The following is a 144179-nucleotide window of genomic DNA, read 5'->3' as shown; positions in this document are numbered from 1 at the left end:
ATTTTGTAAAATCCTTTGATTACGCAACTGTGCAACTTTAAATAAACATGCAAATAGATGTTTATGGCAGCTGAGACAAAAACAAGAGCACTTCCTGGAGCAACAGGGTGATGAACAACACATTAGCCAGCGATGAGGCATAATCAACCTTTAAAAACAATCTGCTGCTCTGTTTCCTCATCAGGAAAAAAAACTAAACGACTTTCTGAATTAAGCGGCAGAGTAATAGAAAGAGCTAAATAAACAAATTGAGTTTTATTCGACTCCAATTGGAACCAGTTCCCTGATCTCTCTACATTCATCCCCAGTTCAGGGCCAGTCCTGTTGCTGGTCCAACACTTCTGTTCGGACTAACCCACAACAGTAAACATCTGGAAGAACAGGTAAGAAAAAGATGTCATCAGTGGGAAGAGGTCACCTGAGAGACTTTAGCAGGCTCACGATGAGTCAGACAAACGAAAACAGGATGAGTGAAGAAACAAAGCATGATCTCAGAGCTGAAAGGAGTCGGTTCATTGGCTGATAAAATGAGAGCGCAGGTGCAGCTGAGGCACTCTGTGTGTGTGTGTGTGTGTGTGGGAGGTGGAGGACCAGACATTACAAATCCTGAGTAAACCTGCAGGATATCTACTGGTCACACCAATCATAGAGCCCCACAATGCCTCGCCAAAGTATTCACACACCTCTAATTTGTCCCATTGCAGCCACAGACTCAGGTGTGTTTATGGGGATTTTGTGTGATAGACGAAAATTGTAAAGCACCAGGAGATATAAATATATTTAACGCAGCCCTCTTTTGTCTCATAAATAAAAATAAAATAAATTTCAGACTGATCAACCACCTGTAGAAGCCATCTCAATGGTAATATTAAAATAATTTAAGGAAGCTACAGTGTCATGTTTTAGATCAGGCTAGAATGGCCCAATCAAAGTCCAGACCTGAATTCAATTAAGAATTTGTGACAAGAATCCATAATCACAGATGCCAGCCGAGTAAATTTATGTTTTTTCCTAAATAAAGAAAACCTGCCTCTAGGTGTGTAAAGATGGTCGAGACATTCTCCGAAACATCTGCAGCTGGAAATGCTCAAAGAGGAGGTTCTAAAACGTGTTGACAGAGGAGGAAAACAAATGCAACATAACATTGTTTCCTTTCTATTTTTCTCACGTAACATCTCAGTAAAATACAGCAAAGTTTCATGGTAATTTTATATGAGTAATTTTACAAAGTGCTATGTTCACACAGACTATGCCAGGTGCAAACACACAGCGCAGATCTGACGCAAACATGGCCCCGAGCCGCTCTCATCCAGACTCTGATTATATTTCAGGAACTGTTACGTTTCATTACGTTCAAACTGCTTTGAATGGGGAAATCTATTTTTAAAAGATTTTATCGCTGTTTGCAGAATCTAAAATGGAACCAGCTAAGTGAGACTAACAATGAACACACAGAGCACTTTATCCACCCACCCGAACAAAATGGGGATAAAAAGGCTGCTAAATGGTTCCATTCCCTCAAAGATCATGGAAACATTTTCTTCCTAAAATAGTGCCAAGCTCTGCCCGTGGGCAGGGGCACTGACGCTGCTGAGACTGCGGCTCAGGCGGTGCTTTACCGCAGAAAGAGGGGAGAGAGGGGCAGGAAAGGGTGGAGCGCTGCACAGCAGGAAAGGGAGAAAGGTAGAGTCATAAATATGAGGCCTAGTGTTGCAAAATGGATAATTCAAACCAGAGAGAGGCTACGCCACAATATATATTCAATATTAGTTTGGAGTGTTTTTCTGCGTTAACTCGTTGCTTCTGATCTCCACAGCTGAATGAACGCGGCTAATAAAACGAGACGCCGTCGCCTTCTGCGCTCACTCGTGCAGGTCAAGCACGCTACCTTCATTCCTCTCAGGGTGGAGGCTAACAAGACTAGCTTCAGGTGACAGCCGTGGAAAAAATCCACTGTTGACTCAGAGAGAAGCTCGCCAAGTTTCTTTTACACGGAAAAGCTACCAGGTTGCCAGTTGTCAGTGGTGGAGGTGGGTTTGTCAGGTCATTTCTCCGATGTGAGCTTTTGCAGATTGGTTAATATGTTACAAGACTGTGGGTTATGTGTTGCTTACAATGTGTGGCTGATCAGATTTTACCGTCGTTCGGCACACAGAAGGCGTCTCTTTAGAGACTTAAAGGATGACAGAACCACACCCCGACAGGCTCCCTGTTTACACAAATACTTGCAGTCAGTCGCCTCCCTTCATGCCATAAATATGCCAGCATGTTTTCAGAGGCACACAGTAGCTAAAAAAACAAACTGCTGCTATGAAACCTCTAGCTCTGGTCAGTGACCCAGGAGTGAGTTTTAATCACATCTAAAAAGGCAAAGTAGCGACAGTTTAATTACAGCATTAAGGAAGTCAGTCTGTGTTCATATCAGCAGGCTGCAGAAGGCAAAGAAGACATACTGCAATTTCCTGAAATCTGCAGGAAATTGTCCAGGTGAGTGATTATACCACAATGACCTCATCTTTGCCAGATTACAAATAATCTTAAAATAGATCTGTGGAAAAATGAACAAATCATTAAATATCAGAAGGGGTAAAGAAAGTTTACGAAGTTCTTATGTGCAGGGCTAACCACATGTATTGGATCTAATAAAGAAGTGTAAAAAGCCTTAAGATAATTTATTACAGCACCATAATCAGAAAACCAATCCAATCTTAATTGAACATTTATTCAGCGGAGAAAAAATGATGCAGTAAAAGTACTTTTAAAAATTACCCACAACATCATGCATCCTCCTCTGAACTCCACAAAGGGAATAAAGTAATTTAAACAGCTGTTCTTTGTTTTGTCAAAACTCACTGGTGAGTGTTTGTAACTGAATAGTAACAATCTTACTTTTATCTGACCAAATTATGTGTCAATAGTGTTTAATAGCTATTGTAGAGGCTCAGTTCCCCCAAGGTGGCATCAAAGTGGCCAGTGGCTGAGAGAAATGAGCCATTGTCACAACATATTCATACCAGAGGGAAACGGCAAGTAATGGATTATTAGTCAAAAGTTCCTAGAAACTCTGGTTATCAAAAAAATGCTTTTAAAAAAGCCTTTATTTAAAATGAACTGTCAAGGGTACCTATACATTTTATTTTGTTACAAAAGATCAAAGAATTGTAATTAAATGTAATTTTTCAACATTTGTACACATCAGATGATGCATCTACAATAAAAAATTATACACCTTTACAAGGGGTGCTAATAAAAGTGGCAGTAATGAGAATATATTATTTATATTCTCATTATTCTCTATAATATATTATATATATATTATTAATATAATATTTGGTGCTAATAGGCAACAATCAGGGACCAAAATAAACCATTAATGAGTTTAAAGCAGAACCAAAAGTTCATTCATATTTATTTTTAACATTTTTTTGGCACTAGTGGTCTTTATTCATTAGCAGGAGTGGGCAATCCTGGTCCTCGAGGGCCGGTGTCCTGCAACTCTTAGATGTCTCCCTGGTCCAACACACTTGAATCCAATAGCTGAATCACCTCCTAAGTGAAGTCAAGTTCTCCAGAGTCCTGCTAATGACCTCATTATTTCACTCAGGTGTGTTAAAGTAGAGATACATCTAAATGTTGCAGGAGACCGGCCCTCGAGGCCTGGAGTTGCCCACCCCTGCATTAGGGTGACCGAGAAGAGAATGACCGGTAGAAAAAGCCCAGCAATTGAACCCGACATCGGCTAAACAAGGACTGTAGCGTCTCTATACGGAGCCCCAGACCAGATATTTCTAATAAATTAACCAATATGTTGTTAGCTGCTAAAAACATGTTGCAGACAACTTACGTGCTACAAGCCGTCATGGCCTGACAGGTCTCCCCGGTGCAGAACTCTGAAATGGTGCTGTACTGCAGGTTGATAAGATTGAAGAATGTCGTCGCTGTGAAACAGATAAGACACACAGATCACACCAGGGCAACCATCCCATGTCATCTGCTGCAAAGGACTACACCAAGCTACACAAATATTGTCAAGTCAGCATCATCAACAACAGGGGACAGGTGTTGTCACTTAGAAGTGAAAGAGATAAACGGCTCTTTCACGAACCAAATCTGAGGCTGATCAGTGACAGAAACACTCTGAAATATTTGTTTCACAGGTTAGATGTGTGCAACCGTGTAGTTTTTACTAGTAGGACAACATTCCTTCTGGAATTCATCTGTTTACTTAACAACTTCAGTGGAAAATACCTACAGCAATGTCTTCCAAACAAGTTTTTCCCTCAACATAATACATGCAGCCATGTTTATGTTTAATCTTCACATTACGAGCATTGAATTTGGGGTGTATGGCTTATTTTGCACCATCTACAATTTAGTAAAAGATGCATTTAAATCTTTATCAGAGAGATGCCCCAATATTTTATTGATTAAATGCATCTAAAACTAACAAAAGCTAAACCTGCAGGTCTGACCTTGTGAAAACAAAATAATTAGTATCGGCCAGGAAAGGTTTGATCACTTCATCCCACAGAGAGTGTTTAGCAGAATCTAGATTTGGATTAGGAGCCTCTTCTCTCCTGAAGGTAAGTGCACACACATGTTGGAAAAACAACACAAGCCCCAAAGGGAAAACCGTACAAGTTGAAGCAAACACTGAGCTTTAAGGTATAGTTTGTCTTAACGACATGAAAACCCCACCTCTACTTTTGAAGCTGTGTTTAATTACTCTTAATAGCTCGGTATTTACATTAGTGGTTTTGAACTCAACACACTCATATGACGATGTCAGTCACTCACTGTTGCTCGCTAGCCATTCGTTGAGGTCTATCTCTCTAGGCAGCACCACCAGCTCCTTCAGGTCAAAGTCCACCACCCGGATCTTGGTGAACTCTGGCTCCACGTACTGCTTCTTCTCCTCTGCCGGTGGCTTCTTTCCATTTGGCTTCGTCTTCGACTTCCTGCAACACAGAGGAAACAAAGACAGTGTTGAAAAGCTGCGCATGCTTTTTGATTGAGGCAGTCGTTCTTAAAAGCAAAAGTGAGATGGTGATGCCAGCCTTAACTCAGCAGTGCAACAAAAGAAACCCAATAATATATGGAGACCTCAGCAAAATCAGAGTTAAAGGAACCTCAGTGAGGTCAGACCTGCAGATCTATGACGCCTGGGGGCGACTGAATCCATAAACATAAAGAAAATGCTCCCCAACCCAGACTTTGACAGTGACTTCACTGCACACCCCACAAACACCCACTGCCGCATATTTACTGCAGATCTCCAACCTTACATCGGCTCAGATAGCCTCACAAAGTCGCCCGTCTGCAGCTCGTTGTGCTACTTTTAGCACAGACACGTCATATCACACCCTGCCTTTACTTCCCCGAGTTTTGACCTCTCACCCCTCGGGCTCTTCCTCAGGCTGCTCCAGGAGCAGCGGTTTGCATGGGGTCAAAGGCCAGAAACCTCGACATATAATACAGACGGATGCCTGGTCGGTCCTCTGAGCCACACAGCAGGTTGAGATCCTGCCTGATAGGTGCTCCGCTCTAACATTTCCTCTCTGTTCCTGATCCTGATTGGCTTAGGCCCACTGATGTTTGGGTTTGTGTGAGGACAAGGAAGACAGTTTGCTCCACTGACCCTCACTTCCGGTCTTTCAGCAGTCACCGACTCCATCTCTTTCACTCTGTCTGCTTCCAGATTTTTCCTCCAAGCAAAACCGAAAACATGCATGTAGCCCCTCAGTCAATCAAAAGCGTTTTAGAGGGAAGAAATGTAAGGTTGAGAAAAGAAAGGAGGAGTCAAACTGACATGATTCCAGCTGATAACCATGGGAACAAATAAACACTTTCAAAACATGACAGAACCGAGAGGCACGAGGCCTTCTTGGCACGCTGAGTTTCATTCCCCTTCCCAGGAAGCGCTGCCTAGCTTTTCCACCCAGCATACAAGGGAAAGGCATGTCAGCATGTAGCTGCGCACACACAGCCTGCAGTCTTCCTACTTTGTAAACGTTTATTTTTTATGTGCTTGCAGTCATCTAACTCATCAGCCCTGACAAAGGCAAACTGCCTGATGATTTCCTGTGAAACGTTTAACGTCTGAGCAAACCAAACTGGTTCTTGTTTAAAGTTTTCCACGTGTTCAAAATCACACAGCTGTCGAGCCGGCTGTGGGACTTGAACTGCAAGGATGCTAAAAGGCGTTGTTGATTGGTTAATTACTACTTACTAGTCAATATTAATTTTTCCAATATCTACTCCTGGATTGAAGGATTTCTTCTTTTTTTTTTGACTACTGGTCAAAAACTTCAGTCCATTTTATTCATTCATTTCTTTGTATCCATCCAGTCAATCATAAAACCTCAACTTGTTCGTGGGAGTGCAGGCAGAATCAGGTGGTTTTCTGCTCTGAGCTACATGTTTCATCATGTGAAAACTGCTTTGCCCAAGGACAAAGCCTCATTTGCAGATACCGTCAGTTCTTGTAGCTAAAGGTTTTGTAAAGCATCTCAGAAAACTGTTCAACTCGTATGAAAGGATCTTTTGAAAAACGGCTTCACAGCCAACTCCTGTCCTCCTCTCTCCCTCTGCAGTTTCATAACTTTCCAAACAAACTCCTCCATTTCTAGTGTCCACACTTCAAGGTGGGGGGGATGAAATTCCCAAGTCATTATTTTAAGGTACAGAAAACTTCGTCTATACCAGCTCTTATCTGGGCTTGCATAACACACACAGGTTTTCCTGTTCTTGGCAAAAGCTTTTACCATAAAAGGCATTGAGGCGACTCGTTCTGCTCACCAGATCTGGGCAGAGCACAAGGCAGAAATTTAAGGAAAAAGTGAGGTCAGGCATGTTTTTGGACTGGAGAGAGCTGCAGTCCCATGATGACGTAGAAAACCAAACCAAACCAAAACGTCTTATTTCAAGTGAAAATGAAGATGTGAATCAGAAAGAGTGACTTTCTGATTCACAGAATCAGAAAGTGTTTATCTGGAAGAAGTGCAAGGAAATCGGTATAGAATTGTGATCAATGGACCAGATTTATCTTGATCAGCTCACAGCCCCTCCCACAAACACATGCAGGTAAGTGCTGTAAAATTGTGAAATGGAGAAGAAATCGGAAAATGTGTTTCTGCCAAAAAAGACCAGATCAGAGGAGAGCTGGAAATAGACATTTATTGTTGGCCGATAAAGAGGTCAGAGCAACGACCAACAGCTGTTCCACTTTTCTCCTCTCACTTTCTCCCAACACCCCCAACCATCAAGCCGTCTTCACTTACTACCTTTCCTCTTGTGTCCCCTCAACACACACACACACACACACACACACCTGTGTCTACCACAGAAAGGCCACACTGACTGCAGCCCCCTTTCACTTTTCATGGTCCAGCTGGTCCCAACAGCTGCGCCCCCCTCCTACACCCCGCCAGGCCCTCCGAGATAATCTAGAAGAAGCGAGTTCTGTCCGGTTTGAGAAGCGGTGTTTGTCCAGGCGCGTGCGCATCCGCCGAAGACTGTTCAAACATACATCTGCTTGGCCTCAGGCTTGTGCAAATATTTGTTGCTCTATGTTGGCTGACCAAGTGGCAAACAAGTAGCCGAGTACGGCTGGGGTAAAAATGGCCTTAGCCTGAATATGAGTACAATTTGAATCCAGCCCCACTACCAGAATCTGGCTCTAATTTATCCTGGAATCACAGGGGAGAAACATTTCAGGGCCATGAAGAAGAATCAACTCAAGTGCTTCATAAAAGTAGAACAATCTGCTCCCAAATCGCTCTTCTCTTCCCTAAAGCCTTGGTGCTTTTTAGCTTGGAAAAGTTCAGGTAGAGCCCATCACTTTTTACTGACTTGTTTTGTGTGGAAACTCTTGTAACTAAACTGACACCTGTTTAATAACCTCCATGTAATGACTTTCCCCTGAAGCTCGGGGCTCCTGCCAAGCCAGATATTGCACAACTGTTGCCAAAATTGGCCCTCCGGATGGAAGGGGCGTAGAACTGCTGGCATCTGGATGCAGTCAATGTAATCCAAAGTAACACCAACAACAAGCTCAGTTCAGCTTTCCATCATACACAACACTGCTTTAAAGACTTTAGGGATTTTTTCTAATAGTTCATAAAATAATCACGGGGCGCCCTCAAAAACAAAATGCAGTCCAACAAAAAGACAAATGTTGAGGTGTTTTAAAATGAACAGGACAGATTGATGCTAACTGAGTCAAATCTCTAGATAAAGAATAGATGATGAGTTTTTGAGCTTTTTTTCACCCCGTGACCCTGAGTAAACGTACCGTTTACAAGAGTCAGAGGTCAAAGGCCTTACAATCAGAGATCTTCTGCTTGTTATACATTCATCAATCATCAGCTGAATAGAAACAATAATTACTTTAAAAGTGCAATACAATAACTGATTAAATTACTCAGTGTATAAACAGAGCAGTCTTAGGAGTGGCAGTTCTCCCTGGGGTCACTGATCTGTTTGGAGATCGAAACAAAAAGGCTCTGAACACCCTAAAGGCCACAAACACCAGAAATACAGCCAGGCAAGAGCAGAACCGCAGCAGCCACCAGAAAGGCTAAAGAAAGAGATGGGGCTTTGGTTGAAATAGTTAGTTCTGACCGTCCCACCTTCCTCTTCTCATCCTGTCCTAAATCCCGTTCACAATGTTCACATGGACCCCCATGCAGCACCATAATGAAGCCTCATCAACATCACAACACGTATGTATATGAAGCAAGGGTAAGTCATTGCTTAAGGGCTTTTTTAAAAATGTAACTTCACAGTAAGAATATAAACCTCAATACTGTTTTGATAAAAGACAAAAAAAGAAAAGAATCAACCCAGAATTCTCTGCATGATAATCTGTAAATCTAAATAAAAACATAATCAGAACGTTAAATATGCTGCATCAAAGAGTTGTATTTTTTTTTTTCACCCCCAAAAAATGTAAATCTTTTACCTCAAATGGGTCATAAGCTTATATTTATCACTCCATTCTTACCGCTCGTCTTTATAACTTCTTCTAAACCAAAGGTAATCAACAATTTACCAGAGAAGGAAACTTTAAAAAGAAACATTAAAAGAAGAGCTACAAGTCTACAACCCTTCCTGTCATTCTCATTAACTTAACTTTCTTCCTTGTTATCTTTGGCATAGCCACTTTTGCTTTTATTTTTCCCCCTGAAGAAGTGTGTCAAATCTCCCTCTTTGTTGTATTTCCTCAGAGATAACTGATTTCTTCATAACAAGGTCGAACTTCCCAAAAAAGCAGGTTCAACAAGACTTGTCTCTACCTGTCGCTGATGTTGCAACAGACTTCACGCCACGGAGTAATACTTTCAGTTCAGCTGCCTGCATTTTGCATACACAGGTTGATGGTGATAGCCTCCTCACCATCAACGTTCACACTGCTATTGTGTCACAAAACTATTTGTCTTGAGGCATTCGGCTCTTGGACTGCTGGAAAATAAAAGCACACCTCTCCTTTGACATGAAAAGTAAGAGGAAACATTTCCAGGAGAGCCTGTCCCCTAACGCAACAGACTCACAATGATAATTAAAACTGGAATACACAAAAACAAAACAGGCAAAAATCAATCAGTAAGAGATTGAACTCTCTTAATCTGAAAGTCAAAAACCAATTGCTTTACTTTAGGTGGGATTCATAAACTCACTACCTCTATCAAAGAACCAGAACAGCTTCTGTCTATACGAGTTATAGGAATCGGTGGTAAAAGTTCAGGGGGAAAAAATTAAAAATAAAACAGGGAAAATCCGTATTAGCCAGGAAAAGCTTGATTGTTGCCTCTTTAGAGATAATGGCTAAGAGTTGGAAACATGCAATTAGTCTACTAGTTTGTCAGACTTTTTTTTTTTAAGCGTGAACCCAGCTCCCCAAATTTATAACTTAAAATGGCAGGGGATATAACCCATTGTAAATAAATAACCAAATAAAAAATCTAGTTTTATCTACATAGGTATGGATTAAATGATGGGGAAGAAAATGGTTTTAAAATATGGAAAGAAAGCAAACCTGGCGTTACTTACCTTGTCCTACAACTAAGATTTTCCCAGAGTAGATCTTAAAAGGCTTTGACAAAAACAATTTCATCCTTAGACATTCCTTTATTTTTAGCAGATAACTACAATTACCGGGAAACGGGTTTAATTTTTTAAACCCGTTTCCCTAAAATTTTCCTGAAATATCCCCTTAAAAAAATAAAGTCACTAAATATTTTTCCATTCTTCTCATCTCTGGACCCATCACCAGCACAAAACTCCAACTTAAACGTCTTTTCATTTGTCTCCAAATTTTCCCCCAAATTAAATATGTAAAACATCAGGAGAGGGTTGAGTTTCTCTGAGACTTTTTAGTCCATTTTTAGAAAAAACAAAAAAAGACAGACGACTCCCTGGCAACTCTTCCCCCTCATCATCATCACTGAGTGGTAATCTGCGGTACCAGGGGGTCTTGTGTAATTACAGCATTTAAGCGATAGAGAGTTTATGAGTCGCTATTAAGGCGCTAGTTCTCAACGCGTCTCCTCATCTGGAAGGACGCAAACCCAGCGACAAGCTGACGTTCATATGAAAAACAGTGCGGTAAAAACAAAAATGCTTAGTCAATAATAGAGTAATATAATAGAGAAAAAATTAATTTACTCACAAATTACTTCTAATAATTTGAAAACTAGAAAAAAAAGTATTACCTTAGTACTTTTCCGACTGCCTGAATGACCATTTTCGCTGTTAATGGAGGTCTTGGGTTTTTCTGAGGGCGCATAACTTTCTTATCTTAACAAGAGGAGCAATAATCTCCAACCATAGCCTAGAAACATAAACAATATATATCAAAACGTCTCTTGTTCGGCTAGTTCAGGTCCGACAGAATCAACACACCTTGTTGGTCCCACAAGAACTTTCTGACTATTTACAGGAGAAAGAAAATCTCAGAGTAGCTCTCACAGAAAGCCCTCCCCCCTCCGCTCCATTACTGACGTCCAATCAGATAAGCGGGAAGCCAGGTAGGAGGCGGAGCATAGTGACGTCAACCGTCTGCCCATGTGGACGTGGTTGGTGTAGTCAGAATGTAGCAACAGGTGGTCAGACTGTAACTGGACTAGCGAAATAAAAAGGTGCAGCAAGGTTTCATACTCCTGTTGCAATAACTGGTTTGCACACAGCCTCGCTTTTCTCAGCTGAAAGAAACTAAGGACGTCAATTTTAAACGAGAAAAATAGGTTGTAGTACATAATTTTATTAAATAAATTAGATTTAAAAAAAACAACAACACATTGCATCAGTGTGGATTAGTGAACAAAAGTTTGTAAAATAGAGAGTAAAGAAAATATACAATTTAATTTCTACAACTAAAAAAAAAAGAAGAAGCTTGCAGCAAGAATATTTGCTCAGCATTGCCTGTCTCTGAGTGAACGGTGCAGTGTTGGGTGCTGGGCCTGCAAGGTGACATTCCTCCTTTTCATTCTCAAACCATTCCCGCAACCCAATCATGACCACAGTTAGACGTGTTCAAGCATGACTGAAGAACCAGTGAGGGAATCAGGCTGTAATTTTTTTTTGCAGGACAAGGTTATTGTTGGAGGGGAATTGTTTGGAGACTTTTTTTTTCATTTTAAGGACATAATTTAAAGCACAAGTAAGTTATAAATTTTAATTACACTGTCAGAGAGCAAACAACACTTGGACAAGGAGTTATGAAAACTGACTATAAGTTGGACTCATGGGAAAATTACAACTATTGTTGCCAAACTATCATTCTCTTTGCCGTTCTTCCCTCTAATTATTGCCTGACAGCACACACGGCCCTCTTACTCTCCCGTTTCTGCTGTTGTGTTCACACACTTCCGCTGCTTTTCTTGGCTTGTTTATGTCGCCTCTTGCAATCATTGTCTCCTCTGGGGGACAAAAAAAGACCAAAAAAAAATGTATAAAAAAGGAAATGAACATGGGGGTCAGTCTTTGCACATGTGGCAAGTGTACAACCGACAAGTTACCACATCACAGAAACCAATCTGTGCAATCTGCAGAGCTGCAGTGTGCATTCCTCATATGAAACTCGGGGCAAGCAGATACATGAGGCCATTATTCCTGGTGGAAAAGCCCCTATTTGATCCAAAAAGACCTGAGAAGCAGCTGTTTTTTGGGGTGTGCACCCACTTAACTGGAATTGGTGGGTGGAGATGGCTGGTCCTGAGGCATGTTCATTGGTTCCTACTGCTGAACCAGAACTGAGAAGTACTAACAGGAGGAGGAAGACCTTTTTTTCATGGGGCTAAAAATAGCAGAAGCCTGACTAGTTTGGCCCATGAAGAATGAAAAAACCTGCACAGAGGCCATAACATGCGAGAGCCTATGCATGTGCAGAGTAGCTTAATCAGTGACTGAGGAGGAGTAGCCAGATGTGGGGGTGGGTTGTCAGTTTCTCTACAATAATCAGTGCCTATAAAATGCAACTTTAGCACTACATTACAAAAACCTGCCGCAATCCCATTTAATCAATGTAAAGGGTTCAATCAATGTAAAGGGGAGTCCTACAATTCAGTAGTCAGCCTGAGGAACAAGTTACTACCCACAATGTAAAAAAAAAAAGAGCCATGTAATGGAAAATTAGAATTTGTAGGAATGTATAAATAATCAGAATAATAGTTAAGACAGGTTCTACATACTATGAATCTTTATAAATTAGCTCATCCAAAATAAATCAGTAATATTGCTCAAAAAGTGAAACTCGCTGATACTTTACACACAGAGTAATAGACTTAATGTACTTTTGATGATTATGGCTAACTAATAAGAACCCAAAATTCAATTCCTTGGATAATCAAATACTATATTAAAAAAAAAACAAGCAATGCAGAAATCTCATCATGCTGAAAAGTATTTTCATGCATTGTACAGTACATGTATTCAATACATAATTGGACCTTCTTTGCATGAATTACTGGATCATATGAGCTGTAATGGAAGCCCAGCTTGCATAGATTTTCTATGAGGTTCTGGTCAGGGCAGTTTGTACCACTATGGTCACAGAAACAGCTTTTGGCACCTTTGGTAGTGTGGACAGGTGCCAAGTCCTGCTGGAAAATAAAATCAAGCATCCCCATACAGCATTTCAGCTGAAGACACCATGAAGTGACCTAAATTTTTCATTTTCTAAGTTGAGTAGAAACTGGTCCAGCTAGCAGATGACATGGCACCCAAAATTGTCACAGACTGTGCACATTTTGGTTTCTCGTATCTCTTCACTCTTTTCCAAAACTTTGCGAACTTGATTTCCATATGAAATGGGAAAACTGCTTTAATCTGTAAAGAGGACTTTAGACTACTAAACAGCAGTCTAGTTCATTTTCTTCCCAACCCAGGCAGGACAATTCTGACATTTCTGGTTCAAGAGTGACTTGACACGAGGAATGTGACGGTTATCTTCTGGATACAATCTTCTTAAGGCTGTGGTTATGTTTGTTGCTTGTGGACTTTTTCTAACATGTTTTCCTTCTACTCAACTTAAAAAAAAATAAAAAATACATCACTGAACAACCAGCCATTATCAATGGCTTTGTGTGTCTTGTGGAGGGTGTCACTGGCCATCTGCTAGACAACTGTTAAATCAGTCTTTTCCATCAAACTGAAAAAATAGAAATATTGGTCTGATATTTAATTTACTACATAACTAAATTCTGAGTTTTAATATGTACAGGTCATAATCATTACAACTGAAAAAAACTAAATAAAAAATTTTCAAATTAATATTAACGCAATGAGGTTAGTAATATAAAATAAAAGGTAAAATACAGGGCAATAACAGACCACCATAAGTTTTGAAACAGATTAAAGTGCTGTATTTGCCTTTAAATCCCAACAAGGAATGATGCAAAGACACAGGAAGCTCAATGCTCAGGGAACTTTCCATTAGTTTGACTCAAACTATTAAACCTTTGTGGTCACCTAAGATGGCAGATATCTCTTCAAAATCAGAGAGGCTTGGCGTCACTTCACTGAATCCAGGATGAGAATTAAAGGGCAGTAGTAATTAAACCTAATCTACCATTAACTCGTCAGCTTGTAGTAACACCTCTACAGCTGTTTGTCCTTTATGAGAATAGGTGGAGACGGAGGCGATGCCAGCAAACTGGGCCCTGCTTGTGTGTCTGACGTAGATGGAAACCAACGGCCGCATTCCTTTGGTCTGGTAGACAATGGTTTACTATTTCTGCTCTCATCACAGTCACCTTTCCTCCTCCTATACAGACACTACATGGCATCACTTGCATTCTACCTGCTCACCTAAACCAAATCTAGGATTTTTAATTTAGCCTCCCCCCTCCAAAAAAAAACAACTAGTCAGAATCTTAGATGTGTGTCAGCCAACAAACATGGAAGTGAAGTTAGGATAACAGCTTGACTTTTGTCTGCTTTAAAAAAAAAAGAAGAAAAAGAAACTAAAACGTGGATAAAATCACTGACGTCATTATCCATGTGACAAAAGATGCGCTTACTCATAATCTGATGAAGTTAGAAAAAAAGTGACATTTATGTCAATAACTGATGCAAACAGATAAATCAAGGAATGCAAAGGCAGTTGGGGAAAAACGTGTTCAAAATTCAAAGGAATACAGTACTGACGTCATATCACGCCATTTAGGCTCCGTTCCTGTGTTAAAGGTCAAGATTACAGGTCACATGCTACTACAAGTTACAAATATGTAACTGTGCATGTTCGATTAATGATATATGTCATTAAGATGAAAGGATTCATTTATAGGGAGCATTTAAAAAAAAAAAAGATAACTGATGAGAACTGCTGACTGGCTGGCTCAACAGGTTGGATCTGAAAGTCTGCTGACAAATTCCACCTGCTTTAAAACAAAGAAGAACAACTGTGATTCCAGGCGAGCAGCAGATTAGTCAGAACCGTAGCAGAAGCGCCTTGGATTCCTGCCAGCTGCCCGGTCCCAGGCCAGCTGGAGGACGCCGCAGCACAACGCACCTGAGATCAAAGCTAGGACAGAGGTCCAACTATGTTTTAGACAAAGTCAGAGCATAAAAAGCAGACACTGTCCAAGCTGGTTTTTAAGAGCTGTTGCTGCAGCATTCTGGGCTTGTGGGAATGTGTTTAGGTAAGGTCTTAGCTAGTGAAAACAGTGCAGAAGGGAGTTCCTCAGAGCCCAATGGGTTGTATCTGTATGCCCAGATAAAGGTCAGCAGTTTCAGGAGAGGCGATATACTGAACTGAATGACCTGTGTCGCAATATGAAATCCAAAACTATTTAGGAAAGTGAGGTATTTGCTTGACAATGAAAACTATAACAAAGTTGAGAAAGGCACAAAGAAATTGGACAGTGGACTGAATAGAACAATTTTCAGTTTGATTGCTCGTGACTGGCTGGTTAGAAAATCAGAAATCGGCCTAAACCCAAGAATTACCAGGTCGCAGTAACAAAACCTTTGGGTGTGGACAGTGTTAAACCCCCGCTATGCTTCCTTAATACGTGTAAATAGGTCCACCCATTTTCTACTGCAGTTCTGAGCTAGCTTCCAAATTGAGGTAATCTTGACAATGTACATTCTCACAAGAAAGGACAATGACACATACAGAATGAGCCTGCATGAGTCTGGATGCTTACATGGAACATATCTGGACATTTACTGTGAAGAGACTCAAACTCAGAGGAACCGCAGTGATTTAAGAAGCTTTTTAAAAGTGTATTTTCTACAAACTGTTGAGACATGTCTGAAGTTCATTCAGGCAGGGAGAGTGAGCAAGGCTTTCAGCATACAACAGTATGGTTGGACATACTACAACAAAGTAGCATGTTACCATTTTGTTACATTTTTAACCTCTAATGAAACGAGCAAATTTAGAAATCTCAGAGTTTAGGTCTACATTCTCTACCAAGGGAAACTGCTGGCTTAGTCATGCTGGCCTCACAAACTGATAACTATGTTAAATGAAAATAGTTTATTTAAAAGATCTCATATTGGCCACAAAACTTTGATTAATACAGTTCAGCTGAAATTATACAACAAACATACTGTGTGATGAGCAAGACATTAAAGATACGTAATTAGCCTCCTAGAAGAAGGAACTAACAGACTTTGGTGCATGTCCTCTCCCTATTCTCTCTATCTATTTCTTGTCGTCAATAAGTTCCACAAAATCTAAGCAAAAATATATTTTAAAAAAATTGTTTTGCGTTTACAAAACGCTGATAACAGAGTGTCTCAGACATAACAAATATTGAGTCACAAAATGCAGAATTTAACTTTTACTTAGAAAAGTGACGGCACCTAATTTTACAGACCAGTTTAGGCATTTACAGAGTGCTTCAAGCACCAGCGCTATTCATAAAAACTAAACTCAAGTCTGCTTCTGCCTTCTCTTTCCACTTATTCTCTCCATTCCAGCCTCACAGAATTTATCCTTCAACGTTTCTCTCCCTCTCTCTTACTTTTCTGCTTCATCTTTTCATCGCTCAACATTCCTGAAGGGGATGGGCAGCATGCAAAGACATGCCTGTGCTCTTTGCACAAATGCTGGCTAAACAAAGGAGAGGAGAGCTAAAGCAAATGAAAAGGTTAAATACTTTAAGTTTGTTGGACTTGGCTTTTTGTATTTGTGAATTTGATTTTGTGCACTTCACAAGCAAACGCGCTACGATTGCAATTTTTGCTCCATTTACCACCAGCAATGAGATTGAGATGAAAAATACTTGTCCACCTAATTGCATCTGCATTCATGCTTATGAGTAGTCAAGTTAGATCATATGTTGAAATGTTCAGCTCTTCCCTTCTTTATGGCACATAGTTATTTTCATGTTTGCAAACCAAGAGGAAAAACTTGAAGGGTTTCTCTCCCTATGGTTCATGGGACTTTTGCAGGAAGACAGGAGATGAGAAATACCAGACTCTTGTCCAGACATATAAATCACCAACTCCATGGATACGATATGAATTCCTGTCGAAGAAAAAGCGTTGGGAGGGAAGAAGAGGAAACCACGGGAGCTGGTAAAGAACAAAAAGAAAGTGAGTGAAAAGGTGAAAAAGGTAATTAATCATAGATCACAGAGGCAAAAGCCAGAGCAGAAAGACTCGGATTAAAAACAGTTTGGAAAATAAGACTGAAAGAGCTTGCATCTGGGTGGGAGCCTGTCACAACATGCCCTGAGCTCCGGCTGAACTCCTCCTCCCTACATTCCTGAGAATAGGAGAGTCTCTATCCATCGTATGATCTGCCATTTGGGGAGCCCAACACCTGTCAGTCAAATACTAAACCACGCACTCAAACAGGGGTTATGAGTCCAATGGGTCAAGGGCAATCAATCAGAGCTGTGCTGAGTAGTGTTTGTATTTAATGTTTTGTAAGAATGGACTTCATAGAAACAGAATCACAATCAATAGAAATTGGATGAAATAGAGCACCTTCAGAGAAAAATATTTATTTACAAATGAGACTAAGCCATTTTTTACGATAACGTATCTGAATAATTCATTAAAAAATATTTAACTACAAAAATACTTAAATTGATGAACAGGTATGTACACTGACACAATACATCTTGTTTACAGGCAAGGAAAGACAAAACTGCAATGAATTCATTCAAAATAGGGGTATAGATTTGTAAAAGCTAGTTTGCACCAATTTAATGTGAGTAACAATTTGTCACTAGTGGCCTCTGGCAAAAGTACAGTTTAAACAAATGTGTTTTTCCACCTTATGCTAGTAAATTTCTCCATTACCACTTACATGTCCTTTCTTTTTTGCTAAGCTGCTTGTAAATTGTTTACACCAAACTGGTTCCTCTCTCTATTTACATGCCTTTTCACACTAAAATGACAGGAAAAATGAAACTAATGCCTTGAGACTGATTTTTTAAAAAGAATTTCAAAATCAGGCGTAAAACAGTTGATTGATACCGTTTTTCGAGCTTTTTGCTGATGGGTTTTTTTTTATGTGCAGCAGTTGACTGGCAGACCAACCGGTGAAATGGTGCAGCATCATAAAAGTTCCCACCATGCCTACAATGTGACAGTCCTCAGGCACGAAAATGTAATGAGTCTTTATCCTGCAAATGGCCACAGGACTGTGGACAAGGTTCAGTGTTGGAGATTAACCACATGACAGTGTGAAGTCATCCAAAAAAACAGGTGCAGCATCAACTCAGCCAGTAAAAGGGTTCAAGAAAAAGAAAATGCAGCTTGGGAGCCAATTCCAATCTACCTTCATGATATGCATGAATTTTCTAATTCATGCATATCATGTTATGACTTTAAATTCCTGAAAGAAAGAAATAATCATGTCCCATAGCTCAAAGTCTACCAAAAATTCTAATAACCCAGCAAAAAAAAAAAAGAGAAAGCAGCAGAGACAGACAGGAATGTCTCTTTTCTTGGGAAGTGCACGATAACTTTGGCATGGAGACTTGGAAACCTCCATGTTTGCAGATATCTCCAAGGCAGATAAAATTCTGAACATTTCTGATCCAAAGCAAAACATTACCTTCAGATTACAGCTTCAAGAAACACAACAGTGCCCAGGATTGTTTGGGCATCAGCCTGTGAGAGCATTCCAAATCTGGTTCACAAAGTATTTGGTTATGGGATCAATACTGCCATCTACTGGTCTGAAAAGCAGATGCGGAAAGACTTTCATATTAGGCAGTTAAACAGAATACATTCTTTTTCAATGTAAAGACTGATGGAGATTACACTTTGCTTCTTCAAATATCTTCAGGAATGGACACCAATTTCCTCTTTCAAAAAACGTTTTAAAAATTTTACAGAAGCGTGGATACTTGCATGTAAACATGAACCTGAAACCAAATCATGATGAATGCACTGACAGCACAGAGACAAGCATACTAATAGAGACTGTAAAATGAGTTACTTTTAGCCATTTGTAAAAACTATATATATATATATAAACTAAAACAAGGAAATGTGAGAACCACAAAGCATAAGTGTGGGTTTGGGGAGCTGGAGCGGTGGGTGTTGGTGACGTAGGAAAGCGGTGCAACTGGAGAGGCTTCAGTCAGACATGCTGATGTTTGCTGAGGGGAACAAAAAGCAGACTGTGGGTATGTGTGTGAGAGTACTTGCAGCGCAGGATAAGGTGGAGGGGATGAAGAGAGGAGAAAGAGCATCATGGAAAGAGGCGGTGGCGGGAAGCGGTACTGGATTGGACCCATGTTTGCACAGGATGTACAGGGTGGAGCATCAGAGTGTAGAGTATGAAGTGTTGAGGTGAACAGAGCACTCTTTTCAGAAAATGAGAAAACATTGGTTTAGATCATCTGATAGAAAAATGCTCTGTACAACCAGGGTTCCTATGTATTATTCCTTCTTTTTTCAGACTCAAATGTCCATGAATGTGACATTTTTAACATAAAATAAAAACCTTCACTATGCAGCTATGGCAAATATTTTACATAATAATCAGGCTTTAAGAAGATGGGTGGCTGGATGGATAATAGACAAATTAAAGACTAGGTGGAACTGAAGCAGGATTAAAACAACCACCAGATTGAAAAATGGATGGATCAACTGAAGGAAGAATTGACAGACAAAAGTTGAGTGGACAGATGACTGAATGAAGACACTGATTGATTGACAGAAACTGATGGTTAAAAGTATAGAAGTAGCTGGGTGGACAAATGGACAGCTAGATGAAAAAACAAATGAACAACTGATTGAAAAACCCACTGGACTCTTAGTACTTTTTCTGCACTTGTTCAAAACTAAAATAAACTTAAATCAGCTTCCAATCTTTTCAAGAATCTGTGGTGAAACTGGTGATGGGTCTCAAAGGCAACCGGAGTTAGAGAAGAAGGTGTGAGGACTCTTCACCAGATCGGGGTGCTCTCTATGTTCAAGATCATATATCCAAATTAAGAAGAACGCAACCATGTGTACCATAAACACACAGCTGCACATGAACCAAAGGCACAGAACTTTGCTTCCGTTGCCAAATTACGTACAGCAAAGAATAAATGACAACTTTTCAAAAATCCATTAATCAGTGCCTGAGTACCTAAACGTGCATCTCCGAACTTCACAGAGCATTAGCATCATAAATGTGACAATCATGAGGCTCAGTGTCTTCCCAAGGTCAGCCATAATGAATGTCAGCACAAATGATCATGATTTAAAGAAAAACGGCTGATAAGATCAACACGCCTTCCTTAACAGCACATGCTAAATTACATCAGTCTGCTTCGTAACACATGCCCCAGTCTGTTTCGGGGTAGATTACATAACTGTTCGTCTTCTCAGTCTGCAACAAAAGCAACAATAGGCAGAACTGAGAGATGAAAGCAGTGTGCTTAGGGGTGGGGTGGGGAGGTGGAATCTATCCTCAAAGGAAATGTCTCCCATTTCCTGCACCGGCAGACGGTGCTTGACTTAATCAGACAATCTGGCATGTTTGTGTGTGAGTTGTTATTTTACCCCCGGCCGATGCCCTGCTGAACTTTAACCCCAGGAGTAAAGAACAAGCTGACCTGGGCTGAATTTGCTAAAGGACTGACAAGTGCTTAAAAGTCATCAAGGTGAAGTTTTTAGCTGTCTGTTAAACTTAGATCTACAAAACTAAACATATTTTTGAATATTTTTTTAAGTAGATGCCATTTTGGTACTCCAAAGTGATTTATTTTTCTGTAAGACCTCTTCATTAAAATAAGAATCATGACTTAATAGCGGATAGTTTCTTGCTCTCCGTGATTTGACTAATGATGCAGGGTCTCCAATAAAAACACTCTTGCTGTTCTCTGCAGTTTCTAATTTTATGTTTCACATGACACGGTGGGAACTTTGTGCGTTCACAGACGTCATTATGTTCTGTACAGTAGCTATCTATGAAGAGCCTTGCTGAAGTCTTCCCAGCAGCCCCCACCCAGCGTCTAGTAGGCTTGGTGAAAAAAACCACCAAAAACAGCCGACTCACATCTGCTGCTCTGCTTATCATAACAGCCACTCGGTCAAACAGGGAGATCAAGGACATTTTCAGAAAACAGTACAGTCAGTTCTTTTCAGTCCACACACACACACGCTCAAACCAAACCTCTGAGTGGAGCGGTTCAAAAAGTTAATTAGTGCTTCAAAATTAGCCACAAAAATAACCATCAAATATGCTCATCATCTACAACTCAATATTCAAAGTTTTAGGTCAATTTGTTTTACCAAAGGACCCGGAAATGGGAATACAATATAAAAACTACTAACAACTAAAACTTCCTCAGTTCACAAGAGTGTTTGTTTACCCAAATAAGGAAAAAAATGCATAGTTTTGGGGAAGCGGGGGAACAATCTACCCTGATGACTAGACTGGATCGTCCCACCATCTAATCGCAGAGGAAACTCTGCTCCATTGTGTGAGCTTGATTAACACAAGGAGTGATGAAAGCGTAGGAAGCAGTCACACCCAGGAGCTCGCAAAGAGGTGACGAGAAGCATGTGACCGAGTGAGGCAGAGAGCTGACTAAATCATCAAAAACAAGATGATGAACATATTTTAATCTCTAATGAGCTTAGATTAACTGGTTGTTAGCCAGGTTGAGATAATTAATGACGATTGTAAATAAAAATTAAAAAAAATCCTTGGCAAAGAGGATCAAGGTGCTACACTTTGAGAGATGAATCACAGTGTCTGTGCCAATCATGACTGCTTGCTGTTATCCAGGTTTACAAAGTTTGAAAAAGTTGTCAAATGCGCAGACATAATAGCAGAATATGACGTATGCAAGTCTCAAACAGAAGCACTTAATCATGTAGTGATGAATGAAAACCAAGCACGCTGAATACGACTGAACTAGTTAAAAATGGCATGCAAATGTTATTAATGACTCCAAGTGATGAAATTCTTCCCACAGCAGGCCTGATGTGCCCAGATGGCTGGTCAATGTCAGGGGTGAAGGAAGTGGTTGGAGGCAGATGCTGCTGTGTAGAGATGGAGAGGGGAAAGGCAGACGGGAGGTCAAATCAATACAGAGAGAGAGAGTGAGAGTGGATGACGGTGCTCCTCACTTCACTGACACACACATTTGTTCACATCCCCCCCCACCACAGATCCTATAAGCTCCTCCAGTACATAAATGGGATCAGTGGTTATTACCATCATGACTCACGTAAGCGTGCATATCAGCATCTTCATACCATAGACGTGTAATAGAGGCCATAGAAGTGTAAACAAGGCTCTGATTGGCTGAGAAGTATCTGGATCCCACCTGGGAAGATGTGCTTAGAGAGTGACATCATCTCTCAGTGGGGGGATGGGAGGGATTCTAATGCAGTGTGTGCACATCTGTCTGCAACTAAAAAGGCCTCCAGGACAGCAGAAAAAGGCTGTGGAAGACATTTTAGTGAACCCACTGAACCAAAAGGAGAGGACGTAGTTTCCAGTGGCACACAACTACAAAATTACACAGCTTTCCAGACAAATGTGCGTGAGGCAGCGTGTGTGGTGTATTTTAGTCTGAAGCAGGGCACAAATGAGGAAGTTTTACCTGCTTAACACCATTTTCTCTATTAAGTTAGGCTGCGCCTGACCAGCACCCCACCTTCCTTTCACCCCGCCACCAGACAAACGCGATAAACAGGAAGTGAGGCGCCCAGGCCCTTTCCGTTTCCCTGTAAATGGGCCTCTTGTTCTCAGAAGGTACACTGAGAAATCATGGAATGCCAGAACAAAAACTACCATGACCGATTTCCACGATCACCTTTCAGAAGCCTGAAAACGTCTCAGAAGAACGCTGTTCTTGGTAAGGATTTCTGTCCGACCCTTTTCCTGCCACCTGACCAACAGACAGACTAAAACAAGCACAATGGAGACATTATTGACTAAGTTGTAATATATTTTTTAATGTCTCAAAAGGGGCTCCTGCCAACTAGGACAATGTTTTAATTCCTATTTGACTTTTAAAGATTACCTTTGGGTTTTGTGGACACAAAAGCTGTTAAACACACAAAAGGTCTCCAAAACAAAAACACCTGTGCTGTTTTTTAATTTAAGTGTGCCGACAGGGAGGATCTAAAAGTGGAGGTGAGGTTAATGCAAGGCCAACTTTTTCTTCTCCTGAGCCAGCAGAACAAGGCTACTTCTGAAAACACACACGCACACACACACAGACCATATTATGTAATCGCTCCATTGTATGAGGTGGTCTGACCTCTGCAGTGTCTGGGAGACGTAGTGAAAGTCAAGAGGGACAGTCGTGAGTAAAGAGACAGGCAAATCTAAAAAAAAACAAAACCATTGTTTCATAAGATTCCATCAGGAAAAGGCTCATAATATTTAGTAATATTTAGACACAGAATAGGGAGTTAAAAATCTGTTTCAGGCCTTTGATAGACACCATGTATTAAAATTAAAGCAATGGGAAATTGACAGTGAGAGGAAATTCCTGAGGATTAAACAACATTCACATTAAGCCACGGACTTCAGGAAGTTCCTAAAAACCAAAAGAACAGAAAAATATTGGGTCTGAAACAAATGTAACAAATTTATAAATGTTCCTCTGTACACAACACAAATCTTTAGTGATGCCCATAGTAGAGGGTGAATGCAGCAACAACAGTTAAAATGACAAAAACGATCTTCCGTGTGGAAGTTAAGATTCAAAGTTAGACATTTTTAGTTTCAGAGAGGCGTTCTCAAACAAATCCAGAATAATCACAAAAAGCACAAAAAAGTCCTAATTATGGAAAAATGCATCTGCTGCTCATCCAGGGGTTTAAACAGGGACTGAGAGCTCAGCAGAAAAAGTAGAAGCACCGCAAAGTTTCTACTTCGTCCTTTTGAGTTTTCATCCTTAACTTCATTGCTCTTGCGAAGGCAACAGAAACAACTTCTTCAAAATCAGCATTCATGCAGTTTCTTTGAAGAAGAAACAGAAAAATGCTTTTAAATTATAGAACTGATTTTACTGTGTACTTAATCATTATTCTGATTAGGTACAAATCAGGATTCCGTGCGAAGACTACAAGAAGTTATCCAATCCTGCAAGGCTCCATTAGCAAAATGAAAACTTTGTTTTTCTCTATACATAAATCAAGACTTTTGTGTTGATTTAATTCGGGGCCATGTGAGCGTTGAGCCGTCCCACGACCCCGGAGTCCGATGGGGTAAGGGAGGGGAGACGTGGGTTACTTGGCGCTGAATGGCGCCCTGATGGAGCTGCACGTCCCAGCTGGGTGGAGCAGCCAGGCCCGTCAAAGACAGCCTAATGAGAGACACATGACAGCCAGTAGGGTCCGCTCTGCTGGCACAACTCACTGTGTGAGGATACACTCAGGGCTATTGTTCCTCAGCAACACATTATGACATTTAGCAACTGATCCACAGCTGGAAAACACAGAGATATAAACACACGCTCTTGTCATGTGCTGGGGCCTGGAGATCCCCATGTTTCAGCAACAGGTCAAAGATTATTCTTTAGGTTAAATAAATATTAAATCAATTGATCCAGAGGAAACAGAGAAGGCTGCATAATTTAGTACTAATAGATCATTAACATAAACAAAACAAAGGACTGTTTGCAATATTTGAAGTCTCATGAACTTGCACTTTGCATGCCAATCTAAACATCAGGATTCCTACAAATTTCACCACTAAAATTTTGGAGTATTTCCATCAGTTTTCCTAATATTCATCACATGAGCACCAAAGACTAAGCTAGTTGAGTTCTACTACCTCCAAACTGCACAGGTAAAGTTAGCTTTTGGATTTGGCTGATAGTAAAGGACTGTTTTACTGTTTTAGATTGACTTTATTTTAAAATCTAGAAGACAATCTGGATTTGATTATTCTACATTAAATATATATTTTCTAAATCAGTCCCTTTGAAAATATAAATCTCTAAAATACAGGTTTGTTTGGCATCTAAACCTGACACCAGTTTATAAACCACACATCCACCTAATAAACCCAGATCTAAGAGAGTACATGGGCCAAAAACAGCATAAAAATGGTTGTTTTGCTATGCCTGGGTTTATCTATAGGTTCTGTCAGGAACTCAAAAACCTATACAACTAAGGAGAAACTGTGTAGAAACCCTGAATATTTAACTACTCACTCAACACCTGAGTGATGGAAGGACATATCGGAAAGGAGAGCGGAAAACCTGTATTTATCACAAGCGAGATTGCCATTGCATAATTTTTTTTCTTGCATTTCATCCCTAAGCTGTCGTTTTGTGTCTCCTCCAATTCTACACAAAGGATAATGATCTCTTAAAGCTGTTATTTTATAATGAATTAAGTGCAGAAAGGATCACCTTATGGAGCACCAGCTGTCCTAAGAATGGGTCACATAAGGACTCAATAGAAAAGACAAAATTTTGGTTTGCACAGACCAGGGGCTGACAAGATTCATAATACTCACTAAACTACATTTTAATATTTTATTATTTTTAAAACTCAATTCTAAATAGCACAATCATTTATTTTGTACATACACATTTATTTTTGCCATATTTAGCCACTGAAATCTAAACTGTACTCTGGCTGGTAAATCTGTCACCAGTACATATGTGGAGCTCTTTTGAAGAAAACCGCATAAAAACACTGAATGGACTTAGCAGCAACCTAATGTTGCTTTATTCTCTTTTTAAACAATCTCTAGAAAAACAAATACATGAGTGGCATGAAAGTAGTTTTAATTAATTTGGTTCAGCTGAAAAGACCTTCTCCTTCTATGTTCTGCCTCTTTAAGACAACCTGCCCAATGACTTCTGTTCAATTCAGGAACACAACATTTTTAAAAGTTTGCTACCGACTTGTCAAATTACATACAATTTACAGATGATAAAAATATTATAAAACAAAATATGTCTTCACTTCTTAAAAGTAAACATTTGACAGGGCTGCATAATATTTGGAACACAATTCATAACAGATTTTTTTAAATTTACTATTGCAATGACAAATATCTATAAAATTAACCACCATTTCCCTCACTCTCCTCCATCATCACAATGTTCAAACCTATCTGTCTCAGCCGTCTGATGTAGGTCACCAAGATCTGCATCAGTTCTGGGCATGAAGGACAGGGAAGGTGCAAGTGGCCAAATCTTTTACTGGCAAGCAGGCTTGATGCACAGAACCTGAAATATAACACCCTGATGAATATTGCTTCCAAGCAGACCTTCGCCAATTGCAATATTACACACAGTGATGGAAAACATGCCTATGTCATTTATTTACTTCTCCCAAACTCTTACAAGTGTAACAAGGTTACTTTCTCCACCTGTAAGTGTTATATTTGCTCCCAACCCACCCTAAGATGTTTCAGGCATTTGATTAAGCAAACTTAAGCAGGCTAAATGTTTCAGTTTAAATATCAGCACTTGCTTCTATAGGAACTAAAGAGCTAATTTTGACGTGTTGCTCACTAATAAATGGGAGGGAGGTAGAGTGAGGAGTCATTTTATTATCACAATAAGCCAAAGAGTTAAAGATCAAATAACTCTGTTTCCCTTTAGATTGTGACAGCAATGGTGATGCCAGATTCCTAGAAATAAATGAACCAATCAACCTACCAGAAATTGAAATCGGCCACCCCCCACAATTACTAAAAATTCGTAATAAAGGAGGTCATCTAATCACAAAAATATTACTTTCCTTATTCATGTTGCACATAGAAGCTCTGAACTCACCAAATCTCAGCATGTACATTAAAACACTTTTTTGGAGATACAGAAACAAAACTAATGCTTGAACAGATTTTTGGTGACCTTTACAACCATATCATATATAGATCTTAAAGGCCAAGATTCAAGCTCAGATGGTAATGGGCTCATTTTGATCATTTAAAAAGAAAGAAGAGTGAGGAAAATATGGGTTCCATGTCTTCCTTACAGAGATTTTCTTTCATGGATGAATATGAATAATCTTACAATTTCACCTGTGAAATTCAAAGCTACTACTGCTACGTAGTAATTGGGAGGATGAAAAAAAGTTGGAATCAACCCAAATGGGAATCAGCAGGTCAACAAGATGGGAATAATCAGTTTCAGATCAGTGCATCTTTGCAAAAAAAAAAAAAAAAAAAAAAAGATTAAAACTATAAAACAACCTTCCTGAATCATCCGTGCTTCAATACTGCCTCAGTGAGTCTTACAGCGAAGCTCACATGTAGCCTCTGATTTACAAGTCACAGACCTAAACAGCGGTGCTCATGCTCAAAGCTGTATAGAAGTGTAAGCATAATTTCTGAACGGGAATAATTTAATCCAGCTGTGCAATGCGTCTCTGCATTAAAGCTACAATTTTATGCTCACCATCAAAATGCTCCCCGAGAGTTATATTTAGACTTTATACAGCCGTTAAGGCCCCGTCGGCCTCGCCAAGCCCGCAACCACAAAAGAGGAGAAACAGATCCTTTCTGCTCCAGCTACCACAAAGTTTAGCATAAAGTCTCTTCAGCGTCCCAGCTGAACCACAGAAAAAGCAGCAAGTCAAAGTTTTAAACTAAAATCTTAGCTCTGCAGCATGGAATAAGTCGACGGAATGCAAACATATTCAATTATGGACAAAGTTTTGTGTTTAATGCAAACAAGAAAACCAGGAGGAAAAGGCAAAACACATTCCCATCCCCTTATAAGGGAACACTGTGTCCCAAACAAACAGTGCAGCGCTGCCAAAAGGGGCACACAGCGGGATGGGAGGAAAAGTTGGCAGCGCTTGACCAACTGGCCGTCTTCTGGATGCGTTCCATTTCCTTCCGATTAGTCTCAACCCGCACCTCCAAACAAACATGCAACCAGCAAAAGTTCATCATCTCTCTGGCTGAGGGCCACGGCTGTCCCCGCGTCCGCAGCAACCCCCCTCCTCTCTCTCTTCCTCCTCCTCACTGAGTACAAGACAACTCAGCAGAGATTCTGACTACAGCAGAATCTCTGCTACAGCAGCACTGTCCTCGAACGGTTCCTCCAAACCGCAGCACAGTAACAGAGAAAGTGAAAGAGTCGGTGAAAAGGAAGGAAGGGTGGAAGAGAGACGCACAGGAAAACATGACAGTTGAAGTTTACGACCGCTGCAAACTCTATTGCAGAGAAACGATGGGAAAAGTACCTATAGAAGAAGCAGTCGCAGCACACCAGCACCCCCATCCAGCCAGCGATGAAGCAGAGGCGAGGAGAGGATGTGGCGTTCCAACAATCTGCACCGTTTCAGCTCCCGGTCGATGCGCCCGGTTCTGCAGACTGGGCTACAGGTGCACCAGCTCCGGCGCGGGATCATCCGGCTGTCGGCGTCAACGCACGTCACGCGGGGAGAGGACGGCCAACACGCACGCACAAAAATAAATCATTCACAAAAGCAGACGCAAGTCTCAGTGCCTTGCTCTTTCTCCCTCTCAACCAAATACTGCAACCGCCTGGCTCACTTTCACACTCCTGCTCCCTCTCTCTCTCTCGCTCTCTCCTTCACTCACTGGCTCTCACTTGAAAGGCGGGAAGATTAGCTTGGCAAACAGAGTCCCATAAACAAACCGCTGACTCTCGGGCAGCAGCGGGCACACTGCAGAGGAGACAGAAAGACAAGGCTGCTATCTCCAGCATCTGGGTACGTCCGGGACCAGGGCTGGAAGTCCCCAGCACCACTTAGACCAAACACAGTCCGCTAAGTAGAAGTCTGAGTCAAATCCGGTCCATACCTCTAGGGACGTTTAATCAGTGCAACGTCTTGATCTTTCTACACTCAGTAATACGTTACAGTTTCAAACGCATGCAGCTAAATGTCAACCAATATGAACAAGGGAGTACAGCTGCAGGAAAGCACAGGATGTAACCTTCTTGGTGCATGTATACAATAAGCATGACGCTTCATTCACACAATCCATGCAGAGGTGCAATATGGGAGGGGCCAGCCTGGAGACAAGCCCCTCCACCCCCCAAAAAGTAAGCCAATCGCTATAGAGTTCTCTACCCCTGGCTTGGGCAAATAAGGTGAAGGACACAATGAGCGATGGGCCTTGCGACATCATCCTCCACTCTCCCTGCATCATTAAGGAGAAGCAATCACTCGCTCCAGTCTTCTTGATTTGCTACAAACCCTTTAAAAAAAAAAAAAAGGACTGCAGTGTACAAAGTGCCGTAAGCTGATGTAATCTAAGACTGCAGACCCAGCCAATCCATACGGACACAAACAAGGGATTAACGGCCGAGACGACCTGTGCAGGCGAGCGCCGATGCTCGGAGTCAAAGGGACCGACTCTCCCTCTCTGCCAACGGTGACGACTCGTCACAACCTGACAAGGAGAAGACAGAAACGGGCAGCAGTCACCTTCAAAGGGCAGCTGTTACATAACCACTGCGAGGGGACCGACTCTCGGCTCCCGGTTTGTCGCAGTTAGAGAAACCCGGATCTCTGGGTTCAGTGGGTAGATGCAGGAACCTCTCTCTAAACTAGAATGTCCTGGAAAACTTAATTTATCTCACAGCTCCAATGCAAAGAGTAGAACTTATTATATAGCTTCATTAGAAACAGAACTGCACATTAAAGTTGATTTTTTTTTCCCCCTGTCAATTTGGGCTATTGTAGCTTGCGTCTAAAAAAGATCCAACATTGAGTTTCACAAAAAGATTCAATGTTACATAAAATTTTTCAACCTAGCAATAGGTTTGTGCAATAAGGGAGGGATTGGTACTTTCAATGTAGTGAGAGACCAAGTCCTGCTGGAAAATCAAACCAGAATCTCCATAAAGTAGAAGGAAGCATGAAGCGCTCTGAAATATCCAGCTAAACGGTGAAGCTGACATAAAAGACCAAGTGGAGAGATGATGTTCCCAATCCTGTCAAAACCCTGCTTCTTGTGAACCACATTGTTGTCTTCCACTCAACTTTCCATCAATAAACTTGGAAACAGGACTCTGAACTGCTAACTTCTTAAAATGACTCTTCCAATGTAGCCTCCTTTTGAAGGAGGTCAATGACTGTGTGCTGGACAGCTATCAAATCAGGAGGTCATAAACATTTTAGTCTTTATTAGATTGAACGAGAAACTGAATTTTGATTTTTTTTTTCTTTATTTTAATTTGCTGCAAGCTAAAATCATCAAAATTTACAGAAATTACCAGTTGGAAACAGTTGTGTATAACAAATCTCTACATTATGAGTTTCCCTTCTTAAATTGAATAAGATTCATCTTCCTCTATTTCTTCTTTTACTGAGACTAATGCTGCTGCAGTGGATCACTCGGTGGGATGGCAACAGGCTCTCTCTGGAACTTTCTCGTCTTTTGTTTGCTTAGGAAGACAAAGAGCTGCAGCATCTGATGACGTCGTGTCTTCCTGTACGCCACCTCCACCTCGGCTTCCCGCTGTTCTCAGGAGACCCGTCTCCAGGGGCTTCAGAAAACAAGCTGCCCTCAGCTTGCAGCACACGGCGCTGCATGGAAGCACAACATAATGGCACACAATTTGGTAAATGAAAGCAGAAGGTGGAGAAAGGCAGATCGAGCGACACCGCCACTCCGGCACTTTCCGCTGAGTGGAGGAGTGAGCGATGGAGCTTGGCAAACATCAGCTCCCCTTTGTGTTTTTGCACCTGAGAATCAGGATGTGGCCGTTGCGAGGGACAAGTGCAGCGGAAAGCAACGTGCCCAGAAACAAGGGAGTGGGGAAATGGAGGGCCGTGGGGAAAGTGTACGGAATGAAACCACCAATAAATCAAATGTCACTTTCAACAATGTGACTGGCGATCTTTCGGATCTCGGTCAGCGTGCTTTTGTCTCGACTTCCTCAAGACTCGAGTCTTATCATAGAATCCAGACAAACAATAAAAAGCAAGACATTTGGAGCGATGGCTTATGTAATTGAAGGGATCTTTCCTCCAAATGTATCACTTGAACTGAGAGCAAGAAGGGAAAAGAGCAAAAATAAAAAATACAGAGTTCATCTGGGGAGAGACCCAATTTGTGACGGGCATTAAAAGCAGAAGAATGAATGGAAATTGTTACTATTATTTCAGCAAGAAGTGGGTTAGGATGTTAACTGGAAGAGAATGCAGGAAATTTCATTTGCTCTGCTGTACATCTGGAACCACAGATGTGCTACAGTTTAAATCTCAACTTTAACAAAACGCAGAGGCTCACTCTGTTTCTAAATCATGACCCCATCTCCCCCATGCTGAATCTCCCAGCATTTCTGCACTAACAACAATGGTTCAGTTGGCAGCCTCTTGCACTGAATAGCAACAACACAATGGCAAAGTTGCTGGAGCTCAGTGAAGATCTGAGGGACAGGACAACAACTTACAAAAAAAATAAATCCTTAATTAAAAAAAACAAGAAAAATAATCTATAACTTCATGATTAGCAGAGGTGAGCCAACTTAATCTGGAGCTGATAGATAAATCTACAAGCATTCGCAGAATAATGCGTTTTAAATCAGCAGTAGCAACAAGGATGCAGTTGCTTAGCTATAGCTACGATGACCAGAGGAATGTTTGCAAGTATAAAGGAGCGCACTGAACCACCATGGCAATGGTTTTATGTCCTTATTTGAACCGAACGCATGCTGTACAAATTTTAAAAAAAAAAAATAGAACATTTGTATAATGCTGCATAAATAAGCTCATTTATACAGCTTAATTTAAAATCCTAAAGTCAAACTTGGATGCAACTTGGGTTCCCAAAAATGGCAATAATGACAAAAACAAGGTGAACCGATCAGAATGCGTCGATTTTCTCTTGATGAGCTCTGGTCAGTAATAGTCTGGTCAAATACAGAAATATCTGAATTTATTTTACTTTTCATTAAACATATCAAAACCTAAGGTGAGAGTTTCACCATGTTTGCTGATAAGCAACATCAGCATGCACTTTGATTTAACTGAATAAGAATTAAGTTAAAGCAATCTTAATAAAAATTGAAGGTAGGTGAATAAAAAAAATCAACATGTATGTAGGACAATCTTATAATTTTTTCATTTTCTGTTAGTCTGAAAACTATATCAAATATTCTGCAGAACATTTTCCTGTTTTGTGTGTCGTATCCCTTAGGGAAAAAATAAACAGGAAGAAGTGTCTGTGTAAAAACATTAAAAATCATGTCAACCTGGAAAAGCCTGACTGCATTTCAACTAAAATATCACAACTGAGGTGAATGGATAGAGGGTTACTCTGAAACCAACAACAAAACAAACAAAAAAAACACCAATCTAAGATTATTTCAGTTTAAGCATTAAAGTTTTCTAGCCTTTCATATGAAAAATTAGACATAAAAACGTTGTTTTGTTTCTCATCATCAGTTCTAGTAAATCAAGAAAAAATTGGCTGATTTCATTCACCATTACACAAATCGGTAACTTAATTTAGAAAACCTTTCCACAAGTACTCATGTCTTTGGGAAGCGTGGGTGGTTAAACTTTTGGCCGGGAGGTGTAAACAGGAAGTGGAAAAGCAGAAGAACAAGAAATCGTTGGGCTCCTTTTCCTAAATGGAAGAGGGGAAACAAAAGAGTAAGCCCAGCCCATTAAAGCGAGACAGGCAGGTTTCTCCCGATCCAGTCCGTGGCTTGAATCACAACAGAGCAGAAGAGGATCATGGGAAGATTTTAAGACTCACTTATAGTAAAGTTTCTGACGAGGAAAATCAGAACATGCCAAGAGACATAAGTATTATTCTAATAAATAAAAGTATCTACTTCCAATGGTTGCACTATGAAAAGTAAAAATAAACAAAAACCATATTTCATCCGATTGTTATTAAGGGAACAATAGGAGAGACATGCCGCTATGAATGAGTCGCACCTCATGCCTCCGTGGAGAAAGAGACAGAAACTGATTTACGAGCTTCGGACATGACAAACGCGCCCCTTCCCCTCACCTCCCTCCTCTTCACCCCGCAGGTCCACACCAACAAGTTCCCGCTGCTCCACATTACATCACACTCACCTATTTAGCGTGTACGAGCCGTTCCTCTTAAACCTCATCCTGGACGACAGGAAGCGGATAAAGAAATCCAGAATTGACGGCGTGTCCGGCTTTGGCTGCTCGCGGCTCGGAAAGAAACGAACCCACGCTTGCAGTAAACCCTCCGTGGACGGACGCGGAACAATACTCTTTGCAGACCCCCTCCTCTCTCTCTGTCTCTCTCGCTGCTCAGACATCCACTCTCTCCTCCTGTTTGCTTCGGTTTCCCCTCAGTTCAGTTTCCGCGGGGCTGGGTTATTGAGTGTTGCATTGTTGCACGTAAAGCGACGCAAAACGCGGCGTTTTTAACCCCCCAAAATATTATCTCCCCCCCCCTAAAAAAAAGTAAAAAGAAACTTTAACTCCAGCCCGTCTTCTGGCATCCAACAGACATGAAGTAACGTCTGAAAAAAAAAGGAAAATGTGAAGTCACGAGTGAGCATCTGCTTGATGGAAACCCACCATCGATGCGCCTCTGCTCCATTCAGGCTCCTGAGGAAAGCTCATGTTTCCCCATCTGAGGAGCTATTTATACGCCCAGTATCCTCCCCAGGCTGAACACAAAGAAGACGCCACCAGCCCAACACGCTTCTTATCAACGCCGGTAAGGTGAGGCAGATCTGAGGCTAAGAGATTCATTACTGCCCTTTAAATCCCATCCAGGACTGCGCGTATCTTTGGAATGCAGACATACTTTACAGGTGGAGATTTGATTAAAAATGTGATTAAAATGAAAGTGATTATAATCTAACTGCAGGTACACTGAGTGCTTCCTAGAAAATTAATGTGTTAATGTAATAGAACATTTTAGGAAGCATCAACCCAGATTATTATCATTATTATTATTATTATTTTAAAATCGGCATAAACAATAACAGACCCTCTGCAAAACAACTAAAGCAGACAGAATATCAGGTTGTAATTAAGACGTTGCCAAAAATCAACAACAAACAAACAAAAGAACTCGCATCATGAACACACATGCACGGATCAGCCTTTTCCATGCCAATTTTAACAGAATCCATCTTCCCTAAAGGACTAAAATATAAAATTGCTGCAGGCACTTTAGTAGAGAAAATGATTAATGGAGGGAAAAAGTGAAGATTTTGCACTTTCCCATGTCAATGCAGTATGTTTTAGGTTTGATCTGCCAATTCTAATATGAAAAATCTGCAGCATGTTTCCAGATTTAGAACTGCTCTCTCTATCAAACAGGAATGATAGAATAAAATACAAAACGATCCCCTTTTGTGCATTTAAACATCTGTTCCTACCTTCTGTCTGATTTTTATTCAACTCAGAAAAATGCATCAAAGTAAATACTGCTGCTTGGTTCCCCTATTGTCTGAAAATGATGGGATTTTTAATGAATATATTTTTCAGTGTTATTTGTCGGTCACCAGTCAGAGTCAAACAAGGGGAAAGTGAATGATTTGAAACCATTTGATTAATTGGTGCTTTGCTAATTCTGCACTATTTGCATCTCTTTTCTTTCTGGATGAAAACTAAAGAGAGAGAGGACATAAAAATCCCTTTAGAGCAGCAAGATGTGAGTTTTTTTGTGCACAGTTGCACTCCTACAGCTGCATGCTGAAGTGCTTTATGCAGAATCTGTTTAGAGAACGTTTGCTGCTTCGGCTGGATCCGATGTGTGCACACAAACTACGTCTAATTGAACAGTAAAACCGGTTTGAACGTATTAAAATAATCTGAAAGCATGAGAAAGATGAGGATCGCAGAGAGCCAGACCACAAAGACAGAGTTCACATGGACCGTTTACCAAGCAGCTTGCTGAGAAGGAAAATGTTCCCGGTGATGAACTCCTTTCCACATTAGTTCATTTTTTTTATTCATAAGTTTTAAGATAACATTTAAATGAATGCTGTTTTTGTGTTTCTCTTTTGAAGAACCACATCATACTCTGGGTTGTTTTGAGAGTTTTAAGTTTGTGCTTCACAGTAAAAGCAAGCTGGCACCAAAAGTGCTGATGAGTTGCACTGCTGCTGCTGGTCAGCCACTGCAGAGTTGCACAACAGCCAGGAGGAGGAACATGATGATGATGATGGATGAAGCAATGAGAACAGAAACCAGGGTTAAGCTGCCCTTTGAAGCAAATAATATACATTAGGGCAACCTTGGAGTGAGAAATAAGCTAACTCACAAGCCCAATTTTGTGCATATTTTTTTCTATTTTCACAAACTATTTACTGTGTTTTTGCTTATGGACACAATGGATTTTAAAGACAAGGTCTAAACTAGAAACTGCTTTTAATCGACAGCTGTGAATGGGAGAAGACAACAGTGAAGACACCAGAAGGTTCAATTAGCTCCGTTATTAGTCCAGTTCAATTCTGCTCGTTATGTTCATTGCTAATATTTTGCTACTTCGTCTACACCTTAATTGCCCATGATTTAATTAGGTGATTTTTGTCTTTTCAATCATTGGTCTAGTTCTTTCCCAATTCTTCATTCACGTTCCCCCATTAAACAGTAATCTGAGGTCTTTACATCAAGTATTCATAGCTCTCGAGCTTTTGTTCCACGTTTTGTTCTTACAACCACAAACTTCAATGTGATTCATTCAGATTCTATGCCACATGCCAACGCAAAGCAGTGCATAGTTGCAAAATGGAAGGGAATTGATACATTTTATTTGATTTTTTCCTACTTAATTTCATTAAGTTAAATTTTTCTTTTACATTTCTTGATTATTAATTTGACCAAATAAACTGAAAAGTATGGCATGTATTTGTATTATGACTTTACATTAAAAAAAAAAATTTGCCTGACCTTTCAATTTTCTCCTATCAGTGACCTGAATTCATCTAAATAGAAGCTGTAAAACATGCTTGTCAATCAAGAGAGTGAGACTTTTACATGCAGGGTGAAAAAAAAGAAAAAGAAAATCCAGAATTTTCAAAAGTTAAATCTTCAAAAACCAAACATTTGATTAATCGACAGAACTGATTTATCACCCAGACCTACAAATATGGTTTTTTGGTCAAAAGACACTGAAATTTAACTTGTGGGTTACTTGCAATTCACTGTGTAGTTACAAATAACTGCACATTAACCAGAATCACACACACATTAACCCCCCACCCCCAATTCCACCGTTAAAACATGGTGGTGATGACATCATGCTGAGGGAATGCTTTTATTTTCAGCAGGGACAGGACAATTTGTCAAAGTTCATGGCAAGATTTGAAGACTGATGAAGACTACCTTTGTCTAATTAGGCTGAGCCTGAACTAATTTGCAGATTCTAGATCAGGGGTCTCAAACTCCAGTCCTCGAGGGCCGCTGTCCTACAGTTTTTAGATGTGCCACAAGTACAAAACGCTGGAATGAAATGGCTTAGTTTCCTCCTCTTTGTGTAGATCAGTTCTACCAGCCTTGCTAATGATGTAATTATTCTATTCAGGTGTGGTGCAGCAGAGGCACATCTAAAAGTTGCAGGACTGTGGCCCTTGAGGACTGGAGTTTGAGACCCCTGTTCTAGATCCATAAAGCTGAAAGAGACAACAAATTCAAGAAAGGTAGGATACAAATCACAACCACTTTTCAGATTTAAACTTAAAACTCTCAACAATTAATTTGTCTATTTATCCAGACTAGAAGGATAAGATGCATTAATGCAGAGAATGAAATAAAGTGTCCACTGACTGAGCTTCCATCTTTGATTTGCTCTGAACGGCAGAGAAGCTTCCAGAACACGGTCAGAGTTGGCTGCAGTGTGGCTGAGAAACAGATCTGCTCCCTCCGCTCCACCTCAGGCTTTCCAGGAATACATTGAGAGCCAAAAGCTGGACCGCAGTGTACAAACGCAGCCTATAGTGAGGCTCCGGCAGCTAGAGTGCATGCATGATGAGAGGCCAGCTTTGGAAAGCTCAAACCGCTGCAAGTGCCAAGTTCCCCTGCGTAAAACAGCGGCGATGCCGACGCTCCCCTGCTGTGGCTGCCAAAAAAAAAGATACAGCTTATGAAACCAGCAACATGTGTAGATTATACTGTTTAATGTATATTAGCTTTTTGCTGCCAAGACCTGGGTCCACTCCTAATAACACAAACAACAAGTAAATTCACAGAGCACAGCTAAGATGGGGCCAAACCAAGAGGTGCAGCATAAAAAGACTCGTATATACGCCCAGGTGGAGAGACGCCAGGAGACAGGCAGTCTGTATGCGTCAGCCTGCTACATTAAGCACAACATATACAGTAAACAGCGGACACCACAGTAATGCAGTTCAAACAGAGCTTCCATTCTTCACAGCTTGCTTTGGCTGCACCACAAAGCTGAAATAGCCCTGCTGGTATCCTGGAGCTCCATGAATGGCTCCAAAAAGACAAAAAAGGTAAAATATTAGGCCTGCAGAATCTTGTGGGGCATTATCTTTCAAGATCTAGAAAGGTTCAGTTTTAATTGAAATGCCACCTGACAGGGGAAATGAAATGTAACCCAGCCAGATGAATTTATCACTTCTTAGGCATCCTGGGAACGTGAAGACCAAGCCAGCTTGAACCCTCTGTAGACAGATATCATCACTGACATTTATGCACCCACCAGGAAAATCACGCTGGTGCTGAAGCATGACTTCAGGTGGAAGCATGACTTCCACCTGAAGTCATGCTTCAGGTCCTGCAATCAAAATATGTTTGTTGCAATATGCATCTAAACAAACTGGAAACATTGTCAAGAAGATTGCTTCATTTCACAAATTGAAGGAATGCAAAAGGAGCCCTGACCAGGTACCGATTTCAAAAACTGTGCAGTACATAAACATACGTTCCAGTAGGCCAACAATTATGCGATAGAAACATTTTTATTGGTCTTATGTAACTTAATTTTCAAAGAAACTGAATTTTGATTTTTCCATTAGCTGTAAGGTATCAAAGGAAGGGGCTTTGAATTTAGCTTTTGGAATTAAGTAAGCAAAATAAACATTTCAATGACAGGTTTAGAACTGTATGGGTTCAAGTACTGTCTTTAGAAAATAATCTGAACAGATAAGTCATCTTCGCACACATTTTTTAAACCGTTAAGTACATCAAAGTAAAGTAGTTGCTGAAAGGTTCTAGAGGGAGTTTATATTCTACTTTTGCAGCCCAATAAAATGTTTACTGGCCATTATAACTATTTAGAACCTGCTAAAATATTAATGATGAGACAGTGACTGTAATCCTGACTGCAGTTTTACAACCCCTATGATGCAATGAGAAGCGCTTATGTTGAGGATTATGAGACTATGGCGCCACCTCCTGTTGTTTAGGAAAAATGCATTTTGATTCTGCTGTGGTTAGAGGGCAGGAAGTAATGCTAAACGCATTTTATTCTTTTTGAACTAAATGTTTAATTTCATTTGCAAAAAGACATAAAAGGCAGACATGCTGGCCATTGCTGACGTCTTCTTGACTGGCATGCAGTCTGCTACTGCCGGCATGTAAACAAAGACTCAGCACTGGTGATGAAGTCTGAAATTATAGGGTGAGGACAGATCATTGCATTATAAAGGATGAAAGAGATGAGGCTGAACGATAAACCCTCACAGACAGAGCTACTGGTATGTAAAAAAAAAACATTAACATGAGTAATGCAGAGGTTTGAGGTTGAGGAAAATTCTTAAGATGATGATAATGGGACAAACAAATATTTCACCAAGTATAAAAGAAGTTACTTTTGAGTGCCGTGTGAAGGAACGGAACCGGCACAAAGAAGAACGGACCCATTGATCCACCTGCCCCAGGCTGGTGGTAGACTGGTGTTGCTGGTTTAATACTGCAGCAGCTTGATTCGGTCATGTGATACAAGAGCCGACAGAGCCCAGTGAATGCTGGGAAGGCCTGAGAGCCATGATTATGCAACACCCAGATCTGATTTCATGCCCAGTGGTTCTCTCCCTTCCGTTCCGGTCATTTTCTTTATCTTTCCATGTCTGTATTTCTCCTGCAATCAGTGACCTATCCTTTCTTAACCCCCTTATAAATCGCTTTCCATCGTGTTGGGACTCTCCTAAACAGTAAGCAGAGTGCACAACAAGTCCAACTAGAACAGTAGAGTTGCCTCTGGTAAAAGCTGATCAGTTTTTCCCCCCCAAGAAAAGCAAACTTCACTTATCATGGAGAGTCTGGAGATGTGCTGCCCTCTAGTGGTAATAAGACACATTCATACCATTTCTGTATAATTCTATGGGTTTTTGTTGGTCATGAAATGTGGCTGCTTGTCATATAGGAGCCAAATAGACATAAAGGACACAAGAATGTTTAAAATTAAGCCTGGCGCGTCAAGGAGGATCTAGATGCACTTCACATGTTTCTACATGTTGACCAAGTGAAACATGCCGTTTCCCATGTTTCAGGAATTACCCTTCATTTCAATTAGAATCTGATGTCACATGCAAGTTTTAAATCTCACAGACCTAAATATGAAAAAAGAAGAAATAAATGTGCTGATATTTTGACACTTGAGAGTGTGAAGTTATCACAGTAAGGGTTTGCTGTAAAAATGGAACATTCTAGTTTCTGCCTTCAGTTGCTTTGTTCCATAGCCAGCAAATATTTAGCTCTGGGTTCACACTCATAGCTCCTCGCTGCCATCTCAATGCAGATAAGCCCTAATAACTGCTACAACTCAAAACACTCTGCTTCTAGATGGCTATCAGTACTGTAATCTCATGTCACGTGTGTACATATGAATAATTTCTAAAAACAGCAGTGTGCTCTTCCACTGTTTGATGATATTTATTTCTAAGTGGAAACAATCAGCATGTACCCTGTGTAAGATATTCAGTTGTGGCTTTTGAGATGGATAACATCTCCGTCCAAGAAGTTTTCCTCAAGAATCTGCTTGGTCTAATTTTACTCAATTATTTACGCAAGAATTGTTTTTGTATGCCGACGCCTCCAAACACACACCCAAAGCCTGCCTGATTGAGTCACACTTGGAGCCTGTGACAGAGGATGGAAATTTCCACAATCTGACCTTTCCAGGTAGAATTAAGATGGTGGGAAAGCCCAGCAACTGTTAGTGTAGATTATAGTTGGGGGTTTCTAAAAAGGAAAAAAAAAAAATCAATCATGCAATGAAATCTTATACTAAAACTTGTAAAGCTCATTCATTCATGAAAATTAGGGTTTTTGCAAGTTTCGCCAACTCAAATTTAAGACTTTTAAAGACCATTATGAATGACATTTAAGACTTGTATCACAACAGAAATGTAAAAAAGAAAATCGCAGTTAAGTAAATGGCATTGGGTTGGCAAAAGTGGGTGAGTGGCTAAGACATACATTATCCAACCAACTGGTGATAAATTTGCACTTACTTATGATGGTTGTAAAAACGTTAGCTAGCTTTGGTAGCCAGTTACCGGTAGTTTCAACCGCTTTGGATCACAGAACGCGCTGAAGATGTCTGCGTACGACTCAAAGTTTTGCATAACAGTAAAGTAAATAGAATTTACAAGCCTAAATATACCTGCCACGACAAAATTTAAGACCTGTGATTAATGTATTTGAACCCAACTTAAGACATTTTAAGGCATTAATTTTAAAAACTGGAATTTAAGACATTTTAAGGATGTGCAGACACCCTGAAAACTGTCCTACTTAAGTGTTGGTGTATTTGTACAACAGGCTCATCATTTCATTCTGTTCATCATTGTGTCAACAGAGCGGGAGAGTCCAATTTCAAATTTAAGGCAAAATAAAATAATAGGAAAACCTGCATTGGTCGAACTCCAACTACCGTGCTGCTGCTGTGCAGTCGCAGCAAATAAATTGCATCCCCACTTTGTAGTTGGATATTTAGTGTAATCCAGAGTTCTGGGAAGATTCCTGGTATTTTACCAAATTTATCCACAACTCCACATGCTCTAGCTGTTAAATGGAGTAGGTACTTAATATAGCATGTTAATCTTAAAATCTATGCAACTCAAAGAAGAATTAATGCTATTCATTGACTAGGACTTTCAGATTCCTCAAAAATAATCAATGCCTTCTTCTTTTCTGTTTGGATTCAGAAGTGAAGCTGCACAGCTAGAGGAGGATCATCACAGACAGCGGCAGATAGTTCACCAAGCGAGACTGAAAGAGGACACGTGCGGTTCAGGACACGCTCACGTTGCTGCCTTTAGACTTCAGAATGACAGGCGCCAAGCTGAAGTCTGCATGCGGAAAGCAGCACTTCCTCCATTTGTACATCACGCTGTTTGTTTTCCTTTCAGCACAACAAGTAACTGCTTCCTGTGAGCTCCTGCTGCAGACTCCCAGGCCAGAACAATGAGACGAGAAAACAGTAGAGTGCATCAGGGACTGTTTGGAGGACAAGGAGCATTATCACGCACAGTCGGTCAGACATGAGGTTTCATTCAAACACCAACATGGATACAGGTGTAGATTGAGACGGTCTGGTAGACAAAACCACATTCAGGAATAGGCTAGAGGAGACATAAACAAAGCAGGACAGATGCGGGAAAATGCAGAGTAATACTTTAAGTAAGATAAATATCAGCTTCCTGTTAGAAGATGATATTTCTCAAATGTCACGCTGCCCAGAGAGGCAGCGCCTTGCAAAACAGTCCATGGTAACTTTGTCACACCGCATCCATAAACTTTAATGCATGTAAGTGGGAGTTTAAGCGAAAGACGAACAAAAGATAATTATGAAGTGAAAGGAAAACAAAACATTTTCTACATAACATTTTTTTTATAACCAAAAATGTAAAATGAATTGTGCCACAAATATGTACTCATCCCTCTAACTGGTTTGAAAGCAGTACCCTGTGTGCACACTGTACTTCTGTAACCCAGAAGAGTGGACCAAACTCCTGACCTCCTGTTCCTCTCAGAGAGGAAACGGATGTGGGGAACGCATTTCTTCTCTCTCTTTCACACACACACACACACACATAAAACAAGTGTGCAAACGGACACACGACACAAAAGCTGACAAATGAAAACGCTTACAGAGCGGATATGACACACATGGCCTTCCTGGTTCTACCTGTGCATTTCAAGCTTCTGAGGTGCAGGGAGGAAGTTCTCAGTGACTCAGTGCTGAATGCATCTGAGGGAATGTGAGGGAGCTATGTTTGGGAGCTATGTCTGAGGGAGCTATGTTTATCCTAATTCAGGCTTTGAAAATAAAACGGCAACTATATTTTCCAAAATATCACCAGCAGAATTACAATAAAATGTGATGATTTTAATAAGTCACTTTACTTGCTTGCTATGATTAAGAGTTAATGATTAGATTATAGTTGCAAGTCAGAATACAGTGGATATAGTTAGTTAGTAACTGCTATTAGCAATGTTAGTTAAAACACAAAATGTCTGAATGAAAGGTCACTTTCAGAGACTCTGTTATGCTTACAATGAATGTGTCCTTACTACTTACTTCACCTATTATGTAAAGTAGGTAATACGGACATTAAATAAAATTTTATATTTGCATTAAATAAAAAGCTTTGGACATATTACTTTCATCTTGACATCACTAATTTTTCAGTTGTTAAAGAGAATCAGGTGTATAAAATGCTACTAAGCAATGATTTTTTTTTCTGTACATTTGAAAAAATGCTTTTCCAGCTTAATTTATTTCATTCTAATAAATTAAACAGTGAAAACCTTGAGCACAACATTCAACCGAAACAAAAAGTACCGTCTGGTAATTCTCGACCACAGCCACACAAACAGACGGCTTTGCTTTACAGAGATTACAGGAGACAACTCCAGTGCCGAAGATGAAGGGTAGCAGAAAAGATCCAAGAGGAAGAACATAAAGAAAAGGCTAAATGACAGGAGGTCAGGAGTCACTGTCTGGCTTCAAAAGATCTTCTCCCTCCATCGCTCTTTATGTAGGCTAATCGCTTCCATCTCGCCTCCCTGAGCTATTTGGATCATTTAGCCTCATTTAACCAGCTAACAGCCGGTAATAAATCAGCAACGCACTCCTCTATCACCTCTAATCTATGGAAGTCTGTTCTGCTCGGCACACTCCCCCTGATATACGACTCGGTCTGCTCCGGGTTGCAGCGCATGGCTGCTGCAACACATGGAGAACGAACTGCTGGGACCAAGTTGGGAGGGTCTCACAGCCTGAGGAAAATGAAAACGGGAGCTGGTAAAAGGATGGCGGAGCAGACACTAAGGCTAATTCACCAAGACTTGTTTTGAATTTGCCATCTCAACCCATATCAGGTTTAATTTAAAAGAAAGTAAAACATGAGGCAGGATGATAAGCGCCAAAACTGTTGAAAAAATGTTCAACTAAAAAAACAAAAGGGGCTACAACAGGAATAGCAAGTTTCTGGTAAAACTTCAGTTACAATATGTGAAGGTTTATATGCAATTATTTTAACCAGGTAAAACAGCTTTAATAACTAGGGTTACAAATGATGTACAACTGTCATAAACCATATAATACTTCATTACTTCTGAAGAAATCTGGTAAATCTTGAGGTCTCCTGGATTAAAGGCTGAAAAAGTGTGCTGCCAATCAACACCCTCCCACCCCACCTCCCTCAATACGCCCAAACTCCTCATAATACCCTGTGTTCACAGCCAGTCGCTGTTAGGCTGGCAAGCTTGTAAATCTTTCTTCGTTTGCTCAGAGTGTTGGATCAGTGTTAGCAGTTATCACGTGCCACCCAGCTCAGAGGCTGCTGGTGATTAAGGCTCCTAAGAAAGGTCACATTAAACGGGTTTCCAACTCTGAAACAAAGGGCAAGGGAAGAAAAGGATTTTGACACCATGTCTGGTAGAGCTGTCCATGCAAGCAGTTTGATTATAATGCAGCACAGTGCCTCACAAATTATTCAAACCCTTGAACATATTCACAACAGCACTTTACAAACACAAACTTTAACATATTTTGTTGGATTTGTTTTGTGACACGTCAACAAAAGAATTCAAGTGTTGAAGAGAAAGAAAATAAGGCATGTTTTCCCTTTATTAAACTATATATTAAAACAAATTTACACCTGAAAAGTATGAAATGTATTTGTAGTCATCCCCAATTAATCCAATACCAAGATAAAATTCAGTCCTACTGGTTAGCAGAAGAGGATAATAAATGTAGCTGTTCTTAGATATATCTTAGGATGCATTCATACCAGCCCTTTCCACTTTAATCAAACTCCAGTTTGTTTAGGGAACCAAACTTGGTCTAGAAAGTTTGGTTCTTTTGGGGAGGTGTGAATATGGAATCAAACTCTGGTCCACCTAGAAACCAACATCTCAGTTTGATTGAAGTGAATTCTGGTGCGTTTTGAAGGCACGTGTGAATGTCAAGTGGACCAGAAACCATTCCAAAAGCAAGAAGCAGACTAAAGCACAAGGTATTCTGGATAAATACAAATGCTGGAGTCTAGTGCTAGTGGGCGGGAAATGCCTTGAAGTGTTTGCCAAAGACATAAAATAAATCCTACAACTGTTAAATCTGATGCCACTGCATTTTTGTTAACATTTTGAGAAGAAGTAAGTTACGCTCAAGTCTTCAGAGGTTTTTTGTCACTTCCTTTGGTGAATCAGATAATCTGTTGACATCACAGCTATCAGTCATCCACTCCACAAAACTGGCCTCTATGGAAGCGTAAGAAGAAGAACTATAGACAGAAAAATATCCCTGGCGTTTGCAAAGCTTACTTTCCAGGAAAAGTGGTTCAATAAACCAGATGCTCAAAGGGACTGGACACAATTTAGCTCATCAGTTATGCACAGATTTGTGTGGATCTATTGCATAAAATCTAGTCTGTGGTTGAAACGCGACAAAATCGGAAAACTAAATAGAAAAAAGTTCAAGGGTTCGAAAAATTGTGCAAGACGCTGTAGTTCCATCGGTGGGTGTGCTGTGAGTTGTTACTTGATCAGACTTATCTGTGTTGAAACACACATTTCCTCAGGGCGACATCAGAGGCCTTACAGGGGTCAAACACTCCTCTGTGAATCTTGTCATGTCATGTTTTTTGTGTCCAGCCCCGAACTCCTCGACCTTGCTCCTGGGAGGCCCGCTCAGAAGCTCCCATACTGTGACCTTGACCCGGCAGCGGAAACCAGACGACCCTGCACACCAACTCCTTCTGTCTTCTCTCTGCTTTGTCTTCATTCCAAGTCAAACTCCTCCCTTCTCCTCCGCATCCTTTTCTACATGTATAGGACGCTTCCAACTATCGCGCAATCTCACGCAGTCATTTCCACACGCGTTTAATCCCTTCCAAAACTAAGTGATACCTGCCAAGACCGAAATTAATCAATGCCAAATAAATCTGGAAGTGCCACTGTAATCATTTTCTCTGCCGATAGGTGGAGCAGGTTTGGCTAATTACATGGGCGGTTTGTGGATCTGAATGTTTCGCATCAACAGCGCTGTGTGAATTCGTTTTGAGATCAGCCCACATCGGAGCAACGCCCACCCTCGCTCTCTATCTCTGCCCACATGCTGCCGAGGAGACCTACAGGCCATATGGGCAGATCAGAGCCGCGCAGTAGTAGTCGTCAACAAACACATACAAGACATATGGCTGCTGGTTCTGGCCTGTCACCATCTCTCAGATGGCCTCTTTGCTGTTTGGTTTTTCCCACCGACCACAGGAATGTTGCAATCAACACTGACATGATAATAAGAAGCAGAACCAATCAAAAAAGGGGAAATTTTCTTTTTCAGTTTATAGGTTGCTAAACTTTTCCTGGCAGGCTTACCGCTAATGAATTTGCAGGAACGAACTGAGATTCTCATAGTTTCATGTTCTGTACACAAAAACCTCTGAAAAATGATCATATTTTACGTTAAAAACAAATATCTCGATTATTATGTCTAAAAAGAATGCACTTGGTAACATTGTTATTCAGATACATGGGATAAAAACGCAGAATTTAGTAGCATCTGGAGAATAGTCCGGACAGGCCAGCATTTTATCTTGTATCGGATTCCAAAAATGCTATAACCATGACAGAAATGTTTTCCACAAAAAAAAAAAAACAGCAAGAAGGAAAGGTGTAGTAACATTCTTTGGCCAGATAACCAGTGGTGTGCAGCAACAGGTTGGGGAGGGGCAGCGGTGCATCATTCTGCCATTCTTACAATTAACAGAAATTTACACCACAGGGACGGTGGGACAAAAAAAAAAAATCAAACATTTATCAAGGTACACCCCACTGTTTGATTTTGTTAAAGGAAATCGAACAGTGGTTATGCATTTATAGCACAGCTAATACATAAGTAAATCTATAACTTATTAGCAAAATAGACTTTTTCTACAAAGAACATTTAACTGAATATTAAAAAGCAAGTAGGAGCTGTACAGGATGAACACCACCCATCACATTACCTTCAACTTCCTGCTAAAGCAGCCTAACGGGAAATGAACTCTTAAAAAGGCTCAAGAGCAGCTTTAACTTCTTTCTCCAAGTGGGGCTGCTTCACATGATGCTCATACCAATGTTTTATTCTTCCTTTTTCCTCTCCGGTACTCTCAGTGAGGAGCTCCACTGTAATCCCACTAAGGCTGGGTGTCCACAGCTCATGAATGAGTTGCATATACCTATCATGTTCAACAACATTGACTCACTCATGTAATTAAAAACAAGCTCATCTGCCTAAAGTCACACTTGTAAAATCTGCTAGGTGGAAGGGGGTGCACTGTTGTATAAAAATAGACCAAAAACAGGAAGATGAAGAGAGAAAGTGAGAGATTATTGTTAGGGAATGGAGGAGTAGAGGAGGAAGTACTGAGATGAACTTGGCTCCCTGAGGCATGTGTGCTTTTAAAGAGTATGTGAGGATTGGGCTTGCCTTTCCTCATGCAACATAGAAATCTCTAATCCAATTATAGTTCAGACCAGGCTAGCAGCCTAGCCTCAGCCACCAAGGACAAACGGAGCTGGCTTGCACAAACGCCAGTAGCCCACCGGCTCTGCACAGATTCAGACGCTACTCAGCTCGCACATCAGTGGAGGAAACAAGCAAAAAAAAAATCTACAACTTGAACTGCACTTCTTTCTGCAAAATAACTTAAGATATGCTGACTGTAGGAGGACTTTAATATCTTTTAGAAACAAGTGAATTATTATGATAAACGTATATTTTTGCTCCTTAATTCCTATATTAGACGTCTCTTCAGGTTAACTTTCTGATATGTTCACCCGCTGCTTCTGATCTAGCTGGCTGACCTACGTCGGTTCCTCCCATTTATCTCAATATCTCACCTATTGCCTCTACTCAAATGTCATTTCACTCTTTCCGACACTCCTTTATTAGCTGCCCTCTCCTCCTCTGAACCTCTTCAGTGTTGCTTTACAATACTCCCTCTTTCTGTTGTTTTTTTTTTCTACATTTCACAACGTTTCATTTTTAGAACAGGTCAATAAAGTTACGGCATGATGTCAGTTCCTTTGGTTTGCTGACTCAACAGCTCAACATGCTTTGATTCATTTTATAGATATAGAAATCTGCAAAGTTAACAAGTTTGAAGTTTACTGCAAACTTGTCAGGTGACCTCAATCTCAGGTCTGCAGGCTCTGACCCATAAACTACTCAGAAACAAACAAAATAAGAATTACATATTAAAGCATAGCAACAACAACCACCCTCTTCAGTGTGGAAGCTGCTACTGAGTGAATAAGACTTAGTTTTGTCATTCTCAAAATTGGATGAGGGTTTAAAATGCATTCAGAAGAAATACAAAGACTCTACAGACGCTTGTTCTTTCAGTGCTAATTTTAAACAGGGTTAGACCTCAGTAAATAACAGGAAGCTCAGTGTACTGTGGCACGGTTGTTACGTTTTACCCTTTCAAGATTTCAACCTCTGTCTGCAAGGGGACATATTTGATTTAGAAATGCTTGGAGCTGTTTGACGTAAGGGTTGATGTTCTCCATGTTCTCTAGGAATGCACACAAAACCTACTGTTGTAATAATATCCATATTTCTTTGCTAATACAAGTTGATACAGACTGTTTAAAATAGAAAGATTCCCCTCCTATTGCAGTGAGAAGTATATTCAAACAAAAGCATAGATACAGCACAGTGAAAAGTAGTTTCACCCTTAATGATTGTTTTGTCTTTCAAATTTGAGCCTCAAGGAAACCTAATAAATATGAAATGCAGTTCCCAGATAACCATTTAATTTACTACAATAAAAAAAGCTCTCCACACCGATCTGTGTAAAAAGTAACTGTAAACCTCGTAGTTGTTACACCAGCATTTGTGATGGATAGAAATCAACCTTATACATCAATGTGAAAGAATGTTAACCACAGCATTGCAACTGGATTTCAGTCCACTCTTTAACTAGGACACTTCAAAGCCTTCTTTTAGGATGTTTTTCAGTTTGGATAGACGTAGGCTTGCTGCTGTGCATCAATGTCCTGCCAAATAGCCTGAGTGTTTTGAGCTTAATATCCTGAACTGGTGGATCCACCTCCTCCCTCAGGATTTTCTTCTATAGTGCAGAAGTCAATGTTCCAAAAAATGTAACAGGTTGTTCAGGTACTGTAGCAGTAAAGCAGGCCTGGACTGGCACAATATCACCATTTTACATCAAATAAAAAGGGAGCAACACAGTCACCCAAAATTTTGCAAACACTACTCAATATTAATTACTCAGCGGTTTTATGTTAGAAAACTCAGATCAATGCCAATGTAGCCTTATGTAGACATTAACAAAAAACCAATACCGGTCATATACAACCTTGTTATTGGAAAGATTATAAATTGGTTGGAAAGTGTCATAAAACCATTATCTGCAGGAGACACTGTGTTTGTGGACAGAAACGGCATAGTTAAATCCTGCTGCACAGTTAAATCGGGCTTGGCTTGTTCCTGAGACAGTTCTAGCCAGCAGCGGCGACCCAGTATAACACTTGGATGAAACCGGGGTGGATGTGATCACCTGTAGCATCTGATCATGCTTCTTTAAGACTGGCCTCAAACTGCATGTTTAAGAGGGAAAACGATCCAATTCAACTAATTTAAGGAGTTAGGGCGAAAAGAGAAGTTGATTAGTTGTGACCGTCCCTCTGTGGATTTTTTCTTTTGTTTCCCCCATTTGTTGGCAGCGCCGGTTGTGTGTGCTGGGCAAGGCTGCCCGGAGCGTTACGATCGAGTAAACACAGCCGCAGCATGTTGCTGTTCTCCCGCCAAGTGCAGTGGAACCGCACACAGACGAGCACAATCGCAAGATCACCAGGAGCTAGCCAGATTAACGCCAAGCAACAGAGGATCTGAAGGGTCTCAGAACTAAAGAAAACAACAGTTTCAAATAATTCATCTACATGTTAGTCGTCTAGATTCAGAAGACGTCCAATCTGTGCCTCACATGTTGCCACAAAGGCTGCTGGCAAAACGTTAGCAATCTGATGTAATCAGAAAACATACGCTAGCTTGTTCAAGCTTCTGAACAGGTCAAGACTCATAAACCGTAGCTAGGGCAGCCCAACAAGCACAAGCAGATCCATGCACAGAGCTTTATTTCATCCTTCATTCCATGGTGTTCTCAGTTGCATCATACTCTCATAGCTTGCACTGCTGGGAAGTTATTTCATGTTTCCTCTCCACTCAACCAAACTGTCAAAGAAAAGGGGATAAAAGCAGCAACTATCTCCATATCAGTTGCTCATAAAAGCGCTTAATGCATCCATTTGGATTCCTCACTTATCCACTTATGCATATTCAGTGAAAGGCAAACTGCCGAGTCATTGTGGTATCAGATTCACTCCTGAGCTTTTCCTTGTTCCTGCCTCAGAGGAAGGAAGGTGTGGCACCGTTCGAGGAAAGCAGGAGCACACAGCAGTATTCACTGAGGGGAACCAATGTGTGTGTGTGTGTGTTAGTGTGTGTGAGAGAGTTCTTGTATCCAGGCGATTTGCCTGCTCAAAAAGCATTGAAAAGACCCTTTATTTCTCAATGGTGCATGCTGATGTCTAAAGAACACACACTATGATGCAAGATTGTTTCTTTCAGCTTCAATGATGCCTCTTAGTGACTCCAGATCTCAGTCATTCAGACTTTATTTTGACGTCAGCTGGTTCAAGACAGGACAAGAGGGTGCTTGCTCATCTTTGTAAGATGAAAAAGCATCTTACAGTGTATCTGTTGTGCACCTACAGATAACCAGTTCTTTTTTTCACTAGCATGATGTCAAAGCTTTACATCAAAATCACCAAAATTATTTAGCTAAATATAACCATTTGAAAGAGGGGGTTTAGAGATTGTTTTTGTTATTGCTCAAACTCAGAATATTACATGTACACTAAAATCAAACTGTTTACTTGTTGGTCATGAAAAAAATACTGATAACAATTGCTTGGATTGCTATAAAGATAATTTTATTACAGCAATCCTTATCACTATTTGGTGTCTGTGACTGCAATAAAACCAAGGTTGAGAGACAGTAACACCATGGACTTATTGTAGTTCATTCATGTCGTTTAATTGCATAATTGCATGTTTTTCTAATATTGTGCAGACCTATGCTGAGTGGGAAAGGTCAAATCTCATTCCCGTGTAAAACGTGTGATTAAAGCTGAAAAGGTGACACAGTTATACCAGTTCTTTCAGGAGGACCGGTCCAAAATTACAGCAAACTACTCAAAGTGTTTGACCTCAGTATACAAGTAAAAACAGCAAAAGAGACCCGTTTAGATTTCTGGCTTTGAAAATCTCATTAATCTGGAAATTATAATTTTTTTTTTTACAGTGTATCTAAACATTTGATTTGAACAACAAAAATTAAATAAAACTATCAGTACACAGAGAGTGTACTGATTGCAGTCACTCTATGTGATCCACGTTGTGGATGATATCAGTTCAACTACCCACTGGGTGTCGCATTCCTGTGAAACCTGAAGTCCTGGCCACCTTTGAACTATGACAGCCGAGCTTTTCTAGTGAAGCTTGCTTCACTCTGATGCGCCCCTAAGAAAGAGGATGAAACTAGCGGTGCTGCTTTGCTAAGCATTTAAAAACAACAAAAAGTCGAACAAGGACAACGATGCCAGAGAAGGAGCTTGAACAACATCTTGCTCCTGAAAAATGCAATGAGGGAAACAGAAAAAAATAATAATAAAAAGCTTGTACCACATTTTTTACACAAATCTCCTTCTTGTATGTGTGATGCTCCATGTTAAACATTTATCATAGAGGACTGATGTTGCCCTGGGCCGGCACAGCTGAACCGTCCAGCTCGAGCAGCAGCAACGCACGCAAACGTCTCTGCACATCAGCGTCTCCAGAGAGACGGGGGGGGGAGGAAGAGGGCGAGAATTAAATGGAGAGAAGGACAGAGGAAGACACAAACTGAGTCAGGGAGTCTAGGAGAGAGTATGTTGGTTGGCCCTGAATAAAATGTCGTTTCAGGGGAGTAAACAAACCAGAGCAGCACGGACAAAGTTCATGGTAGAATAGCCTGAGGACTAATGCTGAACCCCCGGACAGGACCAGGCTGCACAGAGTGGACCAGAGATCTGGTGAGAAACTCAAACACAATAATATAAAATACTTACAAATAAACTGGATATTTATTTATGGCAAGGAAAAGACATTTCCTTGCAGCCAAATGAGAAAAAAAAATATTATTACCTTGTTAGATTACCAATGAGGTTTTGACTGGCCAATACCAAGTTCCAATTTTCTTGGACTACCAATCTGCTCACTGATGAGGTATGAAGTAATTCCTTTTATAAATTGTGTTTGAATCAACATTTCTCACTAACTGGTTCAAGTGAAAGCAGTTCCGATTTCAAGCAGTAGCTGATCGATTGACGCATTACAACACTTTTCAAACGGAACCTAAATTCAGCTGAATTAACACTGAAGCATTTAATGGCACAGGCTGCCAGCAAAAACAAAATGGTCAACAAAATGTCACTGCTGATTAGTCTACGGAGGTCCTAAAGGTCAAGTTCCTAACTCAAACTCCCAGCGGCGGTTATGGGTGACTTGTTTGATTCAGCTGTATCAGCCAGTCATTGTCTGATTTTTTACAAAGGCAGGCTATTTTCTTACACACAGTGAAGAAATGCACATGATTGACTAGAACCACATTGAAAAAAGTCGCAAGCAGCAATAAGTTATATCAAAACCAGGCAATACTGTCGTTCTCCAGATGAAAACGTCATCAGCAGGAGCAAGACGGTTTGATAAATCTTCAGAAGCATAATGAAGCTATGCAGCTTTTATGTGACAAGCTGTAGGAACATTATAGTCGGGTAGCTTTTTCCACCTGGTTGAGTCGGTGTTGGAGCAACATGTTCAGGCTGTCCTGCTGTTAGCCATGCTGGGGCAAAATGTGTTGCCGTCAGAAAAGAACGGACACTGTAGCTCTCAGAACATCACTGGTGAGTAAGTTAAGTGAAACACCTAATATAGATGTACTAGTGATGACATATAGTGTATTAGTTTACTGCATCAAGCTACAAAAGGAAATGCAAATTCCACATATTAGATAACAGAAATTAGAATCTGAGGGAAGTACATTTTTAGGACATCCCCTAAATTAATCATTTCAGTAAATTAGAACATTATAAGACAAAATACACCGTACGATATCTGGGTTTATGGACAGACAAGTCTTCTATAGACTGAATGACAGGGAACTTAAAACAGTGCAACAATAACACCGTCACTCACAGGGTGACACTTTGCCAAACAAGTGATGCCAACCATGGTGGCATTTAGCTCAGTGTTTGGCACTGGAAAAAGCCAGTGTGTCACATAACACTGAGCTGCTAACACAAATGCCACGCTCTAAATCTGTAAAACAACACAACATCACTGTTATTGAAGATGTGATTACGCTAAGATGGTCTTAAAAGTCCTGGCCCGGCTGCCCCGGGCGGTGAGGCTGTAAAGCAACTTTAGTGTCTGGCACTAAATTATTCTTAACTGAGCAGAGAGACAAAAGCAGCTCCGTACATTGGATGTAAATGTAACTGTGTAGCAAATACAGGCTGCACTTAAAAATATCCATAAAGTCAAACTAGCTCAAACCAGGCAGCGCGTTAAGTGTTGCTTCGTTTCTATTCTGGGGCAGGTGACTGCTTTAAAAAAGATCTCTGTTCATGTGTCAGAACCTATTATCAGCATTGGATCTGAGGTGTGCGCAGCGGAAACAGCCACCTCGTCTAAGAGTGACAGCATGTAATAATGTGTGCGGGTGTGAGAGCGAGTGTGTTTTCACAAGCCTGTCTGCGTGAATGGAGAAGATGGAAATAAGGGAGTGGGGTTGCTTGGGGACAGGGAAACATTCAAAACAAGTGAGAAAATGCATGAAACTGGGACAATCCAGCAACGTTTCGACTCAGAGCGAAACTGATGGCCCCATCCCACAAAGCGTTACCACAGAGTGTCACGGGTCGGTCTAGAACCACACGTGGAGATTGCTTGAAAAGCTGAAACAGGAGTAGCAAGTGTTCTGATGATTGCAGTACGGCATCTTTTTAAGTTAAAGCAAATTTTTGAAAGAAATATTTGATATGTGCTATATTTGCATACGCGACGCTGTCTTACACCAACCCAAACACAGTGACAACAATCGCATAGGTAAATATCTGCTGAGAGACACTGAAACATCACTCTTGCTTTGTATGTTAGTCACAGTGGTGAGAGACAATTCAGACAGTCAGATGTTCCCCTGCTGCAGAGGAAGTTCAGCCTATATCAGTCTTGAGAGAATTCCCCGTCTCTGTCACCGCCTGATATGGTCTTTTTGCTCGTTTTTTCAGAGTCTATATACATGTATTCAGATAGTGCAATACACTTAAGCCCCACATACCCATAAATATTCATACATACATTTGTTCTGACAAGAGCACAACTTTCGTTTAGAGAGCTTTAAGGTAAACGGATCCATAAAACAAGCAGCTCTTGGCTCTAAAGTGTGTAGAGATACATCAAGAAGACATATGATGACGACAATCAGAAAAATTAAAATTCTGACATGCATTCGGTAGTCAGAAGCTCCCCCAAAAATCTAGTCTTTCTCCTACTCAGTGAACACAATATACCTAATAAACTACCAGGTTAGAGTTTATTAGGTATATTGTGAGAAGCTTGGCACGTTGTGTGAAGTGCTAGGAAGTACAGATTTGATACAAGATATTTAAAAGAACTGTTTTTTGTGTGTTTGAAATGTTAAGACTTGACTCCAATTTAATCAGGCTGTAAGGAAGCAAGAGAGAGCAAGACATTCAGCAGGCTGAATATATCGTAGCAAAGCTTTCAGCAGATAAAATATTTCAAATGCTATTTTTATATATTTTTTTGTTAGAGTTTGTAAAGATTCGAGTGAGACAAAATTGACAACAGGAGGTCAGAATTTGTTAATTCAGTTTAATTAGATAGCTGATCTCCATAATTTTCATCTCCCTTCAGCTTACAAGACAAACGATCTTAAAGACATATTCTACTACAGTTACAACTTCAGAAAGTCTCACGGATTGCATCAAGTCATTAATTTTGCAACAATCCCTCATCTTGAGCAAAACTTTTGAAAACCCAGAAATAAGAAATCAGTCACTGATACACTGGCGCCTCTCCAGAAGTTTGACATTAAAAGGGAATCAGAAAACAGAATCCTCTCTTATTAGGATCTTCACCTGCTTTATTCCCCTGATGCAAAACAAATGATGTTTTCTAATACTCCAGGGAGTCACAGGTGGTCTGGTGTGAGCCAAGTGTGCATTAGGTCTGAGTATTGTTCAGATCAGACAGCCTAAAGCAGCACACCACTTAGCTTGCAGTCTCTTGCTCTTCATTCAGCATTACCAGCCCATCACTAAAAAGCGAGGGGATTAAGCATCTGTCAAAGTCTGCCTACTTTACCCAGCAGGAAAAGACACATTTAGGCATCCCGCATCTCCCCAGCGATTTAACATCCTGCTCGACTCAAACCAAACAGATGAGGTCATTCGGCTTTGGAAAATTAATGCTCTCGCTGAAACAACAAAGCTAACTGACCGCATCCTGGCATCTCAACACATTTGGGCAAGCCGTCATATATACTTGATCGTATGCTTTGAGAAAATGAATGATGAGCTGTTATTTGGATCACTCAGAAAAGAAGAAGAAGAAGGAATATTCTACTAATACATTAGTAGATTTCTGCTTCTTCTCTTCAGAGCTTTGTCTTGCCGTCACTGCTCGGCCAGCCGAATCCATTTTTCTTTTTAATCAACCATTCCATCATTAAAAGCATTAATAACTCAATGTTCCATTCTTTCCTTCTCTCTTTGTCCATCCGGGAGTGGGGGAAGGAGATTTTTTTTGTTTAAATAGATTTTTCCCCTCATCCATTGCACTTTCAGTCTCCCTCATCATTGTGTTAACCTGCACATTTCTCACCAAACCACCTACTGCTCACTTCTGTCCTTCTTCCATAATTTTTTTTATGGAAGGAGGACTTTCTCTCCATTGTTGGTTGAAGTGTCCTTCACTGCAGGTCTGTATTCAGAGTGATTACACGCTTGGTTAAGTCATTCATGGCCTTCATTTGGTTGGCAATGAACGCCGGACACACTCCTGCTCATTTCCAACTTACAGCGCCTCATTTATGCATCACATACAGTGTTACGCTGAGATTGAACCTGGAGATAAAGGCAGATATTCTACACACGGGCAACCATCCGTTCTTCATGCGAGATGTTAAATCTGAGCAAACTGTAACATTTAAAAAGATTAGAAATTAATAATAAAACATTGGGGATTTTTTATATATATATATTTTGCTAATCAGCAAATATAAGTTATTTTTGTAATCCTAAATGACTTGCAAAATCTGTGGTTTAAGCAGACTTCATATAAGCCTCCTGCTTACACTGGTACACAAAAATGACATTCTCAAGGCTGTTGCATCACAGAAAAAGGATGACACTGCTCCAAAAACTGATAATAATCCTAACAAACAAGGCAGGCACTGGGCTCTACTGTTCTCATCTCACTTAAGATCAAACTGTCACATCAGTGAGAGAAATGTTTGTTTCATGAACAAACACGCCACTTGGGGAAAACGGAACAAAACTTCACAACCCAATTTCTACATTAAGAACGGAGAGACCTGACCAACTTGGTGCGAATCATCGCCCAAACTTTATTACTGAAGCAGAAAAAAAAAAACAGTGTCATGAGGACCAAAAAACACATCTACAAAAAGAGTGAGTTAACAATTTTTTACTAAACTGGAAAGCCTTTTATGAGTTTTTAAATCAGGGCACAGAAACACCACGGCGAATGAATCGTCATCCTCATGTTCCACCCAAAAGAATAATATTTGGGAGAATTTGACAGAATGATAGATGAATGCCTCGGCACATTACACACAAATGTCCACTATCTAACTTAGCTTTAAGTTGCAAATACCTGCAAGCAGGCAGACATGACTGGCAACAACAGTATTTCGTTACAGGTTAGACTGACTGTACTGTTATCTCTCAGCCGAACCGTCACAATGTGAAGAAACACCCTCAACAACCGGCCTCCACCCTTCCTCAGCCCAGATCTACTTTTAATGGGCAGCAGCTAGCTAACCTGATAGCCTATAAGCGCAGAGTACAACCATGCAGTTGCACACTTTACCATGAAAAGACTCTGAGATATTTGAGGTCGGCACGTTTCATACTTAGGTATCTAAGTATCTATCTGTGGTGGGGAAATTAAAGCTCACACAGGAAGCTTCAAATGCACCTTGAACTATACACTGACATAACCCTTCCTGTGCTTATGTGAGCAGACATTCAGTCTAGACCATTAAAGTTTGCATGGCAAATACATCATGTAAATGCAACAACAGCGTATTAGGCCTTTATGATTCTGGGCTATTGTCTATTCAGATGTTATAGGAGGTTACTCTGTCACTTGCACTAATGTCAGAGGTTAATCCTGAGTGCAGTGACCAGGGCTTTGAACTTTATACACAGGTGGAAAGCTGAAGCAGCCCTATCCAGCATGGATCATGTGCTCCGACTCAAAACTCATGACTGGGACAAACCTGATCTAAAAATAAAACTACAAATCAGCATCACCAACTTCAGCTATGTGTCACTTGCAAGATCAAGGAAAGAAATTGATTGAAAACAACAGATTCCTACAATATCCATGTCCCACTTCAGGAATTTTTATTAAAAAAGAAAACTAAATATTTCATGTGTTCCTTCCAGGGACATATTTTTAAACACATCTTGATTAATAGCTCTCCAGACTTGTTGTATGGACTTTATTTTGATCATTTTCTGGACTGACTTTCCACCTGATCATGGCAGCTTAAAAAAATAATGGAAGTGGAAAAGAGAAGAATGGAAGAAGTGACTTAAAAAAAGGAACAATCTTGAAGGGAAACAATCACACTTTGATTAAAGACAAAGCAAATACATTAAAGTCCCAATAAAGACCTGAGAGATGCAAATGTTTTCAGTTTATGAAAACTGCTGTATGATATATTGAGATTTTTTATTGACTCAATTAAACACATTGGAACAAATTGTGTCCTTATATTCAACTAATAAGGTAACCAAAGCTTCAGTTTAAAATGTTATTGAAAACTTGTCTGTCATATGTGTAAAACAACTTGCCAGGTAGCTTAGTTGCAGATTCCAAGCTACATCAAACCTGTTTCAAAACCACTAAAACTTTCCACCATGCCGTTGCCCCAAATAATTTTTTGGTTTGTTTGTTTGGGGTTTTTTAAACAAGATACCAGAGGAAGTCCTGGACTGACCAGATCATAAGAGTTATACAGGGGAGGTAGTTCACACAATGTTGCTGTGCACTGCCAGTTAGGTGGCTGCAAGCTTCAGAGAAAGAGCAGCATGTCTGTGAAGCAGTCACCTGCAGAATCCAACCAAGACTCCAGTCACACTAATTAACCAACCAAAATCAGGGAGTAAAACACTAAAAAGAGATAATACTCTGAGAAATGAATACTTGAACTCTGTTAGTAAGTTTAACTGGTGGAAATCAAAATAATACAAATGACTTCAGCTATTGTTATATAATATTACATACAGTTATATAATATGGAATAACTGTATTGCTCTGTTTGCAAATAAAGCAAATGTATTAAAGTCTGTAAATAATAAGTAACTAGGAAACGCAATTATGAGGAAGTCTTCCGCTGTCGTTTTTGCTCCAATCAGTTGATTGGTGAGGACGCTTCTGGCTGTGCTGTCCACTCATAAAACCCTTTTATTTGCTAACACAGGTTGCTATAGTAAAACCTTCCAATCACAACATAATGTCAACATACAAGAAATATACTATGTTTTTGTTAATAATATAACCACGGCTTACTTTGTAAGTTGTGGCCAATTAAAACTGCCATTGTTCTTACCAAAAGAGAAGTAGTTTTATGGGATTTTTAAAAAAATGAAATGCCAAATAATCTGGAAACTCATGTTTCCAATGATACCAAACCACTGATCTGATCTGCTATGTGAGCACATGCATTTTTTGCCGACCAAAGTCTGGATTACATCAAAAAATTCCTGTCATGGTTTTCAAAATGGTAAAAATATTTTGCAAGTCAACCTGGTATTTGTTCTAACAAAAACTAAAATCAGCAGATCCTTTGTCAATTTGTTAAAGGATTGGTAACCATACATAGAAAGCATTTTTATTTATTCAAGCTTTTATTATTATCTCTAGTGTCAGTATTTTACAGGCATTATTAAAATTTGAGGAACAAAAGGTTTCTGACATTCAGCTTTTAAAATGACATAACTGTCTTAATTTTTAACCTACACACATGACCTCAACATTGTTTAAAATGTCTTTTGCTTGAACTTTGGTCTTTTATTTATTTATTTTACATGACTCTTGAAGTGTTAAAATATTGCAGAGGGTACTGTGCGATTAATGCATTTTTACTTAAAACACTCATACAGGGAGAATCTCACACTAGCCCAGACTGGTTCATGGGTCGTGGTTAAGTTTAAAAATAATAATCATAACAATCCTTTAAAATAGTGGGGTACTGTTCTGGAAACGAGCAGCCAGTTTCCAAGCCAGAACCAGAACCTCCAGCAGAAACAATAACAGAAAGGTGGCGATTCAAGACTTTTGCACAATACTGCAGTTTGGGTAAGTTAGCATCCTTGCTAACAAGCGGCACCTTGCATTGGGAATTAACTAAAAAAGCTCATAGCTATGACAACTGACAGCGTGCTAACGCTAGCCTATTACCGTTTTAATTATTCCTTTATTCAGCACTTTGTCTGTATTATCTCCGCCAGCTCTGGGCGATGCCGACCACTTAATTTGCAGGCCACGGAGACAACAACAGCCGGCTGCCCGCTCCAGGGTGTTCAGAGCTCGGATAACCGCTTCGGGATAAGACGGTTGTACCAGCTTTGCTACCGAGCTAGCCTTACTGGGCACGGCTAAGCTGGGCGACATGCTACCCGCTCACAGACAGGTTGCAGTGAAAATGTATCGGTTCACACCACAGTGCACCTGCCCAGCCACGGGTTTTGCAGTGCCAGCTACCGAAACGAGTGTTTGCATCGGAAAGACTGCGCAGTTAGCAGCTGTCGGTACTCACCCCATTAACCAATCCATGGTGCTGCTTGGGGCTAGCTGAGCTAACGTTAGCTGGCAGGGAATAAATCCACCAGGAGCTGGAGACAACCCCCCTAGTTTATCCAACCACCACCCTGGCTAGCCTGGCCGCCTGGCTCCGGAGTCCAGTCGCTCTCTCCCCGGGGTCCGTGTCTCTTCGGGCTGCTGAGCCTCCTGGCTGATCAAAAACGAAACGTCGCTGAAACTCTGAGAGATTGTCCTTGTTTTGATCCGCAGCTAGCCCTGGATCATGAAGCGGTGGTCGGGTCAGTCTCGTTAGCTGGCAGCGGGAGAGCAGAGCAGGCAAGTGGAGGAGAGCTGAGCAGCGGTGTGTGTCCGCCTGGATGAGCCGCGTCCAGTGTGCTGTGCCGCCGACTGCGAGACGCGAAAGTCGGGATGTTGCCTGTCAACCCGGTAACCTCTGTCATGAAGCCTTGTATGGTTACCGCACAGGCTGCCAGACTGAGCCTCCACTGGAGCTGCTGCTCTCTGATAAAAGTCTAAATCTGAGCCCGGAAGTAAACACGGAGCCGACCCACCGTCTCATGTACGTAAACTGCGCTCTGCCACAGATACAATGGGAGATGTAGTTGAGAAAGGACGCATTTTTGAAATGGGCACAAACGCAGCTATTGTACAGAATCACAACGACTTTAACCTGTTAACGAGATTACTATTAGTCCGACTCTGGTGCCTAAATGTCTGCAAAGCTTGTAAAATGTTGATGTATGCAGTGATGGTTTTCAGGCATGCACGCCTGCTCTCCCAACTCAGCCTATTCTGCAACAGAACAAAAACCTATTAGGTAACCTTTCAGAAACAAAGAAATAAATATCTTGATCTGATAAAAAAAACAACAACAACAAAAAAAACATTCCCTCAGCATGATGCTGCCACTTACATTTTTCACAATGTATATTTTGCATAACGGCAGTTTTATTTTGTTTTCATCTAACCAGATTATTTGATCGGTATCTTTCATACATTTTCATATGTAGGGCAAATAAACAAATATGATCCCAGTTTATGCAGAAAGAACGCTCAATTTTCCACATACTATCCAAAAAGCCAGCTCTTGACCCATTGTTGGAAATGTGTTTGAAGAAGTGTGTTTTGAAAAAATGCTGCAATAAAATATGTTGGAAATTATACTTGACCAAATCCCCCCCACTGACAGATCTTTGTGTGTATAAAATCATTCAGTATTTGTATTGCACCTCCTGTCTAAATTTGACCTTTTCTGCGTGCGGTCAAGTTTTCAAAGATTATCTTTTAAAATCGTGAGATTACAAGGAATCCAATGGTTCTAAAAATGTCATCATGGATCACTGGGAAATGGCTAATATGTTAAGAAAAAAGTTTCCCTTTTTACCACAACTTCCATGACGTCTCATTGCCAAATAACTGGTGAATTGTCCATGTTGTATAAGCTTTAAGATGTTGCCTTTACTCTAAAATGACTGTTGCTGATATTTGCATTAGGATTTTCCCCCTCTCCTTTCTTTCTTTTTTTTTGCCTAATTTCCCTTTTTGGGGGAAACACTTGACTCTTCTTACATCCTCCTGCTCATCTAGTTCGAAAACAGCTCTATGTTGAATTAACCCGCTGCTGGTGTGAGAGAAGCCGTCTGCTCCTTTTTTAAAGTCAGGATAAGGAAATCAGAGAATATCTATCAGTACTGCCACTCCATCTTATTGTCCATTTCATTCCAAGAGGGTAAAATACTTGACTAGTAAAAAAGTTTTAAAAAAAACATACCTTTTTTTTAAGAGTCTCTCATGGCAGAGGGCTCTGCTTAAGCAACATGTTTTACTCTTTCAGTCCAAATCCATAATACATGAGTCGTTATTCTGTAAGCAAATTTCCACCTGAGTTGTGGGTCTCTGCAGCCCCTCTAGAGTCGACCTCTTGGCTGTTTCCCTGATTAGCACTATTCTTGTCTGCCTAGGCAATGTTTCAGTAAGTTACTGAGACAGGGCTGTTATCATGTGCAAGCTAACTTCACAGTGTATTTGTAAAATATGTTGGACATGTATAATTTTGCTTTCATATTATGATTTTACAGTATTTTCTTTATGGGGATATCATATAAAACACAAAATGAAGTATATGAGAAGTTGTGTGGTTGTGTGTCACATGACAAAATACTTTCATTAAACATTAATAACCAAATAGTAAATGTAGCCTTTCTTGTGTGTTTTTCCACAAATTTAAAAAGTAAAAACTTTCCTAAGTTTCAAAATGGTGATTCAAAGAATCTCTGAATCTCTACCATTCAGATCCGATCTACACAGTCTAATCAATGAGATTTCAAACTAGACACAGCCAAATGCAAATCTGACTGCTGAAAAAACCCCACATTGAAATAATCCCGTCATAAACTGAGTTAGATAAATGGTTATCCATCACCAGCCACCTGCAGTGTGCAGCAATTTCTTCCAGTGTCCCAAACCACTTCTGATGTCCGTGGCCAAAAGCCCTGTCTGCATTTACATATGCAGTGACAGCTGATCTTAAGAGAGACCTGAAAGAGTAAAAAAAAAAAGTGGGCACAATTGAACAAAAATCCAATAAACTATTCTAATCTGAGTGTAATTATGAGTCATTCAAATTAGTGGAGTTTTCTTCCTGCAATTAGCAACAGTCACCTTATCCTTCGTCAGGATGAGAGTCCAGGAAAGCAAAGCTTTAATGCAGTCCACTAGTTTCTTTAAGCACATTTTGCATAGCTTAATACATTTAAATAAAAAACGAGCTGCAGAAGTAAGTTTAGAATTGATCTTGAATACTGAAATGAACATACAGCAGTTTTTGTAGAATACTTTTTTTCATGCTCAACTAACCGTACTAATGTTTTAAACCACAAAATGTGACCTAAACTAGTCTTCTCAGAAATCAGAGTGACTTATAAGAAAGTGAAAGCATTCCTCTCATTTTTCTGTGTTTCACTTTGTCATTGGGGAAAGCACCAGATAATGTTACATGATGATGCTAAGAAGTGTTTTGATCATTTATGCATCATGTGCAATCTCACTGGGATTTTATAGCCAATAATTGTAGGTGAAACTAGTTCAGTTGTTCTCAGCTTTAGTGCCACAGTTCCTTTAATACATAAAACAAACATGTAGCTTTTACCTACCAACCATAAAACATTCAAACCTTGGTGATACATTTGATAACTTTGACTATTTCTATGTTTTTTTCTTTTCTTAAGCAAACTAAGATGAGCTAAGATATGAAAATCGGAATGCACATATATATCTTTAAATCGTGCATTTTCCTCAAAAACGGCATCACCTGCGATTCACATCTCTGTATGTTTTTAATTTTAGTACTTAAATGTTTCAGATCATCAAACAAAATTTGTCAGAAGAATGTAACCTGATATTACAAAATGCAGTTTTCAATTGGTGACTTCGTTAATCAAGGGGAATTTAGTGTCAAGACAATGCTGTCCTATGTGTTGCTCGCTTGTTAAATCATGACTTAACTGATTAGTTTTGTACCGTAGTTTTGCGACACCTTTTTGTAAAGCTGAGTTCAGTTTTAATGGGCTACAGTCAGATCGCTTTACGGACAGAAATGTGGAATCAATAAACCACTTAAAAAGAGTCTGTCTCACAGTTTGAAGTAGGCTAAAAGATGTTTGATGAGCTGGAAAGTTTAAGCGCCACAAACACACGAAATCTGTAAGTGGGCAAATACTTTGAGTTGTGCAGATGTAGAATTTTTGCAAACAAAATTAAAAAGCAACTTATTGTAGTCTGTTCTGCGTGTACTTTCATACAATTTTTTTTAAATTGGTATGTATCATTATCACTAAAAATAAAAGCAAGAGCATGTTTTTCCTCCATAATTCATCACATCCCGGCCTTAAATCTGACCTATTGTTCTTCTTTATCGCTTCTCCTATTTTCTTGTTTTAAAACAAAGCATCAATCAGAGATAACTATTGCTGGAAACAACTTGATCAATAAGCTCTTTACCTCTTTGCCTCTTAGAACTCATTAAGGCCAGACTTATAGCCATTATAAATTCCGAACCATATCCCTCGTCTCTCTCTTTATGTCCTCCTCCCCTTCCTATTCTGCCATGCTCCTCTAAGCATCTTCAGCTATAAATAACAGAAATACGCAGACGACACGGAGCAGAGGGCATTCAGAGCAAGAAGCCCCGCTGACAGGAGGCAGGGCTACGTGATTGGCTCGTTAACGTCTCGGCCTTCTGTGGGCAACCAATCAAAACAGAGGAAGGCGCACCGTTACTGCGACGACAGACAGGAAGCGCAGAAACTCCGTGTTGTTTCGCTAAAACACCACAAGAGGGCGGCATGGGATGGTTGTTGACGTCTCGATGAATTTACGCAGGTCAGTTGTAACCATAGGCATGATTACGGCTTTAACAGCTGATCCAAAACCTCTCATAATAAGCTTTATTTTAGCATCCAATTTTTTCTATCAAAATTTCATATTAAGTCATGTATAACGTATTTACAGAAATCACTTTAAATGAACAACTATTTAAAATTGTATGTTTACGTAATTAGATATTTTTATTCTATTCTGAATATATATATATATCCCTTCACATTATTTGTATTGCGTTTTTGATAATAAGAATAAAAAAGATATGTAAAAGAAATATAAGCATCTAGAAATGAAGTGTTAAAATAATTGTCATTCATAAAACATCTTCTTACCCAGCTTTTATTTTAACCTACAGAAATTCATATTTATATTAATTGACTCACTTCAATATCAAATAAAAACTTATTTTGTTGTACTATTATTTTTTTCTAATTTAGTCCTAATGCCTTTAAGAGTATTATTTTCTTAATCAATATTTGATTAAGAAAATCTCTGGCAGAATTTTAGATTTCATTGTAAACTAAATGTAATATTAGGTTTTATCTGTATTTATTTATTTGTTTACATTTTAGTTGTTGTGGTATTCCAGAATGTATTGCTTATATGTGTTTCTGGTGCCTCATCATTGCTGAGTTTCCACAGTTCTACATTTCATAGCATTTTATTTTAGTTAATAATAGAAGATTTTTAGGCGATTTAATGTTTTGGGGTTTTTTTTTGGTGTACTTATCAAAGTTCTCTTGTTTTAGCCCTAATAAAAACACTTTGTGCTATGTATAACCATAAGCATACTGTGCTATAAATAAAGTCCTATCAATTGATTGCTATTCAGGAGCCTGATTTAATCAAGAGCTGTGTATGAAAGCACCTGATTCAATCTCAGTTAAGTTGCTTACACACCCATAACAAAGTTCATCCCCATCAGTGTTTCAGTATGAATGGCTTCAGGGAACCTTGCTTCCTTCTCATAGACAGACAACCTGCAGCCTGACTTCAGAGGTGCAGCTGGTGCCAGTGATGCGCTCTGTGGGAAAATAAACTGAGCTCTGGTGCTCATGAGTCCACCAAGGTCACTTCCTGGAATCCATCCACTCATCGATACTGAGCCACTCAGGGGTCGATATGTTCCCATTCCCTTCTGTCCCAGCCGACACCGTGAATGAGAGAGGCCTGCGTCAGATTCCCCTGCAACAAAAACGAAAGGTGGCGCGTTATAAAAGCCACATAATGTAACATAACCCAGCTGCCAAAAGTCCTTCATTTGATACTATTAATGCTGGCCTTGTTGTTTTTAGTTTTAGACCCAACAGACCAATATAAGCTTAAATCTTTTTGTGACCTCTTAAATCTGCATATAACAGAAGAAAACCTTTTAAAAACAACCTACATGAACAACCAGTGAACTAGGATAAAATTAGCTCTGAAAAATAACAAAATGCCATAAAATACAATTTTCTACAAAGACAGCAGTAACCCAATTGTTACCTCTGCTGGTAATACTTTGAATAATCATCTTTTACTAACAGTACTTTATCTCCTCATGTAACACTCCACAGAGCTGAAAAAAGCAGAAAACTGCTTTGACTTTTTTCATCCAAAGGTCCGGGTTCTTTGCTTACACTGTCATCTCTTCAGCTCTTCTTAACGTCTTAAATTGATTAAAAAAAGAGCCTCAAATTCATAACAGGGTCATTAAGATAGCCTCTCCAAAAATAATGTTAATAAAATACCTAAATTGAAAATATCCTGTACTTGCTAGGAAAAGTTAAACATGATATGTAAGCTCTCCAGCTGAGCACGAGGAAAAATTAAGATAAACTGGGATGAAAAGTAATAAAGGTTGCTAAAGTTTGTTGAAAGGATAATAAATTGACTTTAGATCCTTCACATTCAAAGAGTCGGAGAGTCTCTGGGTTGTTATCAGTACGTAGTTTCTATCTCAAACCCTGAGCTGTCAAGATTAAAACTGTAAATACAAGATGCAGATGTCCACAAACACTGCTAGGCTGTTACTTCATAAAATCTTCAACAGCGAAACACAAAAGCAATGCATAGATAAAGTCTATTCTCAACTTGCTTCTTAAAAAAACGAAAGGCAAAAAGAGGCGCTGAATTTGCCTGACATCATTATGTGTATCAAAAAAAAAAAAAGAGTAAAAAACAACCAAGTGAACTGGAAATACTTTGCTCACATTTGAAATCATTCACTTTCAACGCAAAAGAGATGCTGTTACTCTCAGTTCCTCTTAAAATAAAAAGTTGTTATAAGATGTGATGCAACACATCCTTTTTCCCAACGTATGTATGCTGGCTTTAAATTTCTACTAAGTTCAGCTTTTATTGTCCCCAATGAAGAAATGTTTTTGTGGCATGACATCAAATAGAGCACCTCCGAAATACATTGGTATCCTTTTTGACTTGAACAGTTAAAAGGATAAGTGTTACAACCAGTTTGTGTTACAACCAACAAACTGGAATCCAGCATGCATTTGCAATCACTCCTTCTGATTTAAAAAACTTTCCAAAGTTTCCAAACCAGAAATAAGATTCAGGCATTTTAGTCTGAAGGTTCGAAGAGCATGATGATGGAAAAAGAATAATGTGATAGATGGTTCAATAAAGATGCATTAATAAATGAGAACGAAATTTAGTCAAAATAGAGAGAAACTTTATCTCAGTTTTTAAAAAAATGTAACATTTTGTTTTTCAAGTTTTGATTTTAATTTCAAATGCATTGTAAATAGTTCTCAATCAAACCTAAATAAAGTGACAACGGAACATCTGGTTCGTTGTGATAACATAATTTTACAGCTAAATAAAAGTAATAATTTCAATTCCCTGTGTTGAAGATGAAGTCATTTAAAGTAAATGCTGTTTAGGCCAAACTCGTTGAAGCAGGAAGGAGATTAGATCTGTTATGTAAACCCAACCCGCATGTGCAGACGCATCATCACATACCTGTGGATCAGCTCAGTCCTGCTGGGTAGATGTGAAGCTTTGGCTTGGCCATGACTCATAATTTATTCATAACTGGTCGTGCTAACTCAGAAAGCCATTAAGACGTATTAAAAAGGAGACACCTCACATTACTCTTGCATGAATAATAAATGCTCAGAAGATGCAATGAGGGATGGTTGCACATTTTTGTGCATCTGTGTCAGTAGTTCAATGCAACCTTTTGACAGAAAAGGGTAAAAACAAACAAAAAAAAAGACGAAGGTTTAACTTATACGTTTGGTCCATAAAATATTAGAGAAATCGTGGCCTTAGTTATACAAATACACAAATACTCCTAATGAGTGGGCGAAAACTGTGCTTACTGTCAGCTCTGATCTCACCACTGATGGATAAATTTCCAGTTTCTCAATAATGATCACATAATATACATAGGGGCTGATAATGGCCACTTGCACCATTGGGTTGCAGACTGGCGGCGGCGCCGAGTCTGCCTGCACTCCCGTCGATTCAGCATACATAATGTGTGTGTATTAGCTGCTGAGCTTGTGTCATCGCTGGCTCCACACTCCAGGCTGATGTCTTGGGGCATGAGTCAGCCTTAGCAACATTAGTCATGTCTGCACTCTTACCTGACTCCATCCCGCCAGAAAATCAGGGGCCCAGGAGGACAGAGGATGGATGTGAAACCTTAAGAGGGGAATGATTTCAAGGATACGGCTTCAGATGGAAGACGGTGCAGAAAAGATGCAGAATTGGCCAAAGATTTGCTGAAACTTTATCCCAGCAATTCTATGAACAATCAAAGCATGCTGATTAATGCCGTAAATATTTCCCCGAATATGCTGCTTTAACCCCGCCTGGCAATTTCAAGAAAATCAGACATGAAGTCACATTGAGCCAGGAGCAAGTCAACAGAAATAGCTTGCATGTGGTTCTGAGGTCATGGGCAGAGAGAGAAGAAATGATAACAGAGCTGCAGCCACAAACACTGTGTCAGCAGCCATCAGCATGAGATTCAGCCTTTGTCTTAGCAACACAAATACCAGTCATCACCTCTGTCCCTGTTAAACCAGTTCTCCCAATCAGGAAGCTTGGCTTTTGGTGTTCATGTAGGAATTTTGTTCTCCAAACATTTTGTTTTGCCTCTAATCAGAAACTACAAAATATTTAATATCATTTCATTCATTTCCTAAAAAGAGAAAAAAACAAAACAACCCAAACATGAAGCATGAAGTGCCAACTATTACACATAGACTTCATCTGTCATTTTTATTAGTAGATCCTAAATCCTAAACAGTACATGTCTAAAAGGAAAAAAAAAACAACTAAATGTGATTTTGTCAGTTCTCATCTAACAAGTGATAAAATTCTAAAAGACAAAAAATTAACAAAACATAAATCATTTACAATTAAGAATTACAGTTAAGAATAAGCATTTTTTTTCTTCAAAATGAATGCAAATCAGTTTTATATTTTCAGTTTTTTATTAAATGATTGCTACATATTAACCTCGATACCAGAAACAAGAGTCTCTTTCAAATCACTTCTTGTTATTGTTTTGATTATTTATACAACTTCCTTTTGACTTTTACTTATTTTGGCCACAGAGTTTTGCTTTTAGATGTTTTCATGTTTCTATGACATGCACCTGTTTTTTTTAAAGTTTTATAGCTTGACATTTTCTTTTAACAGTTTATTTTCTGTGTAGTATTTGTTGATGCCTCTTGGCCAGGACTTTCTCGAAAAAGAGGTTTTTAATCTCAATGTGTACTGGTAAAATAAAGGTTAAGTAAAATAATAAAACAGTGTGTGTGTGTGGTTGTTTGTTTTTGTTCATTCTGGACTTTTTGTGATGAATTGCTGATTTGGTCTGGAAGTCTTACAGCTGTTCAGTGGTATCGCCATTTGTGGGCAGTAGCTCTCACTGATTTCTGGAGCCTGAAAGTCTTAGAAACTGCATTGCAACAATTTCTAGACAAATACTTGTAAATTACTTTTCATTTGTTCTTGACTATGACTATGGATAAAGGCATGAACTGATGCTTTTTGAAGCGATTTAGCCTACCTCATGTTCAGAGTCGGTGCTAGCCTGTCTGGCGTCATCAGCTGACTACATTATTTTATTGTGAGTCATGAAATTTTGGATGTCAAAATAAAAATTTCCCAGTATATGCTGGTGATTAAAGTTGTGAAATAAATAAAGGCCGTAATTGCAAATCAATCTGAGGAAGTGGTAGGACTTAAAAAACTGATTTGTTTACTCATAACCTTTGCCCTATAGTGAAAGATGACGCAGTGTCTGAACTTGAGTCTGAATGACAGCGTCCATCCGAGAGACAGTCTCCTCTGCCTTGATGGGCCAGGATGTGGTTTTCTGGAGGTGCAGACGCTGGGATATTTTATATCTTTGCTGCTTTTCGCCGTGCGTTGCCGACTACAGCAGCAGACAGGTTGCGTGTGTGTCCGACAGCGTTTGGACCTGGGCTAGAGACTGCTGATGGGGCTGATGTGGTGAAAGAGACGGGGAGAGTTGCAGTTTGTTTCACTGTCAGAAAGACAGAGACAGATGTCAGCACCGGGCTGCTGCTTCAGTCAGCACTATGAACAAACAAAAACACCCTCATTCACAGAGACAGAGACGAGCCGCTGCCGCAGTCACACAAAGTCTGATGAGGAAATGAAGATGCGTTCACACCTTCCTCTCCCTTCCTCTCCCTTCCATCCTCGCAAAACAGAAGCCTAAGCGAAACGTGAGGACTGATGAACGGACGTACATTCAATCTGCTGCTGGCTGTTCACTCATGGAACAAAAATATTGATTGCCTCTCACCTTCCTGCTAGAGGACAAGCTGGAGCTGCTGAGCTTGACTGGGAGTCCAGCAGTAGGTGGCAGCAGACGGTTACACAACACCTGCCTGAGTAATCAGTCTGATGGTGTGTCTGGGTTTGTGCACAAATCCCAATCAACCCTATTGCTCCAGCTCCTCTGAAGATGAAAATATGACTGAGCCTTTCTCTGCAGCTAACAGGATTCAACCCAGCAGACCCCTGCCTGAAGTCTGTGTCTAGTTCTGTCGTTGAAAGCTTCCAGACATCACAGTGTCTGGCCCCTTTTAGCCTTTCTCTGTTTTCCTGTGACTGGCCTGTCTAGACACCCCACACACCAACCCCCGCCCTCCCCTTGTGCTGCTGTAATGCTGCGGTGTGTAATACGCAGGTGGCTACAGCAGCACTAACTGCATTAAGGCGGATTAACCTGAGGCCTGCTGAGACGCAGAGACAACCAGGGATTGATTCCTCTTAAGCGCCGGCATCGGTGTTGCTCGACAAAAATAAGCAAAACTATTTCTTTTTTTCCCCCCTGGGATAACATGCAGGATTAAGCAGCAGAAGAAGTATCCTGGACCCAGTAACCTCACATTATTAGATGGACTTTATTAAATTTTTTTTGTTTTACAAGACAAACAAAACAAATATAGAACATACAGCAGTCTGTGCTTACACATATCACCAACATTATTACAAAACGACACATCAACTATTCATACTTTGCAAAATCCCATTTAGACATGAAGACATCAGACATCTCCATGAGGTTTCATAAAGTTGTAGGATGGAGATGTCGGGATCTTTTACCATTTCCTCTTTGTGAACTCTCTGCAGAAAGCAAGCAGTCCCAGAGCCCCTCTAACGTTTTCCTCTTACTCCTCAGATTTTCTGATTAGTTTTGGTAATAAGCCTATTGAGAACATTTTGTGTCTGGTGAACCATTTGAGAAAACATGCACACACATGGGGAGAACATGCGGACTCCATGCAGAAAACCCCAGGGGGCCTGCACTTAAAGCCAGGAACCCCCTGCTGCAAGGCAACAATGCCACCAACCATCTGATGCTTCCAAACAATGCAAGAACTTTTTCTCCCTGAGATAAGTTTAGATGGATGGAGTTTTTAACACCCAACATGAGATTATGCTACTGCAATAATAGGTGTACTTATCTGCACCACAGCTGCCTGTTTTGTGGAAGGATTTGCTTGTTTAAAGCTCTTTACCTGCACAAACTGTGCATAAAATGTCGCCCTGTCTCAGTTGGGTGTAAGATGATTAAGATACACCGATATTAGACACAGAGTCAGACTGAGCGAAAAAGGTTATATTGGGACAAGGGGTTGTAGATGGAGAGGGCGGGGGGGGGGTGTATGACCAAGAAATGCTGCTTGGCATCAGTCACCCTGAATGACGTGTGGAATGCTGTGCTGACGCAACTTTCGAGCAGCGAATGTGTGTAATGAGAGTGTGTTTGACATTAAAGTAGTTGAAAAGAGGCAGCATGCTGAGAAAAGAGGAAGAAAGAAGAAAGAAAATATGTGCAGTAATGATAGGTAAGTGCCTGTGCGAGTGGAAAAGCGGAGAAAGAATGCCGCAGCTTGCTGACGTAACGGTTCCTAACTGTTTCCATATAAAAGGCCTGGGAGCAGGCGCCAGGCAGCCCTTCACATACGTCTGGTACCCATCAGCCTCTGAGAGAGGGAACGTGTACACCCACACACACACGCCCACACACACGCATGCTTGCTGACACGCTTACATTTGTAAAACACATTTTTATACAGTTCAGCTAAACTTTAATGCCAGAATAAAATATGTCTAATTATGTACGGACAAATAAAGTTGCCAACCGGACTAACAAGCCACTTACCAGCTTTCTGGAATGCAAATATACATTGCAGCATTGTTAAAGATTTACAGACATGATGGTGAAAAGGAAAGAAAAAACAAAACCTGAAGACGCTTTTGGATGACATTTGTTACACCTGTTTGGTTCTTTGTCACACACTTAGCAAAACACCAAGATACATGGCAGCAACACAAAACTCCAGATTTGTTATTGTTGTCATATATACTTGCAATCTGAAAATGAGGTATAAGCAAAACAGCACAACTATACAATGCATTTAGGCAAACACACATGGTCAAAGGGATTTTCTGGTGTTTTTCAGCAGAGCAACAGCAGAATATGAAAAAAATGGATTTAAAGAAGTTTGAATTGGGCATGTTTTTAGTGCCATATAAACTGGCTTGGATGTGTTAGAAACTGCTGGAATCCTGGAAAGTTCATGCACAACCATATCATGGATTTATATGGAATGCTCCATAAAAAAGAGGAGAAGTCCATCAAGGGCTGGTGCTGTGGTTTACATTTCCCTATTGATGTCAGAGAACGGTTTCAGCAGATGAAAGAAAAGCAACAGCAGCTCAAATAACTACTTGTTACAATCATCTCTGAATGCACAACCCATCAAACCTTAAAGCAGACGTGTTGCATTAGCAGAAGACCATACAGGGTTTCACTCACGTTAGCTAAGAACAGGAGACTGAAGCTACAAGTCTCGCCAGAAATGGCTCAATACTGCAAATATTTTTTTGTGTGGCCTGATAAGTTTCAGTTTCAGCTACGACTTTCAGATGGCTGGTGTAAACAACATGATGCATCAATCCTGGCTTCTGTCAACCGTGCAGCCTGGGGATATAATTGTGTGTGGGATATGAATTGGTGAACTTTGGGCGCTAAGTGCCAGCTGAACACAAATTAAACTAAAAAGAAATGCAGAATCTGCATGACATCATCATTTCAACATGGACCAAAACCTTTAAGGGATGTTTTCAACTCACAGATTTTTCCTAAGCCAACCATGCATTAAAAGAACAGAATACTGTGAAAATAAGAATAACTAGAAACTAAACATCCAAATACTTACGGAAAAATTATTAGGACACTTATTGACAACAAGAACCCTGTTCAGAAACAAAAACTGTAACTCAATAGAGAGAGACTGAAGATGAAGAATGTTTTTCTTGAGATGTAGATTCACGCAACACAAGCTGGGGCCACTTTTACAGAAAAACCCAATCTTACAGACAAATATTTAAAGAAGGAGCAAATTATACACGGCTTATCAGGTAAGATCCTGGTGATGAACCCTAACATGAAGCTGGGAAAATCACTGTATATAGTAGAAGTCTTTTCATAGAGAATAGCTACCACCTGTAAACTCCCCCTAACTGTAGCCAGCAGTCCCAGATCCACATACTTTTGAAACGTGGCTTTATTTGGAGAGAGATGTTGTTTGATAGCACAAGAAGAAATTCCACCATGACTTCATAAAACCAAAACTGTCTTTGAAGTCAGGTTCCCTCTCAGAGCACAAAATGAGCTACCCACCCTGCTGGATCTGGATGGATTTATTTTTAACATTGAGGTATGCAACTGCATCCTCTTGGGGGAAAATACCTCCCTGTTTTTCTAACCCAAATAAAACCTCTACCTCATCCCATTCTCAGCTCATGGAGGTAAGTGCTCTTCAAATACATCACTTCATCGGCGAACGCCGCACCCTCAGGCTTTCGGCACCCACAGAAACACGCTGATAAGGCGGCAGGCGGAGTGAGGAGACATCTGGAAACTTATCTGATTGTGGCCCAATGTAGAACGAATGGAAGTACAAAAACACTAAACGGTGAATAAACTGGGAGAAACTGTGGTTTTCTACTTTTTTGTTGGTCATTTCTGCCACACATTGTGTTTTTATGAATCACATCAGATGGGCCAGTGTATCGGTGTTGTTAAAACCTTTGGGAACATTTCAGTATAATAATGTCCAAGTCAAATCCACCCCTATTATGTGAATAATAAGAATTTACATAGTGAGTTATAATATGATCTGAATTATATCCAATGGAAAATGGTTCCTTCTTAAAATCCACAACAAAAGTTAAAAACCAAGTTTTTTCCCCAAAGGAAAACAAACAAAAACGGCCATATTCCTATTAAATAAAAAAAACTTACCTAAACTTTCAGCAAGCTTGATCAAGGATGAATTTTTTTTAATTATTGCAAAATAATCACTGGAACTGAGGAAACACGTACCCCATCAAACAATGATGGGGTACGTGTTTCCTACGTGGGGGCACTCATAAAGTGCAAGTAAACTTAAACAGTACAGTTAGCTTCTTGTCTGTGTTAAAATGAATACAATGGAAACAATGGCCAATGGGAGTGGCTTAGGCAGTTGCAAGAAAACACTGGTATTATTAGCTCACCTGGACCTCCTTGGCAGCCTCTCACTGCCAGATGGAGCTGTTTCGCCAAACAGCTCCATTTAAAGCCTCAACAGGCAGAAGTCAGTTCAGTAAAGCGAAGGGAGACTTTCTGCAGAAGGCATTTGACCAATTTTCTTTTTCTAAGCTTTTACCAAGACAGTGCTTTTTAACACAAAACCCAATTGCTATGTTGTCCGTTTCTATGGTAACACAGTAACGGATGATGGGAGCAGAGAACTGAATTGCTCAGAACGGCCAAAAAAAAGCTAATCTTTAAAAGACAAAACAAAAAGCAGAAACAGGTAATGGCATGTGAGTCATCCCGCAGCCCCTCATGGTGAGGGTCGCACATTTATGACTGTGCCTCTTCCTGTGTTTTATCAAGTCCTGTTAGTGGTTTTCTTATCACTAGTTGTTTAATCTCCTCATAAATCCTAATATGGTTGCAGGAAGACATTTTCTAGTTCTGTACAGTTCTGTGCTGTATCTTTTACTCCGTCTTTGGCTATCTTTGTACACAAAACAACGCTAAAAGCCTTTCACATTTTAGAAACTTGGTTTGGAAAGCATGTCTTCTGAAAATTGTGGGAGTTTATACCTTAGTAATTCAGTAATTCAGCCCAAGTAATTCCTAGAACTAAGTGTTCTTAAAAGGGTCAGATTCAAAGTCTACAACCAAAATTAAATAAAATATTTTTCAGGGGTGTCCTGTTAGAAGCTGTAGGATCTATGTAGTTTACTGGCACTAACTCTGCTAATATCTGTTAATATTAACCTGTGAGAAAAATATCTTACATTTAGTGTAACAATGTTGTAGAGTAGTGTAAGAAATATGGTATTCAAGAATTGTAAATGGGTATAACCTACTCAAACATACTCAAACCTTCAAGGCAAAACAGTTCAGAGAATCGAGGGTTGGCTTGTTTAGCAGTAGCCTGTGAACCTAAAGCTAACGGCAGGCTAGCTGACCATATCTTTATCAAAAGTGGTGAGACATGGCAAATGCCTATGAAATTTCAATTGTTTTTGTTTTTATATTTTGGCAAAATAAATGAAATAATGAGGACAGAGTATCTAGTTTTAGGTACCAGTTTAAACAAGAGATCAGCTAATTTTTAACGTAACATTTTTTTAAACATAACCTGCTGTTAGTTCAACTTTGACCTATTTTCTCTCAGTTTTTGTTGCTTTTTATAGAACCTACATCTGCTCTGGTATTCTGTTTAGCCGTGACATCGTCCTGGAGGAGAACATCAGCTGAGATACTGCTGCCAACGACTTAATGTTCTCCTTCGGGAGAAAGATAAAATGGCCTTTGTTGAAGGTCTTACAAAAAAAGTAGTAGTTCCAAGTAAACTGTAAAAAGTGAATTTTGCAATTTTGAGGACTGCTTCAAGCACAATATGAAGATCAGTTTTTACTTCGCCTCAGTCAACTTCAAGTGATTTTATGTGGGGAAAACGTATCTTTTTATATGAATATATTTGTTCTGTTATTGAATACTGGGTTGTGTCTCCCCAATCAATATATCATGTTTTAATTAACATAATTTGATTTGAGATTATCTTAAACCCAGGATATTTCTGCTTTGTGAGAAATGATTTACGACGTAATAAGTACCGCAATATTTGTGTAAAATTACCATTTTGCACAAATGGTAAATTTGTGTAAAATTACAAATTTACCATTTGTGAATAAAACACAAAATAAAACCTAAAACACAAAATAAAACCTAAATTCTGAAACCTTTTGGAAAATACAAATAAAAATGACAATGTTGGAAAAAGAGAAATCATTAACTTTGTTGTGTGGTTTGAGTGGAGATTGTTCAACACAAAATCAATAACCATTTCCTAGGTTCCGGTTGCCTTACTGTGGTTTTTGCACTGTTCTGTTGTGTCACGTTCCATTGGGGTCCCATTTATGCAAACACACAAGAAAATGAAGCAGACAAGAGGTATGTATTTTGTCATGTCTGTATTTTTGTCTCATTTTCACAAAACATATACAGGGGAAGGAAAAGCCTTTCAATAGAACCTGAGGTATTTTTGCATCAAGCAGCCTAAGGTATCAGGATTTTATTTTAAAAACTTGTCTAAATTTATCAGTGTTCTTAGATGCGTTGCTATGTACAACAATAATAATAATAATAATAATAATAATAGTAATAATAATGTAGCAAAGGGGACAGCCTGCATCATTCTTGTTACATAGCATAAATAACAATTCTTAAAAATATGGGGAGTAAGGTGAAAAAAGGTTCTTCAGGAAACACATGACTTATCTGAACTTGTAGCTGTAGCAGCATAAGGTCAAAAGGTCAGAGATCGCCAGACAGTAAAGCTAATCCAGGGTCAAAAGAAAAATATCAAACACATTTTACATTACAAATAAATAACCTTCTCACACCAGGAGAGCTCATTTATTTCCCTTCCTTCTACCTCGAAATACGAAGAGCCCGATTTTTTTTATTTTTATGTTCATTGTGTTATGCTCTTGTGATCAAAGCTTTGGAAATTTAAAAATTATTGTAAAAACAGATAAAAAACAGAGAAAGAGAGAGAGGGTGCTTCATGGACATGCATTGTGCTGATGTACCAGCAGCTGTGTACCCTGTGTTGGGCTTGGCTCACCAAAAGATCCCCTGAGAATGAACGAAAGGGTGTGTGTAGGGATTCATGTGTGAATATACTGTAAGTGAGAGGGGCGTACAGTGTGCCATGAATGTATAGTTTCAGCTGTGAGCATCACTAGCTCAGAGAAGATCTGAAAACCGTGACAGCGTACTTCTGTTAGCATACACATTGATGCGAAAAACTATTGGCTCCTCGCACATTTTTTTCTGTTTCAGCATTTTTCCTCACACTTACATATTTTATAGTATCAAGAAACGTATAGCAAACAAAGACAACCAGAGTAAAACAGAAAAAGCAGGTTGCAATTTTGAATTTATCTGTTAAGGTGGAAAAATCTGCTTATGCTAACCTGGCCCAATCCGAAAACATAATTCTACTGTCAAATCAGGAGTCACTTGTCGTTACCAGTTAGACAGTCATGTACATTTTTGCAAGTCCAGCAAAGATCAATAAGGATCATTAACAACAGAAGAACCTCTAAAGCTCTACATGTCTCACTTGTCTTAGGTCAGATCATTGAGAAATAAGAAAGAGACTGGGAAAATTGGCATCCAGAGAAAGCTCTATGGTGAAAACTGATGACCATAAATATTACAGAGGCATATTCTTATACTTAGACTGAAGAGACAAAAGCAGAAAGGTATGCATCCCATCAAATATGGCAAAAACTACCGCAGTATTTATTTATTTTTTTGTTTTTAACCTACATTCAACATTATTGTGATAGAGCCGGGGTGTCAAACTCCAGTCCTCAAGGGCAGATGTCCTGCAGTTTTTAGCTGTGTCACAGGTACAAAACACTGGAATGAAATGGCTTAATTACCTCCTTCCTGTGTAGATCAGTTCTCCAGAGCCTTGCTAATGACCTAATTATTCTATTCAGGTGTGGTGCAGCAGAGGCACATCTAAAAGTTGCAGGGCAGTGGCCCCCCAGGACTGGAGTTTGACACCTGTGTGATAGAGTGATGGTCGGAGGCTGCTTTGCACGACTTGAGGTAATCAAGTCGTGCAAAATACACGCATAGAATTTTGTTCTATGCGAGAAAATCCTAAAGGATTGTCAAGGGTAGTCCAACCAGTTATTAGGATTTGGAAGAAATTCTTTTTTCTTTTTTTAAACATCCGGGTTTTTTTTTAACATAATAACTTGAATAACTTTTTCTGTTGTTAAAAAACTGGATTTTGTATTTACTCAGGTTATCTTTGCCAAATATAAACACTATTTTGATGACAGAAACACTTAAGTGTGAGGGGGAAAAAAGAGAAAGAAACAAAACAAATCAGTGAGGGACAAATACTTGTTCACAGCCATAGCTGTAAGACAGGCTCATTTGCTTCAACATATATAAGAGTATGGTCAAGGAGTTGTTAGGCTGCTCTTTTCTTATCTCCACACAGCTGAGTAAAACAGTCTTTTCAGTCATAATTGGGCCCTCAGTTGTGACAAACTCCTGAATTCACAATACAGAGGTCCGGTTAAAGAACTCATCAGTGGGACTTCTGTGCCTTTTCTTTTTATAAAACAGAAGCAAAAACTTGGCTTTTGGAATATCGTGTTGTCAGGATGTGAATGGTAATCACTCAGCAGAAAAGTGCATCTCAAAGTCATACATCACTCTCTCAAACAAAAGGAACAGCACATATTGCTTGCTTGAATTTTGTTGAATGTGTGTATTTGTAATGAGTGTGTGTTCATAAATACCATACATCAAATAATAATAACAATTCAACAGAAGAAAAAAAAAAGAATCCACAAAACATTATATTATTTCTCATTACCAGAATGAAGCAGTACAATAAATTAAAACTATAACTGAACAGAAGTTCATTAAAATTGCTATATATATTCATATTGTATATATATAGTATTTGTCTGTCTGTAGTCAGCCTTTCAGGTGCATGCTCTCTTCTGGCCATAGTGGCTCAGTGGGGAAAGGCCTGGGTGGATCCGGAAACCTCAGTCTTATCATGCTGTTAACATTTGAAACAAAAGGAGCCAAAGTCAGGATAAATGTACTGTGCTTTGGAGGGACACACTGTCCATTGTTACAAGTCTTTTCCTCAACAGAATACAGAGGATCCTTCGTTATTTGAATGCAGTACCGTCTTTATGTTAAGTCCGTTGGACCTCTCTGCTTTGTGCTGTGATAGTAGGAGGACACAGTAATATTAAGTCCACTACAGTTGGTGGTGTTCTTTTGCAGCATTTGGGGCGGGCCGGACCACAGGGGAAAGGTGGTGGTGGGCGGATGTAGCCGTGCAGGGTTCTCTGACACAGGGGTGGAAGTTCGGGACGAAACATGGGGCTAGGATCAAATCACAAGCTGTACACCCACTGAAGCCCACACTACATTTAACCACAGATAAACAGTACGAGTCTGAACATCAGGGAATTTTGTATGATCAAGATGCAATGTGATGCTTACTTGGGGTGATATCTTTTAACCTGTGACAGAAATAAAAAATTGCAGTACCAACAGCCACAACTTTAACTCCCCTTCCCCCAGGATTTCCTCCAATTTCTAAGAGTTCAGAATAAGTATGACTACCTAAAACATCACATCTGAGGCTCTGTCAGTCCAGGTTTGCAAACTGTTCACATTAACTCTCAGCTTGTATCTGCCCTTCCCTCAATTGGAGTCTTTAACACTGTCTGTGGAGGGGAGCACAAAAAAAAACCTTCATTGTCTCCACCTCATTTTTCTTCTTCTGGCACTCCCTTAAAACAGGTCCATTTTTGCCCCCACGGGATAGCATTCACCAGGTCCATTATCTGTCAGGACACTTCAATGATCTCCATGCTTCCGGAGAAGCTTGACTGCTTCCCGATTTTCCCCAGTTCTTCCCTGGACCTTGTCTCGGAGATGCCCTCCTCGAACTCCATCTGACAGCTGCGGCGCTTGAACTGTTTTTCTGATGCAGGAACACTGTTACTCGAGCTGGCGGACGTGGAATCCCAGTGGTCCCTCTGTGTCTGAGACCCTGAGGGCTTCTCCCTCTGGGATTTGTCCCGTAACCTGGCGCCTTCGCTACATCCAAACGCCACGTATGCTGAACTGCTACCAAACCGCACCGATGACTCCGCTCTCCTTCCATCTCCTCCTCCCAGCTCCATTTCTCCCTGACCACCTTCGTCTGCTCCAAAATGCCAGGGAGCGTCCGTGGTTGGGGTGACTGGAGTGACAGGAGTTGTAGCCTGGACAGTGTCTCTGTGTTTGGTCCACATAGCCCCAGAACCCAAAGATGGCAGGGAGGGTAGCGAGAGGAGCGGGGAACCCCTCAGGTTTTCTTCCAGGCTGGGGCTCTTGTGGTCCAGCGACAAGCTGAGGGATTGGGGAGGATGATGCAGATGGGAGTGGACTGGAGAATTACCACAGCTGTGCTTAGTTTTTCTTCTGGTTCTGGATGAGGATGTGCCAGATCGATAGACTCCTTCACTTCCACCCAAACCCCCAATGCTACCCCCGCTGCTTGGTGAGGGGAATGGTGAATCGAAAGAGCCGGGGCTGTCGAGGACGGGCGACTGGGAGCAGACACCATTGGAGGTGCCGGTTCCAGGGCTGTCGAGCTTGCACAGTTTGGGGATGTCTTCAGAATGAGTGGGTGCCATGCTGGGGCAATGCGGACTGCTAGGAGAGTAGACAGATTTAATGTCCAGAGAGAAAGAGCGTTTGAGACGGTTAGTGTCCATAATCCTCTCTGCCGAGAGGTGCAGGCCGTTAAAGCCCTGCTGGAGGGAAGTGGGAGATGGTAACTTGGGTTCAGTCTTGGTGTGAGGATCTGCCACCGATGAGTCACAGCTGGTGTGGTGACCGTTGATCTCAAAACCAGCAGAGACCCCATCAACCTCAGAGCTTTGTTTGGAGTTGTTTTCAGACTTCTTGTCATCTGTAGTTAAAGCTTGTAGTAATCGCAGGCCCTTCTCAAACTCCAGCAACTGACCCAGGAAGTTAAAGTTTGGGGATATGGACGGCCTCCTGTCCTTTACAAACCTGTCAGAAAGAAAAAGAGTTGAAAAGATTAGTTGTTTGAAAACTATTTGAAGGCAAAGTACGGCAATAAATCCTGTGTAAAGTTATATGAGGTCTGAGAGGGGCCACTATTATACTGATGCACAATATGCAATAAATGCTTTGTCCTTTAAGGCCAAAACAAACTCTGTTGCACAAACTGCAACCTGGCAACCGCTTTAACAATTTCATTTCATAATGAAAATGGGATTTCTTCTTCTTTCATCCTTTCAAAAAAGATGACACCCTAGCTTAACTGGAGGTGAGTGGGAGGGGCAAACATACCTGTAGGCATCATCTGATGACAAGCCCATTGTCTTCATGATGTATGCAATGGCGATGGTGGCTGATCTTGAAATTCCAGCTAGGCAGTGCACAATCACTCTGCAGTTTGACACCTTAGCTTTGTCTGTTGAGAGAAAAACGATCAGATTGTAACTAAAAAATAGAAATACTCACAAATACAATACTGTCAACCCTTGAAATGTCTATTCTTTGACAAAGGATTTTTGTGAAAACTGTTAGAAAGCTGTAGTGCCTCTTGTGGTTCCTGTTCAGAGGACAATAACTTTCAAAAGACAAACAAGGAGGCCGACATCTTAGGACTAACATTTTGAAACATTCTGTACTTAGGGACAAAACAAAAAAGTTACATCAGATCTTGAAATATGAAATAATATGATATTATTTCTTGTCAATGTAAAGTCTACCTATCAGAATGCTATCCAACTTGTTAGCATGACACTATCTACACCGTATGAAGGTGGCTGCTTTAAACTTGGCACCATCTGTTTATGTTTGAAATTTTGAAGTACTAAAGGAAGTACTTCTTGGGATGTTCCTCAGCTGTTTTGACAGTCGGCTAATAAAGGCTTTGAGCTGGCCAACAACACTCTGTTACATAAGCATTGCAAAAGCCTTCTCCACTTTTAAATCAGCATAGTGACAGCATTTTGGGGACCCAGTAGGATAAGATGACAAAATCCAAGACATTTGTAAGCTCTGCAAACTGGCTAATGTTTAGCCTTTAAAGATTCAGTTAGAATCTGTCAAAGTCGGCTTATTAAATAGCCATTTCAGCATTTATAATAAGTATTGGCTGTATTTTATAATCTTTAGTTCAAATTCTAGATGTATGAAAATTAGCATTTTCACTGTTTTTGGCATTAAGACCTAATTAGAATTGGATGTTATACTCTAAATGAATGTTTAACCTGAAAATGTACAGAATTTCTTTTTTTTTTGAGTATCACAGCATTTAACAGGAGTCCACCTCCATGGTTTACAATTGCGTTTCTAATCTCTACCTTGAGTTTAAACTTGCTTAAATGTACTGAGGTCTCCTACCTATAAACTCATTTGTTTTGTCCAGCCAGGGCAGCAGTTTTTCGCAGTAATTGTCGTTCACTGGGATGCGCATGAAATGGCTCTCACTGATGAAGTCCGGTTTGGGACAGGTGTTGCTGGCATTCAGGACATAAGTGATGCCATTCTGAGACATCAAATCCTAAAGGGATTGGCAAAAACAGGTTTGGGGTTATGCATGGTAGATTACGCTGCCAGTCTTATCCTCAAAATTGGTGATTCAATCTCACCTTGTTGAGAACGTCTTTCTGTGAACCCAGGTAGAGGTGTGGCAGGATGCGAGTTGGTCCTACATTTGCCACAGGTAAACAGGGCTGGGACAAGCTCATTGGGAGTGCAGTGGCAGGCTTCCCCTCGCACAGGCCGGGGAAACAGGAGGAAAAAGCTGCGAAACCTCCTGCAGAGACAGAAGGCAAAAACCAGTTAGGTGCACTAATGATTTTCCACTGAACAACCGCATACCACAGTGGAAACTCCATTTTTGTCACCATTAGCGCCGTGGACACACGTTCAATAGACACTTGGAGGCTGAATCTGGGCTACAATGTCTGGGTCCTGCTTAGTGAAACAGAAGCGAAAGAAAGGAGGCTCTCTGTGCTTCTGTGTGCAAGTTGGGTTAACTGCTGGGTGGCCAGGAATGCACGTCTGGCCCTTTAAGAGGCAGGCGGCTCCACTTTTGGCATATGTGTATGTGTGTGGCTCTGTTTCCTGCATGAGCTCATGTCCTGTAGCAGTGCATTGCGTCAGGCTGAGGGAATGAGAGAGGCCACAGGTGCAGGGCCAGGACAGAGGCCCAGAAACATCCCACTGACACCCACACACACACCCCTACACGCACACACACGCCCGCACACCCCCCCACACATGTTAGCACATGGAGATCACGATCTGGTTTTCAACATATGCTCAAAATTCACTCCCACTTGCTTTAATAGTTATTCCACCTAATGCACGCACGCACGCACGCATGCATGCACACATATCCCCATAATAATCATAATTACTCTGCAGCAGTGTGGTTGTATAACTACAGGGTAGGAAACAGGGTGAGGGCTTAGTGGAGTGTGTGTTGAGGAGTGGGTGCAGAGTGCGGAAAAGGAAAACGGAGAGCTTCAAGGAAAACTTTGAGCCCCAGAGAAGGAGATTAGAACCTAATCTACGTTCAGCCCTGCCTGACCCAATCTGGGAGGTAGAGCGAGCGCTAAACACATGCACACAAATGATCACAGAGTGAGCGTGAATGAGACATGACATCACTGCTCAGAAGAAGCACACATAACTCTGTCCAAGCAGATCTGATTGTAAGCCAGATGTAGAGATATCAAGGCCAATGCAATCTCCAAAGAAAGTATGAAATGTCCTTCAACATCAATAATAAATATTCACATTAGGACTGCGTGAAACAATCATGACCCAGTGCTGCTCAGGGTGCACTGTGCCTTTAAGAGGAAAGTGAAGAAGGGCTGTCTGTTTCCAGCTATTAATGGCAACCGGCAGAGCGATGACATCAGTGCTTTCCTCGGCAGAGGGGGTGGAGCGCAGAGATGGATGGATGCAGAAAGAATGATCAGATAACGATTTAGGTGGAAAAAGTTAATGTAAACTCTGAGGGAGGCCTGTCATGCTAGAACAAGCCTATATTTGTTGAGATATTTGCCTCAGGCCTCCCTGTAGCAGAGTGCCTCCCTCTAATTGATAAAACAGAAAGAGGAAATGCTTTTTGAAGGGCTCCTTCCTGGTTTACCTTTTCCCAGAGAACCTCTGACACAGAACATATATACATAGAGAAATAAATAGAATCTAATGTAGAGGTTTGAGGAAATGCTACTTTCCTGCAGGCCGATAAATCAACAGGAAAAAAAACGCCTTACGTCAGACAGCAACCATTTCCCTCTGTGTGTCCAGACATTGTTAGAGAATTGTTAGAAGATTCGTGGACAGGATGTTCCACATAGTGAGTGGATGAGGAGAAAGTGTGTGTGTGCATTTGCACTCTTTGATCTGGATAAATAATTACTGCAGCGGACCAAGATGTGTTAAATTAACATTAAAGAGCAGAGCGTGCTACTGAGGGAGTGAGTAAGGGGTTACTGGCATGAAGGAAGATTGGAGTCAGAGATAAGGAGCCAGAATGGGTCCGCTCGGCTGCTTTTTTAGGAGCGATTACATTACAGCGGGATTACGTCAACTACAAAACACCTTCCTGTGGTCAAAGATTTACACTGCTGCCACTAATGGACGTTAGTCACAGAGGAGATAGGCACTTCGTCACCTGAACTGACTCTACTTAAGGCTGCCATGACGATGAAGGAGGGCAGAGATGTTGATGACAGCTGGCTTAACTTGTCCTTCTGACTGTTGCCAGGATGAAAAAAAATAACACAAAAAAGGACATGATGATACCCAAAAGGTCCAGAGAGATGGCTAAACAGTCCCCACATGTGAATGATGTGTTCAGTCCAATCCAAACAAACAGTACACTCACAATGAAGTCATAGAAAAAACCCTGTCCATGGGGATGACATCAAAAGTCAAACAGAGAGAGATGAGTTCACCCGTAATGCAGCGTGATACTGAGGAAAACTGACATCTTGCTGCACTGAACTCAGCAACACGCTGAGAGGCAAAAATAAATCAACGGCACATTTAGAAAACGAAGACAAGTGTTCTCTGTTCGAGAAGAAAAAGTTGTCACGCTGGAGTCATGAAAATGTACCCTGGACAGGATGTGACTAACCAAGTTCTAAACACACACTGTTTAAAAAGAAAAAAAGAAAAAGTAAGAAATGTTCTGGCAAGAAGGAAAACACACAACCAGGAAAGAGGGCACTGTGTCACCATCGGCATCCTTTTTCCGTTCCTCTCTGCCCACTTCATCATTTATGCAACTGATTATTTAACGTTCTTCCTCTGTTGGAGCCAAGAACCCAGGGCTTCTTTGTTTGTTCCTCGTCACTTCTGTGAAATTATCTTTCTAATAAACACTTACTCTTCAGTTCTACCCCCGACACCCAGGACAAGAGACAATAAATATTGGCATGACTGTAAATGTAAAAAAAAAAAGAAGTAAATCATCTATTTCTTAGGCCTCATTGCTATGTCTTAGTTTTAAAGACTTTAAAACAATGTCAATTTAGCTATAAAGTTAAATTGACATGAAACTAGAGAACAATTATCTCATTATTTATTAACATGCTAAAAAAAATCTAATGAGACTGTTCTCTGTATGTGATTAGATAATCAATACACACTGTTGTTAAATCAAGAAACTGGGTATTGATTAGTATAGTACATCTTTTTTCAGGTTGATCAGGTCACACTGGTGACACACTGGTGACTGGTCGAATGGAAACTCAAAAAACACATCTTTCTCTGGTGCTGGTGCTATTCTGTGTTCAGTTTTTACTGTGGGTAGAAGACTAAAACCTAGATATTAGTGTTAAGTGTTCACAAATAAAGTCAGAAGAAATAAAAGGAAGCTGTAAAAAAGTTTCTAAAAGGAAAGTATATTTTCTACCACATTAAAAGAGATCTATGTGACTCGTTCATCCTGTGTGACAGCGAGAGAGAGCAACACTTCAGCGGATAGCGGGAAGGCTGCATAGCTTGTCAGAGTTAGGGTAAGGGTCAGCAATTTCAAGGTAATTCATGCAGACTGCTGTTTTTGGTTACACTAGCTGTTGTCACTATATAAATCCCTAAAATAAGAAGCTATAGAAGGCTAAAATATTTACGCTGTAAGCATTTTGTCTTCTTTCAAAATAGCAACGCCGTGTATACAGCAACTGCTTCCTCATATTTCTTTTACCACTCCTCCTAATATACATTATTATTTACAGCTACAAGGCAGGAAGGCTAGAAAAAATATGTTGAAAAATGTACATACATCTTTTTCTGCTATAGATCTTCTGACGTTAGATCTGAGCTAAAATTGCATTTGCAGGTCATAAAAATAAAATGTTGTTCACTTCATCACTGATGCAGTGAAGTAAACTCTGTTGATAATGAGTTCCTTTTATTTTTAGATCAGGATTTATTTTTGCAAGAGCTCTGAACAACTAAAGCAGCAAGGGATAGAGTTAGAATCAAAAAGGGCTTCAATTCATTTATTCAAAACCTTTTGTTGCAAATGTCATTTATTTTTAATGGGATTTCCACTGTTACATCACTGACTGCCCTGTCAATACAATCTGCTCTTAGCTTTTGTGTAGGTTTCACTTAGTTTTTTTTTTTACCTTGTCTTTTAATGGGGAAAATGAGCTCCATACACACACGCACGCACACACACCCCAACAGCCCGGGGGGCATTGATTTGGGCGAATGACCACCCTGCACCCCTCTGTTGCTTTTCCCCTGTGGTTCATATGAGGGGAGACATTACGCCATTCCTCTGTGGCCCTCCAGCTGTCCCCTCCACTATGAGGGGACATTAGCATTTCAATGTAACCCCCCCTCCCTCCCGCTCAGCCTCCCAACATGACATCATTGCACACATGTCCCTCTCAGCTTCACAAAGGCTTTACTGCAGCCAGAAAAGAAGCAGGAGTGTGTGTGTGTTTTTGGTCAGAAATAGGCCAACAGACAGAATACTGATGAACTAAGAGGGTGAGATCATCGCCTGTCATGCATGGTGTCAGCTTTATGATTATCACGTCGCCACACCTGCTGACGGTTAAACTTTTTATTGTTCCTCTATCTGGCTGTGCAGATAGCGAGGACGTGTCACTTTGATCACCTGCTGTTTCAGCAGCGCCGTGTTATTGCATTATAGGCCCATAAACTCTCCCATAATTTAGTCTGCATGCTCAAGCCAGTTCTCACAGAGACGTGCCAACATGCTTCTGTACCTGTGACACACAGGGCTATTTTCATCTGATGATGGCAAAGGTGTGATTTCTTTTTTATGCTGGGTGGTGAAGGATGTGCTATAGCAGAACAGTGGCAAGTGTAAGAACAATCTGCATCAGACCATTTCTAAAAGACGTTATAGTGCAATGTGCGGGATTCTTTGTTGAAGGCTTTTCCCTCAGAAGCCTTGCTCTGCATTGCCTCATTGCTCTGTGTGAAAATGTGTTATGCTAAACACCTGCAGTGCACTCTGCACATATCGATAACATAATCTCCCTGAAACGCCATCCTGCAGAAAGAGAGACTGCAAACAGGAAACAGCAAAGCAGAAGGTTGAGAAAGACCCAAACACCTCGGAGACCACAGTGTGAGAGTTAGTGACCACTATGTCATACTGCGGGTCATGGCTCTCAGTCTCCCCCCTCTCAGTCTTTTTTCCTACTGCTTCTCCTTTCCTTCCCCTTCTATGCTTCTCATCTTCATGATTCCATCCACTTCTTCTTCCTATTCTGTGTCTCTAAACAGACAGTGAGGACACATTGGTTCCTGCACGGATCTAGCTTAGATCCTTTAAATTCACATCACATCTATCTTTAAGTTGCAGCATTCATCAGAATACCTGAAAGGTGCATCTCTCATGAAGCTCAACTCATTTTATGCACTCATGCATACACACAGGCCTTCATCCTGTACATGTAGCTGTTCCTTATTTCTTGTACACACACACACACACATCTACTGCAGCTGTTAATGCTCCACGTGGATACACACCTCGAAGCTCTCTCCCCTGCTTCATCCGGCGAACCCTGATCTTCAGCCTCATGTCTGATTCCTGAAGCTCTGGCCAAAAGCAGTCCTCTGCTGGGGCAATCACAACATCCAAAGGCATTCCCCCCAGTACAAAGTCTTTCTTAAACGCACACACAGATAGAAATGTCCAGGTGTCCCCCTCCGTTGGAGACAAAAAGAGTCCTTGCCAACAAACAAATGAAAAATACTGGGGAAAAAAACAGAAGTGCTTTGTCAGGATGAGTTTATAAATCAAAAGTTCAGAAAACTCCGCTCTGGTTAAATAATTGCGCCAGTCTCCACTGAGTGACTTTCAAAGACAATGAAAAATAGTCCAAAGTGGCCTGTGGAGACGCTCGTCAAGTCAACATATGGCCAAAAATTCTGATGCCCGGACCACAAAAATTCCTAGAATGCTCCTGCCTCAATAAAAGGCAATTCTCTGGTCTTGTGAGGATTATTTGCCTCTATGAGAGCGAGAAGAAAAAAAAAAGAAAAAAACAAAATGTAACGCCTGTATGTAAACGCCAGCTGTGAGCCGCCTGCAGCTGGTTCCACAGAGCGGCTGTGTGTTCCTCTGAGCGCTCTCTGTCTGAGCGTCTACAGCCAGAAGAGCAGCCTGCTATTGTTGTGCCGCTCCAACTCCCCCCGTCTCTCATTCGCTCCGTCAATGCTTTCCACTCCTCCCTCTGCCTTCCTCCTCCTATGACTCTCTCTGTGAGGAAGATGACGGAGCTGCACTCTCTCTTCTTCGAGCTCTGGGGTTGAATGAGCTCACTTGCCGTGAGCTCAGACTCCAACCAAACCTCTGTCCCTCCCCGCTCGCACCCTCTCCTCCTCCTCCCTCGCTCGTGGAGCCAGCGCTCCGTCATAGCTAATATCTAAGGCATGTAACCACATTCCTTACTCAGCCAGCAAATATGCGGCCAACTCAGGGGCCTAGTTATGGAGCTGGTCTCTGTCGGGGCGGGATGGAGGATGAGATGAAGATATTAAGATGTAATAAGACACGCGAAGCTGCAATGCTTCCTAACATCTCGGTGGCCAATTCCAAAGAAAATAGGACAGCGACTGGCTGAAGTTTGTCATTTTGTATTTTTTAAGACTATTATTTAATTGGAAAGAAAATCTAAAAGATGCTTGTCTGTTACTGTAGAAAAGAATAAGTAGGTTGACTTGAGTAAACTTACTGTAGCTTAGCAGTAAATGACATGTTTAAAGTTTGATTTAAGACCACCTTAGTTTGTTGATATCTGATCTTTCTCTAAAGATGATGTAATTTGTTTGACTTCACAAACGCTTCCTGTTCTGGTTTGTGTTTAACGTTCCAGCGGACACTCTGTTCTCATCCTTTTGACTTCACGGCTGAGAGCAGAGGACAGTAAAGGTAAGTACAGTCGACATGAAGCAAAACATCATGGAACAGAAGAGGCGATGAGAAGAGCAGACAGGTCAAAGCCTCCTCTACTTTACCAAGGAATCATAGAAACAGGCAAAATGTCTCATAGTGGGGAAAAGGAGTTAAGATTAAACTAAGCAACTAGTGGGAATGGATCACAGGATCTTGGAAAATAAATAAATAAGATTATATTTTATTTCCAGTTTGAGCGCAGCATGCATTTTTACTCTCTTTTACAGGTCTCTTTTTTTCCTTTTTTGCATTTTCTTCTCGGTTGAATAGCCCCAGCTTTGTCAGACTGATTCAAGTCTTGCCACAAATCTTCAATTGGATTTAGGTTAGGACTTTATGTACCTTATACATTCTAACACAAGAACGCACTCATCTAAAGCATGGTGTTAGAGCCACTGCTGTATGTCTAAGGTTTCTGTCCTGGTGGAAGGAGATTCTTTGCACCAGACATCAATCTATACAGTAATTATGAGCAACTTCTCTCTATCAGCTGAAGAAAAGCATTCCACATTATGATACTGTTGCATGTGTACATCTTTGTTGTTTTGCTCTTCTTGCCATACTCCTTCCACCTTTGACTGATGGATTGGACGGTTTTAGCTCTGAGAGATGTTCAAAGCTAACCCTGCTTTTATTTTTTCTCCCAGCTCTGTCTTATCTGCTGTGTTCTTTGGTCTTAATGTTCTCAATCAAACATCTGGGTATCAGTGGATTTCATTTTGCAATATCAAAGTAAGAGGGACTGAAAACCAGTGACGTGCGGTCAGGGGAGGCAGGTGAGGCAGTGCCTCACCAGCCATCATGGAAAGAAAGAAAATATATAATCATAAAGTAATTTAAATTGTTATATTCATCCGGTGGTTTGTACTAAAAAATATTTATTTTTCATGTAGCTTCACCAATTTCGATTTTTATTTGTTCAAAATCGCTGAATTTTCTTATTTTCCCATTCAAATGCTTGGAAGCGATGCCGGTGAGGCAGCAGCGAGCTCTGCCTCACCTTGGATTGCGCAACCCCTGGCTCTGCGCTGGCTGCTAAGCGGAGAGAGCATGTTGCTGTACGGCGTCAATAAAATGGTTTAAACAAATTTAATATGTGAACTTATTTCCAATAATTTAGCTTATGTATATAATGTACAGTGCTTTTTGTCACCAACTGTGTTTGTGTAACGTGTTTCGTGTAATGAGCGATTATAAACGGCAGAGAACAGGTTCGAGGTGAGGCAGGCAGTTCTCTTGCCTCATGGCAGGGGGCGCTCAAGATCCCAGACGTTCGTCTTGTTCACTCCTCAACTGCCGAGTAAGTGACAGCGAGCTAGGCTAAACGATTCGGGAAGCAAGTCAAGTGCAGCGATAGATTATAATAGAGATAGTGATTTTTTTTCCTCTCGCTTATCCCGACTTTCGACATGGATGACTACATTACAACACTAAAAAAGTTTTCTCAAGTGGACTTTCAATCGAAGCAGGAGATAATAACCTTTATAAGTAAAGGTAAGACAGTAATAACATTTATTTTGTTTTGTTTTTTAAGGAAATGTGTGTTTTGTGAGCTACAGTTTGTATGTGTAAGGATGCAGAAGTGAAACATAACCTGTAAACTGCTGTCAATCTATGCATCTATTTGCAAATCTGATTCTGATGACGTCAGTGCCTCACCAGCTATGAACCTCACCGCACGTCACTGCTGAAAACAAATAGACTCTAGAAATAATTGGGAAGATTCTTGATAATTTATATTTTGTGTTGGTCTGGCGCATAAAATCCTAACGACACACTTTTGTAGTTTGTAGTTTTGATGTGACAAAATGGGAATATGTTCAATCTACCTGAATACTTGAGGTCTATCTATCATCAATTTCTTAAAAAGTGATCACAAATATCTAATAATAATAATAATGATAATTTCCCATTATAAATAGTCAAATACTCTTCCAATCATTCAGTTAAGTTCAGTAAATTCAATAATTTGTCCCTCACAAAAAGGCAATCAAGCTCATGCAAGATGTGAAGTGAGTTGGGGGAGGTATTGGAGGGTGACGGGGGCTTAAGCTGCACACCGAGTGACCTCATCTCATCGCTGTGAACCCCTGAATGATCATATATGGGTGAGAACACAGTCTTACGTCAACCTCTGTTTAACAGCTGGGGAGGGAGAAAGAGGAAATAGGTCACTTTGCTGATGATGAGCTTTGTGAAAAATGCAGAGTGTCAGAGACTTCCACGCACACTTTGTCCATCTGCGAATGCCTGGGGGATGACTGGCACAGCGCAGTGGTCAACCAGGGTCGTTACACTGCAATCACAGTGGACGGTCTTCTCAGTTTGATTCCACACATGCCCCCAGGTGATAAAGCAGCTTTCTCCACAACAGTGGAAGCTAACAACAACAACAACAACACAAAACAGTCTCCGGATCTGGTTTTAATGCTCCGAGATATTTGAGTTCGTCTTCAGATCCCAGTGGGGTAACAAGGCTCAGAATAGTAGGTGTGTTAATTAGAGGATTGCAGACGAGATGCTATAAATGACAGCCAGGCTTCTTTTTTTTAAAACTTTTTTATTTACTGCACATGTGTCCAAAGCTGCAACAAAAATAGGTGTGCTGGACACCCCCTCCTCTCAGGCTCCCTCTGAGATTTACAGCTTGCTTCTATGCTGTGGGGTTTGTTACTGGGACGACGCACAGTTTACGTCCACATACACATACAGAGAACAGCCAAAACAGACATGGATAGCAATGGAGAGGAGTGTGAGACGGAAGCATGAGATACAAAGTGAGATGGTTTGTGAAAGCTATAGGGGGTCTTGAAACCAGAAAAGGTGTCTGAAATTATTTTATAGAGGAAAATTAGCAAGACTGCTTGGCTGACTGAAAAAAAATTTAAAAGAGAGGAACAAATTTCAGAAATTATTAAGTTAGTTGTTGGTTAAGAGTTAATCCTCCTTCATATTATTAAATACATCATTACATTTTATTGAGATCACGTCATTTTAGAGCCACAATTTGTTCTTTTAGGTTCACATGAAATCCATTTAATTCATTTTTAACTCATGCTTTTCTATATAAATTAAGTGATTTAATTATTTCATTGTGAACCATATTGTTAAATCCGAAACAATTAAATCCATAAAGAAAAAAAAAAAACAACTTTGGAGGAAAAACATGTTCTCTGCAAAAACCAAACTGGGTTTCCTCAAAGTGATGACATTTATCCATCATTTTTCTATATAGCAGAAAGTATTAATTGTAAAAACAGTTAAAGTTCATAAAGAGCCAACTGTTTTTTTTTCACTTGAAATATTTTGTCAAAGCCTGTCCCAACATTTTCCTTTCAACTGAGACAGGCAGCAACAGGAGCGTCATCCTACACCTCAGATCATCTGTCAAGATATCGCAGCAAAGGAAGACGTCATTGCCTGGATCCGGCAGGTTAGGGTGATGAGTTAATGTGTGTGTTTTGCCTCGAGATTGTGCATGTGCTGGGGTAGGAGGAAAAGTTTCAACTGTGCAAAGGTGAAAGGAAGATGGGGAGGACATTGCTGCAGGGGTTCAGGCAAAGGGCGAGCAGATATTTACTCCAAATACATACAAGCATAACTGCTCGTGCACGTGTACGTGTTTTTGTATGTGCATGCACGCATATGTGTGTGTGTGTGTGTGTGTTGATGGTGCTGGTTGTCAGGGGATCAGTAACAAGGCTGCTCTTGCAGTGATGTAATGCCTTCAGGAGAACACAGCTGCCATGCCTGGGGGGTGAGGTAGTCACCAAGGGAGAACGAGGAAGGATGGATGGAGCAATTGAAGTTGGGGGAAGTGGTAGAAGAAATAACGATTTAGATCTCAGTGGTGTCGCAGGACTTGAAAACATCAATACTTGCAAGAATATATGAATGGAAGAAATATTAAGAATGAAAAGATAAATGACACCTTAAAATATTTTTTTCCCATCTTCACCTCTTCGTTCCTTTAAAGGCTTTGTCAAGACTTAATTGCATGTCTTCTGCTAAGGTTGATCTGATAGAGGATAATGACTTGAAAACCTGCAAATAAGCTAAAGAAGAACGAAGTGTTTCTGTTCAGTAAATACCACACAGGATATGTGTGCACAGATAAATGGAGCACTAGCGCGCTACTTCACCATATGCGTGCTCATGCATTCAGTGACTTCATCTATGTCTGCCCGGCCTGGAGGGGAGGCCCCGCTCACATCAGTCAAACAGCAGACCCCCTGCCCTCCAAACAACTTAACCCCCTGGAGGAGCGCTGCACCCGAGGCTACTGCACCAGTAAATCTGCCACACTGGAGATAAATTAGTTTACACTCGGATATATGCTTACACACTCAGATTCACGCACACACACACACACACAGGCGAATAAAGACAGAACAGAAGCGGGTATAAGCTATCAAATGCACCAAGGGGGGCTTTCAGAACCAGACGGGCCCTCATAAACCAGATGAAGTACTTAAAAATCCCAGTTGGGGGTGTTGTGGGTGTGCAGTTGTGTGTGGAGACAGATAGGAGCTTTTGTGCACTAATATGAAACACTAGCAGGCAGTATAGTCTTTTTTTTGTGGTTTGGTCAAGATTAAACGTTCACCTTTTTATGTGTTATTATAGTTATTTTAGCTGAGACTAATAAAAAGAGAACAATTGTTTGCACAGGTTTGAAATGTATAAGCAGTGGATGTGTGAGAGTAAAACAAAGGCATAAAATCTGCATGAAGCATGTTCGTTAGCCTGGAGTATTGAACAGATTAAAAATGTCTTCACATTCCTCTCAGCCCTGATTTCCCCAGAGGTGAGTTTGTCTGCACAGGTTTCATTCTAAATGCTAATAACCAGCAGCAATGCACAGGGCTTTTATTTGTACATTTGAAAGCACTGAGGTTGTGAAAACACACATGTTTCCCTCTTTCTCACGCATGTACAGTAGTGAGGATTCCTCCACGTTTTTCATGCCAAAATACCTTACATTTAAAGACTAAAATTTCCTGAGTTGTCAGTCTTAGATTCTTAAAAATACAAAACATTTATTTCAGGTTTATGACTGACATTATTACAGTGGTCACAATTTTAACTATGGATGGATGGGTGGAACCAGAGTTAATAGGATATAAGTTAAATTCCAGAAATGCAAATAATTTTCAAAGCCCAGTTTTTTGATAATCATCTGAACCTGGACAGAACAGGAGCCCTGAGCAGCAGCAACATTATAGCAGAATTACTCTCAGAGGAAGGAGCTGACAGGAGACCAGTGTAATGAGCCTTTGCTGCTGATATTTTCAGACAGCCAGGCTGGTCTCGGATCAGTTGGGTGCTAATTAGCTCCTATCGGCACAGCAGGCGGCCATACTCACACACACACGTGCACCCCCCACGCACACACACACACACACACACACACACACACACACACACACACACACACACACACACACACACACATTGTCCCCACAGCAGAGAAAGCCATACCATCTGGTCCTCTGATGGCGCCTCTACTCTCCTGTCTACCTGTCTTACCACCAGAAACAACGGTGTCAGACTGAACTGGGGTGTTTCTATGTATGGTTTGACCGGTCTGTTAAATTTATTCAGCACATTGTGTTGACGCTCTAAAGCATTCGCCTGCTGCAAACTGTTTTTCTGAACACTTTTTTTGTTATCTTAACTACTTCTGCAATCTTTTGTGCTAATTTAACCATTAAAGTATCAAAATGTTCAGCTCATTACGAATATAAAAGCTGGAAATTTAGACTTGTAAGTGGGAAATTTCTGTCATTTATAAATTTGAGAATATATTTTTACCTTCTTTTATTTAGAATTAAAAAAGAAGAAAAATAGATCACAACATTAGAAAAAGCAATTATGATCTTTCACATGGTGTGACTTTCAAATAACATCATAAAAAAAAAAACTTGTTGCAAAATTCACATTGGGATTTTCTTCACCTGCTCAACAGTTAAACAAGCCTGCAATATTTTATTGCACAAAGTCAGAACTGAATTTGTGTCACTCTTTCTTTGAAAACTATCACCTAGTTTAATAAACTGATCAAAAGCAGATAATGGCAAAGTAAAGTCTGGTTTTGAATAAAAGTCTCTGGATGTGGTCCTAATTACCATATTTTCCAGACTACAACTTGCTCTGAGGATAATATGCATCAGTTAATAAAATGCGTCATAAAAAAGAAAAAATAACCAACAAATACAAGTCACACGTGCCTGTAAGTTGCAGGACCAGACAAATTCTGAAAAAAACCCCCACAAAGATGGGTTCATATTGCAGAACTTCCGGCCAGGGTTGGCTTTTCTGACCCCACCTTTGAGCGTGTGGAGCTGTGCAAGTTTACATGTGTGTAAATGTGTCACATCCACAGCACGGCAGTGACATCATGCCGTCAGCCACAGAAGAACAATAGAAAAGAAATGACGTGATGCAGTGAAAGGAACCGGACAAGCTGTCTGTGTGTGCAGCCTGCCAACGCCTACATCACTGGTAAATCCTTCCTGGAGCTTGATGGGAAATTTCAGAGTTTCACTGTTCGGTCCGGAAAAATAATTAAGTGCATGTAGACAAGCACATTCTCGAGATGTAAATTTGTGTTTGTACATGCTGATCTCTCTAGGCGTCTCCCTTTCACCCCGGGGAGCCTTGATGTTCCCTTATCAGAAACAGGAAATGGTTACACAACACTGGGGGAAGCGGCCTTTCTGTGCTGGACCGCTTTCTTCTATGGATGTGTGTACATTGTTGTGTATGGCTGACATTTTGTGTGTTTACAAGTGTATGTGCAGAGGAGGAGATAACCAGAGGATGAAGAATGATCACAAAACTCTGTGCAGCGTTCCTGAACCTGGAGCTCTAGGCTTCCCTGGAACTCCAAAATTAGCCTGCTGCTGTTGCAATGGAAAATATTCTCCTAATCATTAGGAAACAGCCACAGATCCAGAGCATTAGCCCTAAAAGTTCTATGTAGTCAACCAAAAGCCACCACTGTGTGTTTTTAAACAAGGTATTGTTAATTTTCCAGTGTTTTTATTTTTTGCTTATTAAAATACACACATTTAAAGTGTATCAATTCAAAATCCTATCAAGAGAAAGACTTTACAAATGTGAGGCAATTCAGATGAAAACTCTTAAAACAACAACAAAATGAGCAACGCAACAGCATACCAGAGATAAAGTACATCAAAACCGGCACGGTGATAAACAGGAATCCACCATTGTTCCAGGGAATGACGGTATGAGAGGAACTGCTGTGGGCAGTCCCAGCATGAAAGGAATTCAGTGGATGCAGGCCAGGAATGAGTAGGACAAATCAGCATAATTGTTAGTTTCTCCTTTCCCTTTTTCTTGCTCCTTCTGGAAATTTCCACTCCATATGTTTGTCAGAGGCATCAGCGGGAAGGCTGCAGCGGTACACTCACAGTACAGCAAACAAAGAGCAGAGCACTTGGTCCGCACTCATGAGGAGGTTTGAGTTATGAGGTGCTGATGGGGTGGACCAGGGTCCCGGGTTAGCTTAGCTGTCCAGCCTCAGCTTCTGTTGACACTACCTAGTAACGCTTTAAACAAACTATTTATATTCCATGTAGGACAAATGCATGAACGGGGTGGGTTAGGATGCTTAAAAGGCCTTTAGATAGATTTCAAAAGCAGGAAGGTATGCACCATGAATGGACTGTATAAGCATTACATCCAAAGTATTTAGGGCACTTCACTCATTCAACAGGGCAGCTACATTTCTAAGAGGAGAGAGAAAGCTACTGCTGCTGGACATTTAAGATGTGATATTTTTGTCACTTTTACACTCATCTCTTAGAACCCCAGGACCTTAGAGTTACAGTAGGACTTAAGATGACTACCCGAACATAAGATCAGCATTTTACCACTGTAAAGCATGTTGCTCATTTACATGAAATAATAATAATTAAAAAAAAAGCTACAGCTCTCCTGCTTTGCGTGCCTGCATACATATTACCATGTGATTGCCTGGTACAAGGCCTGTTTAAGCCAGTGAAAGACTGTGTGATGAAGCAGAAAGAGAAGAAGAAGAGCAAAAGGCAAGCAATGCAGCGAGATCACGTCATGGTGGAAACATTTGGCAATGGCTCACATAAACACACACGCACAACACACACACACGCATTATATGGTGCTTGTACATGCACACACAGGCCTGTTTTATTCTCCAGTTTTCAGGGAAAGAAGGAGCAAATGATGACATCAAGCTTATCATGTGAGACCAATGAGACTGATGAAGGGTTGGGGGTGGAGGGACAGAATCGCTGAACCCTGTTGCATGAAACTAGGATCACCACCCCCGTAAACCGACGATACATGATTGCGTGTTTCAGTGTGAGTGCATCTGCAGGTTTATTGGGATGTTTGTGAGGCAAGAATTAAAAAGAAAATGGAGCTCAGTGAATACCTGCACACTGAGTGCAAAAAAGCAGCATTATGTCACTCTTCAGCTCCAAGGCGTCTCAGAGCCTGTAACACTTCTCAGAGCAGCCAGGTGATGTCATAGGTATTTTGTAGCTCATATACTTTGACCTTTGCGGGCCCTTGTTACGGATAGGGGTGGGGCTGGGGCTGATGTGTGTGTGTGTGTATGCGTGCGTCCGCGCGTGTGTGTGTGTTTGTATATCTAGAGGCCAGGGTGAGAGCATCGAGGCCACTGGCGCCAGATGTGATGACCGCAGGAGTCTGGGCCTAAAAATAGAGCTCTGTTCTCAGCACCATAAAACAGAGGAGAGGAAGGAGGAAGAGGAGGAGGAGAAGGGGATGAGAGGTGGAAGACAAGGGAGGTGGGGGAGGGGAGGACAGAGAGATGGGAAAGGTGCACCAGGTCATTGAGAATAATGTGTTAGATCTCCCCGAGGATGGTGAGCTCACCTCCTAATGGCACCATTGGCTCCTTCTCTATGAAATCATTGATCTGTGGAGCTCCCCACAGTGTAACAGAGAGGGTTCGGATGGAAGAGAAAGCAAGGTGTTGATGGGTGGGTGGGTGAGGGGGGGGGGGGGGTGCAAGGAGGTCCAGAAGTTAAGTCACACAAGCATATGAAGAAATGGGTCTGAGGAACGCAATCATTAGTTTGAATCCTCTCATCAGGACTGTGACTAAAAGATGTCTACAGGAATTTTAAATCCAACTCTGCAGGGGTGCATGCAGGCCTGGAAGAAATTCTGCAGGAATGAAGAACAATAACACACTTCTCTGAGCGTCATGTCACGTCAATGTCTACAGAAGAAACCTTGTCTCATTAAACAGGATCTCTGGCCATACTCTGAATGCACATAAAAGTAGCCAGATGAACGCTTTTGTGCACACATTCAAAGATGTAAAGAGGAGTATTACCTCATCCCCTCGACTGCTCTCATTTGTCCTTTTTCTTAATCCGACACATGTATTCTCAAACATTGCCTCATCCGCGTGCACACGCACCACTTCATATGCACATATTCATGGTGAAAAGTGAAAGATACACATGCATACACACACAGGGACACAAAAAGACCTCCTTATGTGGCTCCCTGGAATGTCTCTGTGAACAGCTTCATTGTGAGTTTCTGCCTCCTATGATTACCTCACCTCCTCAGCTTCTCTCAGATGCACACACACACAGGAACACACACAGAGATACAAAGATACACAAACAGGACACCACCCAGTGGTACACCAGAGCTGCAACATGACATGTAACAGAACTGACCTTTGTACATCCGTCTGTGAAGTCACACCTTAGGCTGATGTCATTGAAGCCCCACACAGCACAGCCCTGATGTGGGTTTTTGAGTTAAAGAACCTTTCATCTCCTAATAGCTCTCAGCAGTAGGTCAGTGCGCTGTGGTAGTTTGTACACTTTTGACAAGATTTGTCTGCCTGATAGGAGAGCCATATGCTGTAAAATCAATAAATACATACACTTTATATAATTAAATATAAAAATATATTATAAAGTAATACAGGCTGCACAGTGGCTCAGTTGGTAGCACTGTTGCCTTGCAGCAAGAGGTTCAAAGGAAATGAGAGAAGATAGTAAACAGGATGACATTGGATAATATTGGGTTTTTTTCAGCAGTTATTGTGAAAAACACATTTAAAAAGTCTACACACCCCTGTTACGATGCTAGACTTTTTCTTACATAAAAATGAGAAAGTGTTTCCACATTTAGTAAGACATATGTCCTACACAATTCAAGAAAAAGCAAACTTCTGCAAGTTCCTGGTTGCATAAGTGTGCACACCCTAAAGTGAAAACTATGCTGAACTACTTCTTTAGGAATGCATTCTATGTGTCGACCAGAAATTCCTGAAACTCTTTCAGTATTAGTGTCAGGCTCTCAGTTTTCCTGCAGTCTTTTCATGAATCATAGACAAAAGTAAACTTTTTCAATGTTAGTGTTGCTCAATATTGGGCCTTTGAAGTAGTGTGTTAGCAAACATTCCAACCGCTGTTCTCAAAGTCATGCAGAACAGAACAATAACCATTGTTATTGGAGAGACCTCATGTGTGCTTCTATTTTACTATTGGTTTTTATTTGTTTTGCTTTGTTTTTTTTTCCACAAGAAAATGTATGCTTTGGGCTGTAAACTGTGGTATACAAGAAAAAAAAAACCCATACATAGATCCTAATCACAAAACAGGATTGGTAAAATGAAGAATTATAACAACAAAACATAAAAAGTTGTCTTATTATCGTAAAATAGCCAGAGAGGAACAGGAGGATTTAAGTGATTCAACATTACTGCATCTCCTCTGCTCAGATTGGTCGGGCTTGCTGCACTTTCAAGTTGTTGTTAGCATTTGCTAATAATCCAGTAAAAATAGGAACACACTTACATTTCAGATAACAGCGGTTATGTTTTCCTCTATGTAGACCACTGATACTTTTATTACTCTGCAAAACTGGTTGTGTTCTTCACTGACAACACAAACAGTTCTCCATACGGATGTGGATTCACAACGCGTTTTAGCTCTTTGGATTTTTGACCCCGTGATGTGACGCTGTGGTAATCACATCAAAAAAGCCCTGACAGATGGTGATGGGAAAGATTAGAACAATCTTGCACATCTGCACCGCCACCCACAAACTCTTACACCTTAATTTCTTGCTAAATGACAGATCTGAATCTTTACATCACTCTGCATTTGTTTTTGGGTTTTTTTATGTTTCATAGTCTGTACCTGTCAAGGTTTCGGTGAATTGCTAAAAAAAAGTATGAGCAGTGCTTTAAATGTATTGTTATTTTTATCATCACTTCTCCTTGTTTTAGGACTCTTTATTTATTTCATCCGCTGAAACTAGAACATGAGATCCGAATGCCGACATCAAAATGCTTCACATTGGCCAGAGGCATGTCGAGGCTACACAGTTGGTGTTCTTTAACGTACCACCAAGCTCTGCGCAGTCCGGCAGTGTACAGTGGGAAACATACAAACTTTAGACCCACTGGGGAGGCAGCTGGCCCAAACAAAGTGGAGCTCTCCCCCTTCAGACACACACACACACACGCAAAGACAAAACCCTAAAAAACGCAAAACTCATCAGCCAGAGGTCCTTGTGGGTGAGATCACCACTGTGGTAAAAATACAGCTGTCCTGGGAGAGACATGTTTCTCACCAACACTTTCACACAATCAATAAAGCGCTCAAACAAACGCTTAACCCTTGAGCACACTTGGATTTACAAGCACACTGTAACATTTTCCGACTGTCACCACGACCACATCCTGAGCAAATACATATTTCAAACTAATTACACAGCGAGAGTCAAGTCAGACTCGGGATTATTTATCTTTAACAAAAAACCAAACCAAAACAAAAAAAACCCCCCAAAGAGATAATCTGGGATAAGATCACATAACGTCATCCTCACTTGGGAAGTGGTATGTCATTTTAAACAGTTGTAATGATGATTATTTATATGGTTATTTTATGAATGGAGACAGACTCAGTAGATGTCACTGATTCCACTGGGTTGGATTTGTAACAAACACACATGCTTGGGTTGTATTTATGGGTTCATCTGCCATCTCTTGGTTTCTGAAATGTATCCTCCTTATAAATAGTGAGCTTCAAATCAATAAAAAGACAGATTCATGATAAACAATAACGTAACCTAGTTGGAAGATGAACTAATCTACTGTTTGTAAGCAGTAAATATAAATAAAGAAAAACTTATGGTAGAAAGGGTTAACCACCCAAAGCTATAAGTCTAATAAAATTTATTCTAATGATGTCGTTTAACCATTTGTCATTTTAATTTTCCTTTAAACTGAATGCTACTGTATAAGCTGTGTGTCAGTGTGTAATGAGTGCATGTGAAGTTAATGATAAACCAATCAGTTATGAACCATTCAGAGGAAATATTAGTGCCATAAATCACAAGCTGAGCGGCGAGGACAAACAAAGAAGGGGTCAGGAAGAACAGAGTGTAAGCTAGAACTGCAGCGACACTTTTTCGCCATTTTGTCATGTACTTTGTTGTATTAGTGTATCATCTAGCGAACTAAAGGCGGGGTTTAGTGCAGACTATAGTTTAGTGCAGACATATTTTTTTAAATTAAATGTTTTGATTTTAATAAGAGATGCACAAAAACATCAGCTGATGACCATAGTTGCACCATTTCAGCTTGCATGGGCCTGACTAGTGAACACTAATCACTAGTGGTCACTAGTCAAAATTATTATTAAAATTGTCTTTATTTATTCACATTTTAGCTTTCTGGCTGCCTCTCCGATGCTTTTCTGCAGACACAGCAAGCAGAAAAATGCAGGAAAAGTAAAAGAGAGCTAGAGGTCACCAAATGTTCAATATAGCTGGACCAGGAAGACATTTGAAGACGTCATCACTACATGCAGCAACAACTAGTTAGCAAAGTACACACAAATTAAGATTAAATGTCTATACATTAACATACATTTGGAGATTTTTTGTAATAAAAAATCTTGGTATGATATTTTGGCATTAAGGCTCTTGAACTAAAAGAAAGCCAAATGCACTTTTTTTAGTCATCAAGCAATAAAGTCTCCAAAAACATTTTGTAAATGATTCCATTACCTATTCCTAGCGTTCACAACCCTGCCGCATCCTGACACATAAACATTACTGCAGCACTTTTTCCACGTGACGTTACAAAGCAACCTTGTATGTAACAATCTCTTTTTTTTTTCCTCCTCCAAAGCACTCGCATGCAAACCTACACATTTTGTAAGCACAGACACTGGCTGCTAGCTCCACTGACCCCAATAATACAAGCACCCAAACAAGAGCCAACGCTATTGGCTGGGATTTTTTTTTTTTTTTTCTTAGGGACTATTTTCTGCCTTTGTTGTCAAGGAAACAGCAGAGAAGCGGCAGCAGAAATAAAAAAGGTGCGACTCTCTTTTTTTTTTCTTACTGAAGTAAGAAAAAAAAAAGCAAGGATAAGCAGTGGAGATAATGAGGAGGATGTGTGAGTTGCTGACAGGACAACTTTATATATATTTATATATAGGGTTGGACCATTCCTCCCCACCCTCACAAAAAGCAGAGAATACTTTGAGAGCCTGGGGTTCTTTGAGGCAATCCTCAGCAATCATGAATGACTCATGAAAAAAGCACTAATCTCCCAGCAGAAGGAGCAAATTGAGAGGATGAAGAGAATAGGGATGAGGAAACCAGAGCAGAGATTTACCGAAGCAGTATGTTTCTGCCCATCTCATTTCAAATCCTCCTGACAGAGGCAGATTACACTCTCCTTTCTGCATTGGCACATTTGGGACAAATTCATAAGCCTCGGGTAGTGAATGTGTGTGTGATGTTCTCCCTTAAAAGGCGGCAGCCAACACAATTAGGGGGATATTAAGTCAGAAAGCTTATTAAAGCTAATTATGAGGAGCCTTCTGTGATTAGTGGCTACTATGACAGCATACTAACTGCTTCTAGTCAGACCAGGGGACTGAAATAAGCTTTCAGATTCCTGCAGTGATGCTGGGTGAGGAGACAGCTCCAGTGAAGCTTAAATATCAAAACACATCAGACAGGCTTTGCGTTACAAGGTTATGCTGCTTTACTTCATCTTCTCTCTCGTATTTCAAGAAAAACCTGCAAACTTTACACCAGTGAGGCAGCATTAAAAAAAAGAGGAACAACTGGCATAATGTGACATCTGCTGGCTAAACTGAGCAATGACAATGCTACACCTGTTCAGCAGGAGACGTGTGCCCAAACATGAAGATTTCTCTAGACAATAAAAGCTACCTTTCTTTCGCTCATCTCACCATCATCCCACTCATTCAACATACAACACTCACAAAGAGCAATAGCGCAGATGGTCTTGTTTACCGGTGAGCAGGGAGACTTTGTGGAAGGTACCCTCCAACTTTCCCATGAGGATGTGCACAAAGCCGTCTTTGGACAGGTGCCCTCTCTCTTTGGAACTTTGGTCGTAAACCACCACTTCCTGCTTCCTGCCCAGCTCCACCTGCACGGAGAATAAACAACACACAAGAGCTTCATTACTCATTGCTGCAATGGAAAATATGATAATGATCCAACAAGGAAGTCAGAGCCTGCAACTACGATGGCAATTCTAAACTTTTTCTTTTAGTGCAACAAGGAACTTACAAGAAGATTCACTGACCTGAACTGCTAAAAGATGATCATCTTTTACTGTCTTTTACTCGTGTTTTGTCATGGTATAACCACACATTTCAATGAACTTTATTGTAAATACATGAGGTAGACTGACATCAAAAAGCAAATGATTGCAAAATGGAAGGATACATGGCTTTGAAAATAAAAATCAGCCAAGTGTGTAGTGGGACAAACTTTTACTTTTCTTTATATTGGGAGTGGCAAGTGGCAAGAAGAAAGTCATTGAAGAAAGAAAGCCATAAGAGGCCCTGTTTGTAAATGGTCACAACCAACACAGCAAGCATGTGAAAAATGTGTTCTTGGTCAGACGAGACCAAAACTGAACTGAAAGAATGGCTTAGATTAAAGTATATTCATGTTTTAGAATGGCCAAGTCAAAGTCCAGACATAAACCCAACATAGAATTGATTTTAATATATCCTCTTCATCCAATCTGTATGAGTCCAAGTTACTGGGCAGGAAAAAACAGACCAAATTTAAACTTTTTTGCTAGGAGCACACACAATAAGACCATCTACAGCTGTGACAGAAGGAAAATATGGTTTTTCAAAATATTGATTCAGATGCACCAAAGATGCAAGAAAACACTGTTCAGATTTTATTTGTCAAAGGATGTTTAACATCATTTATCCTTTTTCTTTTTCCACATCCATATACTTCTTTGCACTGACCAAGCACATGCAATATTCAGGGGGTATAAGGTCTTGCAAGGTGTGAATGAGTGAATGAGTCTTTGGTGTAACTGAACAAAAAACCTCATAAAGCATGACTTGGTGATGTTATAATAACAGACAGTGGCTTGAGGGAGCTATGAAGATAAAAGCAGGGTTGTAAGTAAAGCATTCAATCTAAGAAAGTCCCATCTCCAAAATGCTGAGATTATTTCTTGTTATGTTGGATCAAATCAGCGTGATGGAGAGTTTGGGAATGGAGTGCATCCGCTGCTGATGTCGTATTTTAAAAGGATGAGAGGATAGGCGCGCGGTCTGAAACGTCTCCGTGTTCGTGAGGAAAAGATGGCAGGGTGGATGCTGATGAGCACGTGCACGTGACTGCACACAATCCAGGCCCAGCTCTGTTGTTGCTCCCCCTACCCATGTTGTCAGGCAGGCTTTGGTCACATGACTGTGAGGCAGCGCCTACTGCAGCTATGAATCACTGCATCATCGAACCACCGCTGGACAGGAAGGAGGAGGGAACACTGCAAGCTTAACGGAGGATGGGATGGAGAGGGCACGGATGCAGGAGGAGCAGAGGTGATGGAGATGAGACACATGTAAGACAAGAATGACAAAGTGGGAAGGCGCGATAGGAAAACAAAAGGAGAATTTCTAAAGTTTGGACAACATCGGTAATTCGTGGCCATCATCTTTTAAGCACAACTGCACATTTTTACAACCTGTTATGTGCTTGCTTGTGCAAAAAGGCATTCTGGTGATGTGCTCCTCAGTGTGCATGAATACATAATGGACAGTAACACCAGAGACGTTTGGAAGACAGCCAGGTAGCTGATTCATACAAAATAATGCTGATCTTTACAGTTCAGTAAGAAAATATTCTCCATCCTCAACCAAAATCTAATCCAATAGACAAACACTAATGCTGACATGACAATATGCAATTCAACTGAGATCTGAAATCTCTTTTACAAAAAGCAAAGTTATCAGCCATAGTAAACATTTCATTTGAAAATTGCTTAAATTGGCACTAAAACAAAATGTAGAACAAAAGTTTGAATTTTGTTTACTATATTTCTCCAAAACAAGACACTGTGGATCTTTACTAGATTGGAGATTGAAAATTGACCACAAAATGCACAGGAATAAAAAACACACCACCGGTGATACCATTCAGAGAGCATATACTGTATATTTCAACAGTCAAGTAAATTGACCGAGAAATAAATATATTCTTTCACATTTATCATGACCTGTGCTTATACTATCTTACTTCATTCCTTAACTACCTTTGTGCACACATTTAATCATTTTTCTACTAACAAGTTCATCTTTGCAGGACTGTTTTTCTTTATTTTATTCTCCATTCACTTTGCTAAGCTCAGGTAAGTTTGGCTAATAATCCTAATGCGATCAGATCTATTTTGGGCATCTGATCTCTATGCCTGAGGATTAGAGGTCTTTAACTGTACATACATGTGAAGTGCAACTGAAAACACACACGTATACACACATGCGTCTTCTCTTGCTATGAGATCTTGTTTATTAGTTTGACTTGTCTTAAGTTTGAGGAAGTAAACATTTTAAGTGCAAATAAAAAAAACACACAAAAAAACAGAGCGAGTATTGCGATTTGCTATAAGATATAAGTAAAGAATATAAAAACCTAGAATTTCACTGTGGAAATTGTAAAGCATCCAGTATATGAAATATTTCCCCCCAAAATTTGAAGATAAAACCAGAATTAGAGGAAATCCATCCTCTTCTTTTAGATACATCATATATATGTGAGTTTTCACCAAAAATAGACAACATATCTGTCGGTGCATCCTATGTAGCTCCTATTTATCAGTGTCCGTCTGACAGTACAGATGGCCAGCTGTGACGCATGCTGTCAGTCTTCCTACAATGACATTGAAATGCTACACATCCTGCTAAGTGTGGCATGGAAATGGATTTTGGTGCATTGTTAAGAGACCAGCGTCCTGAGAAAAGGGTAGACTGTTGACTGCAGCAAAGTTACAGATCCCTCGTTCCTCTGCAGTGCTACAGCATCAATGCGAATCACAACACTGGCCCAACCTGCACAGAACTGACGCATGCCCTCTGCAGAGACTGTAAACAAGGAATGCCTAAGCAAGACAGGGGAAACAACAACAAAGAAAAGGAAGCAATGGCAGGAAGGGGACCTGAAGGAATGCTGAATGTGTAGAGAAAGAAGTGCAGAAAGGACAAAAAGTTGAGTTAGCACACAGGATGCTAGGTTCCTGCAGCATCCAGGCTTCATGTAAAAGGAAATGGAGGCTGGGATCACAGCAGGCATAAATAAGGAGTGGTCACAGGGGAGAGGTTTTTCATCTGTTCTTTACAGAGGAAGAGGGTAAAAAAAATGAAGGCAAATTAAAGAAGTGGGAACTGACTCTGCTTTATGAATGAGCATGAGGGGAAAAAAACGGTTTGAGGCAAGACTAAAGTCAAGGTTTGGCCCTACTGTCAAAGCTCCTCAGTAGGGACAGTCTGTACACGCAAACAACATAAAACATGGATGACAGGAAACAAAAAAAAAAAATCCAGAGTGGAAGAAATGTAGCGTCAGAGTAAGAGATTGCACAAGAAAGGGAAACATGATTTCCCCCCCTGACTTCAGCAGTGCTACTGACCAGAGACAAGGTCAGAGCAGGAGGATGTGTGAGTGTGCTGGGGCGTGTGTGTGTGTGTGTTTAGGTGTGCACATGTGTGGGTGTGTGCATGTGTGTGTGTGAGAGTAGGAGAGAGAGAAAGAGAGAGAATGAGAGGGAGGGAAGAGAAGGAGCTGGTGTGGGACACAATATCAGCACAAACAGTCTAAAAATGGCCCAACATTCCTGATGCACTGGAAAATAAGATGTCTGCAGCATGATCGCTCTTCATTTCATATGCCGCCGATTGGGTCAAATATCAAGACAAAGCCTTTGATAAATCCATTTATCCAGACTTCACACTTCCATGTTTCTGCAAATTGACTTTACAACGCAAGTGGAAGCTTACTGCAAAAAGTAGTTACAAAGTTGGGCTGGGAAATATAATCTGAACCTAATCCTTATGCTTGTTGAGGGGGTCACGGGATGTGCTTGTAGAGCTTACGAAGGCATGTGACTGTGTTCTCCAGAGTGGGGACACATATCCCTCTGACACCTCGTTTGGCATGAAAGATGCCAGATAATGCTTTACTGGCTGTCCAGTCCTTGAATAACAAGCAAGAACTGTATCTGTTTTCTCAGCGTAAGGTCAAGCTGATTCCCAGGGAGGACTGAACTCCTCCAGGGCTGCACCTCCTCGCCTCAGGATGAGATGGTCAAGGCAAAGTTGTAAGGAGTAGTTTGAGATCTCAGAGTATTATTTTTGAAGGTCTTATGGTCATATTTGCAACTTCAGGCCAATAGAAGTGTGTATGAAATAAGGAGATCTCAGAAGATCTCTTTACTCATGAAGACATCGGGAGATGAATCAGAATGAGCTGTATAACATTGCAGAGCAGAAGAATTACAAGGATTCCCTTCTGTACCTTTTACCTTATTAGAAATATTGGATGGATAAATAGAAGAATATGCTGTAACCAAAATTACAGACTTTACAGATTGCTTAGCAATTGTCTTGCCCCAACCCCAAATCACCTAAATCAGCACCGTTGTTTATGTAAAATATGTCTTCACTGGAAAATATCAGTACCAACCAACATTTGGGTTCATAAATTGCAATCTGATCTGATCCAAACACAAGTATATCTCATTCTGACACTACAGCTCATATAAACAGCCCAGTTAATCAGCAGGATGCGATTCCTCCTTGCATTGCACCTACAGGTTTACAACCCTGCCACACATCCCGCTATGTACACCTCAAGCCCGTAACTGGCACTGACAGCTGGCACCTTCATATTTCATTTGGAGTGATAAAACCAATGTACTTCTAAAATAACCAGGACTAACTGTGCAAAGAAGGACTGAAATAGATATCTAAAGACATACAACAGAGCCAAGAAACTGGAATAAGTCAATTAATTAGATTTACTTTAAGGAATGGGGAATGACAGTCCTCGATTGAAAGCCATTAAAAGCACAACATTACATTGTGTACACATTAGATGTATGTGCTTGTTCCTGAAAAGAATGTCAAGATGTGTCATGCTCTACTGAGCTTATACTGCAAAGAGCAGCTCCACCTAAAAACAAAAGGCAGCTGCAGACGTGCTTAGTGACGCCTCTTACATGGTGAAAATAAAATCATGGAGAAAATAAAATCATGGCATTCTGAAATAAATTTATTTTGTGTGCTGATATGCAAAAAATAAAATATTAGTCTTGCTTTAGGACATCTTGTGATGTTTGTGTTAATGTTAAACAGAGGAGTTGCTAAATCAAACAACCCAGCATATACCCTCATCAAAGCAAACATGCATCATATCTGGTTCTGCAGTAAAAAAAAACATAAAAATATTGTCAGATATAGAGTCTTTAATAAGGCCAGAGGAAATGTGAATGAAACTTTCAGAAAATTTCCCAGTGCTTGCCCTGTGGGTGATCCGAGGGGGGGAAAAATCCACAATATGAGTCAAAGACAAAAAGTTTTCAGTTCTGCTGAATGACACACAAAAGACTCATGTGTTGTCCTTCATTTTGAAACTCAGTATTGTGGTTACAGAAAGGGTTTGTGTGCAGAACAATGTGATTATGGCAAATGTTTGGTGCTTTCCATTTATTAGTGCCTTGTTCTGTTTAAATAGTAGTTAATAGTAAAAAGAAAGTCACACTTTAGTTTTCCTTTTGATAATTCTCAATTCTAAAATTACCCTTGGACTTCCCACTATGTGTCACAGTTGCCTCCCTTCCCATTTGGGGGGAGGATAAACACAACATATGGTGTGTGTCATCAGTGGAAACAATGGTAATCTTCCTCTTTGTATAAATGCATCACCTGGTCGCATGGTATTTCTAAATGTTTAGCAGAGCACTTAGTCAATCGAGCAACTAGAAACCCAGACAAGATCCTGATGGTATCAAAACCTCCTGCAGACATATTTCAGGGTAATAACAAGACTTACTATCTGAATATGAGTTTGTTGTCATAACAAACCTCAGCATTTTAACGGCAAACATACATAGAAATGGACTCAGTGTGCTGAAGTTCAAAAGAAAACTGAAAACAACTTGAAACATAAAGCAGGAAATCTCTCCTCCCTCTGAAAACTTTAACCTCAAGTCAAAGTTAAAGTAATCCACTACATACAGCATTACCTCTCTGAGAACAACTGTTAAAGAAGAAGGCCTTATTTTGCCATTGTTTTCCATTTATCCAAGATAAAGTGGGTTACTGACTTCCAGGAAGACTCAGACATCCCTCTACCTACAAGATGTACTGTAGCTCCTTCTGTGGTATCTGGAGGTGTTCCCCGGCCACAAATATATATATTTCTCCAGAACTTCTGATCAGGAAACACCTTGCAGAGGAGCACAGCCTCTACTGAGTGACCTGTGAGTGAACTCATCAGAAACGCTGCGTCAAAGATCAGAAACAGTTTCATTATCAGTCAACCTGGGTGAATCTTTATATTTCTTTCCTCTAATTGAACTAAAGCTTTATTCCAGCTCTCATTCAAGAATCTTTTGGTGTATTTATCATAAATGAATAAGTACTACTATTTTTGTTTATCTATGAAAAAAATAACTGAAACGATTCAATACAAATCTTGAATTTGAATTTTGCATTGAATTAATTATTTTGGGATTGATAAAGTATCATTAATTTCTTTGGGATAGTTTTAGCCTACTGATGGTTTGTAGGGTAAACCATCACATAATTTGCATCAACAACAAAAAAGCTGAATAATAAGAAATCCCTAAACCAAAGTGGGAATATTTTATTGTTCAACACTAAAAATGGACCAATTTGTCACTACAGGTAGGTCCACTGGATTCACTCTCCCACTTCAATACATCAGAACTGCAGGGGAAGAGAAAACCTCTGGTCCATCTGTCAGACTGGCTGGCTGGCTGGCTGCCCCATCACAGCAGTAGAGATTATCTAGGCTTAAGGCAAGGAACCAGTCGCCTGGTCTCCAGCCTGCTGGAGCAAACCAGAGGAAGCCCCAACCTACACCCTGTGGCGTCCCGCTCTACCTGCAGAGGTCCTCAACAACGTTACCTATAGTCTCCAGCTATCTCTGTCCTAAATTAATCAAGGGATTTACTTGAGAGGGCATGTAGAAATATGATGTGACAGGTAGAAGAAAAATAGGGCAAAATATGAATAGCTGCGTTGGTCAAACATATTCATTCAGTTCAGTTAACTTAAGAATCAAGAGCATCTATGAAAAAGGGTGAGCGCAGCGCCTTAGGGGAAGCAGGCTATTAGTTCTCAATGGGATGTGAGGCGAGAGGCAGCCAGGCAGGAGGCGGAGGCTGCTGCCCATCCTTGAATACACTCAATGCAGGTCTCCTGCTTCCTGCATTCACTTCCTGAACAAAGAGACACAATGGTGTCCTTTGCTGTCTTGGTTGGCTGAGGCCGCTCCTGGCGATGTTCGGAGGGTAAGCGAGGATCGTGTGTGTGTGTGTGTCAGTGTGTTTGTGTACGAGGAGTTAGCTGGCTCCAACGCCACACAGCTAGCCTGCACGTGCCCAACCTGTGGCCTGCCACTGGACAAACAAAGAGATGATGTCATGCTCAGCCAATAACAAAAGAGTGTGGATCTGTCAGTCCCGCCCTTCTCACCCGGCTGGTTCCAGCCTTATCCAGATTTAGCATTAATCACAAGCCTTATCCTCTTTACTGGGGGTGGGGTGGTGGGGAATGGGTAATAACAAACCAGACATGGGGCAACTGTAGACAGGGAGAGGAATTAAGCTGTAAAGGAATGGGTCAGTGTTGAGAGGCTGTAGGCTATAGCTGAAAGAGACAGGCGGAGCTGTCATGCGACTGAAAGTGAGAGAAAGGAGGAAGCATGGCTCCGTGGGGCACCACAGTGTGACATCTGCCGAACACACGGCCTCACACAGAGATGAACCCTGCAGACTCGATCTGGCAACAGAGAAATGAAACTTAAACTGACTGAATTCAAAACATATCCGTCGTCACACCTCTGCAGCTGCAGACAGTTTAACTCCTTCGGAGCTGGCTCTTTGTTGTTGCTTTCCCATGCATACTGCATCTAGACATACATGGTCGCGAGCCAAAATAGCAAAATTATCAGAGAAGAATCTGTTGGCGGAGATGAGTCAAACCCTCTGAGCTGCAGGATTTTCCGTCTGCCCTTCAGGGCAAAGACAAACCCTAACTGAGGCAGAAGCAGAACACAAGCAGCTGCAGAAATTCAAACCATTCTGGGTGAAATAACTTAAAAGATATAAGATAACATACAAATAAACAACTTCAATTACTTTAGAAAAAATAAAATTGAAGACAAAAGTTTAAATTCATGGTGGATATTTTTTCTGCCAAAACTGTACACACAACCTTGAACACATCTTGCTAATGTTTGGATAAATATTTCTTAAGAAGATGCAGAATAACCCACATCTTTAATACCATCAGCAAGACCAGGCTGATTGGGAATGAGAGGGAAGGTTAAAACAATTAACATTTCCACTAATACTGTCTGACTATTTGACCTTTACTCATTTAGATAGTCGAGTATTCAAGCTGTGACTCAGACACAAGTCTGTCTACCAGCCACAAATCTATGACACAAAGACACAATCTATGGACCATGTCATGATTATGTTTTACACAACCAAAGACAAATCTTTCTGACCTGCTCCTGGCAACACCAGTGTAACACAACACAAACAACAACTGGACTTTAAGTCATTCTGTGCCACACCTACTAGCCCAGTTTACATCACCTGTTTAAACTATTGGGTGTAACAAGCTTAAATAGCTAAAAACAACACGAGGAACCAGGAAGAACACATTCTCAATTTGCCTTCAGGTACTTGTCGTCATGTTCACTGAGTCATGTAAAGCTGTAGTGAGATCCCTGCAAACACAAACGATACGAAGAGACCAAACAAGTTTCCCAACCCTCCCCACCAAGACTTCCCCTCTCAAGCATCCTTCGGTTTCACACAGAGACTAAAATACAAGAGTAGGCACACCACCGGTGGACAAGCCATGGAGAAAAGACCTTTCATATTCAGAGGAAGATGTCATGGAAGACAAGAGGATTTGATTTCAGGGACACCAATAAGCAATAAACATATAATAAGCCCATCTGCCAAACATGGCGTTCCCACCAACCCCCAACCTAAGGATGTGATGCAGGCTTGCAGAGAGGACTCAGATCCCAAACCCTACTTTGATTCAAAAAATGGCAGAGCTGCTTTTCAGTAAGTCTAGTTTAGCGACATTTCAAGAACCTCTAATTTAAGATGACAGTTAGTGCAGATGCATTTATTTGACGACAAGCACATCTTGAGCTACAAACAGCACATTCCCCTTGCACCCTCTCTGCTTCTGTTTATTTGAACTACACTGTTTTCACCATTGTTTATGTACTAAAACTGGTTGCTACAACAAGAAAACAGAAAAAATCCCGTTGAAATCCAATTCTCCAGGTCAATAAACTGTTAAAAAAAAGTTAGCTTTTGCATAGTGATTCCACAAAATAGATGTTTTAATGCATAAGTGGGGATTGTAATTTCTTAATTTTTTTCACAGAAAAAGAATGTGCTGCAAATTTCTTTGTTTTCATGTGTTATAGTCCTTTGAAGAAAAATTTACATCAATCAAAAATATAAGAAAGAAAAAAACCCCAGAAATTTGGTATCTGCCTGGAAAAGGTTGATTGGTACATCTCTAAAATTGACTTAGTGGCTTAAATGAGACAAACATATTAGACTCACATATTACTGTGTTGGAATTTGACATTTTGTTTTACTTTGTTCTCAGTTATTAATAGCTTTAAAGGAAGTAAAAATGAGAACATATCCCCTTTTAGCAACAAACAACACAAAGATATCAGCACTATTATGTAGCTTCTCTAAATTGCTACCAGCAGGACGCAGAGGGAAACCACATTTCTGGATCCATCCACCAGCATCTTTAAATCTCAGCCGCCTCACCCTCATCTACAAGCTTGAACTTGCCATGAATATTGTCAACTCATTTGCCAAGAAGGTTCCTAATCTGTGGCATCAGCTGCTGTGCAGCTTTAACTCACCTTCACTTTGCCATTGGGCTGCAGCAGCTCGGTGACAGAGACCTTGTCCTGCTGCAGTCGCCTCTTCACCAGCTTGGAGTAGCAGACATTGACCGAACCTTGCACGTGTGACGCATTGTACTCAGAAAAGGTCCTGCTGTCGATCACCAGCAGGCGGCCCGTTCCTCTCTGAATGAGGCTCGCCAGGCGCTTGATGTCCATGGCGCTCCGCTTGTTGGGACCTTTCTCCCCTGCCATGATGTAAGTAAGGACTGAGTGGTTGTGAGGGGCAAGAAAGAAAGAATAAAAGGAAGAGGGGAGGCTGAAGGGGGAAGATGGAGGAAAAGATGGGAAAAGGGAGAGATCAGTGGAGTGGGGCTACCACTGGAGCGAGCCTCAAGAGATCCATGGTGCCTACGAAAGAGAAGATAAAGATAAAATGTAATAAACATCAGTAATAAATGTTTATTCTGGAGGAATTACTGATGAACAGTCACAGTTAAAAGAAGCTAATCACCTGAGAATCATAAAAATTGCAGGTCAGTCCTCGTTTTGAACTTCTGTCGAGCCAACATTAAACAAACAGGAGCAAACAGCTCCAAAGTGACAATGATGTCTCTTTTATGCATACATCTCAATGCCCATGGGAAAATTATGAACTATTTTTATCGACTTTGTATCATCTTTTATTAGCACACTTTGAGCCTCTCACTTATAAAAATAACCACAATGCTAAACATGAACACAAGTTATTTAAAGACTTAAAAGCCAACAGGATCACTTTTCAGTGCCGGGATATGAAGGAACATCATGCTTCAAAATAATGAAAGAAAGAAGCCACAACCTTAATTTAGACTTTCACAACAATGAAACACAGGTGGGTGTTTATGTGTGTGAGAGAGTTTGGTGGCTGTTGATCCCAGATCTCTTCAGCAGCAGCAGCTCATGAAACAGGAAACTGAGAGTGTGAGTTAAATAAAGCCGGGGAAATTCAGAGAGCAGGTCTGGACACAGGCAAATGACCTGTGTGACATCCTCTGATAGTGTGTGTGTGTGTGTGTGTGTGTGTGTGTGCGTGTATGCGGGGGGTGTGTTTGTGTGTGTCAGACAAACATCCATAAACTTGATGAACTGCCTCCTCTTATCCATCACGTCCAATCACTCCAAACTCCTCTCAGCTCACTTCCACCATCACACTCACAAATTTAACATGAGACATGCAATCATTGATCATGTTTACATTTGTGTGATTAACAGCGTGGAAACTAGTCTATGCGTTAGGGTCATAAGGAAACCAAAGTGTGATTTGCTTAGGTCGATATTGGGATGAGAAAAACACCTCACGCTTAGGATGACGTCTCCAGTCAACCAATGGTGGTGCGACAAGCAAGAGCGTCAGAATGTGAATGGTGCTGCGTTGTTTTATTTATCTACACGCACATGGTGTGATGAAAAATTGATGAGCTCAGTTTCATTTACCCCACAGCCTAAATGGGGCTTTAAAAGCGAGAGTGGAGGAGAGAAAGTTGTAGAAACAGAAAAGGAATGGTAAGAAGATAAACACAAGCTCCTCATTATTTAACTGAGGTCTTTAGAAAAAACAACTTTATGTCATGAATTTAGTGATAAAAGGAGACACAAATGGGAAGTGAGGAAGGGAAAAAAAACAAAGCAATGGTTATGCCTTCTAATTGGCTACAACATATGAAGACATTCAGACAAACCTGCTCTGCAACCTTTAACATCTATTCAGGAGAAAAGAGAAAGGAAAAAAATGCTATTCACTGAGAAAGATCTCTAACAACCTCAGCATGTGTGAAAAAAGTGAAAAACTAGTTAAAGAGAACTCTGAGTTAAAATATACTGAAAATAAAATCATTCAAAACCCCACATGTTGTTACCTTCATATACAATGCTTGGCAAAATATTCATAACCTTATTCAAATGTGAAGTTTGTTCACATTTTCATTCATCCTTTATCCTAAAATAAAATTCTGTGCAACCAATCACTCAGAAATCCCCTAACATGGAACCCAGTAGAGCGGTAAAGTCGTGTGTAAAGAAGGGTTATAAATAGGTTATAACGTTATAAAACGAGATGTAAAGCTTTAAATATTTCACAGAGCACTATTCAAGCTGCAATCCAAACAACTGTATACATACCCACCCCATTGCTGTTCACCCAAGCTGCCAAGTTGGACAAAGAGAGGCTTAATCAGAGAAGCAGCCAGGATGCCATTGGTAGCTCTAGATGAGCTGATGAGAGCTACTGTACATCTCAGGTGCTTAAAGGACAATGATTAGCTGTGCAAAACAGCCTGGTATTTGATAAAGAAGAACAAAGCCAGAATAATGTGAAGAATATACGTACTACAAACATTAGACCAAATTTTTTTGCACATAAAACCAAGACATTCCTCAACATCTGTCTTGAAAAGGTTTTGCACATGAGCTGGCCAAACACCACCAATATCAAACTGCATTCTGGAAACAATTAGGACACCACTGCAAAATGACCAGATCTCTGATTTTACTCTGTACAGGTATATTTTGAGTAAAATGAACATTGTTCTATTGAACTACTGATAACGTGTCTCCAAAATTCAATGGAAATATTTAGTATTTATTTGCAGAAAATGAGAAATGGTCAAAATAACAAATAACAAAAAAGATGCAGTGCTTTCAGACCTCAAATAATGCAAAGAAAACAAGTTTATATACATTTAGAAATAACAATAATAATGTTTTAACTCCAGAGGAATTCAGAAATCAGAATTTAATGGAATAACCATGAGGTTTTCAGTGGGGTTCAGTGCAGTGGTCTCTTAATCGTTTCCAGAGCTGTATGTGGATGGACCTGCCACCTCATAGCAGAGGGAGAAATCAAGAAGAAAAGATGGTGCTGGGTAGGACACACCCAAAACAAACAGCCATTAAATATCACAGGCAGTGGAAATCTCACAGCAAGTAAAAGAGAGGAGATCCAAGAAACATCTGGAGACAAGACTTCAAAAATATGGGCTACACCAGGAGCCAACTAGAACTTCTATCAAATCTACCTTTGGTGGCCCATTTCCTGGTGGGGTGGGGAGTGCAGGGCAAAAATGATAAAAACACAATTTGTAGTGGAAAACTGAAAACATACCATAAAAATTGTGAAACACTGTTTGGCAGCACCATGCTGGGGATTTTCTTCTTGGGTTTATTGGGGGAAGGATAGGGCAATGCACAGGGGGAATCTCAGAAGCAAAAGACTTGCAGCTGAGGTTCAGTTTTCAGAAGGAAACACCCTATGCATCCATCCAGAGCTCCAAAGTAATTATGTGGATCAAAGCATCTTCATGTGTTAGAATTGCAGTGAAAATTACATCCACAAAAACAGCTCAATACCAACGCACACAATCCTGTTCAGATTCTAATTTAAAGGAAAAAACTGTGATAACCATTAAACATTGTGCTGGTCTAGACCATGAAAACCCAAGAAAATATTTTAAGGTGAAGAAATATGGAAAAAGTTCAGATATGAAGGCTTTTCCAAGGAACTGTGACACGTCATGATTGTGGTTACAGTCATCTATCTGATTTGACAATGGACGTTACAGCACCGTACTTAATGACAAAATAATTATCTGCCATCAAGGTTTATGTCTGGGACCGAATGATGATCGTATATGTGCGTGTAGCAGCTGCCTGGCAAAATGCCTGACTCTAGAGAAAATAGACACGACAAGATGATATGTAGACAGTTACGCTGCATGGGAAACACAGCAAAACTATTTGTGTATCAGCTGCAGAACAGTACGTGATACTAACATATATAATAATACACTGAAATAGGACTGTCTATATTAGCTGAAGGTAGAAAAAGGACAAAATTCAAAACAACTGATGAATCAACATGAATATTAGGCAATGCACCAAATTTGTTTTAATTTTAATGTAAAGCAAATAGTGTGCATTCGAAAGCCCTACTGCAAAGCCAACATCTATCAGACACAGCTCCTGCACCTTACAGCCATCACCTGTTATATTCATACCTTCTGTAGCAGGAAGACCTTCAGCCGAGCAGCTAACAGCACAGCTCCCTAGGGTGGGAATCTTTTTTCCGTTTTTCAGTCGCCCTGCTGCTGAGGACAGCATCTGACTCTGCATATGTCTAATGGCGACTGCTCTCCCTCCCACCCAGACTCTTGTCCATTTTTTCCTCTCAGAATCCCTCCTTCCTTTTCTATCACTCTTTCTTCTTCTTCTTGTTCAGTGGATGGCAGAAGGGAGGTGGAGGAGTGTGCAGGATTTTTTTTTATTTATGTGTGATAGTTAGAGACCGAAGCACTGCATCTTTCTAGACAATTGTCCCGCATGCAGAGTCAAACAGAAGCAAAAGGAAGAGATTGCTTAAAGAACACAGACAGGGAGGGAAATGGGACAAAAAGGGAGGGATCACAATTCTCATCATGCTGACTCAACCTAACAACCCTCAATTGTGTTTCTCCCTTTTATGTTTGTGGGCTCTAAAATAAAGAAATATTAATATTATTCTCACAACACTGTAGCCCGGAGTTTGCTCTGAGGCTCTGGCTGAACAGGAGAAAACAAGGGAGGAGGAAAAGCAGCTAGACAGACATTGAAGGTTTTGCCTTTCACATAGAAACAGCCAAACTGGGATGATGGAAGCACTGGGAGAGGCGATGCTGATCAGATGATCCTGCTGCTGATGTTGGGTAAGAATACAGAAATGGTAAAAAAAAAAAAAAAGATGAAGATGAACAACATTTTTAGAGCTATATTTTAGTTCCACGTCGAATTAGGAAATCAAATTATTACAACTCTGTGGAAATTGTGTCAAATTCACATTATCTTAAACGTCACTGCTTTGCTTCCAGCAGTATCTGCGACCTTTAGTCCCTTTGGCGCTGTCATGTGTGTGAGGTGTGGTCAGCTACTGCAGTGACACCTCATCAAGCAAGCTCAGTAGTGTATGAATCTTAAACTATGTGAAAAATCACTCAGTATCTACTGAAATCAATCTGAAGGTCAGTTCTTCACCTTCCCAAAAGAGCAATCCCTTCACACACAGAAAAAGAAAAGTGAGGGACTTCCATCTGCTTAAGGATTAAAGATTTACTAAAAATCAACACATAGATTGATCAACAATTCAAGTAAAACAAAGATAAATGAAAGAATAGCATGTATTATAATTAAACCTAATATCTACTCAAAATGATTAAAGTGAGCAAAGAACCACACCATAAACATAAGGTGCTATATAAAGAACTTTGCTTTCTTGTCACATTTTAAATTTTTATGTTTCTAGGAAATTCTTGCTTGATATTCTGTCAGACAGTGATAAAATAGGAATCTCGTTTTCTACAGCTAGATAAAGTTATTATTAGAGATATTTGGAGGTTTTATTTCCTCCAGATTTGAGGTTGAGATTTTGTTAAGATTTTTGTGAGAAAAAACAGACCTGAACAATATTTTTATGAGCCTGACCCAAATTTGCTTATAGTTGCAGTCTAGTAATACACAAAAAATCATCTGAGGGCATTTCTACATAAACAAGAAACTATTCATACAAAACTCTATCTTAAGGTAGACTCCATAGAAAATCCTTTTTTTAAGACATTTTAATATTGTTATGAGCAGTAATCCTGCACATTTCCATATTTATCCAGAATATTTTGATTCTTTCTCATTTTAATAACATTCTGGAAATCTAAGAAGTAAGTATTTCCCTAGATGCTCAAGTTTTCTTTTGATTGGGTAGAAGGAAAAGCAGTCATTTCACAGGTTTTTCTAAAAATTTTTCTTTCTGTGAAAGCTCAGAATGACTCGTTAAAGTTAGATGTGAAATCTGGACAGGAATATCTTACGCTAAAGATTCTTTAAATACCATTTTGTGATCTTTGGTACCTCAAATCTGTTCTTCATAACTTAACTTATAAATATTTATCAGAAAGCACTTTGTTATTGTGATTTTTATGAATGTAGATTTTTTTTAATCTTCCAGACATAGGATAAAGTGTGGAAACTTTTTTTCCCCCCTTTTACACACAATTTCCTTTTCTACCAAACCTGGAAAACCATAAAAGCAAATTTTATGGTTTTCCAGGCCTTTCCCAAGACTGTGAAGGAAATTTTAGGTTTGTTTGAAACTTTCAAACAAATGTTGTCATATGTTGTCATGTTATGGCAACAGTTGAAAGGCATGACCAACAAGGTGCCTGTTTTTGGTTAACATAATCCTCTCTGTAGCCAAAATACTCCCACACAACCAACAGTGCTGTTCTCTGTGTGATATATTATTTATTACTGTTTTTTTCTACGTGTTCTTCATTCATTGTAAAGTGTGGAAACAAAGGCTTATGTCACTCGAGATGGTTTTGTAAAAAAAAGTTGTTTTTAAACCAAAATCCTTGATGAGAATATTTTAGGCATCTTGAATGTGCATTGCCAAAGCATATTAGAGTTATTTAACACAATATCTATGCATAATCAATAGAAACAATAGAAATATATATAGTCGCAGAGTGTGGTGGGTTCAGGGATGACTGAAGACATTTAATTGTCTGAAGAGAAAATAATAAGGAAATGGAAAAACTTGCTCCACGTTTCTCTTCTTGTAAGGTCAAATAAAATCACCACATGACTTTACAGCGGCTCTCTTTATAACCAGCAATAAAAACTGATTACAGAAATACACTGTGTGAAACACATGAATAGAAACCTGGATGAGAAAGTAAGCTGATATCTGTCTAGTTGACGTAGGAACTTACAAGGGGGGGATTGTTAAACAAAATCATGACTCAAGCATGTCGAACTGGCTCAATAAAGTCATATCAGAAATGATGAAGTGAGCCAAACACAAAAGGAGCAACTGGAGGCCAACCAGAGGTGATGTAATACTATCCAGGTTATTCATTAACTCCCAGTATACGTCATCTGTGTCCAAAGCCTTGGTTCTGCTGATAAAAGCCCACACTTGTAGAGTCGCACAATGACAGACCTGACTTGTTTGTTTAGACTGCAAACAATGACATCATGAGAGCATTTCATGGCCTCCAGGCTCTGTCATGGAGTCAAATCTGTGTTAACAAGCTGTTTCTCTTTTGAAAGAATGCAGGCCTATCATTTACACTTTGAAAAGAGTAACTATAACAATGCACGGTGCACCTATTCAGCCCACTAACACTGACCTGCTTGCTGCTGTGCATGCATCGATAAGAGTAAAGGCATTGCTAAATTATTGCAACTTTTGCAATAATTTCACATTTTTGACAGTAAGTTTATTATAACACGACATGCTTGCAAGAAAGATCGATTTAATCTAGAGTTTCATTAAAACATGTATGAGTTTTTTTTTTGCAATATTGAATTAATGACTGCTAAAAGCTCACAGGAGGTGCTAAAATAATATCGGCTACAATATTTCTTTGAAACTCCATCCATCCATCCATTTTCTTACACCCTTGTCCCTAGTGGAGTCAGGAGGGGTGGTGGTGCCCATCTCCAGCTAACGTTCCGGGCGAGAGGCAGGGTACACCCTGGACAGGACGCCAGTCTGTCGCAGGGCAACACAGAGACAGACAGGACAAACAACCATGGACACACACACTCACACCTAGGGAGTTTTTGGACTGTGGGAGGAAGCCGGAGTATCCGCATGCACAGGGAGAACATGCAAACTCCGTGCAGAAAGACCCCGGGCCGGGAATCGAACCCAGGACCTTCTTGCTGCTAGGCAACAGTGCTACCAACTGCACCACTGCGCAGCCCTCTTTGAAACACAAAGCCTGTTTTGAGTTAGGAAAAAATAGGGAGCGAAAGGAAGCGAAAAACTTTCATAAAGGCAAATTTAAGTTAATAAAAAAAACATTAAGGCTGTATCATCATTTTCTGTACATGAAGCAATTTTGTCTTTACACCCAAAACAGAAAGCAACACAAATTAATAAATAAATGATTAAAGAAATAAAGTGTTACTAAATTATAATGATTAGTCATGATATTTTGCATATCATTTTATCTTCAGATGAATCTGGTAATTAATAATAACACTTCACAAGTGGAAATGTAGAGCTCAAGAGAATTAATATAAGTAAGCAAGTAAAAAAATAAATAAACTAATGCATTTAAGTTATAGAAACACATTATAATCTTCTGTACATAACTTAGGACAATAGGTCAGTCTTAACTTTAATTCATTAATAACTTCTAAACTGTTTTCTTGGCCATGAGAGTGGAAGAAACTTTAAAACCCCAAATTTGAAATCGAGTAATATCGAAGTGTGTAAATATATAAAAACAAAACTGTTAAAAATTTCATAACATTTCTTACTTTTCTGCGGATGAAATCAATTTACATTTAAATAAATATTATAGTTTGAAAAAGTGGGGGACAAAAAAGAGAAAAAAACACCTAGTAACTTCCTAATATTTTTTGTTATTTTATTTTAAAAAATACATAATTATATCAACAATGATAATGTCTTACATCCAGAATTCCTGATGCTACACATATTTCTTCTGGAGTATTGCAATTGTGCAGGAAATGTAAACAATACATATTAGAAAAAGGCTTTAGAAAAGAGGAGTCTGCTTTGATAAGATACCAGTGGTGAATGCTTGCTGCTGCACAGCGATCATGTAATTTAGAAAAATCAATTCCTGGCTGGTCCTGCTGCAGGAGATCATCGCCATGATGATGTAAACAACAAATTCAGATATAAAGCCCTCTGGTGTCCTCTGATCAATACTCTCCCAGTGAGGTAGCAGGAAATAGCAGGGTCATATAACAAACCAGGACAACCCCCAGACTTCAACATGACAACTATTACGACATGAATACTGATACAAACGATTCCCGGCTAAGACTTGACACTAAGTCTACACACCATGTAATCTGATGAACACAAATGTGGGAAAGAGCTCTAAAGGAACAGATTGCTCCAGATAGAGTCAACAATAGAGGGTTGGGGCGCACAAAGACTCTGTCTGTGTGACAGCGTTAATAACAGTGATGGAGGGTGTGCGGTCATAGCGCTCTATAATAAACCGACCCACATTAGAGAGCGAGTAAATAATGCGTGAAAGGCTATTTTCTTTACACAGCTAGATTAAATTATTATTAGAGGCAAGGTGCGCGGTCATCAATAGGTTTAAAGGTTGGTGTGTGTCAATGGGAAGCCTGCGTTGTTCTGTTATGACGCGGAGAAATGTCCGCGTGCGACAATTCACCGCTCCATTGATGACGAGAAACAGCTCGCATAATTCAAAATTAACGAAAAACAAAAAACAAAACAAAAGTACGTACCTTATGTTGATCAAAAGGGTAAACTACAGAGTGTTCAAGAATCGATAACCTGAACCTGGACGGATTTAATTCCCATAATAAGACGCGCGCGCACATGACGGGTCGGGACTGCGGAGGGGGGTTGGGGTGCGCGCTTCATGGACTCACTGCAGCAGCAGCAGCAGTGGCGAGCCAAAGCAGCCGCTGCTAATGTCATAAAAGCAACCCACTAATCTTAAAACACACACACACGAACACTCACCTCGACCTCCACGCGTTCTCTCTTGTGTTATTGAGCTGGCTCCCATGGGTGAGGGGTCAACCGCGGCGTCTTCATGGGTGTTTACCTGGCGGTGTTGTCGTGGGAGTTACAGTAGCCCCACACAGCTGACAGGCAGAGGAGGGTGACAGCGCCAGGAACTAAAACCCGGGCTGACGGAGCATCAGACGTCTCCTTCAGAGTAGGAGCAGAGTGCGAATGGTGGCAGGTTAAAGACGCTCCGCCGAGCCAGCTACAGGCTAACGCGGTTAATGTGTATGTGTACGTTAAGGAGGAGGAAGGGGTTCAGGTACAGGAGGTGCACTTTAGCACTTTCATGAACTAAAGCGATGAGGTCATGGTTCATGAGGGAGAGGAGTGGAAAAAACAGAAAAAGCATTAGTTGACGTCACCTCCAGCCAATCAGCGCCGGTGGTTTGGGGTTAGCGTGACGTCAGCTCCTGGCTCATGGATTAAAGGGACAATTCCGTCTTTTTTGCTGTTACTTAAAGCAGACCTCATAACATTTAAAAGAAGAGACATAATTGCAATTACGTTTGCAATGTAATTATTATGTCGTTGCAGCATATAAATATCTTTAAATTCAGCCTCAAACATTTCTAGACCCCCCACAGTCATGTTTGTAATCTTCTTGCCCAGTGGAAGCGTTTGCATATAGCCTCCATTCTGCCTATCCAATTACAAACAAAGTGTCAGAATCCAATACATTGCTAAGTTGCAATTAAAATATATGTGTTTGTGGTAATTAAATTAAAACAATAAACAAATGCATGAAGTTACACTGTTAAATGTAATTTAGCAAACTAAATTTGTGAAATTACAGTTTAATGTATTAATTAAAGTTATATACAGATTATTGCATATATAAATGCATATTTATCTAGTTATTTATTTAACATATTGTAGCTCTTAATACACCATTCTGAAAAAAAAGATAAAGGCAACTATCAAAACATGAACTAAAAAAAACAGTTTCTGGTAATAATTAATATAACTTGATGGATATTGTAGATGGAAAGACATTTTAGAAACATTTTGGGAAGAAAACTGAGAAAGCCTTCTTGCAGGAACATAACAGAAATCACAAACTGTGTTACAAAGGCTATAGATGTAGAATAATACAGTCCTTTAACGAGTCACTTGCCTCAGTCTATGGTGGCCCAGAAGCATTGAAAATGTCCATGTTTATATTTTGACAGGTAAATATAGTTTTAAAAAATGTATTGTTTGGCTTAATGAATCTTTTTTTGGTGTTAGATTATTTGGTTGAGGTTGGACCGTCTAAATGAATGACTTAACGAATATTAATCCCAGAGAGAATATGTAAGATTCTAAATAAGAATCTGCTGCAGACAAATGCAGGTCAGACTCAATAGGGACACAGAAATAATCTTTTAATTAGGCCAACAAACATTGATCTACACTTCTGATGTCATATTCAATATCACCAATATTACCAGTCATCCTTGGTATACAGCAATATATATCAATTAAATAACTTGTTTTAGTCTTGTGGTGGCCATATAACTGGGTAGAAACCCATTTACCCATATCAAAAACGACCAGTGAACCCAGTTCTCTTCATCAAAACAACACTAAAACGCACTTTTTCAAAGAGTTTCACAAGCATTGAAACCGTAACTTAGGATCTGTTTATTATGTTTTCCTTAATGGTGGTTCTTGTTTAAATGTCACTCTGGTCAAGCCACCTTCTCCCTCTTTTTAGACTACACCCAAATACATAATCACTTAAGCGCTTTCTGGAAAAATAATAATAAAAAAAGCCTTTGCTTTATGCAATGTATCAAAACTCTAAGAACTAAAATACCAGAATGAGATTTAACTGATGTAAGTCAGTGGTTCTTCAACCTTTTATATAACCTCAGTACCAATTCTTTTAAAAATAACCCAATACTTTCAGACAGTAGAATAACAGCACTTTGGATTTTTCAATTCTTTATATTCTGTAAAAAAAATAATAATAAAAAAAAACGGTATTAAATTTAATATAAGCTTTCCTTCAATAAATCAGTTCATAAACTTAAAGTGTGACAAAAAAACAAACAAACATGAAAAAGGAAATAAAATACTTTTACAGTATTTTAAAAAATATTGAACAGGGAAACAAAAATAAATGACGGTCATCTGTTTCATAACAAGTATCGAAAGATTAAATTAAATTAGATGTAACATTGATTTTCCTTTGCCGTTTCTCTGCTCCACTATGACTTTCATCAACAATTTAAAGGCTGTGAGCCAACGGCAAGGTGAGCAATTACTGACATCTAGTGGCCACGTTGTGGAAACACAGCGTGAGTCGGACTTCAACAGGATGCTAATAGCCAGACGTAAAAGACAAAAACCACAGCGCAAAATTAACATGAACCCAGAGTATATGCATTATGAAAGAGACACCAAGACCAATTCATGAAAATCTACTTTTATTCGGATGCAAAAACTCACAACTTAAAGCAATACTTTAGCAGAGGAGAGGAATACTGATTGCTGGTTATTGTATGTGTGACTGGCTGTTTTTGTCATCTTCATTTGAAACATTAGAAGAGGACAATTGAAGCACTGGTAACAAACACTCAAAAGAAAAGCTGTTGGGTCGAGGACACTGAACATTATCAGAGGATTATGTCAGAGCCCTGGCAATAGATTGTGGTATTTGTTGCCAGTCTCAGTTCAGTGTAATTTTACTAGCAATTTTGGCAGTTTAATCCTTCTTGTTGATTTCGTGTTTAGTTACGGGTCAGAGCCCACACAAGTAATTTTTTTAGGTCCTCTGATAATGTTCACAGCCATAGAAGTTGTTGGATTTTTGTTACATAGAAAACTATCTGCACTGTTTTAGCTGCCTTGCACATAGCATTTATTTCTCAACTGTGTTGTCAACTGAGAGTGGTCTAGATTCACAGATGGAAACAGGGACTGTGTAAAAACTCAGTCTGAGGTAAAATTCTCCAAGAAAAACAATAAAAACATACACAGAAAGCAAAGCATATTAAAGCAAAGCCTAAAGGCCTAAAGTAATAGTAATACTCAAGACTGAACATAATATATCTATTTACTTTACTGTAAGGTAACTTAGGTAGTTGTCACATTTTGTTCTCTTAAATCTTGCAATATAAACCAATGGTTTTGATCCACAGTATGAGCTACATTCCATTATGTTGTAAACAGAAATATACACAAGGCATCTACTCGAAAGGATTGTATCAAAATGTTCTAAAAATATCTCTGGTTGGTTTCACAAAAGCAAACTGTATCAAAAGCATTGGCTGAGAGCAAGCAATAATAATAATAATAATAATAATAATAATAATAATAATAATAATAATAGGCTTTTACCTTTTTTTCACACAACGAAAAGCGGGACAACCAATCACGTCGCTTTGATTGTGGACCCTACTGAGTCCCATACGGCACATGCAATCCATTAAACTCAACACAATCAAAAACACAATACAGAAAAATAAGCTTTACAGCTGAACATCAGAGAGACAACCTTAGTTGGTCTATTGTGCTTCATACAAATTAGGCCTGGCCTGTCTATACAACAATCATGAGCTTTGTTACCTCACAGATGCATTCAAGCTACTGTTGTAAGCAGAGGCATCACAGAGCAGAAGGACGACAAACGTTATGGAATAATTCTGACGAGAGGGATATGAAAACAAACTGAATGTCACCGCCCTCCAGGTTGTTGCTTTTCTCTGCAAGATCGCCCGTTTCCATGCTGTTGTTCACGTTTTGGGATTCTGTTTCTGGCTTTTGCCACTTTGCTGTGGCTCTGTGACGCCTCTGACGGAACATTTAGGATGTTGTTTTCTGTAAACACCGAGGGCCATGAGAACTGTCACACGCAGCCTGGACTAAAAAAAACGTAAATGCTTTAGTTTGCACAGAAACCCTAATTAACCTAACTTTTACATTCCTATGTTCCATAACATTGCACATGCCTTTAACAAATACTTAGCACCATGCAACCTGAAAATGAGGTGACTGAGGCCTTCTGCAATTTGTTTTTTTTACTTTAAAAGAGAGTAAGTGAGAAAAAAGCTAGATGTTGGTTAACATTTTACATCAATATAGTGGTACATATTAGGCTGGTATTTGATTATCTCTGTAGGATTCAATTATGCTGGCACTTATACTGTATAGGGCCCTTATTTTAATCACTAGCTTTCTTAGAGTGAATTTTCTTAAAGCAAACTCTAGTGCGAGAGATCTGAGAATGCCTTACTTCTACTATAACCTTTTGATAGCTGTACAATCATTACATAATGGAGCTATTTCAGACCAAGACTAAAACAAGGCCTTGACAACTCAGACCTCTGAGAATCAGTTTGATGCAAAGTCTCAGCAGCACAAATGAAGCAACACAGGGATCATGGGCTTAGAACAGGCCTGCTGGACAGATGTTAAAACAATTTTCGATAAGGATTTTTCAGTCACGCCTCTATTCCACCTCTTTGTTCATTCTGAACAGCAACATTAAGCACGGTCCCATATGAACGAGCCTGGTTTGGATGAATAGATTAACATGGTTTGGGTTGTTAAAGGGTGAGATTGTGTGACAATGCTAGGTAAGGTGGTGCATACCACCACAGGTGGTACGGTGTACAGTGGTGTGTCTCGGTCTGGGTGTGGCTGTCGTGCTCACGTTATTCTTCAGCGGAGTGAGACAGCTGCTTCTCATACAGGCTGAGGACATGATGCACAAACTGGTACTGCTCACAGGTCTGGATCATTCCACCTCTGACAAACACACAGAAGGACAATGGAAAAAGAAATTGGTCTTTGCATTTGTAGCAGGTACATATTACCAAAGATCTTGAATAGTAATGTTATATTATTGATGCTACTCTGTGTACTTTCATGTCGATATTTGGAATATTTTTCACAGTTATTAGTGAGTTATCGATGGTTGGGGTATACGCTCTGATTTCAATGTTCTATATTTGAAAAACACCTTATCCTTCTTTGCGAAGTGCGTCACGAAATAATACATTCCTCTGGACATTTTTTTTTTTTTAACATTTATTCATGTTGCAATCAGGATTCAAGGTATTTTATTGGCATTATAGATGATAGATATAGATAAATGGTTTTTGCAAATATTTCAAATATGGAATTTTAACTGAAGTACAAGTGAGATAACATTCTTTTAAAACCGAAAGACGTTGATTCAATTTACAATAATTCCTATTCTATTCAAGGGCATTATTTGTAAAACCACATGAGGTTTTGTCTTGTGTGCCGGAGCTAAATAAAGTAAATAACCGTGAGCTTGACCTTGAAAGCAGAACTATAAACAGACATGAATAGAAGAATAGAGGCAAAAGCTTATCTCACCTGTCCAGACGGAGTTGGCAGGTGGTACGCAGGATGTCAACCACACCCTCAGTCCTCAGCTGCTTGCACAGGATGGAGGTGGCAATGAAGCAGCCAGTTCGACCAATCCCAGCACTGTGGGATATAGAGTTAGAGGAAAATAGTCTGAGATTTAGTAACATGCTTAATTCATTAAAACTGAAATCCATTCAGTGTTAATGAAAAGCTTAACATACTACAAAGGTGGCACATACTAAACAACTCAATTTTTTTGTAAAACATAAGAGTTTTTATTTTAATATTAAATGTACATTGTCACTTTATTAAAGGCTGTTTTATTATTATACCTGCAATGGACAATTATTGGGCCACTGGATGGCAGGGCTTCCTCTCTGGCTCCTTCCACTTGCTGGACCAGCTCCAGCAGGGGTGGAGCCTTATCTGGGGTCTTCTGATCCGGCCAGGAGATATACCAGTAATGCCGAAGGGTGCGCTCCTCTTCCCCGCACTGGTACATGCAAACAAACACACGGAGCCCCACGAAATGTAGATGAAATCTTGTTGTTCAAACATGCACACATTGCATAGCTTGCTTGTTTTGCTCATTGGGCTGGTTTTGTTTTTGTACATCTGTTGTGCTCCACGTAAATACGGATTGTTGTGTTGCCATGACAACAGGTAATGCAGAGCATGATGTGCAATAAATAAACAAAACTTAATTTGAGGACAGCGTTGTGCATTATCGAATCAGCTTTCACAATTTTCCTAGAAACACTCTGTCACTGATCAGCGACACTACAAGTACACAACATATTAGCCGGAGAGCAACAGACAAACAAACAAAATGCTTTTAACTCACGGCACATTTTTGTAATAATCCCTCAATGCTTATTAATCAGCTGCAGGCTGCATTAGCAGAATCATGTTTTGTTTGTCAAGAAGCAAGGCCACCGTGACCCCAAATCAAATATAAATCACAGAGAACACGGTAATAACAACAAAACATATTGAAACCAGAATATCATTTACTGCCAAACAGGTCTGTTGTGGGAAAAAGAAAACTAACGCTGTTATAACAACATGGGGAATCTAAACATTATTTCAAAACTGAAGCCAATCTGATTTCCTTTTCATAGGCAAAATAAACAGATAATGTCAATAGGCTAGAATTTTTCAGATGTCCATTTAATGTGTTTAACATCCTAACACTGAAGTTTAGTTTAAAAAAATAATGATTTATTGTATTTATTTCAATGTAATGAAAAAATGACAAAATGACAAAAATTTGTCATGAACTTTTCTAATTAAAGACTGTACCATTTCATACAACAAATATTTTAATGCAAGCAATATTTTTGTTTCATTTAAATTACTGTGTAGCTTCTTAGTCAAAAGCAACACCTACAACAAACACTATTTAACAAAATAACAGGTTTAAGTTAAGCACTTGCTGTTGTTCTTTAATAAAATGCACGAACATTTCTCTTTTGTATTAGTTACCTTTAAAGTAAACACCCTCAGGCTGTAGTCATCCTCTTGAGTTACTGAGACAACAGTGATCTCTATGCCCTCATGGGTCACAGTGTCCTCAGGCCAGTACTCTGCACATTTCTGCTCAAGAAAACAAGGGAACGCATACACACAACATTTGTGCATGTACCATTAAACTAATACAGTCTGGCAGATACAGTCATCTATCCCTCCTTTGCTTCATGGGTATGTAAAAAGCCTTATAATTTATGAGTGTTGAATCCCAGTAGGAAACAGTTTCACTAAAAGATCCAATACACTCTATTTACATTTTTTCAAGAAAACACATTCAGTGTTAACAAAACTAGGGCCCACCTCTCTGCTCTTTTGGGGATTTAGGTCTTGAAAATGTTGACCTTGTGTCTAGGAAACCATTTTCATGCCGACTTGACTACATGTCGTTGTTCTTTAGTCTAATAAAAGACCCTCAAACACCCCAAGAAACCTCTGATACCATAAGGTTCTCTTTGCTAAAGAACGTACCAGTAGCACCACACATCCTCTCACTTATAAAACAGGGGGATGAGCTGGTCTATGACACATCTATGGTTTGCTTCACAACAGAGCCTTACAGAGTATGGTGGTTAAAAAAAAAGTCTTTGTCTCATTTTATCAAAGCATATGGTTCCTGTCTCAGCCATGTTTATCAGATTCCATGTTTATGCTTCCTAGGGAGGGACAGAAAATGTCCCCAGACATGCCTCCCAAGCAATTTGTTTGTCTTTGGTTACATATAATTGCTGTGAAGAAAAAGCTGAGGCTAAAATAAATCTTTCCATTTACTGGGCTGTCTATGTTCTAACCCTCACCTAGCGTCATGAGATATGGATGATAACCAAAAAAGTGGCCGGGCTCAGGCTTAGAGAGAGGGTGAGGAGCTCAAAGTTGAGCTACTGCTTTTACGCATTGAAAAAGTCATTTGAAGTGGTGCGGGCATCTGATTAGGATGGTCTCTGGTGCCTCCATTTGGATTTTGTCCGGCCACATCCCAACTGGGTGGGAATCCTGGGAAAGACCCAGAACTCGCTGGAGGGATTATCCCATCTTGGCTGGGAACATCTTGGGATTCCCTCAGCATGAGTTTGAGGATTTTGCTGAGGAGGAGGATGCTTGGAGTTCCCTCCTGGACCTATTGCCCTCATGACCTGATCTGAGATAGGTTTAAGGTAATGGATGGTTGGATCTGAAGTGATAAAAGTGAAGCCGAAATTACCAAAAGGCTTTAGTAACATTTTTTTTTGTGGTAATCAGTGGAGGTGAGAATACTTGTTAAATTGGTTATTTTGGCAAATAAAGTAACTTCTGAATATGAATTTTCCTCCACTGCATTAATGTATTCATGATAATCATTGGATTATTTCTTTCTTACATTTTTCAAGAGCGATTATGCCACTAAGAATTTAAAAAAAGATTTCATTATAAGGCTTTTTACTCATCTTTACTATGGACAGCTATTATCGAGGAGGGTACAGCAACATAATCATTATTCCTGTCTCCACCTCGTTCTTCTCCTCCAGATTGGTGATCATCACAATAATCGGGCTTCTCTCCTGCCACACCATCCTCCAGAAGTCTCCCACTGTGTTCACAGTAGGGCCCTGCGTGGCAATGTAAGCTTGTTCCTCATCCTCATAACCCTGCACAGGCACAGGGAAACATGGCAAGATGGGACAGTTATCAGCAAGAAATAAAACAGCAGTTTCACAACCACATAGCTGCCTGGTAAAACAAACATTTTTCTTACTTTGAGATAATTCGCATTAATGTAGGTTGAAAGAAAATCATCTTCATCCTGTGACTTCAAGATGACTCTGCTGTGTGTATCTGTAGGTGGACAGGGTGACAAAATCATAAGAGCATTGAATGGTTTCACTGAATTCTGAGTCTTAGTGGTAATACATGGAACTTTCACTGAGCAATATAGATAATTAACAGTTATTTAGGGAGAGATATACAAAAATTTATATACTTTCATCTGTGATTATCTTGATTTGCAGGCATACTTACTGGGTAAAATGGTCTTGTAGCGATTTTTTCTCACAAGCCCTGGGTAATTATACTCCTTAGGGTCCACAAAGTTCATGGGAGTTTCCTGCCAGTAATGAAAGAACAGTTGGCGCTAGAAAAATCTATTCAGGCATCCCCTTCTGCCAAACACTAAGAAAATAATATCCAGAGACATGAAGTCATCGGCTGCCCTTTGCAGCAAGCTATTGCTGTCTAATTGTACTCGACCTACGGGGTTTTGCAAGCGCTTGTGTGATATCGAGTGCAAATCTTCATGCCTAACAGACACTGAAATCCTCTGTGGGTTTTTTTATATGCAAAAAACATTTGTAGCCCTCCGTCCTTCGCCCACTGACAGGCGCTAGAAAAGCTTACGGGTGTGCGGTGAGCTTGGTGGGGTGGTTGTGCATGTGTGGGTGTGTACATTAGTGCCTGCGTCTATGAATGCGTGTCAGTGTCAGCGTATGTCTTTTCCGGTGAGTCTCTGCTAATCTAAGAGTGTAGGTGGCTGAGCTGCTGTTGTTGCACTCACATAAAACTCCGCCTGCAGGCTCTGGTCATCCATGGCCCTTGTGTGCAGCATGGCAGGGGTCAGGACGTGCGTTCCCTGTCGGAGGTACTCCTGGGCCGACTGGTCTCGGGGAGAGAGCTGAGCCCCGTAGCCGTAGGGTTCTGTACATCCTGGCGTGCACATGTCCAGCGTCAGAGAAACATTGGAGCCTCTCCTGTGGGATTCAGCCAGGGTTAGTTGGCACGGATGAGGAGTATGTGCACTCATTTACTGCATAAAATTACAAATGAACATCGTTCTGTCTCTCTTTCACTACCTAGAAATGCTTTTCTCATGACACAGCTCTGTGTGTGCGGAATGCCTCACTCTAACCTCTCCTGAAGCCCCACTGGGGTGACGGTGAGTGTGGAGGCATCTCCTTCCATCCTGGTGTCTGAGCCCATGTCAAAGACTGGCGTCTGAGGTACCGGGTCAAGCTCCATCAGATCCTCCTGGGCATCAGTCCACTCTGACAGGGTGAAGGAGGGTTGGCGGCTCACAGACTGCCGCCGATCACCGATCTCTCTGGAAATTGTTCCTGATGACCACAAGCCAGTTCCATAACACCACTTAGACACCATGTGGATCACCTGAGACAAACAGAAAAAATCACCTTGCTGATTCATCTATTCAAAATGCACAACAGGGGGTAGAATCTTGAAGTTTAAGTCATTAATCTCTTTATATTTTGCTTCCATAGAGACAAACTTAATTTTTTGGTAATGCATCATTTGTATACATACGACGAAATACCATAAACTTTTACTGATTATGTCACATTGCAGGTTTTTGATGTATTTTATTGGTATTTTAAGTTATTGACCAACATACAGTAAGTAGTGTGTTTAAGAAGTGGAAAGAAAAAGATGCATGGTTTTATATAATCATATATAATTCTGACTGTGTGGTGCGTATTTGTACACTCTACACTTTAGTCAATAGTTTACAGATGACTTTTAACTTAAATTATAACAGAAGTTTTTGAGCCATATTGCTTCCAGCTTTAAACAGATCTTGAAATATTTGTGTCCTTGTCTCTGCAAAACCATGCTTTTGTAGAAGAGAGGTGAAATAATGTAAGTCTTAATATTACAAGGCACTGAGAGATTTAAGCATCAAAAGTTATTCTTAACGATTTGAAAGAAAATTTATGACAAAAAGAAAACCAATTTCAGACAGATTTTTGCCGTTTATTCAATCTGTTATAAAGACCTAATTTTATCATTTACTGGATGTATATTTAATTCTTAGCTTGATCTTTAGTCAATTTGTTTCCTTTCAAAGCTTAATATATTATTTATTCATGTAGACACAATATTTCAATATTTAGGAATCTTTCCCCCAAAAAGCACAAAAGTCCACAAAATATTAAATATTGAGTATTTTACCATGATAACAAAGATTGCCACTCCAATGACCGCCGTGCCGCTTACAATCCAGTTGTGCTGTGTGGTGTTTTGTACCTCTTTCATCAACACTGTAGACTAATCAATGAAGAGGCGTGCACAGAAACAATTAGTTAACAGGTTAGACAGGTTTCACATTCAAAATTAACAGTGGGATAATGGATCAATACTTACGTCCATTCCAAAAATTGCTTGACATGGTAAAAAGAAGCCCAAGTAGAAGTCGATGACCTGAAGGGCTTTGTAGAAGGAAGAGAGCGGTCCATTTCCTTCCAGCACAAAGAACACCCAATACCCCTGGGAAGAGGGAAATAGAATAGAATAGAATAGAATAGAATTACTTTATTCATCCCAGCAGGGAAATTATTTCGCAGTTACAGCAGCATAGAGACAAGACACACAACAACCACCACTGAGTAGCAATTGTAGACAAAATAAAAATAAAATATAACATGCTGTCAATATAAAAAGCAGCTTAGAGCAGTCCTTGCAAAGATTCAAAAAAATGCAGATACAGTATGTATATGTAAATATATGTACAGCAAGTGTGCCAGTGTATTCAGATGACATTCTCCATCTCAATCATTGGTGATCCCAAAGCATTCCCAGGCTATAAGAGGTTTACTTTATAGTTCACCCAGTTAAGTTCAAGATCTGTCTCCAGGGCTCCTCATTGCATCCTAATAAGATGCCTAAACTCCTTTCGATGCAGAGGAGCTGAGCCTTCACTCTAAGCTTCACCAAGATCTGGAGCTCATCAGCCTATCCCTGAAGTTCAGCCCAGTCACTTTATGGAGAAACACAGTTTTTTTTTCTGGTTGCAAAGCTTGTTATTTGGTGCATATTTCATGACTACTGGTAAAGAGTTGACAAATGAAGCATTAATTAGCAAGTTTTGCTACTTTGCTCACATTTTTCTTCACCTTGACGACCAAAGCAATCACTACATCACTGCAGACGAAACCCCAATCTGTATCCATTTCCTGCTTCACCTTGTGACTACTCAAAGACAAAACAGCAGGACATCTGAACTCCTTTGCTAGAACCAAATGTTGAGGTAACGCAGAATGTACAGTTCACCGTTTTCTGGCTCCCCTCTACAGAATCCACCTTAACATTATGGTTAGGTTTGAGTTCCTCATGGGCATGTTGTTCAAGGCTTGTCCTGGTAGGTCTACTTATGCCACTGGTCTTATTGAAGCAGTCAGACAATGAGCAACCTGAAGACCTTTATTATTGACACACCATAGGAAACCAAAAACTTTGAATGAAATGGGGACAATACTGGACAGGAGCAAAAACCTGGTGATGGAGCCATGGCTCTTGGGACTCAAAATACCCACAGGAAAGCTTAACCATGTGAGCCCACCACCTGACCAGGAGGGACGAGTGATTTTACAGATGGATGGCAGGCGAGGGCGAGAACTACAGACTACTCCAAACTCTACTATGATGGTGTTGCAGTATCAGTAAATACAAAACCTTAAATTACATTCCAGTTGATGGCTGTTCCTAGCTGCTGATAGACATTGTCATTTTACTGCATTTCAGTTGTTTCAAAGACTGTATTGTGGTACTTCTCCCCTTTTCTTCACATTAATCAGACATGAGTTACGTAAAAAAGATATAGAAAGATGTGATGGAACACCACAGAAGTATAGCAAGTAAAATACATGTGGCAAAATTAATCAATCCTTCATTAAATACCACCGTTACACATCAGAACAAAGTTGTAATTTAATTAAGAAAAATATATATTATTTGATATACATACTGTGACTTGAGAGCTGATGAACAGTGCAGCCCAGCACTGAAGCTCCACAAACAACGCATACACTTTGTGGATAAACACTTCCTCTCCCTCCTGGCTTTGGCCTCCATCTTTACAGTCAGACACACCATCCTTTTTAGCGGCTCCATCACCTATCTTTTCCACCTTTGTGGGTTCATCCAACCAGACGGGGTCCTCATCCGGCCTCAGGAAGATGGAGTCTTCAGTGTGGGAACGAGTGGAGCTGCTCAGCCGGCGGGTCATGATCCCCCTGTAGAATGAGAGTTCTTGATATGATTGTTCTTTTAGCGATAAAAAGAAAGAAAGGAATTTTAGGACTTCATCTAGATGATTGTCCAGTAGAGACAGTAAAAAAAAAAAAATCTTCAGCTTTCTGTTTGAACATTGTGATGGTTCAGTGACTTGGAACATTGTCTGAGATATTTAGAAATACATCCTTGATGTAGAAAATGTTTCTTTTTCCTTTCCATTTGGCCAACAAGGTGTATATATTTTAAAATGTTCCAATTCCATTGTTTTTACTGTTTCTATATGTGCTTACTGTATTTATGAAGTTGTGAACATTTGGTTTTAAATGAGCACGTGTATGGCAGAAAATATTGCCCTTTTTCCACAGGCCTACTCACATGTACAGCGAAGCGACATAGAGTGGGTCTCATCTCCGGATCCTCTTGTCTCCTTTAGATGGGACTCTATTGTGTGAAATATGTGTGTGTGCGCGTGTGTGTATTGTAGAGAGATGAGTCAGGGGTAGCGTGTTTACAGCCCTGTCCGTCACCTTGGCAACAGAGTGGCACTCATCCCTCTCATCCGACCCGAGCATTATCATGTACTGAATTCACACACACACACACACAGTCACACACACCTTTGTAACAGTCAGCAGTGTATTCAGAGGCTCTTTCTGCCCTCTACTTTTATCTTTCAGCCATTAATGAAGATGTTTTGTACATTTGGCGGATTGCCACCACGTGATTTGTGTGAATGTGTGACAGTGAAAGCCTTTGAGAGCAGTGATGTGCTCTTTTTTTATTATTATTCTGAATGTGTTGCTGATGGCTAAATTTGTCATGTGTGAGTTTGGAACCATTTATTTATTTATTTTTATCAATGACAAACAACTAACAATGAATGTTCCCTCATAATAAAAGCACAAAACAGCAATGGAGATGACTTACAGAGAGGTGAGTTAACTAAGTATAGCCTGTACCCTTGTCAACAGAACTAAAGTCAATATATTTTTTAAATTTAACTCCTTTATTTAACAAATGCTGAAATCAAAGTACTAATTTATGGGTTTATTGCTGACATTTAAAAATACTATCCTGTGTTTTTTTCACAACACTAAATATCCACTTTTCAGTTATTACTGTGTTATATGCATGGCAGCCATATTGGATTGCCAGATTGGGGTCTGTGAATATCCTTTCACTTGAAATTTAGTGGGACTGTTATGTTAGGTTTTACAAACTGAAACTTTAAGTTTTCAACTTCTGAGTAAAAATGATCTGAATAACTGAACCATATTTTTCAACTAACCAAGGAACATGATTAGTTTTCTTTGTGCGACGTTGAATATGTTGTTTTTATGACACAAGAAAGCAGATTGAAAATGTCTGAATCAGATATACTGTATATCTCAGTAGGGCATTGTCAAAACAAAAAACACTTAACTACCATTTCTTAACATTTTGAGCATCTCTCAATCTGAAAGAAATATAACATTCCTTGCTATTAAGTGTGTCCAGCTCTAGCTGTTCCTATGCTACCTCTCCTCCAGTCACCACAAGGGGTGCTAATGCACTTACCTACAAGAGATGGCAGGGAACTGGTGAAGGAGGCGGATCACATGATCGGTTTGAATCCTGTATCCTGTGGCAACTGGTTGTTGTCAGCCATTGTGAGGCAGAGTTGATTCTGAAGGACACAAGACAACAGCCGTGTGTTGCATCGCTGGATTTCAGATTAAATAAACTAGAAAGAACATAAGAATGACGGTCACTGCTGGATTCAAAATAAAGTAAAACCACTGTGCCCAAATAAGCTGGTCACACTGAGGCTTGCTTCATGAACCAGTTTCCTTCAGAGGTGGATCAAGGTAGGCCATTTGTCACCTTCCAGTTGAGGATGATGTAAGATGACACAATAAGCTGTCAATATCTCGTTCCTTCTCCCTTCGCTCCTTGTCTTTTCTTCCCTGAGAGGCAGGGGGATGATTCAAGCCAGACTTTGCCGACACCCTCAGAAACACATTCAGATAGCTCCAGTCACATCAGTATGCATAAAGTGAAGCCTTCCCCGTGCTACTCCTCTCTCCTTTCCACCATCTCCCCTCCTCTCCCTCTGTGCCACTGGACCCCAATGGCCGGAGTGGGTGAGCTCAGCGGAATATGAGACCACAGCAGAAGCTGAAGATGCTTTTCTGTGTGTTAGTTTGAGGAAGAGAGAATGCAGGTGATGAACAGAAGGGAGCTGCTTTGAGTTCTTTTCTTTCTCTCTTTTCCTCTCTGTGAAGGTGGTTTGAAGTGATGACGCCAGCTAGCACTGCTCGTAGCCATGGCAATGTGCATACAGGCAATGTATATGAAGCATGCTCACAAACACACACAGAGCCGGCACACACATCCGAGGATCTTGTTGGATAAGAGAAAGTTCAGCGTCCTTCCGTTTTTAAGCGACAGGTGAACATCTAGATGAGTTTGAGGAGGGATGAATGGGAGGATATTTTTTGGATGAAGGTTGTCTCAAGCAATGACGCAGCGAGGTTGGCGTTTTGGTAACTGTGGCAACCAATACTTTATGTTATGCGCACATACACCCCTGCGAGCGGGCAAATACACCACACACACCTGAGCACCCCTGCATGTGCATGAAAAAAAGAAAAACAAACATACATCAGCAGTACAAGAGCACCAAGAATAGCTATGTTTGTACAAAAAGTGCTTTAGTTGCTGAGTGAGTTGTTTGAAGCATTTATTGTCTGCACATGTTTTGATGATTAATTTTTAGTCAGAAATTACAAACACAAGCAAAAAAATACATTTATTTAATTTTTGTTTTGTTTACTGAAACTTAAATTCAACACATATGGAGAAAGTAAGCTCTACCATTTTTCAGCCTTTTTTAAAATTGAAAATAATGTATGTTTTTTTCTTTTTTGCAATGAAAAAATATGTGGGCCAGCTTGTTTAAAGTAAATTGAGGAAACAGTCCCTCCTGCAGTATACAGTGGTCAGAATTAGGTGCCTTTGTGTGAATATTTTTAAAAACGAGCCAGTTTTTCATTTTTCTTTGCCACTAGTTTTGTCTCTTTTGCGCTAAAATTTAATGCAAATGTCAATTAATGCAGTTCCAGGGACAAAAAGAAAAATGGACAGAATTTGAATTTGAATATTTTGTGTTTTAAATGTAAATCAATGTTTTTTGGGGGTTTGTTTTTCATTGCATCATTGCATTTATCCAGAAATGTAGTGAGGATTTAGAAAAGAGAAAGCCGGTTTATCTTTGAATAATAAATTTCTGTATTTCAATCTTAATCATTTTCTGTTGAAACATTTCAATCCCCTGGAATGATAAGAAATATTTTTCTTTGGAATTGCAGGATTAACAGACTGAAATAATTATGCTATGTATTCACAGTTATGTTTCCAAGACTTTTTCAAATGTTTTTATGTCAACAAAAACATAATTCATTAGATAAGTTCATTAAAGTTTTATATATGACATTTACATCCCCTTCATTTTTTACTCATTAATTTGATGTTAAATTATGGTAAAAGCATACTTAGCACTGACACAGACCAAATGAAATTAAGGAAAATAAGTCAACCTGGCTGCTGATTCAGCTTAAATTCTGTTTGAAGGTCTTCTTCTGCAGAGTCCTTACAAACATCGCCTTAGAGTCCATCTGAGTCGAAACAGAATTATACAACAACCCTGTGGCATCTGTTTGAGAAGTACCGCCGTACCAGGACTGACGAGAGCTGACAGATGTGTAAAAGCTCTTTCCGAAAATCAGGAACAAGGGGAATTAATGTGGTGACAGCTGGCTCGTGCTTTAATGGCTATTTCTGATTCTTTGGAATTATATCTGGAGATGTATCCAAATAAGCTGATCCGTCCTATTTTTCAGTGTTTTATTTGATTTTTCTTCCATTAGTAAAATAACCTTTTCAGACGGTGGGAGTATTTACAGTTTCCAGGTGAATAAAGAATGAGTATTGCCGTGCTTATGTAGCACAGAGAGATGAGGTAGGAGGAAACGCTTACAGAAAGTGATGATGGGATGGTAACATGAGATAAAGTCATGAGACCTCTCTCATCAATACACACAAACACACACCAATACAAACTTGACATTAAAACACAGGGAAAAATCACAATGACCTTAAAATGAAACATCTTGCATGTCTGCAGCTTTCCCCTGTTCATCCTAAAAACAATCCATCAATCCAGTCTACAATTTCTGGCAGTGACTCAAACAGGCATTGTAAAGATAAATCTCAAAAATATTTACTCAAGGCCACAACTAATAACTAGATAAACTGTGTGAATAATTAGGATGTGCTGCATGGCAAAGTGATTTTCCAGGCTGCTGGAGATAAATCTGGATTCCCGTTGTGTTACATGACTGCGCTGCATCAAAGCTCCAGTGCAGGAATGGCATCCTCTGGCAGTCATTCATACTAAGACAAAACACCATTCATATCACGTACATGCTACGGTGAGTTAGAGCGACCACACAGTGCAGAGCTGGATGGATTAGTAATGAATCATCCGGGGAGGTGGACTGTTGCATGTCTCTATTTGGCAACTCCCACATAGTCACATGGAAATTTTACAGAAAATCTGCGTTTTGCTCATGTTCAGAACATAAAATATTTATGTCACGGCAACAATGAGGAGCCAACCTGTTGGCAAATGGTCTGTTTCATCGGTGTGGGAATGAACAGAGCAGGAAAACTGTGACACATCCCTACCTTTTTTCCAGTCAGGATAGTAAAAACCATGGGGCTTTTGGTGAGGAATTGGTATTCACCTCATGTCGCACAGCCACAGAGTGGGGGAAAGACGGGAGAGACAGGGGAGGGGAAGAGGAGGGGCGGAGGGGGGTTGATATGCTGGAACAGTCATAGCCTGGAGTCTGGTTTGGATGAGTCTTCTTACCTGGCTGAGCTCGTCTTCACATCACCATCTGCTGCTCTGCTCCCCTCCGAGTCAAAGACCAGGAGCCAAACACCAACTAGCACGCCAATCCCTTTACTGCTCCTCTGTCTGGGAAAAGAGGGAGCGTGTTTGCATGTGAGAAGGAGACAGACTGACAATGAGAGGCAAAGAGGGATAGAGAGAGAGAGACAGAGAGAGAGAGAGAGTCAGAGGGTCTGCATGAGGTTTGGAAAGGCGAAGAAGGCAAACATAGCTGTTTGTCCAGCTGTGAAGATGAGACGGAGGAGCCGAAGTGTGATGGGCTCTCTTTTGTTTGTATCCTGGAGGAGAGCGAGATCCACAGGCAGCAGCTTCGTCTAGGTATATGCAGCAAGAGGCTGTGTGGTAGCCTTGGCAACAGAGCTAGAATGAGAGAGAGTCAGTGAGGGAGCGAGCGAGAGAGAAAGAGAGATAGAGAGCGCGACTGGGGGTGTGTATGTGAGTGTGTGTGTATGTTTATTGGCAATTCTAAGGGGACACAAAACTGGTCCTACACACATCTAAAGCAAGGTTGCCACAACGTAAACCAGTTCATTTTCAGAATAAAACCATGTTATTAGATTCATCCTCAAAGTGGCTACATCATAGCATTTTATTTTTTTTACCTGGGGCAGAATATAGATCCTAATTGGTGCCAGGCTTTATTAAACCAACATGAATAAACTACAAGCTTGGACTGGGCGGCAGTAAATGTCATATGCCATCTTGTTTCCATCAGCACTCACCTCTAGACCGATTGTGAATCACACTCCACATTACAGATCAGAGCAACATGTGTAGGTGAGCAGCCTCTGCCCCATGCTCCCACCCTTTTTGGGGTGAAAACAAGCCTTCACCTTTGCCTGGCAGTGATGTTGCATTCAATTTAATCTGAACTTGGAAGTGGGAATGATATCACAACCGAAAAGGTAATGGTGTCCCTGTGGCAAGTCTGAAAACCAGCGCCATTTGTAAATGTTGCACTTAGTGACCAATATATAAACTTTAGGAATACGAGCAAAGTCATTTTCCATCTGTGTTACTCAAACATATTCTCTGATAGAGGTTGTATTGTCATAAATTTGAAAAAAAATTTCAAAGAGATTTAAATATTAGAGGGAATTGAACAGCATCTACTACTTAGCAAACTCTATATATTATTTTTAGGTTGAGGTCGGTTAGAAGCTTTGACCTTTTAAGTAGTAATAAATCAGAAACTGTTTCTTAAAGTACAGTTAAAAAAAAACAAGCATTTTGTTTTAGCAAGAGAGACCGTTGTCAATTTGCATAAAGTCATTCTCTTCTTAATTCTCAATCCTTAATGGGGAAGTTCAAAATCCTGAGATCCAAGTTTTCAAAATCAGTTGTCATGCCACCAAACCTTGTTGGTTCCTAACCAAATCCAACCTTATAATCTGACACAGCTGTGTTGCTCACAGAACCTAATAATAATCCTTTAATCATTGATTTAATTAAACCAATTCCACGCAAACAGGAAATTCAGAGAAAGACGTTGAGATTACCTTGCGCAAGCAAAACCTAACTCACAGGAAAAAAAAGAGAAAATCCCACAAGATTTAAAACAAAGGACAATTTAAATATTTCCACTGCTGTCTAATCTGTGATAAATTGTGAATTTATGTAGATATTGACTGGTTATTGTCCGTGCAATGTGCATTCCTTGATCCATTTGGAATGAAATGGAATCCAGCTCAAATCCACAGAAGTTTTAGCAAAGTAACCAATTATAATTGATCTTATTTAGCTCAATAACTAGAACAATTCATGATGAGTTATCCATTGACAGAAGAACCAAATAAGTTATCAATGTAAAAAATGGTTAAAATTCCCTCCAGCTATGTGAAAGCAGCAACCTTCCTCTGTTTCAAGAACCAATGACATCAGATGTATATATAGCAACAGCACCAAAACATTCCCTGCTATGTAAATAGATGTCTTCCAATGGTTCCTATTTAATATTTTACAACATAGTGTAATTAATAAATGACAGAGTCACTGTCCTCCTCAGTGACAAAGATGTGAGTGTGTGTGTAAAGAGGAGAGCGTCACATCATAACCCATCACTGAGCAGTGAACACCCCCGACTGTCGCCTCCTCTGCTCCAAGCTGCATGCTCTGCCAACCCACCTCCGTCTCTTATCTCAACCACCCCTCCTGCCCCCCGATCACCACTACCCAGTTCTGTTCTCTCCATCATCTTCATCATTTCCTGATACCTACTGTCTCTGATGTTCTTTTTCTCCTCTAAGACTGATTGTCATTTCTTGTCTCTCCCACTTTCAGTGAATCGTGCTCTCTCTCTCTCTTTCCTCTCCCTCCTTCCTGCCTGGCCATATGGTATCCTTTCCCCTGTCATCTCTCTGAACTCACCCGCAGAAAACAGCAACTATAGGATCAAAACAAATGCTAGGGCAGGAAATACAAGCACTGGATCTCACTTTTTGAAATATTTCTCCTTTTTTATTTTTGCAAAAGATATTTACACTGATCTGAAGCATGGAAGAAATACAAAGATTTTTTTTTAATGTGCAAGTTGGTGCAAGTGGGTGATGTAATGTTAGAATATTTAACTTTTTTCTTTTGGTATCATGCAAAATAGACTTCCTTTTTGTAAATAAAACATGTTGTCCAGTCACTGAGTCTACATGCTAAAGATTATACAAATCATAATGCTGCTTAAAGACTCAGAAATCTGGACTGCATTAGTTCACACCTTGTTTAAAATCTATAAATTATGGATTTGTCAAACATAACTTGGATTACTGATTACTCTGCACTCACGGAAGATGCTTTGAAACAGTTTGGGAATAATGGAACCTTTAATCTTTTTCATAAGTGTGTTTGTGATGATTAAACAACCTTTCTAAATCATCAAACAATGTTAAAGCAGTATCAATTAAAACAAACATAACAAAATAGCATCTTAAAGTAGCATGCTTATATCTTTCTAAATGTTCAATGGTGAAACCATTTATTTGCAAAAAAAAAAGCAATCAGAACCTTTTGTAATTGCTGACCAGCATATTGAATGCTTCCACTGGTATTTGGCAGTTTATCGTTTTGTTGATGAGCTCCATGTGTTGGAGGCTGCAAGGTCTTCTTGTCAACATCTGAACATTCAGCTTTCTCCAAAGATTTTCTGTCTGATTCAAGTTAGAACTTTAGCTGGACCTCTCTCCAGAATTTTATTATCTGCAGTCAGAGGAAGCACACTGATAAAAGTATTCAGGAATCTGTCAGCGTCCCACTTTGTGACTCAGTAATATTTGCTCTTTTCACCTTGGAAAAATTTCTCAAATTCCTCAGATTGTGAGG

The 144179-nt window shown here is 40.1% G+C and overlaps 3 protein-coding genes across 11 annotated transcripts in view; all 3 read right to left on the bottom strand.

Moving 5' to 3' along the window:
* Window positions 1-59963, bottom strand: part of mob2a (MOB kinase activator 2a) — a 62755-nt gene extending 2792 nt beyond the window's left edge. The window contains exons 1-3 of one of the 4 annotated variants that reach the window (XM_028037893.1): window positions 59451-59963; window positions 4798-4958; window positions 3845-3938 (exon numbers count right to left, since the gene is read on the bottom strand). In XM_028037893.1, coding sequence (XP_027893694.1) covers window positions 3845-3938; window positions 4798-4958; window positions 59451-59467 — 272 coding nt within the window. In that variant the 5' untranslated portion in view covers window positions 59468-59963. Of the gene's footprint in view, window positions 1-3844; window positions 3939-4797; window positions 4959-10712; window positions 10941-28086; window positions 28384-32910; window positions 33141-59450 lie in introns of those variants that run through there. The other 3 variants (XM_028037867.1, XM_028037884.1, XM_028037876.1) reach the window with 3 other exon arrangements.
* A 15891-nt stretch (window positions 59964-75854) lies between these two features.
* Window positions 75855-123345, bottom strand: dusp8a (dual specificity phosphatase 8a). Of its 4 annotated transcripts, none has more exons than XM_028035865.1 (7): window positions 123017-123345; window positions 113485-113877; window positions 103300-103438; window positions 82136-82302; window positions 81888-82047; window positions 80826-80949; window positions 75855-80522 (listed from the first exon to the last, which is right to left on the bottom strand). In XM_028035865.1, the coding sequence occupies exons 2-7, from the start codon at window positions 113719-113721 to the stop codon at window positions 79307-79309; spliced, it is 2043 nt and encodes a 680-aa protein (XP_027891666.1). In that variant the 5' UTR covers window positions 113722-113877; window positions 123017-123345; the 3' UTR covers window positions 75855-79306. The 4 variants fall into 4 exon arrangements, with proteins under 4 accessions (XP_027891666.1, XP_027891675.1, XP_027891684.1 ...); XM_028035874.1 differs by lacking the exon at window positions 123017-123345 and adding an exon at window positions 122776-122884; XM_028035883.1 differs by lacking the exon at window positions 123017-123345 and adding an exon at window positions 117501-117613.
* A 2113-nt stretch (window positions 123346-125458) lies between these two features.
* Window positions 125459-141228, bottom strand: LOC114161670 (protein tyrosine phosphatase non-receptor type 5). Of its 3 annotated transcripts, none has more exons than XM_028045144.1 (14): window positions 140826-141228; window positions 137468-137576; window positions 135642-135909; window positions 134042-134164; window positions 133850-133945; window positions 132795-133051; window positions 132444-132636; window positions 131912-131996; window positions 131649-131728; window positions 131404-131541; window positions 129875-129985; window positions 128722-128882; window positions 128396-128509; window positions 125459-127798 (listed from the first exon to the last, which is right to left on the bottom strand). In XM_028045144.1, exons 3-14 carry the CDS (start codon window positions 135900-135902, stop codon window positions 127705-127707), a joined length of 1713 nt encoding a protein of 570 aa, XP_027900945.1. In that variant the 5' UTR covers window positions 135903-135909; window positions 137468-137576; window positions 140826-141228; the 3' UTR covers window positions 125459-127704. The 3 variants fall into 3 exon arrangements, with proteins under 3 accessions (XP_027900945.1, XP_027900953.1, XP_027900963.1); XM_028045152.1 differs by lacking the exon at window positions 140826-141228 and adding an exon at window positions 140639-140767; XM_028045162.1 differs by lacking the exon at window positions 140826-141228 and adding an exon at window positions 137774-138449.
* Window positions 141229-144179: the final 2951 nt, after the last annotated feature.

This window comes from Xiphophorus couchianus, chromosome 2, assembly GCF_001444195.1.
Source record: "Xiphophorus couchianus chromosome 2, X_couchianus-1.0, whole genome shotgun sequence".
Taxonomy (NCBI): Eukaryota; Metazoa; Chordata; class Actinopteri; order Cyprinodontiformes; family Poeciliidae; genus Xiphophorus; species Xiphophorus couchianus.
Note: the sequence above shows the minus strand (reverse complement) of the source record. Positions and strands in the feature narration are given on the sequence as shown.

Excerpts from the sequence above, each read along its gene's own strand:
- dusp8a (XM_028035865.1), bottom strand. The coding sequence starts at position 113,721 with ATGGCAGGGGAGAAAGGTCCCAACAAGCGGAGCGCCATGGACATCAAG. Across the intron at positions 103,439-113,484 it reads AGCCCAATGGCAAAGTGAAG|GTGGAGCTGGGCAGGAAGCA; the intron begins GTGAGTTAAAGC and ends TTCTCCGTGCAG. Across the intron at positions 80,950-81,887 it reads CAAAACAAATGAGTTTATAG|ACAAAGCTAAGGTGTCAAAC; the intron begins GTAGGAGACCTC and ends TTCTCTCAACAG.
- LOC114161670 (XM_028045144.1), bottom strand. The coding sequence starts at position 135,902 with ATGACCCGCCGGCTGAGCAGCTCCACTCGTTCCCACACTGAAGACTCC. Across the intron at positions 132,637-132,794 it reads CCAGTGGGGCTTCAGGAGAG|GAGAGGCTCCAATGTTTCTC; the intron begins GTTAGAGTGAGG and ends TGAATCCCACAG. Across the intron at positions 131,997-132,443 it reads GCCTGCAGGCGGAGTTTTAT|GAAACTCCCATGAACTTTGT; the intron begins GTGAGTGCAACA and ends CATTACTGGCAG.